The 144,179-nt window shown below is 39.8% G+C and overlaps 3 protein-coding genes across 8 annotated transcripts; all 3 read right to left on the reverse strand.

The window, feature by feature from the left end:
* Positions 1-10,666: 10,666 nt before the first annotated feature.
* Positions 10,667-49,044, reverse strand: SUSD1 (sushi domain containing 1). 3 transcript variants are annotated; one of them, XM_042829581.1, is made up of 16 exons: positions 48,945-49,044; positions 47,633-47,746; positions 46,873-47,028; positions 46,096-46,248; positions 45,177-45,353; positions 43,427-43,606; positions 41,390-41,569; positions 31,819-31,913; positions 30,094-30,283; positions 29,266-29,360; positions 27,983-28,169; positions 18,329-18,422; positions 17,049-17,304; positions 15,186-15,225; positions 13,215-13,308; positions 10,667-11,610 (listed from the first exon to the last, which is right to left on the reverse strand). In XM_042829581.1, exons 1-16 carry the CDS (start codon positions 49,042-49,044, stop codon positions 11,481-11,483), a joined length of 2,241 nt encoding a protein of 746 aa, XP_042685515.1. In that variant the 3' UTR covers positions 10,667-11,480. The 3 variants fall into 3 exon arrangements, with proteins under 3 accessions (XP_042685515.1, XP_042685517.1, XP_042685518.1); XM_042829583.1 differs by lacking the exon at positions 48,945-49,044 and adding an exon at positions 47,971-48,050; XM_042829584.1 differs by lacking the exons at positions 41,390-41,569; positions 48,945-49,044 and adding an exon at positions 47,971-48,050.
* Positions 49,045-55,938: 6,894 nt separating this feature from the next.
* Positions 55,939-58,911, reverse strand: LOC122166082 (PHD finger protein 7-like). Its single transcript, XM_042829592.1, has 10 exons — positions 58,860-58,911; positions 58,573-58,664; positions 58,384-58,485; positions 58,002-58,126; positions 57,661-57,823; positions 57,456-57,562; positions 57,121-57,234; positions 56,864-56,982; positions 56,629-56,696; positions 55,939-56,355 (listed from the first exon to the last, which is right to left on the reverse strand). Exons 1-10 carry the CDS (start codon positions 58,909-58,911, stop codon positions 55,939-55,941), a joined length of 1,359 nt encoding a protein of 452 aa, XP_042685526.1.
* Positions 58,912-70,619: 11,708 nt separating this feature from the next.
* Positions 70,620-120,912, reverse strand: PTBP3 (polypyrimidine tract binding protein 3). 4 transcript variants are annotated; one of them, XM_042829523.1, is made up of 17 exons: positions 115,238-115,259; positions 114,568-114,646; positions 113,688-113,814; positions 112,593-112,626; positions 98,091-98,166; positions 94,703-94,872; positions 93,697-93,843; positions 86,731-86,895; positions 83,672-83,782; positions 82,129-82,303; positions 79,674-79,751; positions 78,928-79,013; positions 75,278-75,311; positions 74,556-74,648; positions 73,798-74,014; positions 72,739-72,816; positions 70,620-72,011 (listed from the first exon to the last, which is right to left on the reverse strand). In XM_042829523.1, the coding sequence occupies exons 3-17, from the start codon at positions 113,747-113,749 to the stop codon at positions 71,879-71,881; spliced, it is 1,659 nt and encodes a 552-aa protein (XP_042685457.1). In that variant the 5' UTR covers positions 113,750-113,814; positions 114,568-114,646; positions 115,238-115,259; the 3' UTR covers positions 70,620-71,878. The 4 variants fall into 4 exon arrangements, with proteins under 4 accessions (XP_042685457.1, XP_042685458.1, XP_042685459.1 ...); XM_042829524.1 differs by lacking the exons at positions 114,568-114,646; positions 115,238-115,259 and adding an exon at positions 120,844-120,912; XM_042829525.1 differs by lacking the exons at positions 114,568-114,646; positions 115,238-115,259 and adding an exon at positions 120,515-120,596 and having other exon boundaries at positions 98,091-98,137.
* Between the last annotated feature and the right edge of the window lie 23,267 nt (positions 120,913-144,179).

Genomic DNA, 144,179 nt, shown 5'->3' on the forward strand with positions numbered 1-144,179 from the left:
GAAATTGTGTGTTTCCTCAGAAGCAGAGTATCAAAGAAGGGCACTGAATCCACAGGGGTACAGCCATTTTATGGCAAGACCATCAATTCCCCTTTGACAAACACATGCAAGACAAAACATGATGCATGCCCCACGCAGCCTCAAGGGACATCAGATCTGCTCACTTGCCATCAGTCTGAAAGACTGTGAGAATCCAGAGCTCTATAGATACAACTGCGGCTCCTGAGGGCAAGGCAGGAATCCGGCAGCACAGGTATGAGTGAGAGGAGTATTTGTTTGATGTGAGCGCTGGCATATGAGTGCAATTCCAATTGCTGTCATAACAGCTTTATGAGTGCTGGAACTTGGCCATTCCCTGTGGTCCCTTGGGCTCCTGCAGAGGCCCATTGGTGCCTACATGCCGTCTCTCTTCAAAAGGACCAGTATCTCATCCACAGCTCACCATAAGGGCAAGCAGCTACTGTCTGACCAAGCAGCTCCTCTTCATCTAGGGACAGTTACAGACAGCTCCTGCCTCAGGAAAACTCACAGACATAACATGGAAGACACTTTATTTCAACTTACAATGTATTGGTGTAAAAACAATACAAAAACGCTACTTGCAGGATTTTAAAAAAAAAAAAAAAAAGCAGAAAGCAGCAGAAGGCCTTGTTTCCTTGTTTCTTCAACGGGATCACAGGGATTTTAGCATGGAAAGCACCAACTGGAGTATGATTTGCTGGGGGGAAGGAGATGCATTTTCTATAGCAGTTATGGAGGTCCTTAGGATTATGGTGTTCAGAGCTTTTTGCAAGGGGCGATACTCAAGCTGAAGCTCCTGCAATGCACTGGACAAAGAAAAGACCTGTCTTTTGATTAGTGCTCTAACAATTAGGCTAGAAAGATGCTTACTGATGTCTGCTTCCACCCTAGGCTTTGCAAAATTAATGTCAGGAACAAACTTCCCATCTTCCATATGGAATTACAAAAAATCATAGTGGTTTCAGCCATGTCTATAAGATAACTTTTACCCCAAGAGATGCTTCAGCCCCCACTTCCTGCTCCTTCCACTGTCCTTGTTTTCCTTTCTTTTGCTGGGGAAACACAATTCCTTCTGCTCCCACACCAGCACACCTGGAGCACCCACCATGTTGAAATTGCTGCGCACGTATAGTTGACTTGGTAATCATCAGTCTGGCCTCTCCCTAACATGAACATAGCTGGCTGTGGTATGTTAGACTACAAGGAACAAGGATATTACATAACCATCACAAAAAGCAGAAGTGGCACATACATATCTTCCCAGATTCTGTCTGCTTTTGCTACTTCTTGTACACATCATTCCCCTCCTTACTCACGCTCTTATGATAGAGCTTCTCTTCCTTAGCCTCTCCCCAAGGCTTCCTTTAATGGCAATTGTCCTTTGTCCTAGAACATTTCCACATGTGACTTCACTGTGGACAAAAGAAATGACTGTCAGCTACAGCTTAGCATTGTTTTGCAATTGTTAGTAAGGTTTGTTTCTCACTTAAGAGGAGAAAAGAAAAATTAGTTTCAAGAAAGATGACTCAATTTGTTGTTCTTACTCCACCACAGGAACAAAGAAGGAAGGTGAGTTGCTCAAATGTGTGCAGAGAAGAAAACATCTCGTGAGGGAACTAGAAAATGGGTTTTAAGAGAAGCAGCTAAGTGAACTCAAGTTGTTCAGTCTGGAAAACAGGAGTGTGATGGGAGATTCGTAGCTCTCTACAGCTACCTGAAAGGAGATTGCAGAAAGGATGTATCATTCTCTTTTCTCAGGCTACGATGACAGGACCTGAGGATCAAGTTGCAGGGCAGGCTTATAGTGGGTATCGGGAAGAATTCGTTCAGGGAGGCCAGCCAAGTGTTGGAAGGGGCTGCCCAGAAAGGAGGTGGAGTGAGTTCCCATCCCCACAGGCAAATGTGTGGATGGGGCACTGAGCAATATCATCATGTTGGTGATGGGAGCTGGCAGGTCTGGTTAATGGTTGGACTTGATAATACTGATGAACTTTTCCAGCCTGGATGACTCTATGTTGATGGGATCTGCACCATTAGCATGGCATGGTGTTGACACCAACTTTACAGAATGCATCTACTGGTAGCTTCTTTATGTAAGCAACCTAACACGTTTGTTACATGCCTTTTGCCTCCTCTTGGAAACTATTTCAGGCATACAGCTACAGAATACAAAATACTTAAATAACGATTTTTGTAACTATGATACTTTGACCACACAAAGGTGACTAAAAATCCAGGAGTGATAGCACCAAAATAGCAAGCACCTTACCTCATTCACCAAAGTAATGTGCAAGTCTGTATTATACTACTGAAAACCAGATCTTTATCACAGAAAGGTAGGTGGCAGCCACATATTCTGGGCCATAAAAGACAATTACCAGAAGATAAAGAGATAGCATTGTTTAATCAGTGCTCACGACATAAAACTGGCAGTCAAACTATAACTGTTTCAGTTTAATGTTTTTACCGATTCACTCTGTGACAGCCAGCACAGTTACTCACACTTTTTATGGTACATTATTTTAAGTTCTTCGGGAAAATGTTCTGTGAAGAACAGGCAGTGAATGAAAGCAGGGATGGACTGACAGATGTGGGAGTATGGTGATTATCCACATTCAGAATCACAGCATATGGCTCTTCTTATCAGTGAGATGGAGATCATTAACCCTAGCCCAACAGCAAACACCAAACACTGTAAAAAGACTTCTACTGTACAAAGGTTAGAAAGAGTATTGGGTACTGACAAGATTCTTTCCAAGCACAAAGAAGAAGCTGTTTAAAAAGAAATGAAGAAAAGCATGCAGCAGAAAACTCTTAACAGTGCAGTTTTTCTGTATCATCTATGTCTTTTTTTTTGCACAACGGACTGATTTAATTCTGCTTTTTAAATAAAGCTTCAGATTTCTTGTATTTTTAGAAACAAGACACATTTCTTCTCCATATTTTTCAAAAATGTGAATCTGTGAATGATTCAGATGCTTCCATCATGTGGAACAGCATAAGCAAATGAGCAAATCCTGCCCACAGACATACATCCAAGTCCCACATCAAAAGTTGCTCTCCTTTTTCTGAAGTTGTGTTCTTCATACTAACCTTACAGGCAGAACTTATTAGCATTGCCCCATAGCAAACTAACTTACTTAAGGAATGTGTTAAGATCTTGTCTACCTTATTCTTCTCCTTCTTAATGAAGTTCCATCGCCCTGCCCAGGGATAGTCAAGAGGGAAGATAAAGAATTTTGAAAAGAAATCTAAATAATTTCAATGAAAAGTCTCTCTCTGAGCCAGCCACAGTGCTTTTAGGTTTGAAGCTACAGTAGCTTCAAAACAACGCAAGACCTTCTCTAGGGCTGGATCTCTAATTCTGACTAAGGTGATGCCTTCCTACAGATACATATTACAGCAGCCATCTGCAAAGTATTTTTTGCAGCCTGAAGCTAGAACGAACAAAGAGACTCTGCCATTTACTCTACGTCCCTTTCTTGTCCCTTGATTAAAAACCTGTTGGTGAAGGTAGAACCTCCTGCAAACAGGCTGAAAAGACTAACAGTATTGAGCTACAGTCTCAAGTGCCATGGAGAAATGCAAAGCCTGGGGATAGCACTATTGATTTCATAAAATGTATTTTTATAAGCAATGGCCAAACATCCCTGTAGGAAGCCACAATGAATGCAGATCAAAGACTTTCAGCACAGGATAAAGAAAAGAGGCCATTCCTTTTGGGAAGGTGCTCCCAGCGTGGGACAACTTGCTTCTTCACTGTATTTCTAAAATACAAACTTCTATTATTTTTCTTAGATAAATCATTCATATAGAAGAATCAGCTAAAATTTTTATTGGTATCAGATTGCAAGATAAGGATTCCTGGGAGATGAGGATAGCAAGCACTTTTATATCTGCCTGTGTCTTTCCTGCTGCTGCACAGGAAGTTCCAAAGTACACCATGAATCTTTTTGCCTTGATTTGAAAGCTGAGAGGAACACAGTGAAACAGAAAATGTTAGAGCAAAAGCATTTGAACTGCTGATCTCTCCTCCTGCCCAGAAGATCTGTTCAATACTATGTATTTCCTAGCTTCCTAGGGCTTCAATTGAAGAAAAATTGTCTTTACAACAGAACAGTCATTGTTCCCTCCTCACAACGAACAGAAAAAAATGCTATTGTATGTTCTCCTGCATGCTGACTCCACTGAGAAAAAGACAGAGTGAAATAAATGTAGAACATAAAAGAAAACAAATGCAAGATAAAAAAGTAACAAAGTGAAAGTCAAAAACAGTGTGTTTGCATATGGATGTCAAAGACAGGAGAAGATTTATATTCTTTTTTAAAGTTCTTATTTGGAAAAACAAAAACTGATTATAGTGATTTGCCCTTCAAGATGCTGAAAAGAAACATGCTGCTTCTGCAATTTCAAGACCTGTAATCTGTAGCCTGTCATTTCCTAACAGCCAGTAAACAGACTTCTACAGCTGCAACAGGAACCTACTCTGAAAAAGTCTGATACCCAGATTACTAATCTGTCATGAAAAACAGCACATGTTTGCTTGATCTACATAACAGGAGAATTAACTTTAAACTGCAAAAGCAACCGTGTATTGAAGCTAAACAAAAAGGACCTCTAAGCGTTGCCTCTGGTATGGAGATTCTGACATGGTACCTGCCAACCCAGAGCTGTTCCTGGAAAGATGTGAGCTGGGTTTGGGTGAAGAGAAGGGTTTTAGAAGTCACCTTTAAAAGCCAGCTGTCAAAGTGTGAGACACAAAAGCACTGTCAATTTAATGAATCTAATCATCACCTTGCTTTACACTGAAATGTTCTATACACCTGTCTGCTTCCTCTGCTCCTGTGAATGCCAAAGGATCGGGCTTGCAAATCTTGCACATTCCACATTTCCTGGAGCATTGCTTTTAAATGAACACATCTTCTAGCATACAGAAAACAGCAACAACATATCAGGCAATAAAAGGCTTCCATTGCTTTTTGCAAGAAAGAGACAGACAACTGACTGTGCAGAGGATTCTATCATACTGCACAGCTTCCAAATACATTGGCAGAGCATTCCCAACATCATTTACTTACGTGAATTCTTTGGTATCTGACAAGAGTAGAGATTGGACTGTTGCCCTTCTCAATTTCCTGCTTTTCACTAAACTCACAACATGCCTACTTTGTGATTCCTGTTACTCCTGAATTTGTCTATAGGTAAAGACAGCATTATGGGAGGAAACAGTCTGATATTTATTGTACTAGATTTGTTTTTTTAGAAAACAAACAAACAAACAAACAAACAAACACAAAAACAACTGCAAAACTGCAGAGGATCAGTGTTTGAAATAAAGTCTTTTTTGGGGGGATCTTTTTCACCACACAGTACCTAGCCACTTCTAACAACTCTTAGGTGGCCACTATCTTGCAGAGGACTGTACTCATTCAGAAAGGGCATTTTACGACATGACTAACCATAGGAAAGCACACAAGGAAAGTATCTGGGAATGGAAATTCCATGTACCAAATAAAAATCTAAAGGCAAGTGTATTTCACTATCATACTGATTTACTGTTATCTGCTGGCACATATTTATGGATAAATGCAGTAACATTCAACATCTAAGTAGGATTAAATTGGATCATTGCTCATATTCTAGTAGCATTGTAGCTTGTTGATGGGCCCTCTACTAGGTGTTCTAGGTTCATCATCCCTGTGACTATGAAATCACGGTCATTCAAGCCCTATTTTATCACTCTAAATACAATCCCTTTTAAATTCACAAACTGGCTTTTGTTTTGGAGGTGAACCTAAATATTAAGTCCTATTGTTTTATAAGAATTACTTGTTACACCTCGTCAAAGATGGCATCACTTTTCATAGCAAAATGCTCAAATGCAGGAAAATATGTTCAGACAGCCCGGACTGATAGAAAAATATCTATCAGTCCTGCCTAATAATTACTGTCAGGGATGTGGGATGAAAAAATTAATTCCCAGCAAACCTACCAGAAAATGCAACAGCCCAACAGGATCCTACACCAGCTAACTCAAACAGTACTGTTTAATCTCAAACGCTGCTGGACTGACCAACAGAATAATCTTATAAGGAAGCAAAAATAGGATGAAATATTTGAACAAGACAAGGAATCACCACACAGACTAGGGAACACCCTTACAGTTCCTGCTTTCAACCTCATGTAAATGCACAACGTGTTCATCTGTCTGGGCTCTTCTCTCTGTCCTAAGTTAAAACCAAAGAGCAGATTCTAAACTAATGCAGGTACATATCACTGCTCTGAATTTAGAAAGAACTGTGTTAAAAGAAACTGTGAGAATATGGATGACGCCATGATTTCAAAGGAATTTAATAAAAATATGGGGCAGAAAGATGAATTTCTCAGAATATCTGGATGTATGTCCAATTAGCGCCTGCTTTACCACAATAAATAAAATGAATATCTGACAGACTACAGCCATGAAGAATAAAGTGTGAGTGAGGCATTGTTTAAGAGAACTGGATGAAGACAAATTTCACTTAGCTACACAGCACTTATGTCACCACTCCAAAACATGCTGCATCATTACCTAAGCATCATTTTATTCATTTGCCAGTAAATGGTTGCAAAAAGGCAGAACTGCTACTAAACAGCTATGTCCCTGACTCTCAGCAGGAATCTATAACTGCTGCTCATTTGACATTTAATGTTCACCAGGCTCAGGTTTTGTGAGCCCAGATTAATATTCCAGCTGATGGAAAAGGACTGGCAAATTGTACATATGGAAATACAACATTCAGAGTGAGTCAGAAGTCACAGGACAGCAAACCAGAGCAGAACTTCCTAAGATCTTCATCAGCCAAGAGCCAAAATGAATAGGTCATTTCACAGTTAAAATAGAAAGCTGAGAACTGGCTTATACTACTTTCACTTTATTGCTATGTCAGCCTTTATCCAGCATATTGGCACAGCTGACCTGTGCTCACAAGCCTGAATGATTGTTACTAAACTGCTTCAATCAGTGATCTTTTCACTTCTTCCAGGATGACAGGACACACTTTTTCATGAACTATCATTAAACCAAAACATTTGGGTCTAAATGCTGCTCAGTAAAATCACAGCCTTTGGAAATTACCTTCTACTGTGAACTGCTTAATTGCTATCACCCTTTCTCTGTTGCTCCCCAGGCTGTTATTTTTTTTTTGAACACTTCGCTGGGGCTCAAATGGAACTTTCTCACCTATGCTTTGAAATTCTGGTTATGTCTTTGGGTAATTCTAAGTAAATTTAGAATAAGTAAATTCTAAAATAAAATGGATGAAACAGAAAAAACTGTACATGCATACATATACACAGTATACACATGTATAATATATACAGCTTTTCACTGTAGATCACTGCAGATCATCCAATGAAAGACAACAACAAGCATAAGACACTGCAACTGAAAAACACCAACTGTGCTTCCTCGAGACGCTAGAACACCAATAAAGTCACTCTTCCTTGTTCAGCTACAGGACTCCAAGAACAAAAGTAGAACTTCTGGAAAAACAAACACAAATGATGAGGTGGGGAGAGGAGATGAAACAGAACTTTGGAGCAAGTTCTCCTTTCTCCCGACCGTGAAGGTGACACTTTTGTTAACCTCAAAATGGAAATAGCTTTAAAACAGTAATGCCACAAATACCGTCACGGCCATCTGTCTTCTCAGACCTCACCTCTGACAGAGCCAGAAGGAACAAGTGTTTGCATGTCCACAGAGCCACTTTTCCTGCTGACAGGACCTGCAGTTGTGGAGTTGATTTTGCAATTCTGACATCTGTTCCTTTCCACTACAGCTCTGCACTGAGATCACCGGCTAATTTCACGGAGTCCTCAGGACGTCATCTTAAAATCAATGCAACTGTTAGTTTCTTCTGTGTCCAGTTGCAGAGACTTGCACAATTTCCTAGCAATGCTATTGCTAGAATAGCAATGCTTTCATCTGAGCTGATGACCATTGGTCCATCAGCTCATGCTGGACTCTGGCTGAATTCTGCTAAAGACGATACAGTTCTGCAGAACAGCAGAAGACCTACAAAATGAGAATAGTGACTGAACACAGCTACATCTGAAATCACATGCAGGTATAACAAGCATACTACCTCCCACACCTGGCCCTGTAGGTACATGGAGAAGATATTTGCATGCTGACTTCTGAGTCTCCTGAAAACTTTCTTTCAATCTAAACTTATTTTTATGAGGAGCACAAGTGTTCAAAGATTATTTAATAAACCACATTTAATATCCATTTCCTAAAATACAATTAATTGAGATTAGCAATATTGAAACGCACAAAACAAACAAAAATGCTTATTTGGTTTGTTGTGTCTATCATGCCCAGGATAGAGAAATCCCAATCAAAATACTGAAAGTGACTCTAAAATGCTTCTTACAATAACTATTTCATTGAACCCACCATCATGACTACCCATATAAATGCTGAATCTTTACAGTAACCAGCATACTAATTTATACAAGAAAAGATTTATAAGATTGCTTAACTGTCACAGAGAGCTAATAATTTGCTCTTTCATCTGTAGAGGAAAAAGACTTCTGAAGATCATGCAGACATGCATATGTTTATAAACCAAACAGTTCCTCAGTACAGCACCTTCTCAGTATAGCACCACAAACATCTCCAGATTAGAAGTAAAACCAGGGCAGCTTCAGCTGGCTTTACTTTATTGTAACTGTAATTGGCTTGGGTGTGGAACACAATCAAGGAGAATTTCGGTAGGTAGAAAGTATTTAGGTAGAAAGAACAGCAGAGAAGAATCATTAGAAGTTTCTCTAGAACCTCTCAAACCATGAGGGCAGAAATATATTAATGTTGCTATAAAAAAAATCGAAGCAGCTGTATCGTCCCATAAACTTGACTGTAAAGATTACAAACCATGGTAACAGAAGTACCCCTGAAGATATACATTCTTAACTCAAAAGGCCCCATTCGAGGTGCCTTTCTTTTAGGATTCCTGCATCTTGTAGCAAGTATTTTTATAAAGGAGCTATCTGTCCAGAAGTCCAGAAGTTGCAGTGAGATCAGTTCTAGCATAAAGATGTACTCTCTCCTATGGAAATCTCAGAGAATTGGCCTAAAATAGAAATGCTCTTAAATCAGATTCACTGCATTGTGCAAACATGCTTTTATAACAGATGGATAGCATAATCTCATATCATCTTTTCTGTCCAGTCCAGTAATAGCTATTCTGAGTAGAACTTTAAAGAATCTGCTTCCTTCTAACCACTATTAAACCCTTTTTCCTGTTCCTGAAATATACTAAAAAGCATTGGAAAAGGTTGGTAGCAACAGAATATCTAAAAAGAGAAGTGTTAACATTTGCAAAATGATCTGAAGAGGGCAATGCAAAATCGTTTCTTCTCTATGCTTCCCACATTAAACTGGAACAGATGTACATGGAAAAAAAAATATGTACACAACAGACGAAAAAAGGCTCACGGCCAGAGGTAGGTCTGCCAAGTGACAAAGGAGGAAGAAAGAAGGAATCTTGCAAAGACCATAGCTGTTTTGGATAACTTGTTGGCAGGGACTCCTGCCTCACTGCTTCTCCTTGGTCAGCCCACTCCTGGACCTTACATTTAGTAAGATTTAGTAAGAAAGACTTACTCTGAAAAAGTTTACATTATGAAAAGACAATCTCGGTAGAAAAGAGGCCTACAGAGAAGGAATGAGCTGCTCAAGGTTACAGGGAGATTTCAAACTTTCCAGCCACCAGAGAGATGAAACTTCACATTCGCGGTCCAATGTAACATAATGCAAGTGCAGCACAGGTGCAGAAAGTCTTTTTTTTGCAGAGGATGGCATGTCTCTTAATTACTTCCTGACTCGCCAATTCTGTCTTATTCAGGAACAGCTGCTCATGAACTCTCTGAGGACATGGGCTTGAAGAAAATGAACCACAACAGGGTGGTGCACTCTGTACAGCTACACCAAACTATGGCCATGTATGCTACCAAGAAATGGAATTAAGAACAGAATGTGTGAGATTGTGTGAGCAAAATCAAGTAACAGTAAGCCAACAAAGAACAGTTCAGTTATTCTTTCTTAATCAGTGAAGGAAAATGCTACCAACTCACAATCACTAATGTACAGAAAGGCATTTTTACTCAGTTGCCAACTACTTAAGACTTACTAATGTGATGAGCAGATGTGGGAATCAGTGGAAAAACATTGTGGATAACAGATGTAACATCTGAGCACTGCTATTACCCATACTTCAAAACAAAATAAAAACATAAAATAAAATTTAAAAATAAAATACCCTTGGCTGTATGCAATTTAACTGTAACCCCTCTCTGTTTTACCAACTACAAAGTCTATTGTTACACTTGAAAGCATCCTTTTTGAACACCAAAAAGAAAAAGAATTACATAACCGGAGAGACAGTGTCTCTGGAATACGAAAGTCAACTGGAATCAGAAATGCTTAGAATTCCAAAAAGAGCTATCATATATTTGAAATGTGAAATACAAAACATTACCTGGAAAAGCAACAAAATGGCTAAAAAACCAAAACACTTTCTTATTTATTTCATTAGTTAACAGAATGACTTTGTAATGTATTTCAAAGCAACTTCTGAACAGTAGTGGAAATAAGGTCAGGTACTTGATTCTTTCTTGATTCTTTTCTGTGAGTATGTGATAAGAAATTACTGAACTACATTTTACTGATTGACACTAACCCGATGTTACGTACCAGCTCACCAGCCAGACAGTAATATTAAAGTTTTTATTCAGTTGCAATTATAAAACAGAGATTAAAAAAGTAAAACTGTATCTAAGACAGGTAGCTCTTGCTTTAGAACAGTTTCACATGCCACTAAAGCTATTCTTTTTTACTATTTGCAATTATTGCTAATCGCTAACAGCAACAATTGCAGTATCTCTGGAACACACTTCCTGATGACTTTATTTCAATTCTCTAAAAGCTCTGTACTTGTTATTGGAGTTGCATTATCCATAAGTAACTGATAAAATCTATCTTTTTACTGGGAAACACAATAGGCACTTTATCTGTCATTAGGATTGATCTGCATTTTCTCTCATAGTGGGTCAGTTTGTTCCCTCTGGCACTGAAAGTAGGAGTCGATCTTCAGATAGTCTCTGTTGGATCAGGGGATTATTTGTGTAATCAGGTATGATAAACACGCTTACTTCCAGGCGCCCATGTGGCTGGAATAGCTAAATGTGTGGCCAAACACACGGGATGCATGCTAATGTCTCTGACAGAACGCATCTGTGTTGGGAGGTTCTTTATACACCACACTGTCTGAAAACAAGGGGATACAATAAACAGCTCAGTAACAAACAGATTTCTAATGTCAATGCTAGAGTACAGATGTGCCTTACATCCTGGCAGATGTTGGCTTTGGTAAGGAGACTGCATTTTCTCTATGCTGACTTCAAGGGATGTCGCCTTAGAGAAGAGAGACATTTTCAGTCTCTAGTAATGATGATGCTCGTGCAGTGTCCATGGTAGCAGATAAACGTACACCCTCGCAGGCTAAAGCAGCAGGTGGGGAGTGCACTGTCCTGCAGAGATAAGAGCTGAAGAAAGAGAAGACATTTCAGTCAAAAGAACAAAATAACCAACAAACTGTCAAAATCATTGAAGACCGAAGTACAGATCTGACAGGCAGTGCCTTGCTCATACTGATGAGATAAAAGACAGTTTATAAAGATGTTTTTTTGTTTTAAGAACTGAGATGCTAGTATAAATTCTGAACATTAGAGTTAACAAGTTATATAAGTAGGAAGCATTCCTATTCTGTCAGATGCCTGACCTGGGTTAACCTTGATAATGACAACACTCAGGCCCTATGCAAATTTTTACAGAGCTGAAGTTTTGGCACTGTTGTTTTACATCTGAAAAGGCACCATGTACTGAAGGAAGCATAGGAATGAAGCAAGGTGAATTTATGACAAGGTATCTCAGTAATAACAACTACGTGCTAATACATTTTTTTTAAATGAAGGAAGTATAATTAATATTAAAGGGCATACAGCAGTCAGGCTGTATACTTTGTCAACCCAGTGCCAGGCAAACCCACTGAGGGACAGTTGAATGTCTTTCAGCAACCATGACACAAGTAGTTCATAATCTGTGCCACTGGACAAATATAGCTCCTGAGACAGAAGACACAACAAGCTGCTGAATACTTGAATACCGTGGATCTTTGTGACAGATATCAAAGCAAATTCAAGCTCACAAGGATCCTAAGAAATAATCTGAGACCATCCACCTGACACCAATGGCAAGACCAGCTGTAGCCGTGTCATTCCTGAAAAATCCTTGTTTAATCTGCTCTTACAGACCACACAGAAACCAGCTTCCCAGCATTCACAGCAGTTTTCTCTCACAGCTCCTTCTCTTATCATTCAGAGATGCACAGGAGTATCTATGTGCACTATGGGCAGGAGTAGGTTGGTCATTCCGTAATTGCTTTTTGAGTGCTTGCAGCAGTCTATTATTTAAACAGCTCACTTCTAACATTGATGCTAACTGACTGGACACAATTTTGAAAATTACTTGTGTCCCTTTGTTCCATTTTTGTCACCTAGACACAGACAATTGATGAAACACATGTTTATTTCAGTTTTGAAAGGACATTTACAAAGTTATTGTCCCTATATGAAAGATCACAAAATAAGAATCAACTTCTTAAAAATTTCAATAACATTTTTATTGTGGGCCTTAGCTAAATATCAACCACTATTGAAAAACTAACTTTGCAGGCACTTTGAGTGAAGTTGGTAATACTGGAAAATGGATTCTTTAATCAGAAACATACAGCAACATTTCCATTGGTAATGACTTCACTTTTGGAGTAGCACACCCCAGAAACCTTTAGTAATCATAAAGTCAAAACATATCTGAATGAAATTCCTCATGCTATTCAGTTTCTGAATCCTCCTTTTATTAAGATGAGCCCCATACTCTTCAGATGTTTCTCTGGTGACTGCAAAGATATAAAGGACATCAGTTCCAGCAGTGGTCAGACTAAGTGGCCACTGAGATAATTCTTGATAAAGTTTATAATCCACCCAAGAGGCCTTAATCAAGCAGACTGGCAAAAAAGACTAACTGAAAAGCAAAATATGTAAACTTTGTGCAGGAAGACTGGAAAGGTGAAGATAAAAGCAATACGTACCGTGCTGCCAAGAATGACAAGAACAGTATAAGGCAGACAGCAGCAACCGACCCTAACACAACTGCAGTCATGTACCAAAGGGTGGGTGATGAATCTGAAAGAAAAGCACCAGATCGAATGAGCAAATATCAAATAATGTAGCTTCAGTCTGGTGATGGACTGAATCTGCTCAAAGCTGAGGTAATATTGCAGAACTCCTGTGCTGGATTGACTTGCTGCTCCACCAAGCAGTCCTAGAGCTGACTGGTCAGCTGTACAGGGCTGAGGAGGAAGTAAGACGCAGTTCTCAAAAATTATTACCTTTCTCCACTCCCCAATTTCATGAACAACTCAGTCTACATCATATGCCAAGGTTGTCTCTTGTGCCAGACAGTTCTAATGCTTTATTAAATGGCTCGATGCATTCTTTCATAATTATTGGAATTCAGGCACAATTTCCCTTCCCCATCCTATTTTCTTCCCTGGGCAATGATAATGTTACCCAAGTCCGTCATACCATAAGCAACCAATGGATAGAATAAAAGGCCTTTAGTGATTCAAAACCAGAATTACTAAGAACTACCTGTGAGGGTACCCTGCCAAAAGAGAAACTCAACTCTCACCTGCTAGCCTACTGTGAGTCTGGAAAAATAGAAAATAAAGATTTCAGACAGAGACCTTGCAAGGAACATCTGTTTAATCCTCAAGCACTTTCACTTTCGGTACAGGTAATACTTGTCCTTACTTCACTGTGATGCCAATTTCCATATGTTAATTGCACAGAACAGACATTAGTCTTCCATGAAAATGAAAGAAATGTTTTGCCTATACATGGCAGAGTCTGTTTTGCGAGATAACTCTAGATCTGCTTGATTCAGACAACTATTTGCAACTGAAGGAAGTATAGTTACAACAGCCACTACCACTTTTTATGATGATTTATTCAACAATGTGTAGGCATGTCTATATGGGACTTGAAACCCTGCAGTTTGGTTAAAATTTAATTTACAGATCTGCTCTTCACACACAGTAAGCAATGTCCCCCAAAGGATTCAGTGAACCAATAACACCCTCAGCCTCTCCAACTGTAGGCCAAGGACACTGTTTGGCTAGAAGTCCACCCAGTAAAATGGGAATGCATTCAGTAAGAAACCGAGGACCTTTTCAGTGCTATTCTCATTCTTTTTCCAAAATAAAATTCACCTATGCATAGCAGTGTTTGACAGCACTGTAGAAACTGATAAAGAACAAGTTCAGAGAGGACAGTTTTTTTAATCTTTCTAGAGTTAATTGACAGCTCTTGCCTTTTTAGACAAGCAACAGAGCTCTCAACCCTACTGAATTCCTGAGCTTAGCAGAATTTCTCATAAATACAGGCTGTCTAAGCGACATTTTCTTTGTGGCACTAAGCAAACCAGGCCTTGAGAGTGAACAACAACAAGCAGCCTAGAAATAAATATGCACTTCTCAAGGCTAGTAGTAACAGCCGCCAGGTGTGTCTTCTGCTGAACAGGGAGCAGGTACACCAAGAGCCATGCACCATTTTGAAGCACTGTCACTCTCCAATGTCACTGCATTCCTAAGTCATTCAACTCCAGAGCAGAATTTAGAGTCTGTAGGGGTCTTTAGCGGCTACTAATAGCTAGAAGATGTTCAACAAAATGAAATAAATCTCTAAGCCAACACAGAACTATCTTAAGGGTAATTACTAACACTTCACTTCTGTTCTTCAAGTCTATTGTGCACAAAAATTTATGTAACGTTTGGATGGGATGTCTACAAAGATACATTTAAAAAAATAGAACCCATTTTAGAACACTGTCCTCTAGTTATCAAGTGCAAAGCAAATTTTCTGACTAACCTTCCCAATCATCAAAATCAACAGATTATAAATGGCAAATGAAAGAATAGCCACAACAATTATTTGTAATTATGCTGCCAAGCACAGACGTTACACCTTCTGCTTTCTCACTGAAGTTAAAATTCACTTACTTTTAATTTGTGCCCATACAGCACAGGACTGTGTTCTTACCTGAAATGAAAGCATAGAAGTCACTGTTTCTCACAAGAGAAATTTATCACTTACACTCTCTGCAAGGGCAGTCATCCTCAACATACTGAATGTTTTTACTTTGGGAAATTGAGATGACTTTTTTTCCCCTGGTAGCAGCCCTGAGAGACACAGGTATAAGTTTCATTTCAAAGAAGAGATGAGAACCAAAGCTGGCTGGTGTTTGCAATCCCAATGATGGTTTAAAAGTGTTGAATGTAACCTCATGTGCTTCATTAAATCCGAAAAGTCATATAGAAAACTGCATATTAAGGGGCTGATGCATTCTAGATGGAAGGAAGCCAAAAATACAGATAACAGAAATTATGTTCCATTAAACCAGTGGCCTAGGAAACACATCTGGCAATGCCAGAGATTTAAAAAACAAAAACAAAAACAAAAACAGAAAATAATCTATACCAAAGAGAAAAGGAATATAACTTACAAGCAGCTCAACAGACAGGTTGCAGAGATATTTAAGCAATAAATAACTGCACTGTGCTGTGCAATCTGTGCTGTTCAGTGCAGGAAAAGGCTCAACACAAGTAATAATAGAAAAACTTCCTCAGTATCAGAAAAGTAATAAAGGGAAAGAACTAGGGATACCAAAGCATAAAACTGTAGGACAGAAAAAACTGAATTCAAAGACTTAGACTAAAATTGTACATATTTGACTCACTATCAATCTGCTTCACAGAGTAAATTCTGGGAAAAAAAAAAACCAGTCCAACATCCAAATTCCAGAATATTTTGGGCTAACTTGTTATTGTGAACCAAATGTTTTGGATGGTACACAGGGTAAAGATCACACAGATTAACAGGTATCAGTAACAGCTCTTACATTCACTTGTTTTATTTCACTGTTTGGACAGAGGCAGTCACATTTATTAATGGAAGTAGTACTCAATTACTCAGTTTTGGGCGCAGATTTCCAGAATTACAGGGAATTATTTACAGTTGATTAACAGATGAGCTTTTGCCTACTTCCTTCCTTACTTCATGCTGCATTCACAAGACTTCTGAACTCTGTTTTCACAGAATGATCTATAGGCCCAGATTCAATTAGGTGTTTTTTTCTTTAGTAGGTGTTTTATTTTTACTTTTGACATTTGGGAACTGTATGCACATGGAAAATGTGGCACGTGAGAAAAACTACCTACAGAGAAAAACTACCTGTATTAGGAAAAAATGATAAGCTCTTGATCACCACGACAGGTCGTGACTGGAAACCTAATGGCATGACATCATGGGAGGCAAGACACTGGAACATCGAACATAGCTTAGCGACATCTTGTTTCTAAATAAAATCTGTATTTACCTTAAAAGACAATCAAAAAAATGCTAGTAGCATTCCTTATTCCAGCAAGGCTTCCTCTAGGGAACTGTCTGTTTGGAAGTCAATATGCATTATAAAACATATTTTTCCCTTATCTCTTGGAGAACTATATAACTTACATTTCAATACTGTGAGAATTTTTCATTGCTTAGGAGTGGTTTTCAGATTCTAAAACTAATTTCTTCCACTAAATTTAGCCCAACAGATGCCTCCAGATACTGAGGGCAGAGATGGACCTCTGCTTTAAATTCTTTCTATTGTTTGCCTTTTGGCATCCAGAGCTGCTCCAGAAATACAATTACATAAATATCTGTAAGGAGTTAGAAGAGTTATTTAAAGAAGCATCAGATTTAAACTAATTCTGTCAAGTAGAATCATAAAAATTTAAGAGGAAAGTAACATTTTCCTTTTTTCTCCAGCAACATGTCATTTAATCAGTATAAAGAAAAGTTTACATAACACCCGTTACCTTATTCCACTCGCTTATTATTCTCAAAAAAACACAGTATTCTTTTCCCAGCTTCAAAGGAGCATTATAAAACTTTCCGTAGTAATGTCTGTCTCCAAGAGCAACTGGCATGTTATCAGCAACATCCTTTGCCCGAAATTCAGCTGCCACATATCCCTTAGCGTCAGTGGTGTTGCTGAAGAAAGTGGCAGTGGCAAAGGAGTCACAAACAAAAGTACTTTGCAAACCAAGTGGAAGCACAATCACCTGATAAAGACTAGAGTGGTGAAAAGAAAAAAGTAAACATTAGCTTTCAGTTCAGTGCATAACAAATCAGACTTTCACTCCATTTTTATATTATCTTTTCTACTTTGAGCCCATTAACTGCTTTTAATCATCAGTGCCCAGTATGAACTCTTCCTGTACTGAAATACTTCTCTGTGTGTGTTTACCCTTGCATTTTGAACAAAAAGCAATATAGACAAATTTAAAGCTAGGAGTCTTCATGACGTGCACAGTAACATTACACGTTCATTCATGCTCAGAAGACCACCAAACTGAGTTATTGCATGTGGCCATTTGCTCCTCCCACCTTTTGTGCAATTTCACGTACGAAATAGCACACATCATGGGGATCTAAAAACAATTCCTAATTTCCCTACAACTAGACTTTTTCTGTTTAAAGGACAAATACCATTTCTAGGAAATTGATTATATCTGTGTTATCTGAAAACAATGTTCAGTTTATAGTATCAATCATAGGAAGAGTAATTCTTACAGCAGCTACTATCACTATTTCCCATACTATGAACTTTGAAATGTTTTCTGCTTTAGTGTAACGTGAGTTACAATTACTTTCTTCTTTCACAAACAGCAGTTAGGAAGATGTGATCCTTTTTCTCTAGAAACATATTTTGGTAGCAATGGAAACACTACTTCAGAACATGTACAAATACAGACTTTGCTCTCAATTTCCTCTCACTCCTAGAAAAAAGAATATTGGTACCATTAAGTTGCTTGGAAAACAAAAACAACAGGGGTAGTATTGCTTTGAATGCATCAATAAACATCAAGTGTGATTTCACTGTGTAAAGGGGGGAAAAAACAATTCAGAATTCTCAAAATTTTGGTCCAGAAATCAAGGAAGAGTCTGAAGCTAAATATTATTTTGCACTGGGAGTTACAGCTTAACTGTTTACCTACTGCTAAAAAAAATAATATAATCAAAACAGAAAGCTCCAGTATGTACACCGCAAATCTACAGAACGTTGTTTGAGAAGGTAAAAAGTGCAGAGACAAACCTGATGGGTCCATTTCGATCTTCCGCTTTCCGGAGTCTGAGCAACGGTGCAGAACCTTTTGCTGCAACAAATTCTATATCTGGGAAGGGAGGATCTAAAAGGCAAGCAAATGCCAGAGAGGTTTTAGTGACACTGTAGGCATGAGGATTCCTAGATAATTTTTCCCCAGAACTTCAAACCTCAAAGGGTTAAGTCTGCAGACAATAGAAAGAACCTAATCAAGTAAACACTGGGCAAATACGAGCACCATAGCATGGCAATCCTGACTAGACTGCCTGCAGTAAGGTATATGTGCTATTTGGAAAAACACAGAAATTGAAGAAAAATGATAGCCTGCCCTGAGGTAAGAGAGGAAAGACTGGCAGGAAGAAGAATTATTATTTATTAGACTAAATGAAATCACCAAGGAGAAGAAAAACATAAATCTCTGGGCACACAGCTCATTATAAGAAATCAGTCTGCATGAATAAAGGAGAATCAATCTGAGCCAAGAGCACTTTCGAGAAGGCAACTTCCTTAGTTACTGCACACAGTCAGCAAGCAATACCATGTCCCTTAAATAGGATTTCGATACGAGTACAGTGCTCTGATTTGTACTTCTGGGAACGTGCATCTAGGCCAAAACTGAACAAACACTCCTGCTGCCAATTACAGTGGCAATGATGACAGCTGCACTCTGACAGAGACTGATGCTATGGAAATGGAAATTGCCAATGTCAGCCTACAAGCGGAAATGAAAAGATCTTCACTGCATGCAGCTGAGAGAACAGTGCAAAGCTTGTGTACTACCTATCCCAGAAGTCCGAAAGAATTAGCATGGATATTTACAGGTACAGCTAGGCTGTTTGAAAACTGGTCCATCAAGCCTCTGATGTGGTGTCTGACCAAAGGGTAACAAATGCAGAGCTTATTTGCAGAAAAACAATATTGGAATATTGGAAACAATAGTCAACATCATGGAGACAAACAAGAAAATCACTGCAGATTTACAAAAGGTTTCAATTCAGGCAAATCCTTACTGAGATGTGTGGACTTTTCAAGCAGCTGGAATAGAGGTATGTGCACATATATGTTAACATACAAGTGAATCTTCAGTATAACTGGAGAAAATGAGGACTGGTAGAAAAAGTGTAAAGTGAGTTAAGAACTGATAAACAGGGAGCTGGCAAAATGCAACATGTTGAAAGCACAAGCACTTGCATTCAGAAAGGTCATTACATTTCTTCCAAGATTAAAGAAATGAAGTACTAAGACAGTCATACTGTTAACTATAGTGGTGCAAAATCCAGGTTCAGTTGAATTTATTTAGATGAATTTGAGGCTCAAAAATGCTAGATAGTGTAAAACTGAAGTAGTATGGAGATGTGACAGAAGAAGAAATGAACAATCTTAGGAGCTGTTGTTCAGAAGAAAAGAGGGGCAGTGTAATAGCATAACATGCAAGGTGATATACCTAGGGCAACTAGCATGTTTTGCAGGTTTTTTTGCTGTGTTTTTGAGATTCATTTGAGTAGTAGTTGGAGCATGCTAGTACAACTCAGAATAAGTGTTAGTCATCAGAATGGTAATGGGAAAAGAAAAAAAAACCAGCAAAAGATATCTCTCACAAGCATGAAGTTCTCTCTTAGATTAGGATAGTACTGACACAGGCACAGAGAGTCCAAGAGAGATTGATTCATAGCCATATGAAGTTCCAATCAACAGTCAAAGAGAGCACAATGGTGCTCTTTTTTTCTAACAATTCTAACAATGGAAAAACTGTCTTACAAGAAAGAATCAGAAACTGGACTTTGTACCTTTAAAAATTAAATCTGAGAGCCTATGTGATGTCTGATTTAAATAAGACTCCAGCAATATGGGAAAGGAACAAGTATAGAATGACCAAAGTAAATGCAAAAGGCCAGTTGGAATGAATCTCTGAAGCCCTCTAGTCCAACTCTCCTGCAATGAATAGGGACACCACAGTTACATCAGGTTGTCTAGGGCCTGATCCAGCCTCACCTTGAAAGTCTTCAGAGATGGGGCATGAATTACATTGGACAGGCTGCACAGCTGGGCTGAAGCCAATGGGATGAGGTTCAACAAGGCCAAATGCCGGGTGCTGCACTTTGGCCACAACAACCCCAGGCGACGCTACAGGCTTGGGGCGGTGTGGCTGGAGGACTGCGTAGAGGAAAAGGACCTGGGGGCAGTGATGGATGCTCAGCTGAACATGAGCCAGCAGTGTGCCCAGGTGGCCAAGAAAGGCAATGGCATCCTGGCTTCCATCAGGAACGGCGTTGCCAGCAGGAACAGGGCAGTGATTGTCCCCTGCACTCAGCTCTGGTGAGGCCGCACCTCCAGGGCTGTGTCCATTTTTGGGTCCCTCTCTGCAAGGAAGACATTGAGGCCCTGGAACGTGTTCAGAGAAGGGCGACAAAGCTGGTGAGGGGTCTGGAGCACAGGGCTTATGGGGAGCGGCTGAAGGAGCTGGGAATGTTCAGTCTGCAGAAGAGGAGGCTCAGGGGAGACCTCATTGCTCTCCATAACTCCCTGGAGGGAGGCTGTAGTGAGCTGGGGGTCGGCCTCTTCTCTCGTGTAACTGGTGATAGGACCAGGGGGAATGGCTTCAAGCTGCGCCAGGAGAGTTTCAGACTGGATGTTAGGAAATACTGCTTTTCTGAAAGAATGGTCAGGGACTGGAATGGGCTGCCCAGGGATGTGGTGGAGTCACCGACCCTGGAGGTGTTCAAGGAACGTTTGGATTTTGTGATGAGGGATATGGTTCAGTGAGAACTATTGGTGACAGGAGGATGGTTGGACTGCATGATCTTGTAGGTCTTTTCCAACCTTGGTGATTCTGTGATCACTGGGCAACATCTTCTAGTGCCTTACTACACTCACTGTAAAAGATTTTTTCCTTATATCCAACCTAAATCTACCTTCTCTAAGCTCGAAACCACTTCCCCTTGTTCTACTGCCACAGACCCTGCTAAAGAGTCCATTAATTCCCTTCTGTCTTCCTTTTCTTTCCCCTTTAGATACTGACAGGCCTCTATCAGGTCACCTCGCAGCTTTCTCTTCTCCAGGCTTGTAGCTGGATCTTTACAGGTACAGCTAGGCTGTTTGAAAACTGGTCCATCAAGCCTCTGATGTGGTGTCTGTCTGAAGAGTAACAAATGCACAGCTTGTCTGCATAAGAGCCCCAGCTCTTGCAGCGGTTTTGTGTTGTTTTCAAACAAGCAGAGGAAAGGGGAACAGAGGGCAAAATCCACTGCTGGTTCAGTTCACAACAATTATATTTTTCAAAATTTGCCAGGAAAAATGCAATACATGTAAACAAACAGCCACCCACTCCTGGCAGCCTTAATACAGGGGCAAAAGAGAACAAAATGTAGATACCACACTAGCTTTAAAGCTCAGCATCTTTTCCTCTTTTAGTTGCTGGCAAGAAATACAAATTGTGAAGCACAAGACAACCTGCCTGCCTTTATAAGAACAGAAAACAGCTTGCAACAATGCAAAGTAATGATAATAGGGGCACATGAAAGGAATGGATTTCATTTTTGCTTCAGTAATCAGAAAAGAAACTCTGAGGGATTTATTCCACATACAGTATTTGGCAATGAGAATCATTCAAAGCATCTTTCCAGAAATTCAATATTTGCATAAATAAATAAATAAATAATCTGTTCCAAAGCCATCATAATGTTCTGATTTAAGAATCTGCAGAAAAAATACTGAAAGAACAACAACTAGAACAGCTAGAGGGAGAAGAGGAACACTGCTGATGGAAGAATATTGATGGTAGATTGTGAGAAGAAAGCAAGACTCTCCAACGTGTTCAGGTGCTGTTGGCACCTAACTTTTGTATAGGCATTTACTGTGTGTTCTTTTCAGTTTGTTTTAGTTCTCCACCAGCAAAACAGACTAATATCCATAGCAATACCAAGAAAATTTAATAGAACCTAGCAAGAAATATAAGCATACTCAGAGGCAGTCCCATTCTAGTGCTTGTCCAAGCATTAGCAGCTCTGGACTGCTATGACATTTCATCGTCATGCTCATTCTCCACAATAAGAATCAACCTGCTGAGTGTCCCTTTGAACACAAAGCCAGGCTCCAGGAAAGAAGTGCACCTGCTTTCCAAGTACCACTGCAAAAGTACAGGAAAACAGCACATGCCTCAAAGCTGGAGTGAAAACCTTTCATAATGTAATCATATTCTTCAGAAAATGCTGTAAGCATTAATAATGATAAAAAAAATTCAAAATGGAACACATATTTTTTTCTTTAGTCTTGGAAATGTACTGTTTGACAGATATGAATTTGCCAGCACTGTTTATTGCTACAGCCCAAGACTGCAATTGCAAACTGCTGTAGTACGAAGGCTATGAAGTATGAAATTTTCTAGGAGTGGTAACATGAATATTTAATACCTTTCCTGCCACCTGATTTTATGTGCAACTCTGAAGCTGTAATTCTAGGACAACACTGTGCTGCTTACTTTAGGATATGTAATGCTAGCAAGCAAAGTTGTAGCATAGGTTTGTCAGGTACACAGATTAAGTCAGAAACAGATGCACAGATCCATCTCTATCCCACTTCATACAGCATTACAGATAAAACCTACAAAAACTTGTATAATTTGTCTGGGGACAGCATATCCCTTTTAATGCTTCCCTTTCTTATTTTGTGCTACTGATACAGCTTTCAGAATAAAGAGCTAAATCACAAATTCCAAAAGCAGTTGGTAACTCTTCTCAAGTTTTGGGAAATCAAACTGAAGACTTCTCTTGTTGTGATTTTGTGTTGGTTTTGTTTGTTCTTTAATGGTTATTCCAGGGTTTTATGCCCAGTAAAATATTTCACTGAATTTTAAAACAATTGTCAAAAACAATGCTGTAAAATATACACAAAAAATAAGGCAGAAGCATTCATTCAGTAGAAAAGGTTTTTTACTATTTATATTACTGTCTAATGAGTAAATAAGTTTACACATTTCTGTTAAATGGCTTTAACAAAGAGGAAAGATTTTTACTTTAGAGAAAAACATTATTAGCAGAGGAAAAGGAAAAAAAGGAAGGGAAATAATCAAGATCATATCTACAGAAAATGATGACTTAAATCTCCTTTAAAATACTGTTTCTTAATAATGGAAATAGTAGCATGTGTGTATGTGTGTATGAATTCACAGCTGAAAAAGCCTTAAGATCTACCTTCCTCCCCAGGGTAGCCTGTTCGTGCGTTGCTTCTTTCCTTTTTGCATCTCATTAATTTTACTCAGTGTAAATTAAGGTAACTGCTTCAGGAAAATAACAGCTGATGCAGGTGTATCACTACAAATTTGCAAAGAACAATGAGCACCTACAGCAATATTAACGACCTTCCATCTTCCAGATGGAAGATACTTAAAATAAATGTTTTGGTGAGCATGTAAAGCACAGGCTGTAAAGCACATTGATATCAAGTGTCCTGTAAACAAGATGATAGAGGTGGTGAGAATGACCATAATTTCATGGATCTTTATGAGAAAGAAAATCTTTTTAATTAAGGAGATAAAAAAAATTAGTGAGAATAAGGTTTATATGAACTTAAATATGCATTTGAATGATCTTTGTGTAAATACAAAGTGCACGCATGGAATTTAAATAGAAACATTTACAGGATTAGTGTCTAATTTCCTCCTTACAAAAGAACAATTTTTATGCTCAGGTTTTATTCACTCCCCTTTTCTCTGGAGGTCTTTAACGTGCTGTGAGAGTATGAACTGTCATATCACTACAGCTCCAACAATCTTTCCATTTCCTCAGTGAAAGCAGATTTGTTTTTTTCCCTTTCCTTCTCCAGATGTCAAAAAACTTCATCTATGAAAAAAAAAGTGTAAGTATTTTTCATCATATGATGGAGCAGAAAAATAATGCATCTTATGTATATGTGTGTGTGTGTGTGTGTGTGTGTCTCCTTGGCACACACACACATCAGACTTCCCTACCTGTGGCCTAATAGAATTGTAGAATCGTTTAGTCTGGAAAAGACCTTTAAAAATTATCAAGTCCAATGAAAAACATTTTTCACCTACTAAGTCCAAAGCAGAAGATTCTAGAACGCTATACTCAGCCTGTGATGAAATTCTTTCTTTTAATTCTGACCACTTCCTCCCTGAGTCTACTTTCTGATGTACACATTCACATGAAGTGTGAGGGGATGCACATTCAAGAGTCTGTAGACCACACGTATATCCTGGATTAAAACAAAAACAACAGCATTTGAGAAACACGAGAACTACTTCAGTTGTCTGAGATACACGGGCCACAAGTGAAACCTGTCCAAAGCCACTGGAAAGTGCACTGTAGAAATACATAGAGAACAGTAAGACGTGTGAAAAGTAAGCATACTACCTACTCAAAATATAACTGATTCTGTGCAAAACTTGGAGGGTAGGAAGATGAGACCTAATGAGACCTATTATAAGTTATTTTACAAGGAGGAAATGTGGGTCTTCCCTGTTCAGCAACTCAGACATAGTCATATAACTCAGACTATTTCCAGAAAATTTTGACTTACATGAAGTCTTAGATCACAGTGATCAGGTCTAAACCACAGAAAACTAGACAGAAACTATAAATGATTAGGTATTAACAACCTGAAGACCAAAATTTTGTCACATGTGATCTTTAAGAATCTATCCCAAAACAAACAACAGCATTATTTTCATGTCACAAATGAATTAATTACTGTTATGTAGAATATTAGAAGTGAAAGCACACACAACAAATTTATTATCCTGTTTTTCAAACTCTTGGAAGTGGTTATAAAACACTGTCTTCTTAAATTCAAATGTGAAGCAAGTAACAAAATTAACAAGGGCTTGTCTGAGCATGCCTCCATAAATAAACTACAAAATGAAAAAACAACGCATGTAGTTAGAATAAGTCTGACAGAAATTATAAAATACAGAGTACACTCAAAACACACATTCTTTCTCTTCCTTGGAAAAAGACAAGAGCTCCTTCCTTCACTGAAAGACAGTCTTGCTACCATCATTTCACACCTACAATGTAATCACTGGCAAACCACTTCATAATTGACTTAATTCCCTATCGTGAGTAGACAAATGTTGAGAGCTCAACTACAATAAGACATAAAAGACTGTGCGAGATGCCTGTTACTGGAAGTAGGAAAGGAGCAAGACTTCAATGATCCGTGAAACATTTGGTAGACTATATTTACCATCCACAAGATAGGCAAAAACAGCTATGTGCTCAGCACAGAACTATTTTAAAAGGATGCTTCTTGCCAGGAATTGAAGCAGGCTTTTGAGTCCCAAATTCTTGTGTGTGTGTGTGTGTTTTTATATCTTTACAAATCTTGTGGATACCAGATATACTCATTCAGGATATATAAATTGGAAATGCATTTCTCAACAGGCATCTATTAGCCTTCCTTTTTGAAGAAAACTTTTTGCAAGCACTTACATGCTTACTGTATTTTGCAACACTCTGAAGACTTTACACACATTGTTGGGAAATTGAACCTGATTATCCAACCATCTGGGACATGGCTCTTGACAGTATTTGAAACTCCACAGGTTCAATTTCCCAAACTTCCAAAATGTGAAAAGTGAAATGTGGAAGGAGATGCCACACCTCCCAGATTGTGGATTTGCCCCCATCTGGGAAACAGACCAACTGAATGTGCATTTGTTAACAGATGCTGTATGAAATCTCAGACAATAAATGAGGTTGCTTCCAATAAATTAACAGTTAAACATCTGTGTGTGTCTCAGCTCCTTTAGAGTCTCTGTTTTTAAGGCATATCTTATGTTTATACAGTACTGTTTAGCCAGAAAATTACCAGAGCCAGACAACACTTTCCAAAGTTAAGCTGGCAGAAAAACTGAGATCATTCCACCCACCACAGAAACATAACCATCTGGTTTAACAACATGCATTATTACAAAATAGCTGGACAAAAGAAGAAGCAAATTAAACACCTACTCTAAAATTAAAAATAATTATATAAATTAAGTTGTTTGTAAGCTAATGCAATTCTCCAAATAGAAGGCACAGAAGTCAAAGGGATACTGCCAGAATAATTATTTTATCTGTTTTCTTTTCATCTTAGATTAGCTGAAATAGCATAAAACATAACATCTTATTTAGGTTCTCCTTAATTGGTGAATTTTGCAGCATGTAAATGCTTCTTGGCACTGTAATTTTTCGGGGCATATTTTTGATATAGACTCCTAATCGCAGAGGAATTTCTATCCTTTATTGCTCACTGACAGAAGTTAACTACCAGATATAAAACATCTTGTGTGGCAAGATCTCCCTTCAAAATGGAAATGACCTAACTTTTATGAGAGGATCTCTTCTATCTATGGCTATGCAAGTGCATTTGCTAAGCACTGACTCAATGGAGAAGGGAACATGCCAGCTGACAAGTCACAAATACCACGTCATACAACACCTACTGTAAAGTGTTCTCTTCTGGGTAAGTGAGTCAACATGGTCTAGCAGAGTTTTGGAACTATGATGACACAGTAAAGAGTACCTTTACTTTGCCTTTACTCCAAGTGCATATTTCCTCAGCCAACCAGACTGTAAGACAGGAAATTAGTTTTCACAAAGATACATGATTCTGATTCTATGATTCTGTGATGCATGTACTAATGGATGCTACTTTTGAGTCACAGCGAAGTAACTCACAAAACACGTTAACAATCCTGGTCATTGTATACCCTAACCAGTACCTTCAGAAAACAAGAGATGTTTCGCCTTTTGTGAAGCTTAAAAAAGTTAGATTTACTTTTAAAAACCTTGTAGAAATATAAATTTCTAAAACTACCAATCTCCAGTTCCTCATTTGCAGTCAGAAGAGGACCGGTTCCATCTAGTGGCTGAATGGAGCTACGTGCACACAGAGTTTCAAGGATTCTCACCCACCTCTTCCAACTTGTGGTCCAAACGGAAAGAACGGGCACTAGCACCAAGCACTGCGCTTCAAAGGGTAATAATGATAACGCAATGGAGAAATTCTGACAGTATATGTTTGGTAGAAAAATGTTCTGACCAAAAACGGGTTAGGAAAAGACAGATTTTTTAGCATAACATTTGGTATCATACACTTGCAAAAATATTAAGGTTGAGTATCTTCTGACAGTGCATTTTTTTGCTCAAATGCCTTTTATTTTTTGTATTCTACTAATTACAGATAAAAGGATCTCTCTGAGGTACTTACAGATACTTGCAGGATTCTCTGTACTTTGTACCCATACATACTTTAGTAATACCTGCTGTGCTACAGTCTCCATGGTGGAGAGAACTGGCATGGAAAGAGTAAGTGACCTAGCACATGGAACTAATGTGACCTAGCATATGGAACTGGCCCTCTCGCCCCTAGGTACCAATCTTGCATGTAGCCCACGAATCTATCTTTTTCCTGCCTTGAAAAACAACACTTCAAAACACTTCATTTCTCCCCCTCTTCACCTGCTGGAATGCCAACAGTACTAAATACGTGAAAGCAAATATTAATGCAGAATTTTAAGCATGGAAAAAGCCCTTTTGATAGCCCACCATTCAACACGGAGATGAACCAGGCTATTTCACCTGCATCTCTCATACCTAATAAGTTCTGTTGAAAACACAAAAAATAAATGGCAGGACCTACCTGTGATTTCCGTTGTCATGGAAACCAGCAGTGAAAAATTCAAAGCTACCATGGAAATATTAATGGAGTAATTGGTGCCTGGCTGCAAATCAAAACAAACTTCTGGAGCCTGCTTGCGTGTGGTAAGGTTGAAGGTCATTTCATGCAAGAACTCCTTCTGATACCAACGCTGGCCTTGCACGTGAAACTGTAACCAAACAATCACAGCATGCAAATTGTAATGTTTTAATATATTACTTACATTTATTCATGTCACACTTTAATTTAGAAGGAATAGCACAAAAAACACATCACTGAATAGAGTGCCAAAATTGCTGGCAGTTCGTACGTGTAGAAAATCTGACCAGTGCAGTCCCTCTGCAGTCATCTCTGACATTGTTTCCACTTCTCCTAGTCTGTCTTTCCTATTTTCTACTAGGTCCATAACTTCCCACAAGTCTCTCTTGCTCCCTAACATACAGGCTTCTGGTAATGGTGCACTTTCAATGCCACTATACTTTCACGGTGCAAAGTGATGAATTCCAAAAGTAAGCTCATTCGCACATATGGTTTAACAAAGAGGAAAAAGTGAAAATCAAGCAACTCTGATCTATGTGAAAATGCCAAGTGCCCTCCAGGATGTTCTGACAAACAGCTGTGGCTCCAGGAAAACTTACAGATCCACTGTTCTTATTTCAGTTGGATTTTTGGAGTGGTTATTTTCTTGTTGATATCCCAAATGATAACGAAATTATTAACTTAAGGCTTTTCCTGATCATTCTATGAATCTAAACTGAACTGCTTGATGTATTTTGTTCCTGCTGATAGTCCTTTAAACGCATCTTATGCCTTTGGATAATCAATGAGTACCACTTAGAACATGGAGGTTTGAGACCACAGCAGGTGGTCTGAGTTCTGGTAGAGACAGTTCACAAAGAAAAGCCTTGTTGGACAAAAGGAAGCCTGTAGTGACATCACAAGGCAGAGTGTACTGCCTGCAATGGGAACAGCCTTGTCTGGGGCCGGAGTGGACAAAGCTGAAGGTACAGTCACTTGAGGCAAAAGGCATAGACAGGGGAGGTACAGATAAGGAACTGTAAAACAGGGGAAACAGTAAGCAAGAAAAAAGTGGTTTATTTCTATTTTGAAGGTTGCTATGAAGCTTTTTATGAGAGACAGCAATAGAACAAGGAACAAGTGACAAGAACCTGAAAAACTGCAGGTTATTCACATATATGATTAACAAACACTGTTTCCTAGAGAGGGAAAAGCATCTGAAATTCAAAATACAGATTATTACTTACTAAATATCTGTCTTCCATATCAGCTCCCCTTACATTTCTCCGCCACTTCAAACAGGTATCATTAAAAATTAACACGTTATTGAAAGCTTCCTTTACTGCAGAAATAATAATAACAGAGACAAACTTATCACAGGGACTTCACGTTCCTCAACAATTTGAATGCAAGTAGATGAAAATAAAGAAGGATCTACTTCTAATATCCTTCTGAGTAGGAGACAGAACCTCTTTTTTTTTTTTAATTTTTATTTTTAATGAGCCAAAAACCCTAGACATTCACTTCTCAACATCTGTCCCCTTACAACTAAAATATCAGAAGGCAAGCTTCACATTTCCATGTCCAACAGAACCCTGCAGTTAGAACATGCCTTTAGCAGTTAAAGCTGCCAGAACATTTCTCATCAGCACTAAGCACTAAGCATAAGGATATTATCTGTAATGCTCACGTCACTTAGATCAATATCACACAGCTCTGCCACAGTGAATTCTCCCACAGAACTGGTTATAAAGACAAGGAGTGGAAAACAGTAAGCCCCGTGCCATAGTCTGATATCCTAGCATGTAGCTAGCAGTGCCACTGTATCAATCCTGCCAAAGGCTAAAGGCAAATTCTGAAAAAGCACGTTTCCCATTTTTTCTGCAGGGCACCTACTGTCACAGCTGTGAGTACAGATTCAGTGACTAAAGCGAGCACAAAGAAAAGCACCTGTAGAAAAAGATGGTGGCGACGGTGGCTACATTTCTGTAGTGAGCATCAAGAATGATCCAACAGTTACCTCTGCACCAGAATAAATTCTTCTACAAGCACAGTGAATACAAAACAGAACCTACCCTTTGTTTGAACTGCTACTGTAACTGAAACAGGTATGTTTGTGGAAGAGATGGTAGTAATATTCACCACGTAGTTACTGCCAGAGTTGAGGTCTAAACACACCTTTGGATTATCTTCACTCGTAGTGACGTTAAGTATCACATCTTCTGAGAACGTCTTTTCATCCCATCTTCGACCAAGAATATGAAACTGTTGAAGGGTTAACAAAAATAATTTTGCAAAAGGTTGTGGCTCTTAAAAATTCAGAACACCAATTCAAATCAGCCTAAAGAATCCAGCTGTCACCTATTTTAGAATATCAGCTCAAATGAAAAAGAACCTTGTAACCAACTACTTTGATTCAGTGAGATGGTTCTGTTACTAAATTAGACTTTTAATCTCTTCTGGCTGTTAAAAATACATCCTGTTTATTTCTACTACAAATATAAGGAATCTTTAACATAGATTCCAAAACCACAACCGACACAAAAAGTTAACTGTAACTAAATGTAGAGCATGCATGAATCAAGTCACTACTTTCTGTTTGGTCCGTATTTTTTCATCCTTGCCCTAGAGAAGCAGCATTAAGGCTACATAACAGTAAAAGACAATATTTCTGCTGACATTCCCAGCACTGTGAAGTAAAATCTGGTATTTGTTTGAGGGGAAGGGATAGATGAAGCATATCTAGCTGAGCTCAAGGCAGTCCAGTCCAGACAGCGTTTGGAACTTTACTGCATCTATGTGTTGTCCCGAGTTTTACTACTCTGAAATGTCCCACTGAGAGCAGATTTCAGGCAGCAGCAAATATACAGATCACATTACCTCAGAGATCCACAGTTCTCCAGTACCACAGGGTACAATGAACAACATTTGCTTTGAACTATTAAGGTAATTTGGAACTTGTTTTTTTCCATCTCAGCGGTACTCAACGAAAGCACTCAAACTAAAACAGCACTGGTTTATAATGCAGCAGGAGAAAGGCTGTTTTCCAAAATTATCACCCTACCTTGAAATGCTTTTCCACATTAATTTCCTCATCCTTTTTCATTTTCTATATTTTCATTCATTTCAAAAAACGACCTCTCCTGATTTGTTTGTATTCCCAAAACACGAGAATTCTTGTTGCATCATTTTGGATTTGAATAATTATTGATTGAACGACTTGTTTTTAAGAATCTGTACTTTAGCTCTTATTCTTAGGTTTACAGGTGGCAAACAATAGTAATTATAAATGTTATTTTCAATTTCCAAGAAAAACAGTTCTAAGAATATTCAAATGATAACATGGTCGAATCTTTTGAGCAAGGTACAGCATATCTACCTACCTTGTGTTTCTGAAATAGGTTACATCCCATATCTACAAGTGATATGCTGCTTGCTTGGAATGTTTACATCACAGATAGGGACAGAGAGCAAACTCCAGTGTTTTCTATGTCAATGCTCTGCAATGGAATTCCACTAAAACACGAACTTGTGCTGAAATGGTTCCTGTAGTTTTAAGCAGGTATAAAGATGCTTTACAGGATCTGGATCCAACAGCTCTTAAGTCTTTCAACTAACATTAGGACAGGTATATGTTTGCTTCCTAGACCAGTCACGTTCAAGTTTCTGTGTGGCTCACTGGGAAGAGTGAGCCAAAAACTCAGCATATAAACAATACCCACTGAAGTGATCTCCAGTAATGACTCACAAAAATTAACTAGAACAAGGCTTCTCTCAGCCTCAAATACCACCCCACTTACTGTGTAAATTTTCTGCACTCCCAGTCTTCCAGTTCTCATTTGCCATTTCACACAAGTTTCATTGAATACGGTCAAATTACTCAACAATTCCTCCTCTGTGTGCAAAAACACAGAACAGAAATATTATTATTTCTCACACAGACCTTTATACACTTGGAGCAGCAGTTTATTTCTGCACTTTCCCAGTTCCTTTCACAAAGGGTAAATAAAACAAAGCAGGCAGAAATTGGGTGGCAAGCTTTGCCTTAAATGTGGTAGCTCCTAAAATCAAAATACAAGGTTAAGAGAAAAAGCGCATTCTGATCTAAATGGCTGCAAAGTCTCTAAACACAGAGCCAACATCATGTAAAGTACCACGAATAAGGAGAACAAAAATACTTCATTAAGTTTGCATTTTAATGTAGAATAATTTTAATCCTAACAGCTTTTCAGATTAAGGCAATGGTACAGTTTCTTGTCTGCAAAGAACTAAGTCATTCAACCCATCAGACCTCTGGGAGACCAACCCAGATGAAAGAACAACTGATCAGAGAGATTCTGCCCTGCTTTGGTTGCTCCTCCTAGTCATAATACATTACACTCATACCATCAGTATGTATTCCTCATCAGAAACATTCATTAATTTGTGCTTGTGCTAGTAAAAACAAAGAGCAAGAAACAATGCCCCAGTTCCACAACTAATGCCACCTGTTCTATATTCTCCTCGAACTTGGCTGCCAGCATCTGGATCTCATGAGATGCAGTGATCTGTCTTTTTATGCATGAGCCACTCACAAATGAACCTGAAGACTTTGTAGACCACTGAATCTCATGCATTAGAAATTGCATTAGACAGCAAACAAAAAAGTCTGTAAAGACTTAAAAGATCTGTTCACAAGTAAAAGGGGTACTGATAAGCCAACTTAAAAACAAACAAACTCTAGAAAACAAAACAACACTTCTCTGAATACAACAATATGAATTTTAAGAAAGCTTCTGGAGAAAAACTTTATCTGAATGAATGTCTTTGTTCACTGTTTGCTTGGGCTTTCTTTTTAACAAGCTATAATAAACAATTAAATGACACAGCCATACTAGCAACTTTTCAGACTTTCATTAGGTTAAAAGAAAAAAGTGCACATAATGAAATATGCAGCGAGTACAGCTGTAACAACCAACAGTATAGTCCTCTGTGTCACCTGTGTTCATTTGGAAACTCAGAGTTGGTTCGTGTCCCAGAGAAAAAGCATGGCCAGAATGATCTACTCATCCATTCTTTTTATAGTCAGTTCTCTCACTGCTGTCATCAGACACAGAGCAGTTGCCTTCACATGACAAGATAATCAAATATCCTCCCAGAGCTAAGAATACATCTCCTTCTGGACACAGTTTGCATTGACAGGGAAGGTATTTGATCCTCTCCTTGCCTTCACAAGCCTTCAAATACGTCACTGCAAAATACTGCCGTATTTTCTTATCAGATCTACTACATGAATAAGGTTGTACAAATCTAAGCTCATGCTGATTATAAGCTAAGAAGCCCTTACTAGCTACTGAAAGCACAAAGTGGATTTATTGATAGCCTTGGTTGATTCTTCAGAAATATTCACGAAGAAGTGGTGTAATGCCCTGGTGTAAAGGCAGGCTACTCCTCTGTACGTCCACTTCATTTCATGGGGGTCCTTCGTTGCAAATAGACATTAATCTGTCACTGAAATAAATGAAAACAGAGATAAATCCCCCAATTTCCTGTACCGAAGCTGCTATTTATAACTGAAGTGTAACAGTTTAAGCGCTTAAGTACAACCTTTGATTTCTTAATTTTTTTTTTAATTAAAGCTGCCACAAAACTATTTTCAAATAATGCCAAGAACATCTCCAAGTATCTAGCAAACAGATGCCTCACTCATTAGATCAGTTTTTCTACCCACTATCTCTTCTTAATACCCCCATTCCAGGCTGTCGTTAAATACCAAATTGCTGTTGAAAATTTCCTCTCCTGCAGAACAGAAGAAGAAGAAAACATGCATGCCATTCCCACAACAATTTCCTTACAGTTGGCTGTGTGATTCACTGCATTTAAATGTTTATTCCTATTATTTGTTTCACAGCAATGCCTAGAAATTTCAGGGTATTAATGCTGCTGCCCTAACACAGAATAAAAGAACACGTCCAGTTATTGTATTATTATTTTTTTTTTTTAAATCAAGCATTTTTTAAATGAAGCACTTAAATTCAGTAAATCACTTCTACTGAAAACTGCGTGGCAGTAATCACCCATTAGGGAGTATAGCAGGAGGAAAAACACTGATTTAGTGGAGGGTTTTAGGGGACTATGGTAAGGTTGCAGTTGGACTTGATCTTTAAGACTTTTTCAACCTGAGCAATTCTATGATTCTACGATTCTACTTATACGCAAATGAAAATTCAAAACAAGAAGGGACTAAAAAAAACCAATCTCTGAAATTACTCAGGAAGACAGTAAAAAATTTACAGTGCAAGGCATTCAGGCAAGGAAACTTACCTTGTACAGTGGCCTCCTTGGAAGGAAGCAAACAGCATTAGTAACACTTTTTTTTTTTTTTCTTTTCTGTAGCTACATCTGTCAGTATTGTCAAGAGCTCTGCACTTTTCCAAAGGACAAGGCCACCATGCATTTATCATATGCCCATAGTATAGCTGGCATACTTTTCACATGCACTAAAAATTTCAACTTGTGATTGGCCAGTTAGGCCAATGGATGCCACTGTTGCTCAAATGGCATCCAGTTTACTTCCACAACATCCATCCCATCCCAAAGGAAAGGGTCCTAAAACAGCACGCAAGTGGCTGGGCATCAGGGCAAGAGTGTGGAAAAAAACCCTGGGTGAGTCAGACACTGAAAGGCAAACCTGGAATAGGGCTGAGAGACACAACTAACACCTGGCTGACAGCTTGCAGGAAAGGCAGATGCTGGTCAACAGAACACAAGTGGGAGAACACAAAAAGCAAGCAACAGAGTGATTCAGCAGTGCAGCAAGCGCACAGAGGGAGAAATCAAGCTAGGAAAACTACAGAAACAGATTCTGAGAAAAAGAAGTGAAGGTCAGTGCCTTCTTTATTCCATTTTAAAAAGCTCTGCTAGGAAGAAGAGTTTATCTCTGTGCTTGAGTGCACAGAAAAAAACCTTCATATTAATCACAGCCAGTATGTAAACATCTGCACTGTCACGCTGACCTTCTGCAACCCAGTGCTGATGCACCCTTACGTCCTCAGCCTCCATCAGTTCAGGTCCCAGTGCTCCACTGTTATTTGCAGAATCTGAGCGAAACATAATAGGCAGACAATGTATGCCTGAACAGCCATTAAAATCACATGATGTCTTTCAGATATAGCTTCCATTAGTCCTCAGCTGAAAAAGCACTTGACTGCTACTGAGGTGAACCTGAGATACATTTTACCAGAGAGGTACTCCTGAACTTGCTTGATAAAAAAAAAAGGCATTTACCAGCATGCAGTCAGAACCAGCTCCAACCTACCATTCTGCCTTTTGCAGGTAGCTAAAGGGACATCCATATAGGCATGTGGATGCACAGGTTGTTTCTCACACTCACTTTGAATGTTGTCTTCCTTTTTTCAGATACTTTTCATTTTTAGCTGTGTGAAACCTGTGAAAGGTGCTGCAGATGCTGCCTGTTATTAACATGTATTACACACATGTTCAGACAAACAACACTTCAAAAGGGACTTTTGCTCAATCTGCTTCAAGGCAGATTGTTCCACTGCGTACAGGCAAACCCATCTTCCATGGTACTTTTTGCAGATATACACAGAATTTATTCCAGAAAGAGATACCCTCAGCATCTGTACCTATCTTGAAAGGTAGCATGTTGTTTTTGAGAGGTTTGCTCATTCTTGCATCCAGTTTAATTAAGATTACAAATTTTAGCAGGTTTTCACCTTCTGCCCTGAAGTTTACACAAAGAAAATCCCCAAAAAACAGCAAGACTGTAGCTAGAGACAGCCATATAAGAAGGAGACAGATAGCTAATGATTTACTGCTTCTTTGGTCTAAAAATGTTACCAGAAAACAGTCACATGCAGAGTATTTCATGTACTGATCAAGACTAACAAACACATAAAAGAGATACGGCTGTGTTTTTACAGTTGAAAGATGTATCAATCAATAGTGTGAGATTAGATGGGATTACCTGGACTGGGACTAGAAATTCACATTATCTACTCCATAGGTGAAAGAGGTTCTGTACACTACTGTTTGCCATCAAAAGCTGGTTTCAAACAAAAGTCTAAACAGTTCTGCTAAGCAAAAAGCTGTAGTCCATTTATATTTTACTTTATTTACAGGCCGCTGGGCTGTGCATTGCTTTGATCTAAGGAGCAGCACCTCCCAAAACAGACTCCACCTGTGTTTTTCTAGGCAGTTGAAGAAATTATCTGATTGCCACACATCTGGATTTGACATATCCAATTAGCCCTTTGTAAGAACTCAGGCCAATCAGGTCCTGTTCATTGATGACTATAATTACTTTAATTGTTTGATGGGGTTCTTACTCCTACAGAACCATGTGTTTCGAATCAGTGCCTACAGATGTGAGTGACACCTTTTCTATTAAGATTTTATCTCCTGGCATGAATTACTTGCACATGGCTGGGAATAAAAATTAGGAGGAGAATGATATTTAAACCATTCACTGATGTGCGGAAATTACTGACACTACCAACAGAGAGACATCCCAGCTGTCTTTCTGTATCATCTCTTTATTGTACAATTGAAAATGCAAGAACTGACATCTAGCTAGAGGGAAAATCAGCCAGTGAGAATAAGGATAAAACACAGGAGAAAAAGGGAAAGTGAAAGCAAACAAAAAACAACTCCAAATGAAAAAGTGAGCTACTAAAACACCACAGAAAAGGAAATTAGTACTTCCATATTGAAAAAAAACCTTGGAAAAAAGTGTAGAACAAGGTCAGGCTGGACTGGGCTCTGAGCACCTGACGGAGCTGTAGCCGTCTCTGTTCACTGCAGGAGAGGTGGACCAGATGGTCTTTAAGGGTCTCCTCCAACTCAAATGATTCTATAATTCTATGAAATCAGGAGTAAAATCTAAATGTGGAAAAACAGGGCAGGATCATCTTTATTTTACAGCTGAAAAGATAATATCCATGCAACTGAGAGGATTTAAAGTACACAGGTATGGAAAATCTGTCATGCCTTCTCTGGATTCTTCTCTGCCTTCATTAAGCTGCTCTTCCTTCTACGCCTTCACAACTCTAAAGAAGCATTTATAAGAAATCAGCAAATATATGCCATTCCATAAGATTTTCAGTGTTGGCACGCAACAGACCTTTGGGACATGACCATATTCATAACATTCAAGTTTCAGAAGTCAAGACATGCAGCTAATCCCTATTTGTAGATTGGGAGCCACATCACAGAAGAACGAAACGTTCTGAAACATAAAATTAATCTTTAGACAAAGAGAGAATTCATAACGTATTGAGTAGGAAGCACTGTAAAAAGGAGTATGCACGTACATGTAAAGTTAAGACACAAAAGAAACTCCAACATCAGGATCAGATACAATGCATGCTGGTATGGAAGAGGAGAAGCTCCATTTTAAGTTCCAGGTTCACAGTACGTTAGGACTGAATCACCTTTTCCCCTGAGCACAAAAGCCTACAAACCACTGACAGCCTGTACAGCCTGTCTCTACTCTGTGAGGTTCTCACAACCAATCATTAAAAAAATCTCTGCTGTCAGACTTGGCAGTATGGGGAAAACAGGGGTCAAATTTCCCTTTTGACTACCAGCAGCTATTTCCTACTGCCTGAGTTTTGGAATGCTCTGCAAGGAATGTGCACCACCTTCCCACACAGGTCAGATCCATTCTTCTTGCATGCTCATTTATTTTTCCTTCCCATGCCCAGCAGCTGCTTCCATTGCAGGGACAATATTTCATTTAATACATCCAAAAAAGCTTTAGTAAATGCATTTCTAAAAATACAGTGAATGGGGATACTGGAAACTTATTTAAATACTGAGAAGCTATTATTTAATACAAACTTTTCTTTTCACTGGATAAAAATAAGGAAATTGGGTAAACTGACTTCCTTTCTTAGATCCCTTATTGTCACCACCCACATCAACAGATGCTAAGCATAGAGTTACACTCAGAATACACTCACATAGAGATACACACAGCGTAAGACAAGCATAGAGAAGGAATCTTCTGGGTCCAGAATAATGAGGAGCAGTTTGCAGATGACAGCAAGGTGGGAGGAAGAGTTGATCTGCCTGGGGGTAGGAAGGCCCTATACAGGGACATGGACAAGGCGGGGGTTAACCTTTTCTCCTGGGTAACAGCAATGGAACAAGAGGGAACGGCTGCAAGTTGAGCTAGGGGGAAGATCAGGTTGGATATTAGGAAAAATTTCTTCTCCATAAGAGTGGTTAGTCACTGGAATGGACTGCCCATGGATGTGGTGGAATCACTGTCCATGGAGGTGTGCAAGAAGCACTTAGATGTGGTACTAAGGGACATGGTTTAGTGGAGAAATATTGGTGGTAAGTGGATGTTTGGACTGGGTGATCTTGGAGGTCTTTCCCAGCCTTGGTGATTTGGTGACTCTATGATTCTATATGTGGTTGTAGCCAGAGCAAAGGCAAATTCTTTCAGGAAGATCAGCTAATAAAGGAAAACTCTCCATGACAGGGATATCTTTTTGGGGTAGGAAATAGGAAGAAGGGGAAAAGAGGACTCTGCAAACAGAATCAAGACAGCTTCAATAGGCAAAGGGACCATTTTCCTCAAAAATATCATAAACTTTGTCCAATTATCATACAAAAGTGCTCCAGACACTCTCTCTTCTGCACATGAACCCAGTTCACCACAATTACTTTTAATTTGCCCTGCGTGTTCAAGAGGCAAGGTCTCAAAAGTTAGGTTGGATGTGTGGGTGTACATATGAGCATATCCACACACATATAAGGAGGGGAAAAGTTTTTACATCACTGTCATAGTCCTTCCTGACATTTAATTAAGAAGCACTTGTATCCAAGCTTGCTAAAAGACAGAACCAACTCAATTTAATCTTTCATTTCAAATATGCTCCAACACCTCTCCCCATCCTTATCAAATAAAAGTTACCCCTAGAAACTTGGCAATGTCTTTGGACATACACTGCACACTGTGCCCTTTGCAAGTGCAGATTCAGGAGAAAACATCTCAGATATAACCAATCCTCACAGCTACAGCGAACCCACTCAACAAGAAAAAAGAGTGGGAAGGACTGATTTTATGAATTTCCATTTAATAAGGAATGCAAACATACTATATGTAACACTTGGCGCTCATGCCTAGAACAATCGGTCTAGATGAGATAAACATTACTACCAAAACCAGCTCAGGCTTGACAATTTCTTCTCCAAAATTCACAACAAGCAGAAAACAAAGCTTCTTGTTGTAAACTACCTTCTATTCCACTGCTGCATGCTACAGCATGCTACTCCTACATCTCTTCCCTGAAACAAACTAAAATATTATTCCCACAAGAGTATCTTATTTTCCCTCTCAGTAGAAGATCCCAAATTTGCCAAGTAATTTCCTGTAACAAAAATAAATGAAACCACAGATTCCTGCTCCACAGAAGAAAAATAACCATTTCCAGAACAAGCTGTACAGGATGTCCAGACATATATATTCATCATGCTGGACAGTGAGTAATTAGTGCTGATAAGTTCTCTGATCTTCAGTCTCTTGAGTTCACATCAAGGGTTAGAAAAGAAAGACTGTACTTCAGCTGACTACTGCCAGATTTCATTGCTGATGGCTCATTCCAATCAGCATCTCTAAGTAAAATTAATTTTTAAAAGCAATTTTTAAAATATTTAAAGTAGATACAATGAAGTGTTCACAAACACAGACTCCAAGGATTTCAGTCAAAAAGGAATGCAAATAAAAGGCATTCCATCGCAGTGGCTGACTGAGACATTATTATTGGTCAATAGGAAGATGCTTGGGGGAATTCCTTAACTTTTTCCTTACTTCTAATGAGGTTTTCTAGACAGTAGAAAAAGAGAAATGTTTTTCGTATTGTTATAACAGAATTTATTTTGGAATGTTGCATGATTTTCTTTCATTACAATGAGACAATACCGATTAATCAAGCACACCTTCAAGGTCATACACATCTGAGAGACACAATCATTGAAATTTTATCTCCCATTACTGCTAATGAATATTAAAAACATACTACCAGTGGTTGAAAACCTTTGTATTAATTTCTCATTCATGATTTCTGTTTCAGATGAGCCTAGGCTAGTTAGCTTATTAAAAAAAAAAAAAAAAAAAAAAAAAAGGGTTTCCATTCCGCTTGTTCATACCTACAACCTTTTTTTGCTGTCTAACCTAACAGCTAGAGCTGGAGTCCACCCTACTGGCTCCCACAAAGCCCCTGCTGAAATTCACAGTGCACTGCAGGTTTGGGCCCTTCAAAGCTTCACAGTGCTGGAAGTACCTCTTGGCATCACAGAATCTTATCCACCTGATTAACCTACCCAGTCCACACAATGCTCCCTTCAAAACCAATCCATAAACCACAGCCATGCAAATTGTCCAAATCAAATGCAAACTGTGAATTCTAAGCAACAGCCATTCCATTTTCCACCAGGGCACTATAAAAAGTGAGGGAACTGCTTTTCTGTGTGCTGATTTTATGTGATGTCACATGGTTCATATCCCCAGTGAATGCCCAAGACATCAAGTGAGGCAACAGAGGTATCAAGTGGCAGTGCTTTGTAAAGGTTTGGTCTGTGAAGTAGCAACAGTCGAAGGCACACTTCCAGTCCTTCTGGAAAACATGTGGAGGAAATAAAGCTAGAGCAGCATTGTCATCTGCAAAAGACAGCACTGCTACTTAGAAAGAAGAGCTGGACTGTCACAAAGATACCACACGACCCTGCTTTCCACACAGAGAGCAACACTTGAGGAGCACAACCACCAAACACCTGCTAATTCTTAACTGTTACTAAAATGTCATTAAGTCCTGTTTCCAAGACAATGTAATACAGACAGCACCTTCCTCACAAATCTCCTTTCTCAGCACTCATTCTTTTGAAAGAAAATCCTCTTCAACTGAAATTCAGAGAAACAGATCTGGCTGAAAAGACAACCTCAAACCAAATTTATTCTGGGTACACTAGGGGGGAAGAAGAGAAAAGACCTCTGAATTCCACCAGCTCTACTGTAATGTCCACTGCAACGACAGTATCAGGCCCACAGCAGAGCAGTATTAAATCCCACCTTTTCTACTGTTTCCTGTCTTTAATGCTGAGGACCTTAGTTGTGTTAGTCCCTTCCTGTTTGAAATAAAAAGCAAGGCAGCTACATAAAGATCTAACTATGAAACTCCACTAGAAACTGCTGTATGTTTAACATTGTCTTTCTTGACTTCCGTCAGAGAGTACTACCATGTTCTATGTATGGCAAATTACAAAGGGATTTCTTGCCTTCCATCAACCCTACCTCAGGAACAGGAATTAGGAACTATTTAAATAGCACACCCCACAGGAATTTCCTACAGTAATATTCACCTTTGCATATGTATGTAATACTCTCCCACTTCTGGTCCAGTGTGCATTCTGAAAAATTCCTCTCTCCATTGAAATAATATCCTTCTTTACATTTATAGAACACTCTGCTCAGTAGAGTGGTAGAATTGTCCCAGAATATTTCTGTGTGCGGAATCAGCAAAGGTTTGCCACAATCTATTTCTGGAACAGAAAAAAAAAAAAAAAACCCCACATGATAACAAAGCCTGCAAATGGAAACAGGCAAGGCGTGTCAAAGAGTTTAAGCAAAAGATGAGAATCACCCCAGCAAATAACATCACTTTTTTTTTTTTTTTAATTTCCTAGTGATTTCTACTAGTCAGGTTAGATTTCTAGAACCTGGAATTTCATGACTGAGAAGTTTCTAGAAGAATGAAACATTTATTCTTCAAGACGAATCATAACATAAAACAGCATCCTGTTAAGAAATGGAGAACAATGCAAATTTTTAGTAACTAAGAAACTCTTTAGAACTTAACCACTTTAGAAACTTTAGAAACTCTTATCCACCACAAGTTATTTATTTCTCACCATACCCATCACTAGCAACAACAGAGCTGAAGAATTACAGATGGTCCAAAAAGTAATAGCAATAACAGGGTTACATCCCCTGCCAGTGGACTTAATTTGAACTGTGTAGAAAGGCAGAAGCTGCCCTTACTCAAGGACAAGTAGAAACTATTTCTTGGGGAGAAAATTAATGAATTATTCAGACTTCTAAAGAGGTAACTGGAAATATATGGTGGTGAACTTAAAAATTAATTCATCTACTCGACTGTTTTCAGGAGTTTCATAATTAAAACAGGGAGCTGCAAGAACAAAGAGCACCGAATCAATGGAATACAATTATTTGGGGTTAAAATTCCATTTCTGACTAATAAACATGAATCCCCACTTTTGCATTTTCTTTTTGAGACACAAGCAGTGAAAAAATTAAAGATCTTACCTTCACTATAACTTAAATGCAGAAAACAAGTGCTTTTAAACTGCTTAATCTTATGTGATTCAAAAATTCTACTCAGTTAATTGTATGAATCGCAGTGTGGAATACATCCACCTTCTAATATGCCAACGTGTATCAACGTATGCATCTGTTACAAAACAACTGGAAGATTTAGAATAGCTGGTTTGCATGCAAAGAATATGTTTAACTTACATAAGGGCAGTATGTGATGAGGGGCAAAAAATGGGACCACTCCGTAACTACAGCTATCTGCACACAGCCATCCAGTAATGAGATTGAAAGGCAGAGATGCAGAAATACACACATGTGTAAGATGGAATACCTTCAGTTAAGGTTGGTAACCCTGGACAAGAATATTAAGAAAGATTTTAATAGCAGAGAGACTACGATTGCAATGAAGAGAAAACCTGGCTTTGCTGGATTGAGCTGATGCGACATTAATTGGTTGTAAATGAGTGAGTAAAATTGTGCCAGTGAAAAAACTGACTGAAGACTGTACTTACCCACATTTCAGGGGGTTAAAGCACATTTTTTAGTGTACCCTTATGTTTCCTCTTAACAAGGAACTTGGTAGACTACATTCTTCAAACCATAACAAAATGATTCATGATTCTGATCAAATAACACTGCAAGATTAAGCAATCACAGCTAGCAACTGAAAGGTATCTGAACATGGAATTCTAAGGGAAAGCAAACAGCTAGTGATGGTTCAATTTCTGGCTTCAACCGTGGGTTAGATTCTAAGCTAGCAGCAATTTTGGGTGAATTATCATCTCATGGAGATCCCAAAGTCTAACATGCAAAAAATACTGAGAAGATATCTTTCTCCATTATAAGAGTAATTTTTAAAAATGTATTGCAACGTCATTAGCAACACAGGAAAAACAAACTGCTTAAACTATGGCTGTTGTTCTGTGATTGCACTTCGTCTTCCAGAAAACAGTATAAACCACATCCCCGCACGAAGCTGTCTCTAACTGATGACTGCATGGCTGCTTTATAAGCTGTCTGAAACAGTATCTATTCTTATTGACCTGGAGGCAGATTTGATTTACCTTTGCACACCAAATCAGCACCATCCCACTGCCCTTTGGCATTGCACGCTGCAGTCTGATTGCCACTTGCAATAAAGTAACCATGAACACAATTGTAAGTAACTTCACTTCCATACGTGGTCCCGCTTAGAGAGGCTTGACGTGCATTTAAGATAGAAGGTGGAACTCCACAATCCACACCTATTGATAGAAAGGAAGAGGAAAATCAACTGTTAGTCAACAGCAGAAGTGAGGATGGCTGCATTCCATTCGTCAGTTTGTTTCATCACTATCAACTAACTCTCTTCTGCAGTTGTCCAGCTCTCCCTCAACTCCCCACTGACATCCTCCTGAAACTGACAGAGCTGTATCTACTCCAGACCTTCCAAACAAAGCAAGTTATGTCTGCCTCACCTTCATCTGGCCAGCACCAATGGCCAGTGTAATCGTCACATGAAATAAATGCCTAAATTGCCATAGGAAGGAAGATAAAAGACAAACTTGTTGATTTTGCTGATTGAGAAGACATTACATCTGGCCAGGAGAAAGTCTTCAAGTAAGCAATGATGAAAACCCATCGGGGAAACTGCTAGAGCTTAATAATTATTTAAAGGTGCTTTTACAGATATATAATAATAATGACAATTAAAAATGAGAGAATCATGTCGGATTCAGAAAAGGAGAAATCTTGCTTGAAATCCAGGAAAAGACCTCGCAGTGCAAAGGGGAAATACTTCTTCTTTCCAACTCATGGGCTTTACGTGTGTTATTTCAGCTATTGGAGGTGCTCAGAAACTTCAGCCTACTTCAGCCTGATCTCCTGTTTGACTGCAGAAATTCAAAACATCATGTGACAGAAACATCACTGAAAAGTACTACTGAAAAAAAGTATCAATAATTCAGAAGAGCTGCACTCCACAAGTTTTCTTTCAGAAAGCTTCTATGACATCAAGCACTTTCTTTTAATTTTTTAATTCATGTTCTTATTTCAGGGGAAAAAAGGCCGAAATATTACTTAAATTCCTTTATTTTCAATGTCCATGTATTTTATTACTCAGGAATAACTGCTACTAATAATCTAGACACCTGCACACAGCAGCATTTCAACAAGATGGTTGATAACAATACTAAAGTAAATTGAGCTCTTAAAGAAGCTCAGGGAAAACTTCACATTTGAGAGATCTGGAAGTGTTGGCTAACACAAAAGCTCCCAGCATCATGAAGGCTATCTGGAGATAAGGGGTGGTATGAAGTCTCTTTTGCAACTTCCAGATGAAGTCTCAAAAGCTATCTGAGAAATTGGGTCTTTGCTTATGAGGTCACTGTTTTTTTGCTTTTTTTTTTTTTTCTCAATTCCATGGCCTTTCCCAGTACAGCAAAGTAGAGGTTTTCTAGACAGACACTGACATAAGAACACACTGCAGCATCTCTAAAAGTGTAAAGACCAGTACTGAAGATGCCATTATAAAAACAAGAAGTAATGTAATTTTATTATATAATTACTAAAAAATAAGGCTGCTCTTGCAAAAAACCTTTATAAAGAATCATGACAGAAATAGGAATTTACTATTTATGCTACATATGGCATACTGATTTTGAAGTAGATTCAAATTCACAAACACCAAAACAGCTACAATAGCCTGTCCTTTTTTTCTCTTTTTTTTTTTCCTTCTTTTAAGTCTACTACATTTCACCCAACACACTTCACCATCCATTTAAATCCTTAGCAGAGAATTCAAGAAACATATAGAACTACAAAAACTCACTCTACCTTTACAGCTCAAAGTGGCAGGCTCCCAGGCTCTGTCTGCAGTGCAGTACGAGGACTTTCCCTCACTGCTGTAAAACCCTTCTTCACATTCGTAGTGAACCGTGCTTCCTGGTACCAGGCTGTAGTTCCCCACAATGTAGCCATGCTTCATTTCGGGAGGAGAGCCACACCTAACTTCTGCAAAAGATTGGGACAGAAGCTTTCACAGCACAAAAAACACAGCACGTAACCAAAACAAAGCGGAGCACTTCATCCGGGTACACTGGGCAAACCAGGCTGAGAGTTTCACCAATGGTTCTTGCAACAACAGGGAAAAGTTACCAAGGCAGCTCCTTCTACCTGTAGCACTGCTATAGCCCTGTGCATCTATTAAATCCACCCCAGGGAAGAAAGGAGGTGGAAAAGTTTCAAATTGAAAGGCTGTTTCCTCTCTTCCCCCTCCCAGCAATATAAGCATATCAGTTCAATCAGGGAGGTGGCATAGTGTGCAACAGACGAGTAAACAATTGCTTTTTTATTCCTCTCTCCAGGCTTGTTTTACTCACTTGACCTTTCCCACCAGCCATTTACCCCCTCTTCCCTTCTCTGCAAGCAGTGTGATCACACTGGCAAATGGTTATGCCATATTTCTTCCCTATTTAGAAACTAACTACATCATCTTTACAGCATTACTACAGCTTCTATGGTGCTGCACACCTGATCTGCTGCTGAGATCTGCAATCACGTCCCATGCTGACACTAACATCTAGGCATCACAGGAACAAGTTGAACCCAAGGGGAAAAAACATCACTCAGCAGATTGAGCCCGTGGAGAGGGCTTCCGTCTGCTGACTGAGAAGCAAAGGTCACAGCAGGTGACACTACATCAGGAAAGGTCTGATTTTATCTGCTTACACAAACAGCATCCAAAGGCTCTCACCTTTACACAAAGTGCTGCTCGCATTTGGATGAAAAGAATGCTCTCCATTTTCTAATTTATAACCATCATTGCAGTAACATTCATAGCTTCCTTCAGTATTGACACACCTCGCATTGTAACCACACAGCCCAGGCTCTTCACATTCATCTATATCTAAAAATTCAGAGAAAAAATACATGCACTTCATATCAGATTTTTCTTTTTTAATGAATCACCATAGGACTCGAGCTTAAAACAAACACATACTTCCCTGGAAGGTTCTACATATCTTCTGTTGGCTCTTCTTGGAAACAAAAGACCTTACCACGCCTGGCACCCAAGCATCTGAGAGGAGACTCAGAATTCCATGGTTAGCTGAACTTAAGTTGATTTCTGATCGATTTCACCTGACAAATAGTTTCTGATGCATTTCCTGCTACAGCAATCCCACAGAAATCCCATTTCAGCAGATACCTTAGTAACAAGTTCATACACGCAACAAGGAACTGAATAACATCCCACATTAAACAAAAATATGACATTTCAGAGGGAAAGATAAGCATCATATTTTCTTACATTTATGTATGTTCTTTTCTGGGGTACTCAATTCTTGAGTGGGATTTTGCAGCAACAATTTATAATAGCAGAGTAAAAAATGAAAAATTGAACTAATTTACAGCTATTAGAGTTTATGTGTCAAAGAAGTGCATGACACAGCAGAAAGTGGTCTGATAGAGCTTCAGGTAGTAAGCTCTATGGGGATAAGAAAGACTTTTGCAATAAAATTCCTGTGCCTACCTGTACAGTTGGTGCCATCATTGGGAACAAATGTCTTGTTGTTGTTAGAGGCCCGGAATCCATCCAGACAAATGCAGTAAAAACTTCCATATGTGTTGTGACACAGCGTGTGATTTCCACAGATCTTGCTGGCTCCTATCTGACACTCGTCTTTATCTAAAAGCAAGTTTACAAACATTAGAGAGAGATTATAAACTAGAATATCACCTGCACCTCCTTCCTGGAGTGGAGACCAGAGGTGAAGGACCTCCCTCCAACCAGTGGTAAGCTCTTGTACCCACTCAGACGCAGGATTTGACATCACCCTCTACTGATTTGTTGTGTGAGATTGTACCAGAAGGGCGTTATCAACCATACTTATAAAAACCATGGCACATTTCTCATAGAAAACATTGACACATAATAAATCTATGTCTTTTTTCACACTGTTATTAAGAATAGGCTTTTGGCTTACAAAACTTAATTTTAATTACCCACTATCCTGAGACAACAGGAAAAAAGTCAGTGAAGAATGCTGATTTTATTGTATAGTCTAGCTTTCAGTTCAAGTATACATATGTTGAAAGGAATACTGAAGTCAAACTGAATGCTTTTTTATTTTATTTTATTTTTTTGCTGGAGATCTGATAAAAAATACGAAGTAAACCACTCCACAAAATGACGAAGGCCTTACCATATTGTGAGGAATTCAGTAAGATTATCCAAAAAGGGCATTTTAGGGCTTTAAATAGTTTCTTGTCATTTTACTGACGCAGCCTACCTTGGCAGTGGGTTCTTCCATTGCCCACAAATCCATAGTTACAGATACAGGCACTTTTTCCTTCAATTTGGTGACACGTAGCATGAACATGGCAGGCTGCACAGACATTTGAAACTGACCAGAACAAAAAGAAAAAAAATTACTTTAAAAACAAAAATAACAGCTATGAAACTGGTCTGCAATGGGTAACCAGAACACTATTTAACTGTAAATAAAATCCATCCAGATTCTGGAACACAGAATAAAATCCCATACCCTCCTAATTCATTTTCAAACTTGAAGGAAAACCATAGAAAAAAAGGATTAAACAACTAACTGCAACAGTTTTCTTCACCCACCTCTTCCTGGACAGTAAGCCTGCTGTATTTCCATGGCGGCCATGCCAGCTACTCATTTTGTTTCTATTGTTTACTCACAGAAGCACGGAACAGAATCATAGAGTATTAGGGTTGGAAAAGACCACTGAGATCACTAAGCCCAATTACCAGCCTACCCCACCATGCCCACTAGCCCCGTCCCTCAGTGTGCCTGGGCTCGGTCAGACTGGTGGTATCGTACACTATCAACACATACATGGCATGAAAGGCACTCATAAAAACGACTGTACACAACCTAACATAGTGTAATTTGATAGGGATATATAAACTAAAATAACATACAAAACTAATCACTTGCAGTCACGCTTTTGGGGCATTTTGTGCCTTTCTCTCTCCTACCTGCCACTTCGTCTCTCTACCTTCAGGCACACACTGGCCTTCCGAGCAACCAGTCCCAGAACGGACGGCTGAATGCAGAGCCTGGCCACGCTCACAGCGCGCAGCGTGACGGCACCGCAGCGGTGCCACCTTCTCACCTTCCTACAGCGGGCAGGGCTGATAGGGACGCTGTGGCACTTACAAAATGCAGATCTTACCGCACGCGTTACAAAATTCTGCGTGTTTCTACACGGTTTCCAAATACATGCCGCACGGCAGAAGGCAGCTGACAACGCCAGCTAGCCCCTGTGCCCCAATCTCTGGTGTGTTCACCGGAGATTTCCCCACGGCGAACGGAAATCGCGGGGAGCACCACGGCTCCCACCCCAACGCCACCGCTCTCATGCACGTTTTTGTGCAAAACTCTTTCAGCACCGATTACAAAACCGAACTTAGAAGCCGCCACGGGTGCGAGCTCTCTGAGGCCGCCTCTATCTTCCGATCAGAGATGGGAGCACCCTCCTCAGAATGGTGTGCTCCCACCGCCGCTGCCCACCAGCCGTGCTCCCCTTCCCCTCTGTAGCCCCCCGCTCTCTCTGGAGCCGGGCCGCACTCACCCTCCAGCCCCGCACCCGGCGGTAGCGGTAGCACCAGCACCAGCACCAGCACCAGCAGTAGCGGCGGCGGCCCCAGGGCCCGGCCGCGCCCCGCACTCATGTCCCCGCCGCCTTCACGCCCCTCGCTGCCGCGCGGCCCCGGCGCCTCCGCATCCCCCCGCGGCGCGGAGGGAGAGGGCGGCTGCTCCCGGCCGAGAACGCCGCACTGTGCCGAGCGCCTGCCCCCGACCCTTATCTCTTGCCCCTAGCCAAGCCCCTTTCGTCCCTCCAACGAAGAGCCCTTGCCCGCAAAACCCTCTTCTTCCCCCTCCCCCCCTTTCCCTGGCACAACCCCTTCCTTCCCCAGGACACCGCCTCTGCCCCAGCCGGGGCGGGTGGCAGCGCTGATAAGGGCTGCCGCGCTATGCAGCGGCCGGCGTGCAGCGCAGGGGCAGCACGCAGAGGAGATTATTTATGAGTACTGGGAAACGGGGAAGGACGGCGGGAAGATCGCCCCTCACGCGACATGCATCCTGTCGGCACCCCGTGCCTGCTGGGGAACCTCTCCCCCTGCTGCATGCTGCACTGGGAGATCGTGCACAGGATATGGAGGGCCTTGTGTCCGTTAGCAGCTAGGACTGCTAGAAGAGCGCCTTAAGCTCTACAGATTCATGTGAATTATGTGTCTGTGCTTGGATCTGAGGAAATCTTTTGCCTTGTAGGTCTTCCTTGGGGTACAACCATGTCCCCAAGCACTATTTTTAATCAACACCAACAGACCAGGAGCACTTGCAGCCCAGAAGGCCAACAGTGTCCTGTGTTCCATCATCAGGTGGCAGGAGGGAGAGTGAAGGGATTGTTCCTTTCTGCTCTGCTCTCATGAGGCCCCAGCTGCAGCACTGTATCCAGCTCTGGGGTCCCCTGCACAAAGAAGATGGCGGAGTGGATCCAGAGCAGGGCCATAAAAATGACCACAGTGCACCTCTCTATGAGCACAGGCTGAGGGAACTGGGCTTGTTTAGTTTAGAGAAGAGAAGGCTGCAGGGAGACCTCAATGCAGCCTTCTAGTACTTAAAGGGAGCTTATAAACAAGAGGAAAAATAACTTTTTACATGGGTAAATAGTGATAGGACAAGAGAGAACAGTTTCAAACTAAACGAGGAGAGAATTAGATTAGATGTTAGGGAGGAAATTCTCCACAGTGAGGATGGTGAAACATGCTGCCCCGAGAAGATGTGGGTGCCTCATCTGTCAAGGTGTTCAAGGCCGGGTTGCATGGGGCCCTGGGCAGCCTGATCTGCTGATTGGCAGCCCTGCCCATTGTAGGGGTTAGAATTGCATGGGCTTTGAGGTCCCCTCCAACCCAACCCATTCTGTGATTCTATAACATACTGAAAATGATTTGCAGAGGGCATTGGTTTCCCTTCCTTAGTAGCCCAGCAAGATATAAACCCACTATGCACTCCAGTTTCTACTGTGCCTTCCATAGAGAGTAGTGGAAATGACTCCTTATAGTTACATTTTACATGGGAAACAGGAAAATATTTTTGGCTGCAAGGATGAATAAATATGTCATTATATTTTAAAGAGAACAAGTCAGAAAAAAATCTTAAAAGAGAGTTACAAGGAAGTGTGTATTGATTGAGGAAAATACAGAACCTAGACTGGAATGAAACTCCTTGTGTGCTTATTAGTTGTTGTTTAAGACATACTTCAATGCAGAATAATCAAAGTATACACAAGGCTATTTTAAATCATATCTCTATTGTTCACATATCTAAATTGAAAGCACAGTCATAGGAAATAAGGGCTTAAAGGATGCTGAGAGGTCATCTAATCCATTTTTTCTGCTCTAATACAAGCTCAGCTGTAAATAAATGATTCCTGACATAGCCTGATGGTTAACATGACAACAGTGTAGGATTCACAGCATTTACAAGCAATCTGTTCCAGTACTTTGCTTTCCTGGTAATCTGAAAATGGTAAACCACTCAATTTGTAATGGTAATCTGCTCAACTTTTGAATTAAAGATGCCAAGATTCTAAGCCTTTGTCCTGCTCACAACAGCTTTTGTGATCAGGATCCAGATGTGAATCAGGTAATGAAATGCCACGTAACGTATCTGCTCTGTAGTCACCTGCTGAAGTCCTGAGTTACTTATTTAGAAGGATGAAGATCTAGAAGGGTGAAGTAGCTGTCCAAACAGCTTAGGCACATTCAGCTTGTTCCATACAAAAATCTGTCTGTTGACTACATGGAAAAACGGACAGAATTTCTGTTCTACACAGGATAAGGTTTTTAATCTTTTCATTGTCAAATTCAAAGGATCCAGTGTTGTAATTATGTTTCCTCTGTACCTGATAGCATTACATTACCCAGCAGGCAACTGTACCAGTATTTGCCTCCATTTCTCCTCTTGTGATGGGAAAACAGTTGTGATGGTTGAAGTAATTGAATTCATCCAGAGACACCTGGAAGTTTCCAGCACAGTTCTTCCTTGCAGTTGTATAAATGGAGATAATTGAAAACCCAAAAGGCAAGCAGGATTAAACAACTCAGTTGTCTGTGTTTGTTCTGTCTCCTTAGAAGACATAGAATGTCACTATGCCATTTAAATCCCATTCATTTTGTAAGGATGTTTGGCAGAGATTGCACTACTTATGCTGACATACAAAGACAAAATATTTTATACTAATGGCTCTTTTGTCAAACAGATTTGTAAAAGCACAACAAACATCTTCAGCCAGAGTGAGTAATGTAACTCATCCACTCAGCTGTTCATAACTCAGTGACATTCTGTAGCAGCTTGCTATGGAGCCCTTTTCTCCAGCTGGCAACAAGGAGTGACTGTAACTTGACAGCAGGTCAAATTTTCTGCCTCTTTTTGACTCTCCAGCTTATTTAAAAATGAGTCAGATTAATATCTGTTTTGTAGTTATCCACTTTATTTCCAGAACAAGGAATAGCAATTGCTGAAGCAGAAACAACTGGAAAATTGGCCGGTCCTCTTCAGCATCTCATGAAAACACTCCAGTAAATACTACAGAGAGGAAAAACATTCTCCTGCAATGCTTCTTGCTACAGAGGAAATAGTTAAACTCCAGTTGTTTGCAGCATATATGCGTGTGGTCTCAGGTGCCATTCAATGCCATTATCTATGCCACTGCCTCAACTCCTGACAAGAAGAGTCAAGATTTAAAAAAAAAATAAAAAATGAAATCTTTGCAAAGGAATTAGAGATATCTGCGTTAGGTCAAACCTTATTAACCTTAAATATTGAATGCTTCTGTAGCACTTCCCTGGAGGCTAGGCCTTGGATGAAGCAGACCTCAGACCACAGCATACTCATCTCACAGCACGAGCATGCTAGATGATAAAGCCTGTTGACAGTTGCTGCTAATCGGAAAAGCAGTTCTACAGAGCAAAAGGGCTGCTATCTGTGGCTTTAGCACCGGAGTCAGAGCCCAAACTGAGCTTTACACAAGCTCACTGTGACCTCAGATAAGATAACCCCTTTCTGCCTCTCTTGGCTTCTCCCTCCTCCCTCAGCTGTGAAACTGGGATAATATTCCAACAGAGATGTTTTCAGGCTTAATACCATAAAAGCAGGTCTGTGGTGATGGCATGTAAACTGTCTGACAGAGCCTTTGATGTCACCGCAATCTGCCCCAGTTTTTAAATCATGGGGACAGATAGAAAGACTTCAGCCCAGTCAGTTTATGGGTCAGGACTTTCATGTTGATGGATCTTGGGATATCATATGAGAAGACTACTGTCTACTGACTTGCCACTGGCTCCTAACTCATCTGTGCTGTTGCATGCAACTTATGTCATTATTTTGATAGGATAAGCAGTGGTGGCCTCAAGCTGTGCCAGGGAAGGCTCAGCCTGGATATTAGGAAAATATTCTTCCCTGAAAATCTGGTCAAGTATTGGAATAGGCTGTAGAGGGTAATGGTGGGATGTTCAAGAGGCATGTAGGTGTGGCACTGATGGGCATGGTTAGTGGACATTGTTGGGGTGGGTTGAGGTTGTACTAAATGATCTCAAATGTCTTTTCCAACCTTAATGATTCTATGAAGGCTATGCTGTCTAAAGGTTCAATAGTTAACTAACCCTGAAGGAGGAGTGGAGAGTCACAGAGTGAAAGTAAGAAACAGTATCATCCAAAATAGCAGTTACTTCACACATTATTTTAAAGAAAAGCTTCTATATTTTTTCACTTAGTCATTTATCTGAACTAACAATTTGTAGGGGGAAAGAAATAAGCAGGAACATAATAACAAAACCTTTCATTGTAAATACCTTGACCTTTGATCTCAGAGTTCTTTAATAAGCAATTCAGCTTTCAGATGCTATTTATTCAGCTAAAAGAAATCTTTGTTATCACAACTAGAAACCATCACATATCTACTGTATCTTTAGACTGCAGCAAAACAAAGTCAATAGGATTAATTGGAGCCTCAGATTCATAACATTATGCATTCATTTACAGCATACAAAGAGAAAGTGCTTTTGTTTGGTTACAACAGCATAATCTATGCTTTTGGGTCTTTCAAATCTTGCTCTCACTCCCTGATGCTGCATAACCTCTCCACATCCTCCTTGAGCTGGTAAATCTGCTAGAGGGGCCGTCCCTCAAACCTCCAAAAGAAATCTGAAGTTTTCCCCCATTGCTTCCTAGAGGGACAGGAAAAGGTTTAGGACTGGGGGTCAGCAAAATTACCTCCTCTGTGGACTTCCCACAGAATCCTACAGGACAGTTTATAGGTTTTTCCCTGCAATCTCCTGGCATGACAGCAACCCTATGTGTTTCTCCCTCATCAGATCAAGTACAAAACCCCAGACTACTTGCTCTACCCTAGCGAGCCTCATTGCATCCCCTACCCCCTTCCTACCAACCTTCAAGCCCTCTCAATGAGCCCCGCTAGCTCTGGGGCTGGGATCCGTTTCACTCTTAGAAATAAGGACACCGGCCTGCAGCCATTAGACCGGGTGCGGAGTAAACGGAAAAGCCCAAAGTTCCTGTGGCGGCACCAGCCTCTCAGCCACTTATCCATTACCTGGGTTTTCCTAGCCCACTCCGCGTCCCTCACCGGCCCAGGAAGGATAGAAGCAAATATCGGTTGTGCTCCCGCTCCCTCAACCAACCACCCTAAAGCCCTGAAGTCTTTTCTGATAGTTTGCAGGCTGCTCTGAGCTCCTTCATCACTGCCTGCCTGAACTATCCGTAATGGGTAGTAATCAGAGGGATGAACCAGATCCGGGTTCTAGTTTTTCTAGTTGTGTCCTTGACCTGGGCCCCAGGGAGGCAGCCCACCTCCGTGCGAGTCGGGTCCGGTCTGCATATGGGGCCCTCAGTTCCCGTGAGGAGGGAATCACCTACAACAACAACCCTTCGGCCTGTCTTAGCAGAGGCAGCCTGGAGACGCAGAGTCGGCCACCTCGCCCTTGGCACTGTCTTAGGCAAAGCTTCCCGTGCCTCCTCGCTCACCTCCCCTTCAATCCACAGTGCCTCTCAGCTGTCACTTAGGGGCACCTGGGCAAGTAACGTTGCCAAGGAAGGGGTTCACCCACGATGCCGAGCTGGGACTGTCTTCCAGTTCTCCCCATCTCTCAGAACCCCCGTCTCAGCCCGACGGTGACAGGACGTGGGGTCCCTCACTTTCTGGGGGCTGTCTCCCTGGCGCCTTCCTCTCTGGCACGCCTGGGAGTTACTCCACAGTCAGTCTCTTGCTCTCACTCCCTGATGCTCCGTAACCTCTCCACCTCCTCCTTCAGCTCTGCCACCATGCTGAGCAGATCTTCCATCTGCTCACACCTCCCACAGGTGGAGTTTCTGCCGCCCTCGCCGGGCAGCAGCAGGCTCAGGCATTCCGTGCAGCCTGAACAGCCACATTCTTGGGCAGGGCCTCCATCTGGGTCAGGATGGAGTCTTTGCAGAGCAAGCTCGTTGCCTGGAGGACGCCATGGTACCTCTGTGGTCTTGGAGAGTGTCAATAGGTAAGCTGGTCTCCAGAGCAAGGAAGGATGGTACTTCTGCACTGTCCAGCACAAGCTACCCCACCCGCTGCTGCAGTATGCTGTGGGTGCCGCACACATGCTGCCTTCTCCTCACTGCACCTGGTGGGCAGTGATGCATTGGGACCCTCCCAAAAGCTTTTCCTAAGGCAAGGGGCATGGATGCAGTTCCACTGCCCTGGCAGTTCTGGTGCCACATCAGCCGCTCACATGAGAATCGTTGGGCTGCTCGGTTGGCTTGAGGTTCCCCTGGTACTGAACGGACCAAAATCCCCCTGCACCTTGCAATCAGTTGCTGCCATTCTGGCCTGGACAGCTCTGAAGCAGCTAACCTCAGCAGTCAAGGATTACATCAAGTGCTACACTGTGTTATCTTGCAGTCCAAGACATATTTAGGAAACTGACTTTGCTCTTCAGATCGCTGCTGCTGCTTTTTGTTTTTAGGCCTGTCTCCCATCTCCCTACCCTTCTACCCTCCTCCCCTTTCCCCTTTCCCAATATTTCCCATTAGACATGAGCTGGAATGGCCTGTAAACCGTTGACACCCCTCCATGCCTGCCACTTCCTTTTAAAACTCTTGGGCCTGTGGGCCCGCTGTCCCCCTTCAGGGACACAGGTAGATCTGAAGTAACGCCACGACAACCATCTGGGAAGGTGCTGGGGAGAAGACGACCCCGTGGTCTCAGCTCCTAACACTGCCTACCGCAGGACAAACAGAGACGAGTGACGCCAACATGTGGGGAGGGTGTTGAAGGTGTATTTTTTGGGAAAGATGGAATCACAACCGTCACGTGGGGATGGACACGGCTGCTGGAAGCCGACTTTGGGACTGGTTGTGGGGATGTCTTCTGCGATGCTGGACCCGGGAGCGGCTTTGTGCCCGGGCTGGTCCACCGCAGGATGAAGGTGGAACGTGTGGACTCTCTTCAAGGTTGATCTTCTGTGCCGCCTGGGACCACAGCCCACGTCACGTGGGGATGGGACACGGCTGCATCAGCGCCGTCTTTGGGACTGGCCGTGGGGCCGTCTTCTCGGGTGGTTTGCCCGGCAGTGGCTTCGTGCCTGGGCTGGTCCCTGCTGCCTGGACCGGCTCCCACGGCCTCGTCGGGACCGGCTGTGGGAAGTGGAAGCGCGACGCCCCACTGGGGATCGGCTTCGAGCGGGGGCCTGCCCTCGTCCTTGCCTGGGCCGTCCTCTGCGTGCAGGCGGAGGGGAAGCCCTCGAGGACGTTGGTGGTGCTGGTGTGGCCGAGGTGCGGGTGCCACCCTGAATACCTCGGGCTGTGGTACGGCTCCCACCACGTTGTCTTCGGGGCCGACTCTGGGAGCCCGAGGCCCGGCCTTGCAATGGGGAGCGGCTTCTTGTGCGGCCGGTCTCCCGCTGCCTGGGACGATTTGTGGCTGCGGATGCCTGGGTTGTTCTGGAGGACCGTGTGGTCCTCCGTCTTCTGGGGCTCTCGGAGGAGGTCTCAGCGCCTGCAGCTGGTGCCCGTCTTCCTGCACCGCGTCCTTGGTGCTGCTGACTTGCATCCCGCTCCTCAGAGAGGTGTGAGCGGGTGGCGGTCTGCTCAGCCTCCGGTACTCTGGGCTGGACGCTGAGCTCAGGCAGCTGGGAGTTGCAGGATGGGCCGGGAGCTGCCTGTGTAGCAGGGCCAGAGCTGCTGTCTTCAGGTCCTGTAGAGACGGGGGAAGGCGCCGGTACCTCCTGGCTGGAAGTGCTGGGGCTGGCAAGCTCGGCGCTGGAGCGGGAGGCTGTAAGGAGAGACAGGAAGCTCAGCAGGATGAATATGCAGCCCCAGGGCAGGACAGGCTGCCATCCCTCATGGGGCAGAGAGAGACTGTGGCGAGGCCACCCTGAGCACCCGTTGCCAGGCCTCGCCTGGCCCCAGTCCCGCGGCACGCGGCTCTTTGCCTCTTACCGGTGCTCCTGCCAGCGCAGGTGTCACACTCCCAGCCATTTCTGCCCATGGCCCAGAAGGAGCAGCACCAGTGTGTGCCTTCTGAGCCGCAGGAGCTGCAGATGAGCAGCTGCCAGAGCCTGCGGAAGCAAACGGGTTGTGGCTGTGAGGACAAAGTGAGCCAGGGCACGGAGCAGCCAGCATGGCTCCGGTGCTCAGTCCTTGCTGCAAGGCTGAGACCCCACGCAGAGCCCCAGAGGACTGCGGAGGTCACTCACCCCTCCTCCTCTGCCGTCTCCCTGCCTCCTCCGTAGATGCACAGGTTGGCGTCGCAGCGCCTGTGCCTTTCTCGCAGCGGCTGGTATGCTGCATCGTCCCACCAAGATGGTCGTCTGTCAGAGAAGAGAGAGAATGTGATGAGTCCCCCGTGACCCAGGCGTGAGGCAGATCCAGAGCATCCCTGCTCATCCCCCTAGAGCTCATTCCCAGCTTCTCTGTGAAGCTGAGACCAACGCTTGCAGGACGGCAAGGGACTGGGCCTGCCGGGGCAGTTCCTGGGCAGGCACAGCACCTGTGCCTGAGTGTCTGTGGAGCCGGGCAGAAGGACACCAACCTGATTGGGATTTGGATGCCCAGGGTGGTCATCTGGGAGCGGAATCTTGTTTTTCCTCCGCAGACAGGGCAGAAGAATCGCATGGTGGCGGCGTGCAGGGCATGTTTCTGTAGGAGAAGCACAAGCGTGAGCGTGAGCGTGAGCGGGGGGGGCTGGCTGCTGCAGAGCACCAGCCGTGCCCACGGGGCTATGGGAGGACTCCTACCCTGATGCAGCCCCGGTGGAACCAGGCCTGCTTGCACACCGGGCACACCATGGTGTGGTAGGACGTGCTGTCCCCCACGGGCTCCAGGCAGATGACGCAGATGGTGTTCTGCGACGGAGCTGCCTCCGCTGCCTGCCGAGGGCGATGCTCCCAGCAGAAGGACCTGGGCGGGAGGACAGAAGGGGTGGGCATGGTGAGAAGTGCAGTGAGGAGGGCAGAGGACCAGGAAAGAGCGCCAGGCCTGGGCTCTGGCTCTGGCAGGATGCTGGAGGTGTCGCTGCGGGTTCCTCCCTGGAGCAACAGCGAGGGACGGCAGCTTGGCTGCTGCTGGCAGCCCTTACCTGTGCGGCCCAAAGTGCTGCGTGACGCATTGCCCGTCCTCGGCGCAGGGCAGGTGGAAGCTGCGCTCGCAGCCTGTCTCCGCGCAGCTGATGGCAGCTCCCCTCTCGCCACAGACAAAGCAGTTCTGGAAAGAGCAGAGCAGCCCCCGTTAGCAGTGGGCTCGGGGCCTCGGCCGCCGGCGCCACTTCTCCGGGCAGGGCGCAGGGTGTGGGCACCGCTGCCTCACACTCTGCAGAGCTGCCTGGCAGACGAGGCTCGTCTGCTGTGGTGGGACTTTGTCCCGGAGCCAGTTGGAAGGGCCGCGATGGCTTTCTTTGGGTCCAGGGAAGCCGGTGCCAGCCTCTGCCGGCACCAAGCTCCCCGTTCCGTTCAGCTCCTCACCTTCTGGCCTGCCAGCTGGACCGTGCGCTGGATGGCGCTAACGGGGAAGCCAAAAATTTGCCCCGCTGGGCATCTCCACTCCAGAAGCCCGTTGGCAAAGACCTGCAGGAGAGAAAGGAGCGGGATCTCGTGAGGCCAGAAAGGAAAGGAGCATCCCTGGCAGGAGCCCTAGCCCATGAGGGAACTCACCAAGCAGAATTCGTGGGCACAGAGCCCACCGCTGGCAAATGTCTGCCCGCAGATGTCCGGGTTCACCTGTGCGCGGCCGCACAGCACGCACACTGCAGAGGAAGGAGAGAGCAGCCTGGTGAGCACCTGGCAGGGCCGGGTGTTCCTGGGGGCCGTCCGTCCCCAGGGCCTGCTCCGAGCCTGCCGTGCTGCTGCTGAGGGGCAGGGCTGGAGGGGGTGGAGGGGAAGGGGGCATCGCAGGCCCAGCAGCTGCAGCGGGCAGCCACAGCCCGAGCCGGGGCTCTCACCTGGCTCCCCAGAGTCGGGGGCCTCCTCCTTCTTCTCCGCCATGTTCGGCATCACAAGAATCACAAGAATCACAAGGTTGGAAACAACCTATAAGATCACCCACAGTGAGAAACAAGAGAGTCGAGGAAGTCCGTCCTCTCTCCACGCCTCACCAGGCTGAAGTGAGCAGGGCCCCGGCCGGCAGCCTTTGCTCTGCTCCCGGCCCCGCGGGTCACAATGGCCACCACTGTGACATCACGGCCACCACTTCACCACCAGGCTGAGGGCGCGGCAGGGCGGCGGCTCCTGTGGGCAGCGCAGGGTGAGGGGCCCGGTGCTGCCAGCAGCAGGGGGCAAGGATGGCCTCCCTCAGGCCTTCTGCACCGCGCCCGTGCTGGGACGTCGCAGCACAGAGTCTCATAAAGGGCTGCAGGTCAACTGCACAGCCGGCATTTCTCGCGTGCGTGTGTGCTGTGTGCTGGCCGACTTTGCACGGCCTGCTGGTGACGGGACAAGGTGTTGACCTGAGAAAAGAGGAGGTCTGGTGACCTGCGAGAGGGAATTCCTCACTCGGAGGGCAGTGAGGCCCTGGCGCAGCTGCGCAGAGAAGCTGTGGGTGCAGGCGCTCCAGGCCTTGTTGGACAGAGCCCTCTTCTAAGCTGACCTGCTGGGTGGCAGAGGTCCCACGGCAGGCACCTGGGGCTGGGTGGGCTGTACGATCCTTTCGTGTCCAAGCCTTGACACATCAAAGCTTCAGGCCTCATACAGTTCCCAGAGGCAAAGTGGCGCGGGCCGGGCACGATTCCCTTCCAGCCTGCGTGTGAAATGAGTCAGGAAAACTTCTGAGGTGTGCTTGCTTTGGCTGCTGGCAATGGTCACCGTGCCAGAGACAGGAGAGGAGCTGTGCCTTGCCCAGGGCTGCAGTCCTGGAGTCCCACTGGAGCATCCCTGCTCACGCAGCCTGACCATGCAAGTCAGCTTCTGCATGAAAGTCAGGCCAACGCTGATGGGAGAGCCGCCACGCCTAGATGGTGGAGATGTGGATCTCCGCCCTCTGTGGAGATGCTCAAGGTCTCACTGCTGGATAGGGCTCCAGGCAGCCTGATCTAGTGGGTGGCAACCAACACACTGCAGGAGTCTGGAACTTGATGGACTTTAGTGTCCCTTCCAACCCAAGCCATCCCAGGATCCTGTGATTCAAAACGCCTGTCAGATCCAGCATTAAGCCGGATTACTAAGGCAGCTACCCAGCCAGTCTTCACACCCCCCACAAGGCTACCACGGTAGTAGTCAGGCATGATCTTTTTGTAGTAAATCCAAGTTTACTACTCTGGATAACACTTCTTCTTCCCTCCTTGCTTTGAGATGATATGCAGAGTGAGTTGTTCCAGCACTTTCCCGGGGATGGATGTGAGCCTGACTGGCCTATCGTTTCCTGAGTCCTTCTTCCTGAATCATGGAATCTCCCCGATAATTTTTTAAGCTTCCAAAAATGCTGGAAAATGAAGGTTTTTTGTAACTTGTCCTGTGACGTCCTGCCTGTGATAAAAGCACAAAAGCAGTGCAAGTAGTTGAATGGAAGGGAAAACAATAATGTGTGGAAGCTATTGCTTGCTTTTGGTGTAATGTTTGAAAAAGCAAAGCATTTCTATCAGGAGGACACTCAAGGTACTCAAGGTATCTGTGTGTTAGAAGCACAGGAGCACATAGAGGCATTATTATGCCCAAATTAAAATAACTACAACTTGGAAATCACAGTTAGAAACAACCTACTCTGCCTTTATATTTCCATTTTTTAATTCTTCATACAGAGAACATGTCCCTTAATGAGCACCTCACTGAAAGTTTCCATGTAACAGAAGTAGAATGCATGTTAATTGTGCATTTTCTAATTGTCCCTGCACTATATTTGTTTATTAGAGCTTATCTCAAAGTAGGAATTCATACTTTAGAACATATGTTTTATTCAGATTATACAATTATACAATTGTAATTGTATAACAATTAAACATAATTGCAACAATAAGTATATACAAATATACAAAAATAAAGCAACAATTTGTAATATACAATTATATATATTTTAAAACCTCAAAGTAATTCAGCTCTCCCTTATACTAGATACAGTTATGCATAAATTGAATACTTTGACCTGTAATAAGCGTTTAATTCTGGGAATCAAAATCTTAAGCTGTACAATTAAAATTTGGTAATCTTCCTGGGGAATGCATGGATAACTTCCAGAATATTCTGCCATATTTAATATAGCCAAAGTTGTTAGTAAACATCTGAGACATCAGCAACTGCTGTTCCTTTGCTACTTTTGTGATCTTGCAACTAAAATGCACTTTAATGTTGTAGACGGAGTACAGCAATTGGTTTTTGCTATATACAGTATTCCTCTCAAAGCTCACAAAGTAGGAAACAGAAAAATTGTACTCACACACACAAAAAAGGTATAAACTGAGTAAGAAAACAAGTGTGTCTTACAACACACTGCCAGCTGTAACCTTTAAATTTGTAGGAAAAAAAAGTCCATACAAAAATTTAAGCTACAAAAGCAAAAGGAAAATTAATGAAGAAACAGAACTGTCCTCTCTGTGCAAGAAATTTTGATGTGGGTAACATACAGTTAATACACAGCCCTGTAAATGAAGTAATCCCACTTAATACCCTTCTAGCCTTCTAGAGGAACTTTAAGTACATGAGAGGAACTTGAGATTCAAATAATGCAGGTCTGTGGTAACTAAATAATAAGTATTTTTTTTCTGCCATGCAATATACCGTTTCACTGTCTACTTATAATTACCTTAATTATTTAGCTCAGACCCATTTGAAATTCAGATATTTCATCCTTCTGGGTCTTTGAGCAACCTGGTCTAGAGTGAGGAGGCAGGGGGACTAGAACTAGATGATCTTAAAGGTCCCTTCCAACCCAAACCGTTCTATGATCCTGTGATCATTGTAGAGTAACATAAATCAAATATCCCAGTTTATAACTGTTTTAGGATTAAACAGTGTGCATTTAACATATTGTTTAGATCCAGGTAAGTGATTTCAGACTTCCTCCCAGTCTCCCAAGCCATAGCAGAGGGTGTTTTATAGTTAGGCTGATGGCATAGTCCCATCACTGGGAGGCTAAATGAACAGGTATTCATCACTGGGAGGCATATTTAAGAGTAGCAGTGTCAATCTTTAGATTGGATCCTGGGCTTTGGAGGGCATAAAATTCAAGATTACTCAGCAGATTTTCTCAATGTACATTCAGAATCTTCCTTCATCTGTGTGATCGGCCTGCAAAACTATCGGCAATTTTCCTGTCAGATTACATGAGACAGTAAGCAACTAAGATATCCCAGGCAAGACAGGATGCCAGTGCTAACATCTAATGGTTGTGTCAGATCTCTCAGAAATAATTTAGTGCTTATCTTTTCTTATTTTTATGTGAGTTTTCATAGTGACTGTGAAAATGTTTTTCAAGGACCTTGACTAAAATCTTGTTCATCAAAATTGAGGTGAGATTACATAAACTCATCTTTCCTATCGAAGAAGTTTACTCTTTCCATAAAATAAAGGAGAATCTGAGCCCCACAGCATAGCAAGCAGCTTGTGTAACAGCTAAAGATAAAGATAGGCCGTAGTAGAAAAGCTTCCTCAAAGAAAACAACCAGAAAAAAATTAAAAAAAAAGAAGATATTTATGCATAAAAAAGTCTTAGCATCACAAAGCATGGTGCTGTGTACCAGCATTTATATTGCTGTGGTTGAATTAATACCAAAAGCTTTTATCCTGACAAAGTGACAACCTGAAGACATTCATTGCAGTTACAGGTACAGGTTAGATGATCTTTTTGGTCTTTCCAGCCTTAATGAGTCTATGATTCTATGATAAATAAACTTAAAGCTGGTTTTCAACCTCCTTAAAATTGGGATTGAGCTCCTATTAAAATATTTGACTAATTCAGTATAATTAGACCAGTGAAGTGCATCTAGAGGGCTGCTGAAGCCTACTAATACACATAAGGGGAAAATGTGAACATTATGACTGTTTATGCTCTTGACAAGATAATTATTGCCTCAGCAAGAGAGAACCTGAAGCTATCCAGCCACTGTAAGAACACTCACACAAAGAGGAAAACAGTACACAAAGCAACAATTTGCAAATTAAGAAGGAACAAACTTATAATCAATATATGTGATAGAATACTCAGCTACTAAAACCATTTTGAAATGAGCTACTGAATATAAAAACTTCTTTCCCAGATTCGTAAACGAGGAATCTTAGATACATTATTTACAAGATATTTCCAAATCTGTTGATCAGATTTGTTAAATTCTGTATAGATAGATATGACATTTTCATGAAGTTTACATTGCATCTACGGAATCTCATCTTGCTATTGGGGTACTTGAACATGGGAGAGAACTGGAAACGGGTGTGGAGAGAAAGAACCGGTTAGAAGTGCTGAAAAAATAGCCAGTGACTTTCTGGTGCTCTTTGGTAAGAGCTAAACCTGCCGCTTTCTGTCCTTTCTCCATACTTAGCTGAAAGTTTCCAATCTGAAAAGATCCCGCTATCCTCCACTTCACTACTCATCCACACTGCAGTGACTGAGAGCTGCAGGCAGTGCTGCCCAGACCTTCCACAGAATTCATAGTGATGAGCAGAACTACCCTGGTTTATCTACCTTCTGAAAAAACTTTACAAGTCACTCTTATTGCAAGATCAGAATTTAAAAAAAGGCTTCAAATTCATTTTTACAAGCGGTGACGTTTAGTCACCAAGCAAAATTAGCAAAAACATTATTGGAGAAGTAGGTAGCACACAGGGTAGAAACAGAAACTGTATTCTACCACAGAGCTGCAAGCATTATGCCATGTCCTTCAGCCAGTCCTCCTTTGAAGTGTCCAAGCATGGAGTGACGTGGCTTTTAGACAAAGTTGTGCTTTGGAGATAAAAGTGAAGAGATAAAGAGAACTCTCTTTAAAAGCTACTGTAGATTCTTCGACATACATGCAATGTGCACGCACATAGGAGTCTGTTACACCACAGCTGAAATAGAGTACATTTACAGAGTACGTTTACAGAAGATGCTGCATTGTCTTTTCAATTAAATAATTTTAACGCTTGCATTGAAAGTGAAGATTCTCTCAAATAAACACCAACAGGCTGTAGGTGAAACACGGTGCATGCGGAAGCATTACACTGTTCAACTGACTTAGCTTAAGCAGTAGGAATTATCATGAACTTGAGACTGAAACACTAATTTCCTTCAAAGATGTGTTTTGGAATCTTCCTATGATCTGTCTGTGGAGGCACTAGTTCAACTAGAACCTTAAGGTAGCTTTTCTTCCTGGGGGCTCATTTCTGCGTTTTCCAGATATGGAAAGAATCCTTTATGTAGTGTGAGAAGATAGAGCCTTGCATATGCTGTATAACCAAGGAAGTCTTGAAGTGCATTCCAGCTTCATTTTGTTTCTGAATCCAAGCAATCTAAATTCTTGGAAGGTTTATTAGATCAAATGCCACTTGTCAGGCAGATCAAACTTTGCAGAAAAAGTTTGGATCAAGTCTCAAACATCAGAAAGAAAATTTGGTTTAAAGGCATGAGTTCTTTGATGCAGAAGGGGTAGGACAAAAATAGGACGAGAGTTCTCAACCATTTAAGCTGTGAAATCGCTACCTCAAAGAAGTCTGTCCTTATTATAAATGGGCAGTTTTGCTAATTTTCTCACAGTGCTCAAGCTGAACCTAGAGTTGACAGCAGTTTCTTTGCAAGTGGTCTCTGGGAGGATTCACTTCTGGGATCTCTTTATCCTCACAAGGCTTTATCTTTTCTTTAGACATGCTTGTATTCCCCTGCTACACTCAGAAGGGCTCACAGACAAATATGTAAGCCCACTTAACAATAGTTCTTTAGGTCTGGTCCAACAGTAAAATCTTACGTTTTTGCATATTCACCTCATTGTTTCAGCTTGCAAGTAATAGAACAAATTCTGCTATAAAAACAGTTTAAACCCGTGCTGTTTCAAAATAGTATTTTATTTTCAAAGGTAGACACGTTACCTATTTAGACGTATTAACTGTTTAGGGAAAAACAAATACTTGTGAGCAGGAATGAATTTGAGATGGGAATTACCTTTTGATTTGAAAAGAAGGGGCGAGAAGGACACTCTTAGTGTGCTCCATGCAGACCTGGCCAAAGAAGTAAAGGCAGATTTTAGCCAGAAGTTAGCACCAAGGGCAAAAATGAAGTGTCACACTAGGAAGAACATACCCAGCCTTCACAGTGCAAGCATTTTGCTCAAAGCTGCAATCCCCTCTAGATTGAATTCAGTTTTTCTCTTCGCAAAGGCACCCTTGTTTAGAGACCAATGGCATAATTTACGCTACATTTGTTCAGCGCTCTGGATTCCCACCTGTGAGATGCAGGCAGACATTAAGCATACCTATGGGACTTCTGATTCTTCAAGATCTGCTAGCCTTAGACTCAGTAGCAGACAGTGAAATATTTGCCAGATTGACTGAGAATTTTCTCTCAGCAAAGGGGCATTGCATTCCCCTCATCACTTCAGTACTTGTATTTAGCTGCCTAGACTCCTGCCTGTTCTCCATCAATCCTAAATCCAAACCACTGCTGTGCAGCACACAGAAGGACAAGCAGGCAGTATGGAAGAGAAGCAACCAGGAAGTTGAGAAAGAGGAAACTAAAAGCAGAGCATCTTTTTCAGCCAGTACTTAAGTTTTGGAAATCTGTATACAAGAGCTACAGAGTTGATTCCTATGGCTATAAAAGAGCACAGCCATGTTAAAGTGAAAACAAAGCAGTTCTCATCAATGAATCCCCAAGGCTTGAAAAGCCTCATCTCTGCCTCATAGAATGAAGTAGTCTTCCACCACTGAAATAGCTCAGGGTTGTTATTTCCATCCTACTGAAAATGAGGATTTCTACCCTGCTCAGGTGTTGTTTAACCTCAGCTATTGTTGAGGATGTGCATTAGTGCTCAAAATACGTTTGATATAACATGCTTTTTCATAGACAGCCATGGCTGCTAAAGACAAAAAAAAGCAGCTCATGGCTCTGTGCATGGCCACCACACCCCCAGGACTTCACTTCTAGCTTTGCGTGAGATTCCCAGGGGGAGAGGGTAAGTCTTCCAGTGTTGCTAAAATTGCTGTCCACAATAATAGCTGTGGTAAATCTCCCCAAATTAAAAAAAAAAATAAAAAAGGAAAATTATTAGTTGCATGAGAAAAAACCCCAAGCCAATAGACAAGAACACAGGAAAAATTCAGAGTGTAGATGTAATGACATTTATTAAAAGGCATGCTACAACAACTAGAGTTAGGGAAATAGGTATAGGTATCAATTAATCAGCATATACGTGAACTCCAGTGAAACAATATATTGCAGCAAAACGAATTCAAACTAACCATGCACTACACAATCAGAAAATAGGGTTTAAATTACATCTTTCTTGTACATATTATACCAGCAAACATGGAAACTTTTTTCTCCAATGCCAGAAGCTGCTTTACAAGTGAAAGCTGGTACTGTTGTTTATTAAAACATACAAGACAATTGATTTTTTTTTTTTTAATATAAAACCGTTTTACACTTTCATTTGCCCACCAAAGCCATTTTTACCAGTTTGTTTTTTTTTTAAAGACGTCACAAATATTTACATATTTTTCTTGTGTTAGATCAACATTTTTATAAACTGAAAATTATCTGTTCACTTTTGTGAACAGATAATGCACATGAAGGAATTTCGCCAATTCCTAGTCATGCTTTTGAATGTCTTGGATACAATATACAGGTAGTCCACTAACCCCTTGCCTGCTGTTCCACATTACAATCTCATTGTCTTTGTAGACTGTTTCATCAACAAACAGCAAGTAAAGGCCACTTTGCATTGGCTTTCCCCTTCCGAAAGGAACTTGAGAGAAAAGTTTTCACATAATGTATCACTAAAACCAGTACAGTCAGTCTTTGGTCAGAAAATGAGGTGATGTTCTGATGCAAGAATCAGCTTGCTTAGTAACCCTTTTTGTCTGCTGCTGCAGTTCTAGGGCGAAATTTTGCAGAAAGCAGCTAACATGCTTAAGGAAAATTGGAAAGTGCTTAAAATGGACTAAGTGGTCAGATTCCCACTCTTCAGAAGTAATGCAGTTTCCAGGAACTGAAGAACTGTTTACAGCAGTAAGATGACATTAGTCAAATGTAAAAGCTTTCACAGCAAATGTCAAGAGCCTTCAGCTACACCAGACCCCTTGTTGGGTTCTGCTCCGATCACAAACTACTGTCACTATTCAGGTTGCAAATACGAGGATTATGCTTGGATTCTGCCATTCTGCCGTATGCCCCTCCAAAATACAAACCCAAACCTGCAGTGAAGGCAATTTTATCATTAAATCTGTACTGTAGTTATAACTGACTGCCTGTAAAGTTAGAGGACAACTTTCTGACTTAACAATATAAATATACAATTTCCAGGGGAAAGGAAAAAAAGAGTATTTACTGTACATGAAACAGCAGTAGATACGAGAAAACCCTACACACAGGACTACTGAAGGCACATAAACTTTGGTCCCGCTTTATATCCCAAACACCTCACACAATATTAAACGCTTGAGAATATTCCCCTCCTTTCGTGAAATAATTCACAACTCCCAAACGTCAGGATTTTCTTTTAAAAGAACAGGCCAACAGTCTTGTACAGAACAAACAAGTCATCATAAGACTGTTAAATATGAAAGAACACTGTGTAATCTGAACAGTATCTTTTCAGTACAACAGTAAAAGCTCTAAGTGTGATAGATCTGCTTTAGATAAGAACATACCAGGACAAAAGTTGAAAGCATTTGAAGAATAGCAGTACATGTTAGTTGGATACAATGACAAGGAATAGGTCTGCATCCTTAACAGGAAAAAAAAAAAAAAAACAAAAAAATACCTGAATCACTTTATGACTCAAAATTAACGAATCTGAGGAGGAGAAGTTGCATCTGTTGCTTTTTTTTCAGCATGGATAAATAGTCTGTATACAAACAGGTTTGCCACCTTGCAAACAGAAAGAGTCATATAGGCAAGTCTCTTCAGATCCGTGGAATAACTAACTGAAGCACAAAAAAGACATAAACCTATCTCAGAGCACAAAAAATAGAACTGACAATACCAGCAGACAATGCAACCAAGTCAAGTGAAAACTCAAGCTTTCAGCTTATGTTCCAAGGCATTTAAAGAAATTCAAGGAAGCTGAAGCTTTACTTCTAGGCAAGGTATTACAGGCCATTTGAAAAGCCACCAAGTTTCTCCTGGGCTAAGAATGCCTTGCTACATTTTGAACCAATGTGCTGCCATTGAACAAAAGTAGGAGTTGAAGTAACCCAGGGCTGATTTTTGACTTAAAATACACAAAGGTGGAGAACTCCACCCTCATCCACATCTGGTAGCTGCGGTCAGAGTTTAGCCACTAGTGTTTCAGAATACAACTCCTGCGTTACACATTACAACGCGCTTCACAAGCGACTTGAACAGAAACTAACAATTTATATGAAAGAAATTATGAACCTGTATTTAATAACTTAATACCGTTGTATTGAGAGGATGAAGCCAGAGTCTTTCAGGGAGTTGTGCTGTAATAAAAAAGGCAACATATTGCTAGGTGGGACAGTAGGAATATCTCTGACAGAGTGGTCGGCCCTAATCCCAGGGAGAGGCAAGATTAAGGCCTTCAGAGCTTCATTTTCAACCTACATCAGTGTAAGAATCTGTAAAATAAAGCCTGCTCTTCTCAGAGGTTCTGAGCTCGTATATTCTTTAGAGATTCACAGACTGAGTGCAACAGGGCTTTTGCATTGATGGGTCAAGCACGGTTTAAGAATTACTCCATTTGTCCTTATCCTTCACTAACAGTGCATTATAGTAACATTTTTGCTTTTGGTTATTCAGGGCAGAATACTGAGTAAGATAAGCTAGCCTTATCTAGTACCATCATTCTGTTAAGGAAACATGAAGATGTACAGCTATTTTTGAGGCTTGTCTGCACTTGTAGAAGCAGATCTCTAGAAGAGGCAGTCTGAGAAATACATAAATTTGCAAGTAATCTGACAAGAATTATTTAATTAAAGAAACAATGATAACAAGAGATAATGACAAAAAGATACAGGACAAATATATAATAAAACAAAACAAAACCTAACAGAAGATCACAAAAATCTACTATCCAGATTTCTCTTATGTTGGAAATCTGTAAATCCCTGGCAGCCTAAACTGTAGGCCTCCTCATTTCAAACTGCAAGTAGTTCTGAGCTGATATTAGTTCTATTCTAAGATGTAGACAAAATAAAAAGATTATTTCTTTCTGTGAGAATGCTGTAATCCTCATCCCTTCAAATTTGTTTAAGCATTTAGCACTAAGCATTAGGTTAAACAAATTAAAAGGGCACGTAATTTGTATGTTTGTATGCACGAATAATGTGATATGGCATACACATGCTGATACTGAGTGTCAATATTCATTCTCAAATTTAAGGTTCCTTTTCTCTGCTTTAGAATTACATTCAGGTCTACTATGATTCCTCTGCCCTTTAGCTGTAGTTCATTAAAAAAGCGATAAATCATACATTATGAACAATGTCCCAGTATTAACAAACCACTGTGCAGTAACAAGGAACATTCCTAGCAACTGTCTTAAACTATTATCAGTGTGACAGCTAAAAAGGTTGAACATAGACAGGAATTACAAATTGAGTGTCCTGTTCATTTGCAGACAGGACCTTTTCCAACAAGGCTTCTTACAGCACAGAACTTTGCTAAAAACACAAAGATGATATTTTTTAAATAGGGATTAAATTGCTCTGGGAGCTCTGATTCTGCACTCTTTTTTTTTTTCCTTTTTTTCTTTTTCTTTTTTTTTTTTTACAATTTTTTTTTTAAGGTTAGTTTTAAAAAAGGTTGACAGTTCACTGACTTGAATCAATCATCTCAAAGAGGGGGAAATGGGAAGAGTACCTCAAATCCCAAAGACAACATTGTCTGTTATTCCTAAGCAGCATTTTGCTTTCCATAAAATATTACATTCTGGAAAATTATTTACTTGTGTTGAATAGAACCTACCATTACTACCTAGATAGTCAGCATTTTATTTACTGTCAAAAGACCATGCTTTTGTTGTATTTTAGAGACCTGGAACCTTCTTTAGTATGATTAGCTGCTGCAAGTCAAGTCACAGACATTAAAGCAAGACAAGCTAGTACATCAGTGATTTGACAGAAGTAATTCAGAGTAACTGTGTAGAAGCTCACTCCAAAATACTCAGATATTTCCAGAATTATACCCTTTGCTCTAGAAAGATAGGAGGAATTCTACAATAAGCAAAACGAATGAGTGCCAAAAAATTCTGCAGTAATTATAAACAAGCAAATGTGATATGTCGCATTTTAAAAAGTGATGTATTTTTGGTAAATTCTGAAAAGAAATAGCCCTTAAAAAGAAAAAAGAACTGTCTAGTGACAGAACTAGTAATGTTCATAACTTTCTACACAAAAATCTGACTACATCACAGCACATTCTCCAAAGAGAAATGGAAGTTCAGTACTGAACTTCTTGGGAAATGAAATAATGCTCTTACTGGTAAACTCAAGAACCTGAAAAAGAACTGTTTGAAACACCATCCCTCAGGAAGTTAAGCTGCAGAAATTGGAGTGGAGTTTGCTCTTTTGCTTTTTTTTTCATGCATCATTTTATTTTGTCTCTTTGTTGTGCATTTTTCTGGGAATAACTTTTTTTTTTTTTTTTTTTGACAAATAAAGGTATCAGACAACTGCAACCAGATAAATTCAAAGAGGTCTGCAGGACTCTGCTTTAAACTTAATGTTTTAAACTTAATTTCCACCTCTACTTTATCTCTACACTAAAGCACCAGAGACTAGAAGTTTGAATATTACTGGGGATGGGAGAGAGAGGAGGGGAGAAAACACAAAAGTAGCAGTTAGGAAAATATTTACAAGAAGAAAAAAAAAAGAAAAAAAAAGAATTTTAAAAGCCTGCATTACATTTTTCAAGATACTTTAGATAAAACTCAAAGCTGTTGTGTCATAAGCACACAGTAAGGCACATAATAAGAAATTAAGTAAATACACAGTAAGTATATTGATACAAAAAACTCTTGAGGTTTAATTTTTCATCCCCAAAGATGACCTTACCAAAAATAACTTCTTAAAAATTCGTTAAGCCATCACAGACCTGAATATTTTCTATAAGATTGTAAACATTTTATTCTTTAAAGAAATGTAAAAAACTCTTTGAAATCAGGACTATTTTCTCCTCTTATTTTCTTCAAAATACTATTACACAATATCACTTCATAGTAAAATAACACATCAAACTTCCATTCCAGGATGAAGTCAAGCTAAAACTCTAATGTCACAGCTTGGAGAAACTCAAACATCTTTTACTCCGCTAAGAAAAGGCACTGCCTTTCCTCTAATAATTTAACCCATACGAACAGCACAAAGTTTATGCTTTAAAAAAGCTATTGTAAAGATTTGCCAAAGTGTGAACGCACACTCTAGTAACATAAATACTGTTCAGAGGGCCTTCGCAACCAGCGCTCGGCTTTTTCTTCAAGAAAGCCAAGCTCTGTTTCACATTCAAATCAGTATTCAATATGGGTAGAGTGGATTTGTCTTGTTAGAAACATTCTCAGTTTGGTATATTGAAAAAGCACTCTAAAATATTTCATAAGGCTAATCTGAAACAAAAATTCAACATATATTCTCAAAAGTAAAGTTAAAATAGGAAACATGATGATAAATATTATTTCTAAAGAAATTTAATCTTTTTATTGATGAATAATAAGATTTGATCATATACTGGCAGCTGAAATCAGAAAAGATTATCCCCTAATTCTTTGCTGTGTGTACGAACAAGATTTTTCTTTTAAGAGCAGAATTGGTCACAGCTACTTCAGTCTCTATTTGATGAGAGTAAGAAAACTGCAGTGCAGTTTTAAAAGGAATGTTCACAGAAAAGTCAAATTGTAGATCTTGAGAAGGAAACTCGGAGGTGATGATTTTCTCCGAGGTCATAATCGTGAAGTTCGATGAGAGCATGAACTGCTTCCTCCACAGAGCCCAGCTGGATAAGAGCCATTTTGCAATCTCTCCTGAAGGACGACAAAAAACGTTATTAATTAGAATGAAATTGTCATTGTAGTAAGTCATAAACACACAAAAAAAAGTGATGCAAATATTTCTTTAGCCACATCATATACAGCTCTTCCTACACAAAATGCAGGTGCAGTGACAGAAATAGATTTAGTTATGCACCTCACAACAGGGAAATAACAGAACTGAATTAGTTTTACTGATTGATAACCTACAGCCATGCCATTCTTCCATAACATTGTACTTAAAAAAAATTAAAATCAACCAAAAAAGCCCATCCAAATATGCCAAAAACCCTCTGAAAAACACTGATGTTCTCCCTATATATGAGATTCTAGCAGGTGTGATCATGTCAAAATAAAATAGGAAAGATATCTAAATGAATGCTAGAACAGATTCATTGTAATCTTTTACTCGACATTTTACTCATACAGATCTTACATATCTTTTCCAAGAAGTTAGAGTTATGTTCACTCTCCTTAAACTTACCTGACTTTGAACACATGTGGAATTTATCAAAGGTCAAATATTTTCCATTTAGTTATGCTAGCATAATATTTTCAATTAATCACTTAAAATTTTAAGATTAGAATTAGCATAAGCATTGTCACAAGCTGTTAAGCTTTTGCCTATAGATAGTGCTATACACAAATGGAATTTCTCCAAAAAGCAATTAGCCATCTTTTAGGATGAAAGATCTCACAGCATTTTTAAATGAGAACTTACTGGAAAAATCTGAAGGCTTTCACAGTAGATCCAGTACGTGCAAAAAGACTCTTAATATCGTCAAAAGAAACAGAAGTCCTGTTTAAAAGCAAACAAAACAAATCAAAATCTTCTCAACGTGTAAAAGAGCACAGACTGCAGTCTTTGCAGCAGTAGCAAACCACGAGTTCTTACTGCTAAATTAAATCCAACCATCTAATAGTACCCCCACTAACACAAGCCCAGCTCAAACATCTTGGCTTTGACTCTATGATTTAGCACTGCAGTGTGCTACAAAAAATACTTCAGATTCAATCCATTACTTTTCATCTTCTCCCATTCCTGCCTTAGATATATTCAGAAAGCATAAAGATTAACTGGTAGCTTCTGAAATATTTTTGTCTTTTAATTACTGCTAGCACACTTCACATATTTTCTATTTTGAAAGTCTACTTCCAAGTATCATCTCAGAGGTGTCCTATATCTTTTTTGTTTTCCTGATTTGAACAAAATTCTGTAGTTTTCTTTCTTGGACACGAGTCTTTTGTTCTCCAGTTAATCTGGAGAACAAAAGAACCCTGTGCAAATTTATGTTGAGCTATCACTTCACACGCTGTTGACAACATTCTAGCAAGGAAAATAGGTTGCTTCAGTTTTAGAGAACATGCTTCTTAATAACTCCTTTTTTGTAAGCTTTCTGAATGACTGTAAAGACTATTCTTTAAACAGTGTAAGGATGATTAAAAACTGTATCAACACTACATAACAGTGTTAATCTTAGATTTGATGCAGTGTAACTCTCAAAAAGCATGCCCTTAATATTCCAGGAAAATTTATAACACAGAACTTCAGATGTGAAAAAATTCATTTTTCCAAGAAAATATACATTAAAACCTGTCAAGAAGAACAGTAACTTTCAATCCATTATCCTCTTCATTATTTACAGTTTCAATCAATTATGCAGCAAAATGACCCATTTTTAGGAAGACACAGAAGATCAATACACCAGACTTTGTGGCTTTAAGAGCATAACCTAAGAAACATTCTCTTTGCATGAAGACCACACACGTCAGTACTCACGGAATGTTGGAGAGATGTAGAGTGGCAGATGGAGGAAAGATGTTCTGGAAGTTCTTCGAGCCAGGCTTCTTAAAGCGATGTAACGGGCTATTGCTGTAGTCCTTCGTCAGACCGTTGTCATCTTCTCCTTCACGAGGGAGTTGAATATTCTGATGTTTTGAAAGAGTTGCACGCATGAACTTCCCATAAAGCTTCTGTCCATTCAAGTTGCTGATAGCTGATCAGTGGAAACATCATTGGGACACAAAAACAGATGATCGGAGGGGAATTAAAAATGGTTCTTTGGATACTGCTCTTGCCTTCTATTTAGTGTCAGATTTCACGTCCTCAGTTTAAACAGCAAGGTCCATCTCTACAAAGTGGGCTAAGTTTCTTCCCCTTTGTATCATTACAATTTAACAAGTGCAAGTTTAAATGCAGTGGGAATACAAAATGGCATTGTTCTTAAACAGCTAGATAAGGATATGAAAAGTGTATGATTCATTAATAGATAAACCACAGGAAAATTGTACAATTTTTTAATAGAAACATTTATTAGATTAAGATTTGCAGGGTTGTTTTTAAGCCACTACAGGAAAATCATTTGCTTACATGAAAGCAAGCTAATCAATATCAACATTTGAAAGCAAGAGTTCATGTATAGAAGAGTTGGCAATAATGGATTTAGTGAGGTTAATATAGCCACTGACAGAAGGCAGATTCCTGAGCTTTATCATATTCATGTTAGTTAGGACCATAACTGCCTTTAAAATCAGTACCTATTTGAGCCTGGGTTGCATCTGCCATCTGAACCAAAGCATTTTCCTTATTCTTAAACATGATCTTCACACGAAGCACATCGCCATAGGCACCTATGAAAATTCAGAAAGAAAATTTGTATTACTACAAAAAGCACACGTGCAAGTCTGTTGTTTTTCACTAAAATTAGCTTAACAAAGAATAATCATCTCATTAAACAGCTTGCTTAGAACATTAATAAGGAGATATTTCAAGCTTGTATATTATTCTTTGAGGCTCAGAAATAGGAAAAAAACACACATCAAGTAGGATCTCAGTAATAAAATTGCATGTTTATGTTCAGCTGTTAAGTAGTGCAAGTGTTGAAAGTCCTCTCAACAGAGGGGTATTAAAACATTACCATGTCAACATTCTTCCCTGCAAATAACAAATATGCCATTTCTGTAGCCTGTTTCCTCCAAGACAACCTTTGCTTTTCCATCTTACTTTGCTTTGCCATTCTTTGTAGTGAAGAAATCAGAACACACAGTGAAATTCTTCTGAAACTGCAACAATTCTGTCTTTTTGGTACCTGTGTCTTACAGACACTGACTCAAAAGACCATCATTTAAAACCAGCACATTCTCTTGTGCATTTTCTGGACAAAAACAGAAAAACTGAAGTGTAATTAATCACCATTTGCCACTTAAGTAAAAAGAGCTCTAGCCCTATAGTTTCTAAAGGTACATTTGACGTATCTTACCAAATAGGATGAAAAGTCCATGCGGTGTGATGGCCTGTTTAAATGATAAAATGAGTGTATTATTTTTAAAGCCAGGCAAATAAAGAAACCTAGACCTTAAGCACATGGTAAACTAAAACAATGGGAGAGATTCTAAACACTAACAGCATTAAACCATTTCACCAAAAGCCATTTGCATCAGTAACTAGAGTGTATTCATTCCTGTTAATGCATATTTATTATGCACATATCAAATACATAAACAGGCTAACACTTCAGCTCATGCATTTTCATCACTCAAAACTCAGAGACTGTCAAGATGGAGAAATTATTAATATGTTAAGTGGCTTAATTACTTGAAATTATTCTTTCCAAGCTTTCTAAGACAGCATTTCATACCCTGACAAATCAAAGCAATTTGCTACGCTAAAAGTAGAAAAGATCATTCAGTAAGTCATTTGTCTTTTCTAAACTGCAGATACCACCTAAAAAACTAAAACTTGTTGCAGCAACATGCATTTGCTTTGTTTCAATTTTGTCCCCGTGACCACACGTTACTAATATGCACACTATTTAATTGTTAATACATGAAGCACATATGGAGTGATAATTAAATTGTCTGATTAAAAGCTTTGAAAAGAAAGCCTGAAATAAGTAATTTTTCTTCAGAAATTTTTCATTAAATCCTAATGTACCAAGTTCCCCAGTCACTAAAGAGAATTTGCACTCTAATCAACACAAACTTTATTCAGCTGAGACAACAGTTTTGCCCGTAGTGAGCACTAACAATTTATGTTGCATTATGCATTGCAGTATAAAGTTCTAAATGGTAACTTCTTAGATATAATTAGAATTAAGTAAAGCAGCAAAGTCCTAAACATAGATCTGATCTATGCTTCACATATCCTTACTCTGAAAAAGCAGTCTCTCGAGGCTCAGAGAACCATCTTAAATAATTATTTGTACAAAGCTCATCAGAAATCTGTAATTACTTGATAAGATACACTGACAAAACAGTGTAATTGCTTTGTCTTACAGTCCGAATCTATAGCTTTCTTTTAATGCTTAATGTGAAATTTAATTGTTACTAAGAAAAAAAAAAAAAGTATAAAACACAGCAATTACTTACAGATTAAAGGAATTGGTCAACAGACCTCTAAACTTTTGAAATATGAATGACTTCCATTTTGACAATACCTCTTAATTTCATAAGTTTTATGGTTAAGTGAATCCAGTGAGAGCACAAAACAAACAAGAGTTTAAAATCACTGTAGTAGAATTGCTTATCAGCAGTTAAGTAAAACACTGTATTATGTTATGGCCTTTCTAAAGCTTACTTACTAATTAAGAGATGTAGATTACTTCTAGTTAAGTATACATTAATGCATAAAGTTTGAGTAACAAGTGCAAGGCTATGAAACAAACCACTGTAAAAGTAACTCCCTTGGCAGTTTTACTGCAAACACATAGGAGAAAAAACAATTCTGTGGTACTATGAAAAGTGAATAGGCATATTTACTGACGTTAGAAAACGGATTTATAGATATGTTATACCAAGGGACACCCATGCTCCTCCTCTTCAGTCTGAGAAAGCTTGCCAAACTGGAGTCATAGAGTTGAACCCAGTGGTCCCTGGGGGTCCCTTCCAAACCCAGGCTTCACACAGCACCACACAAACCCAAACTCTGTGCGTGAGAGCAGTACCCAAATGCTCCCTAAGCTCCAGCAGCCCAGGGCTGTGTTCCTGCCCTGGGGAGCCGTGCCATGCCCTCCATCCTCTGGGGCACAGCCTTACCCTGCCCCCCTGACCTCCTCTGACGCAGCTCCTGTGAGGAGTTGCAGCTGCATAAGGCCTTCCCTCAGCTCCTTTGCTCTGGGGTGAAAGACAAGGAACGTTTCATCAATGTTTCGAAAAAAAGTAACTTCCCATGTTTCCATCTTTATTCCTCTTCCCTCTAGTTTCTCTGACTTCTCATGTATGAAAAATTCTTTAGATTTCCCAATGATAAAATGGCACTTTAAGAACTGTAATATCACCGAGGTATCAATGAGTTTAGCTCTGTGCTGTGTACTACCTCAAACATTTTGCATGTATAACCTCAGACAGATCACTAATTACAAACTCACCATTACATTACTAAACTATTTTTTTCCTGCACTAAATTGTGCTTAGAACCTTTCCACTGCTGAACAGAATTTTTAAGCTTTATCAGTAATGGAAATTTGCTCAAACGAAAACAGATCATAGAATCATGGAATCACCAAGGTTGGTAAAGACTTCTAAGATCACCCAGTTCAACCCTTCACCTATCACCAATATTTCCCCAGTAAACAATGTCCCTCAGTATCACATCTGAGTGTTTCTTGGACACCACCTGGGTCAGTGACTCCACCACCTCTCTGGGCAGCCCATTCCAGCACCTGACCACTTTTTCGGAGAAGAATTTTTCTGTAACATCCAACCATCTCCCTTGGTGCAACTTGAGGCCATTCCCTCTATTCTTATCACTAGTTACATGGGAGAAGAGGCTGGCCTCCCACCTTGCCACAGCCCCCTTCAGGTATTTGTAGAAAGTGACATGGTCTCCCCTGAGCCTTCTCTTCTGCAGACTGAACAATCCCAGTTCCCCCAGCTGCTCCCTCATAAAGCCTGTGCTCCAGACCCCTCACAGCTTTGTTTCCCTTCTCTGGACATGCTCCAGGGCCTCAATGTCTTTCTTGCAGTGAAAGGTTCAAAACTGAACAACATTCAATGTGGCATCGCAAATACTGAGTACAGAAGGAATGATCAGTTCCATGTTCCTGCTGGCAACACTATTTCTGCTACAAGCCAGGATGCCATTGGCCTTCTTGGCCACCCAGGCACACTGCTGGCTCATGTTCAGCCAAACATCAACCAATACCCCCAGGTCCATTTCTTCTATACAACCTTCCAGCTACTCTGCTTCAAGCATGTAGCATTGCCTGGATTTGTTGTGGCCAAAGAACAAGACTCAGCACTTGGTCTTGCTGACCTTCATCCTACTGGCCAGCATGCCCAGATCTCTATGTAGGGCCTTCCCACCCCCAGGCAGATTGACACTTCCTGTCAACCTGGTGTCATCTGCAAATTTATTGAGTGTGCACTCAATATCCTCATCCAGGTCATCAGCAATAATATTTAAGAGGACAGGCCCCAGTACCAACCTTTGGAGAGCACTGCTTGTGACAAGTCACCAGCTGGATTTAATTCCATTCACCACCACTCTCTGGGCCCAGCCCTCCAGCCAGTTTTTTACCCAGCAAAGACTGTACCTGTGCAACCCATGGGCTGCCAGCTTCCCCAGAAGAATTCTGTAGGAGACACTGTCAAAGGCTTTCCTGAAATCTACACAGACTATGTCAACAGCCTTTCCCTCATCCACCAGGTGGGTCACTTCATCACAGGAGATCAGGTTGGTCAAGCAGAACCCTTAGGTGAACCCTTGCTGGCTGGGCCTGATCTCCAGGTTGTTCTGCACACACCACGTGAGCTTCCTCAAGATGATCTGCTCCATAAGTAATGCTCAGATTTTGGTATTATCAGCATAGAACTTTGCTCATTTGTTGCTTCAACTAAAGCTAACTTGCAATAAGGATTCTGGCAGCTGGTACAAGTAGTGACTTGCATCAGTACTACAGATCAAACCTACCTCAGGGTTGAGGTTGCTGACCAGTAAAACAGAATTTCCTGGAACACCTGGGTTACTCATCCGTACAGATGCCACAGATGTGGTGACTGCAAGAAAAGAAAGTTTTCCAGGTAGAGGTGAAATTGAAAGATTTGAAATTGTACTTACAGCATCACTTGAGACATTTTAGAAGACAAAAGCAGACTAGGCTCCTCAAAAAATTTGATTTTCAATAAAAACAGTGTTTGGAAGTTAAGGTATTCCAAGTATCTGATTAATAAAGCAAAATGCACTTCCCCTCTAATGATAAAGAAATATTGAGACACGGCAATAGATCCACTGAGAAGGGGATACAAATTGCAGCTCAGAGTTTATCCTGTGCTAGGAAGGAAGAGATTGCCATGTTTAGGAGACTACTTATTTCTCTTTTTATATTTAGAAAAGAGGAGACTTCCTCTTTTACCTTTAAATGTCCAAGAAGACTTTCAATTCTTAGAAAAATAGATACTTAGAATTTCTTCTCTTGTAGGTAATCTTTTTAAAGCATTACATTTCTTTATTTATTAAATTAAAAATTATATCAACATACATTTTTTATTATGGCAAGAAATTTTACTGAGAAGCCAGGTGTATTCTGATAGACTGCTAGCCCCAAATGCAAATGCAAGCACTAATGGCTTTAGGCTTTTTGTCTATTTGTTTGGTGCATGCATGGTTGGGTTTTTGCTTGCTTTTTTTTTTTGTTTTAATTGAAGACAGAACATTACCAGCGCCTTGAGGAATGTATGCAAACGGGCCAAATCCAGTAGTCCCTACGTGTGGTTGGAAGATGATACCTTCGGACCCTGGTAATAGAAGACATTTAATTAAAACAGAGACTTAAGCATTCCTGGAAAACAGAAGAGACTTCAGGAATGAGAAAGCTGCCAGAGCTACTATTCTCACTTTCATCTGTGATTACATCTTCTATAAATGTTTGAATAAAAATTAAAAAAAAAAAAAAAAAACCCTTCTAATTGAAATCCACATTTCTGTGTTTACATTTTTTAGTCACTTCTTAAGTCTAACATTACATGTCTCTCAGTGTCCCTCTCTAAAATGCAATTTAGACAAATTTGACAATGAAAGCCCAGCATAAATTAGTATTCATTGAAGTTTAGACATCTGTGGTGCTCAGTATATTTTTTGTTTATAAAACTGAAATGCATTCTAGAAATTTTCTGGAAGCAAATCATGCCATGTTTTACAATGATGAGATATCACTATTTCCTAGATATTTATGAGAAAGTATGGGCTAAATAATTAAACAACCAAAACCAGTCTGAGTTTCTGAATTCTAGTAGCTACTAAAGTATATTTTTCTTCTCAAGCAGAAGCACCTTTCCAGTACAAATACATGAAAAAAAAAAAAAAAACCAGCAACTGCATTTACAAGCATTAAACAGATTTGGAATACCAGTGTAGAAAGATCTTGCTCCAAAGGTGGCTCACTGGCTTTCATGCTACTATGTGAAGATAAGCACTATCTTGGGTAACAAGTAAGGTTGTGTTAGATGCAAGATTGATTTCTGGATTCTTTCATATGTTAGCACTCTAGACTGTTGGCTTTTTATTTTAATAAATCAGGACACACATAATCAGTACATGAAACCCACCAATCTGCAGTGTCTTAGTACTCAAACTTTCACCACTGACTAAAAGTAAGCTATGCTCACTAACAAATGGTCGATACAAATAATACAGCTCCTTATGAAGTACCAGTTATGAATCACAATAACAATAAATGAAAGAGACACCGTAGATCAAGTACTCATAAATATTGCATAATGTCACACCTCCTCTTATCTGTAGTGTCAAAGCACCTTTAATACAAACAATGGAATACATTCATCAGACCAAAGCAAGTCATTGTGTTCTTCATAATGCACCAGCGTGTGCATTATGCTGACAAGTTCTGGCAATAAGGATATGAATAAAGATACGAATCACTTATTCACAATCCAAGAACGATAATGGAAATGTTAATGAAGAGATAAAGAGCTTTCATTCTGCCAAACGAGATCTGCATGTTGCACATTGATACCAAAATCATACGAGTAAAAGTTGTCAAACAGAACTAATGCAGAAAGATCTGGAACTCTTTGATGCATGTTTTATTTGTAAAATCATTTGCTTTACAGCTGGCAGGTAGCTCTCAAAGCATACTCATTCATGTATTTCTGCCCACGCTGAATGGATGAGGAAGATTTTAAAATTCAATACATTCATAAAAATGAGATTTTTTAATTCTTTTTTTTTTTATTATTTTTTACAGTGCAGTATCTCAAAAATTTTAGTTTTACTATTAGGATACCTTCAAGTCTACAGTAAAATTGGATGCATTATTCTGATACCTGCTTTATCATAGAATTATAGAATGGCTCAGATAGTTCTCCATCAAACCTGCCTGTACCAGTATTGAAACAGGAAGCATAAGTACTGACATGACTCCCAATGTCTTTTCATCGCATCATTCAGCCAAGTGGTATTTGAACACACATGTGGCAGCAATTAATCTGTTTGATGATTTGCACTTATTATGAAAGTTGAACAAACAAGCATGCATGTGCTGTTTATGCCAAAAGGGCTTCTCAAAGTCACTTCAAGTAGGTAATTCTTTCTCTATGCAGTGGAAGTGACTTTCAAAATTTACTAAAGGAATTCACTAAAATTTTCTTTCAGAAGGCAACTATAAAATGTAATTGTAGAATTTGTGTATTTCTTATAGTTTATTCCTTAAAGCAAGCAGTCATCCTAAAATACCAGCAAACTTTAAAACATTTACTTTCAAGTAGGTTTAGGGAATCGGTCAATTTTGGATGGCTGCCATTGACTTTTCTGATATGCAATGTCTATTATATTGCCTTACACCAATGATATAATTCCACACCACTCTAAAAACACAGCTTTTTGACAACGCTTATAATTTTCCCACCTGAATATATTCTGATAACCATTTATCTGAGCACGGTTTCAGATACTCGTTTATCTAGAATAGGATTTTCTGCTTTCCACACAAATTTTACTGAGTCTAACAATTAGAGTTATACATAAAATGTCCTTTTGTTTGTTTGTTTTCAACAGAATCTATTATACAGCCAGAGAATAAAACTCCTAAGAGTATGCAGTGTAAAAAGCATAATGATCATACTGCGTATTTATCACAAAATAAGGCCTTCTTACCAAAGGCAGCAATTATGGCTGGATCCAGGGGTAGTTGGATGTCAGAAGCTGGAAGGTCAAAGCGAGTGAAATCTCTGCTTTTCTCATTGTTGTACTTCACCTTAAGGCTTGTTAACTTTGAGAAATCAATATGTAGAGTGCAGCATGCATTGTAGATATTTCGGCCATCCAGAGCCTGGAAACAAATGGTTAAATTTTCAGGTACAACACACTTTGTTGCAAACCTCCCTCCTAAGTTTATTTTTATCTGTATCAAAAAAGAGAAAAAAGGGCAAGTACCAATAGATAAATATTCTGTGCCTTTCATCTCAAAGCTGAGTATAAAGGCAACCCTTCTGGACTAGGCCCATTCCAGACAGCTCGAAAGCAGAATGCACTGGTGGTGCCTTTGTGATAACATTTTTAAGAAAGAGTAAAAAAAACAAAACTGCACATCTGCTGCCAGAGGGAGGAATAGTAAACATGAGAGAATCGAGGTCAGTGCAGGAGGAGGGCATAACGTGCTCCACGCGCGGAGCAGCAGCTCCCTGCAGCTCAGGAGAGGCCCACGGCAGAGCAGTCTGCAGGGCACCGTGGGGAAGCCCTTGGTGCAGCCGTGGATGCGGCCTGGAGAGGTACAGCCTATGGTACGACTCATGCCCCTGCAGGAGCAGGCCTGGGCTGGAGCTGTAGCCTATGGAGAGGACCCCAGAGTGGAGCAAGAGCTGCATGCAGCCCATGGGGAAACCAGTCTGTTCCTGAATGACTACATGCCATCCTGGAGCAGTTCTTGAAGAACTGCAACCTGTGGGAAGGGGCTACAGCTCACATGCAGCCTTTATGAAGGACCATATTCCACAGGAGAGACCCCACACTGGAGCCAGGGGAAAAGTATGGAGAGGAAGGAGAGTAGAGACCAAGTGCTATGGACTGACCACAGATCCCATTTTGCACACACTTGTACTGCTTACAGAAGGAGGAAGTAGTAGAAGAGACAGGAGTGAAACAGAACCTGAAAAGAAGAGGTGTGAGAGGAAGGTGTTTCTAGTTTTGCTTTTAGTTCTCACTATCCGTATCAATGTGAAATAAATTTATCTTCCTCAAGTTGAATCTATTTTGCCCATGATGGTAACTGGCAAATGATATTCTTAACTCACAAGCTTTTCATCTTATTGTCTTCCTGTCTTGCTGAGGAGTGAAACAGAGAGAAGCTTGGTGGGCACCTGGCAACCATTCAGGGTTAACCCAGTCTTCAGATTAATCCTCACCAGAAACAGTTTAGTTTGACACAGAAAAGACTTTTTGTCACAACCACAGCTACTAGTCTTCCCTACCAACAGCCCTAAACTTTGATTTGGTAGAACCATACTGATTGCTGTCTGTGTGCTATACACTTTCTTACATTTGATGGTAGAGTACCATTCTAATGAGGGTTGTCAAAGTTATTCTAGTGCAACAAGAGAGTTAGAATGAAAAAAAGTCAAAGTTAATGGGCAAGCTATCAGTAATGTTAGCATAGTGGCCATCTTACCTGAGGAAAACACGGTGAGTACACTGCACTTACCATTTTGGCATAATATGCATTCACTGGTTCAGCATACTGGATCAAAGCTTGAAACTGATTATTCCTTGTAAAGGTGACAATCTTCAAGACAAATCCAAACCTAGAGAAAATCTGAGAAGAAATACAGACTTTAAATTAAAAAAAAAAAAAAAAAAAAAAAAATCATTCTGTGATTTAAAACAAAAACAGCATTTTGATACTTAATATAAATTTTCTGAGACATACCTTTAGTAAGAGCTGAATAGAAATGAATTGCTATCAGAATTTGTTTCAGGTTAAAAAAAAAAAAGAAAAAAGAATATATAAAAGATGGGGAAGAAGGATAAAATTCCTCTGAAGGATTAGCAATGAACTAATTCTAACAACTAATAATAATGACTAAAAAAGCCTAGGGAGGCTTATGTCCCATGTCAAAGCTGAGTTATGAGAAATGGACTTTCACAAGTCAGTTAGATAGGGACTGTGAACTGTCAAGATAGGCAACCTTACAGCCTGTATTTCAAGCAATTTCTGCAAACTTATGATCAAACATCTCTCTCCAATAAGTAGTTTGTAGACACATTAACAACATAGATCCACTGTCTTAAGTGGAAAACAAGGAAAGAGGCAAGACAAGCATTTGCTTGAGACCCATCCTTTTATCAATTTATAGATGTATCAATTTATAATTGAGTGGTGTTTGATTTACTGCAAATGTAGGCACTGTAGAAAAGTTTTTAAAGGCTGAAATTTTGTATGTATATATATACACAGACACACACATATATATACAGAGTACATTCAGAATGAGAGCATGTAATACACGAAACACTCATGTGACATAATGACAGCTTCTGGGGCACACATGGAGAATGTGGACAAAAATATAGCGAGGTTAAGACACAACACACAAGTGCAAAGAAATGATTGCAGAAGTAACAATGAAAGAAGAAAAGTGAGTTTTGAAAGCACCAGTAGTTCTAGAACAAAGTTCTAAAGCAAAGAAATGCACCACAGCAATCAGAATCCCTAGGAAAATATTAATCCTAGAAGGGAAAGATATACAAGAGATAAGGACAAGCATCTCTTTCCAGCCTAATAGCCTTAGAGTCATAGAGTCACTGCTCTAAAACTTCATGCCCAGTTTTTCAGGATTTTATGCTACAGTCACCATTTCCTGGTAGAAGACAAAACAGAAACTTTTTTTCAAAGCAATTTAAAGCTAGCTATCTACTTCCTGTTCACAAAACACTTCCCCTTAAGAAAGGTCTAAGTGCAGTTTCTAAATGTGCGCTTCCATGCACATTTCCACAAAAACAAATAGACATTTTTAAGATATACCTGTTTGTTTCTAAAGCTAAACCTCACAGCTTTGTTTCTACAAATATAACACCAGCTATTCTGTTTCTTACAATAGATACTTTAAGGCAGATTGCGAATAAACAAACAAATAAATAAATACTATATGTAAACAGAAGTTTTGTATGACAGCCTGCCTATAAGTATATGGTACTATACTTGTCGGTAAAATTCTCTCATTTCTATTAGCTTTCCACACTTACAAAGTTAGGTTTCTCTGCAGCACTGTAGCTCTCTATCATGCACAAAGTGCTGCTTTAATTAGAGGATACTGTCCCTTATTATGAACTCCAATTAAGCTCCCTTTTCAAGCGTTATCTGATTTTCTAGACCTATTGCAAAAATAGTTAACTGAGGGTTATTGGACAACTCAAACACTGAGAAATACAATTTCACTGCACAGAAGTAAACACTAGTCAGATTAAAGTAATATAATATGAATCCCTTCTTCCACTGTCTGCTTTGTCAATATCAAACAAAAAAAACCCAAGAGCAATAACAAAAAGCAAGAGCACACAAGGTTAGATCCAGGAGTTGCTGTTGCTATGCACTGATAGTTAGCTAATAGACTATTCTGTGTACACTAATTGTTTTAAGCAGTTGACATACAAGCTGCATGATTTATTATTGATTAAATTACATCTGAAGGTATAAACAAAGTTTAAATCACAAAAATTTTGACTTCTAAGTGACAGCTAGCAGCACACAAATTAATCCATTCTTGTTGGAGGGATAAAGAGAAAAAATTAACGTAAGGAAGCAAGAGGAAATAGCAAGTGTTGATAATAAGCATTTGAGATGCTAAGTAGAGCAGCAAAAACAGTTTTGTCCAGACTGCAGCTCCTTGTAAAAAATCGCTAATCATTTTAAATCACATTAACTCAGGAAAATCATATTGGGGGCATGTGTTGCAAAGATTTACTGGTATTTATAAAAGCTTCAAGTATGAAATTCTTTGCAATACCTGAAAGAAAAATATTGACAAATTCTCAATAATTACAAGCAGGAATTACAGTAATGTCTTTCATAGCTATAGTCTATTACTGTAGTTCTGAGCAAGCAAAGCAAGCGACATTCTAAGAGCCTACAGTAATTTAAAATATTTGCCCAACCAACTATACTTGCATGTAACATCCCTTGTACCAACTTGTAAGACTGATTTTAAAATGCTAAAATATAACACAAACTTTAAAAAGTTACTGAGCACAAGGAGTAGTAAAATAAGGCAAGAATTCACTAGTTCCTAGGCACAAAATTCAAAGTAGCAAATTGAGTTCATTATTCCTTCCACAGAACTCTTGCTACAATTTTAACTAAGTTAAAGAACTACAAACCAGAGAAGAAACAAACAAAACCAACCAACCAAAGCAGGAGGAAAAAAAAGTCACGAAAAGCCAACTAGAAAAGTCCTGTTTAATCCAATTTTTAGGGTTTTTTTTTTTGTTTTCTGTTCTTATTTTTTTTGTGTGTTTCTTTGTTTTTGTTTTTGTTTTGTTTTTTTTTTTTGCTTTGTTTTGTTTTGTTTTTTTGAGTAAAACTAATTCAAGCCTAGATCTCTAAATTACAACAAATCACGTTGGAATGACAGTCCTTATTCAAGCTGAGTCATGCATGACTGATGGCCCATAGGTACTTAAAAAAAAAAACAACAATCCCATTTATAGTGGCAACATAGAAACAGATTTTACTATTTTTTTTTTTTTTTTACCAATTTTTATTACCTGATACAGCACATCTAAAGTGACAGGGTAGAAAAGATTTTCAACAATGATTCGAAGAACAGAACTGTGACTTGGAGAGACCCCACCTTCAGGAGCAAAAGCACTTGTAATAGCCACGTTTCCATACTGCACAGTATTCACAGCTTGCAGTGCAGCTTGAGCATTCTGAAATCACAACACAGCAGAGACCACAATTAACTTACACACTTGCAAACTATTTATGTCTAAACAAAGATCTCTTACAAAGCAAAGATGTAAAATGCACTTAATGTGCAGCATTTAAAAGCCATATTCCCTCTTTTTAAATATCTATGGAAATACAACATTTTAATGGATTTTCAACCAGTCAGTAAAGCACAAACTGCTTGGTTTGCTTTATTAGGATTTGATTTTCTCCAGGAACTGAGTTTTGGCAAACACAACCTTAGAAGGTGCACATTCTGTTCTCTTTCTTCCCAGAGCCAAACTATCAGCCACAAAATAAAGCATTTTTAACTCATTTCTCAAACCACCTCACTGGAATTTGAGAAGTCTTTTTGACTGGACCTTTCTCAAAAAGACATTTGGATTGCTTCTAATAGCCTTGCAGAGAGACATTCCTTTCCAAACACAGTGTTGTGACTCGAAGCCATACCTCAGTAACACCCTTCTCTTGGAAGCCTGACTAAACATGACACAAGGTGTGGATGTTACTCGATTTCTTCTAAGCTTCCAGAATAAACTGTCCCTCAGAGCTGAGCCTAGATACTAAGACATCAGTAATTTAATGCTCATTTGCTAAGCTAAGATCTCTAAAATTTAAATAAAAAACTCAAATGAAAGGGTCATAATTGAATATATACATTTATATTCAAAAAGTAGGGAATACTGTTTTTGTAGAAGGAGAAAGAAAGTATTCCCTCATGCACTGAACTGAAAACGATAAGAAGTAGTCTTATTTGCAAACGTCACTTTTTTGAGGCTGCTACCTTCACCACACCCTTGAATCTTGTTGCCTTATTTATTTGTTTTTGCAGATAACAAATCAATCCAGCAATGAGACAAATGACACTTATCAGAGTGAAAAGTTAGCAAGATTCCAGAACCTTTCATGTTAGCACAAGTTAAAGATGAGCCCTGATTGTTGCCGTAATCCCTATATGCGGTATTAGTACAGAAAATAAGAACTGTTACCCAACCAACCACATTCCAGAACTTATTTAAGATACACTTATTTTTAACAAAACACAATGTAAAAATGAAGCGCTATGGTTTTGTGGGAGGCCTGCTACTACATTAGTGACACACTGACAGGAAGAAAGGAAAGAGTCAGTGAGAAGGGTTTACTGGACAAAACGTGGTTATTTTCTTCATGCCCTGAAGTTACTGAGATCTATCTTCTAATAATAGAACTTAGGAATGAAAAAGTTCTTTCCAAACATACTATATGAAGTATTTTTAAGTTATGCAGAACATAAAGACCACAGAAAAAAAAAGTGTCAGTATCTCAAGCTAATACAACTGAGAGGCTTCAAAAAAGAAAATAAAAAAAAAAAGAAAGAAAAAAAATAATCAAAGCAGTAATAACACTCCAGAAACAAAATCGTTAGAAGATAGAGTTCACAACATATAAAAAATCAAAGTAATCCCGGCAAGTTGACATGACTTCTTCCAAAGACAGGAAAAGTAGCAACCTTTTGGACTTCCAAACCACGGAATCAGTTTGCTTTTACCATTGTTCAGAAGTACACAGCAAGATTTCTTCTTCATGCATCTCTCGCCCTCACTCCTCTTAGCCAGATTAAAGAGAGCAAACATGTCAGGCTGGAGCAGGAAGGAGCAGAGAAAAAGCAATACAAATAGACCACAGCTTCCGTTCCCTTTCTCCTGTACTGAATGGGAAGGGGAAGAGGTAACAGCAGTGAAGGGAGCAGAAGTGAAAGGCAAGGCCTTCAGGTTGCCATGGTTTTCGGGTAGATACGGTTGCGTTGGGTTTTGGTTTTCTAGTGTTTGTTTTTTGTTCTTTTTCTTCTTACTATCCTACTCTACTTTTAAAGGGCAGAAAATTAAGTTCATCTTCCTCAAATCAAATCCGCTTAATCTACATCGGCAGGAGGTGAGCAGTATCCCTGTCATTATCACAGCCCATGAGTTTCATCATCATATTTCCTTCTGTCGTGTTCTGCTGTGGATGGAGTGAGCACAGCTTGGTGCACACCTGAGAGACATTCAAGGTTTACACATTGCAGGCATAAAAATGTGCACTTGAAGTCACAGTATCATGGTGACTTTAACAATAATGAAGTTGATGACAAGTTCTAGTAAACTGAGCTTCCAAATGCAGTTACTTAAGGTGTAATACGCTGACCATAGAGATCACTGCTACTGAGACAATCCTACTACATTTTTCCTCTGAATCCTGAAGTATTCAGCATATTACCCCAGAAAACTGTTCAGTTTTTAACTGCCAAGTTACAAGCTGAATCATTCAGAAGAATCCAGGAAGCACCAGAGCTATAAAGCAGAGAGTAGAACATACAGCTGGAAGCAGGAGAAACAACATCCAAGACTAGCTCATTTTGACAGTAAAATGCTGCTAGGTGAGTTCAATTACTCACAGAATTGCTACTTCAAGGATATCTCAAGCTCCTTCAGTTTTTAATATTGCTAATTAACAACAAATGCTCATTAAAATAAAAGTATCATTAATGTCACATTTCTACTAGAAACCTAGTCCAGAAGTCCAATTAGAGAGCAGTTACTCTTTAGAGTAGCTGCCTCTGAGAATATCCCTTAGTCACTTCTTCCCCAGCTGTTCAATACTGAATGTAACAACAATACCAGCACTATGAAATACAAATGAAACATTAAACATAGAGACTTCTCAAAAAGTTATATACTTTCCATCCCAATTGATGAATTCATCATTTAAGAGCTTGCTTTCATATAGTACTAGGCATTGAGGGATATTACGAATGCCAGCTTACACAAAGGGCACAACTAACAATATAATATGTTCATCAATGAAGCATGGCCATGTAGAGAGATCAAAACCCTGACATTATATGACTATTATTAGTAGAAATTACAGTAGTTTCAGGTAAATGAAGCTAAGTCTTTCTCTTGCATTAAGATCCACTTAAAAGGGCAACAGAGCGTATTCTCAGTCATTGGAAACTGAATCTATAATTAGACACTTGCCCATCTCAGAAAAGGACCTGGAAGTCCTGATGGATGAAAAGCTTAACATGAGCCAGCAATGGTGCCCTTGCAGCTCAGAAAGCAAATGGTATCCTGGGCTTCATCAGAAGAGGGATGGCCAGCAGGGACAGGGAGGTGATTGTCCCCCTCTACTCTGCTCTTGGGAGGCCCCATCTGCAGTACTGTGTCCAGGTCTGGAGCCCCCAGGACAAGGCAGCTGTTGGACAGGGTCCAGAGGAGGGCCACGAAGATGGTCAGGGGACTGGAGCACCTCCCCTGTGAAGACAGGCTGAGGGAGCTGGGCTTGTTCAGCCTGGAGACAAGAAGGCTGCAGGGTGACCTCATTGCAGCCTTTCAGTACCTAAAGGGAGCCTACAAAGAGAAGGGGAATCAACTCTTGGAAAGGGTCGATAACTGCAGGACAAGGGGAAATGGTTTTAAGTTGGATGTCAGGGGGAAATTCTTTACAGAGAGAGCGGTGAGGTGCTGGAACAGCTGCCCAGAGAGGCCGTGGATGCCCCGTCCCTGGAGGTGTTCAAGGCCAGATTGGATGGGGCCCCGGGCAGCATGGTCTGGTATTAAATGGGGAGACTGGTGGCCTGTCTGTGGCAGAGGGGTTGGAGATTCATGATCCTTGAGGTCCTTCCCAACCTGGGCCATTCTGTGATTCTCTTGCTAAACCTCCTCAGTGAGAGGAAAGTTCCCATTCTTTTCCTTATACAGAAGGCTTGTTCTTTCAAAATGAAGGCACAATCATCTTATGACAAAAGCTCTTTCGCAATGTTAGCCTTCATGATCCCTGATGCAGGGCTCTGCCAGACAGAAGTTTACATTTGACAAATATCATTAACAAAACAGTAACTCAATATCTTATTTTTAAGAACAGGAAGTTATCTAGAAAAGCTTCATGGAACTGTTTTGACATCACAAAATGATTCCTTTTGACATTACATGCAAGAAAACAAATAGTTATCTCAGTGCCAACAAGACAAGTATTTTGTTTTTCCATCAGTCTGTGTTTTACATAAGAAAATAATACTAGAAATAGTGATCTCTACATTCGCAAGACATAATATGCCCTTTAGAAAACAAATATGGTTATATAGCTACTTGCTGAGAATTTATCACCAACTGTAGGAAAAAGGGGTTTAAGAAATAAAGATTAGCACATGCAAGAAAGAAGTTATTATCTGTAACTTCCATGTATCAACACTTCCGATATACTTGAAGAAAGAAAAATAATTTTGCAGCAGTCTTGACTGTTTATCAACCAGTTAGGAACAGAGAGCTCTGAAGAATTCACCAATTTTATCTGTTAATTCCCAGAAAAATAATGAAGTTCTTAGAATCTACAAAGAGAGAACCAGAAGCACTTCTTCCTTCATATTTTGTTTCATTTATAATTTGTGGTTGAATAGCAGTCATTTTCTGTATTTTTTGCAGGAATTTAGTATTCTTGCAGGAATGTGTAAGAGTGCTTAACACTTCCTCCCAAACAATTCAAGAGTGTATTTAACTGAAGCTCTGGAGCAGAATGGGACAAACAATTGACTCTTCAGCACTGACTACAAACTGGGAGATTCCCAGAAGAAGTAGGGAACTTTTCTGCAGCAGGCAATAAACTCTACTCTGACTATATCACATCTCATAGGAAAGAGAAATTAGATTCTCCTGAAGAAGCTAAGCAGAACTTGAAGAAAAAGTTCACCATACAAAACCACAATGAATAGATTTGCTTTTTCAGAAAAATATATTCAAGTCAGCTGACAGACCTAATAGAATGATTCCTTTCTAGTTTGTTTTCTAATTGAGCACAGCCTCAGTCTCATTTTACATAAACGAGACAGGTGCATCCTAAGTCTCTGAGTAGCTGAAAATACAATTAAAAAAATAAACAGTTGAGGATGAAAGGTACCTTCAGAGATTATCGAGTCCAAGATCCTTGCTTCAAAGAAGTCACCTAGCTTAGATTGCTTACAACTGTTTCCAGCTAAGTTTTAAATGCTTCCAAGGATGGATACTCTACAACATCTCTGAGTAACACATTCCAATGTTTGGCCATGCTCAAAATAAAAAGCTTTTTGTTTGCTTGCTTTTTAAATTTCAGTGCATTTTTCTGCATTTGAATTTATGAGCATGGACTCTTTTCAGTGATGCCCAGTGACAAGAAAAGAGGCTGTCTACACCTCACCCCTCCCCAGGTATTTGCACACATTGATAAAATACCCCTGATTTCTTTTCCCCAGGCTGAATAAACCCAGCTCCCTCTGCACCTGTATGATAGGTACTCTAGTTTCTCAACTACCTTCATGGCCTTTTGCTGGACTTGCTCCATTAATGTCTATGCCTTTCTACTGAGGAGTCTAGGATTAGACTCCATATTTGTGTCTCACTAGTGCTGAATAGAGGAGAAGAGTCACTCTCTATCAGTCTGTCAGTCTGAAGGCAGTAGTCTGCTTTCTGCAGCTGAGGATGCTGTTGGCCTTCTTTGCTGGAAGGACACAGTGCTGCCTTATGGCAAAGTTGGGTTCATGAGCAAACACAGATCATTCTGTAGGCTAGCTAGCTGCTTTCCAACTAGTTGCTCCTAACACAAAATTATCACCTGGGTCTACTTCTCAAGTGCAGGAGTTAGCATTTTCCTTTGTTTAACTTAATCAGACTGTATGAGTACATTGCTCCAGCATGTCTAGTTTCTTATCAACAAGAAGCAGTGCAACCATCTGGGATGTCAGACACTCTTCTCAGCTCTGCATTATCCATGCTGAGGATGTGTCCCATGTCATCATCTGTGATGTAAATGAAGATCACAGAATCACAGGGTTTGGAAAGGACTCCATCAAGTCCATAACTCTCACTAAAACAGGTTCCCTAAAGCACAGGAAAGCTACCAGATGGCTTATGACCGTCTCCAGAGAAGCAGATCACAATATCTCCAGGCAGGTTGATCCTGTGCTCTGTTGCCCTCAAAGTAAAGAAGTTCTTTCTCTTGTTCAGATGGAATGTCCTGAGTTCAGGTTATGCATGTTACCTCTTGTTCTGTCATTGGGCACCACCAAAAAGAGCCATCCACTTAACTCCCTCCCTGTAGTTACTACTACTGTAGTTACACTGGTAAGATCCTGTCTCAGTCTTTCCTCAAGGCTGAGCAGCCCCAGGTCTTTTGACCTTTCCTCATACATGGAATGCTCCAGGTCCTCAATCATCTTTGTGACTCCCTGCTAGACTCTTCCCAGGAGTTCCCTGTCTTTCTTGAACTGGGGAGCCAAGACAGAAATATGACAGATGTGGCCTTATCAGGGCAGAGTGGAGGATCTCCTCCCTCACTCTGCTGGCCATGCTCTTCATAATGCTCACCAGAATACCACTGGCTTTCTTGGCCACAATGGCACATTGCTGCTTCATGGTCAGTCTGTTATGACAACTCTCTGCATATTAAGATAACATCTCTATATTCTTCCAGGGTAACCTGGACATCCTTACACCTCTCCTATGCCTCCTTTTTATTGAGTTCTGCCAAGAAATGCTTGTTCATCCACACAGGCTTCCTGTCCATTTCAATGGACTTCCTGGCCATCAGGATGGCCATTCCTGAACTTGAGTTCCTACACAGTAATTCTAGAGGTGCCAAGTCTCTTTCTGAAAGAACTTGCTGTCCATTACAACTGACAGAAAAAAAATATCTATTATAATATGATCATTAATGTAGTATTAATAGAAAATACTCTATTTACTAATGTAAGTCATATATCATTCCATCTTACTGAATGAAAATAATATACTTACAGCTTGACTAGGTATATTGTCAGTCTTAAGTTCTCTGTGATTGGAATACTGAATATACACAGGCTGATTGTGGATGTGAGGTATAGCAGAAGAGCAGTAGTTCACCATACTAATAGCATTTTCCTCAGAGGCCATTTCCAAAAAAGCCTGCAATAGAATTATAATGGTATTCAACATGGTTTAGTTTACAGGAAAGAACAAAACATCAAATCATAACATATTCCTATTACAACTCTCACCAGAAAAAGAACATGTGAAAGTATAGCATTGCATTAAAAGGTGTTCATTTATGCAAGATTGTGCAAGATTATTTGATTTTAATCTCTTAAAAGACTTACACATTTTAAGTACAGTATATTACTAAAGAAGAGTTGGAATAAGTATGACATATAGGAAGGCATGCTAATAAAAAAATCATTGCTACTGGATTTATTAGAATCCTGAATACAAGCATTACTGTTTCAGTTGCAAATGCATACAGTGACTGAAGTAGGAAGAGGACACTAAATATCTATTGGTTTCTGCACAAAATTAACCCAGCCCAATGCTGCATACAATTTCTGAATGAATGCCTGTTGTTTTTAGGATTTCAGTGTTTATTTATGATGTAAATCACCCATCACCTGAAAGGATTTGAAGGAAAAGAAAAAAAAAAAAAAGTATTTCACATAAAAGAATTAATCTCCATGTTAATTATTTTAATTGAGCAGGTCATTTCAGGACAGCTGTCAACATAAATATCAGCAAAGTAGTTCTTGATCAGCACACGTTCTTACATAAGATGTGTATAATGTTTACAGCTAATGTCAATGAGTTTCTAGACTATTATATAATCAGAAAATATATGAAAAGAAATGAATGCCAAGACATTTTCCCAACTGTGAAAAAAATGAAAGTTTTGAGCCATAAATGAAACACTTAGACATCACTGCAATCATTTCAGTCACAGTACCAAAAGCATTAAAGAAAAGAATGACATGAGCAGGCTTGCTGTTATAATTGTTACCTGACTTTTTCCTCTTAGAATCAGCACATTGGTTACTTTGCCAAAAGGGAGCCCTAGTGAAATGACATCTGCTTCAGTGGCATTATCTGGAATTTGACGAAGATGAAGGACACGAGAAGGCATGCATGGCAATCTCACTCCTTTAAATTTCGTGTTGTCATTCCCATCACCTAAAGTGTTACAGTAAAGAAATGGACCAACAAATAAGACAAACTTATTATGCAGTATAAATGCCAAAACCTAAATGGGAGAAACTGCTGTCTCAGTACTGACATTAACTGTTTTCCATAGCTTTTTGAATTCTAAGAAAGGTCAGCTCATATATAAACCACTGAGAGTTTGAAAAGGTTCCCTTCACCTGTTCCAAATCTCCACAATAAATGTGAGGTCCTTCCACTTTCCTTTCCTTTCTCCTTCTCTTTCATTTCCCTGTCTTCTGTTGGTTTTTGTTTGAAGTCTTGCAACTGGAGATGCTAGTAACTTCTTTCCAAATATGCATGAAAGATATTTACAAAGCGTTAATTACACAAAAGGGCAAGTTGTAGTAACTGGGAGGTAATATTCATTATTTTATTACTAACTTATCTTCCTGCATTCTAATTCCTCAGCCAGACTTAGCTGCTACCTCAAATAATTAACAACAACAACAAAAAAAAAACATTAAAGAAAGTCTGCTGTCCCATATGACTGAGTTTAAAAGAATTCTGTTTGAAAAGTAGTCAAGGCAGCGAAACATGAAATCCATACAGCCATCCACTTTGGCAAATGGCTTTTATTTATTTATTTATTTATTTATTTTAAGATCTGCCTATTTGAATCCTGTAACTGGTAAGAGATCAACAATTGCTTTCCAAAGCAACTTGATTCCCTGAGAGCACTTTTAAGCAGAGCACCACAAAATTGGCATATTGTTCTAGAGGGTATCGCAATGGAGTAATAACAGTTAAAGTCATAAAAATGAAATTCACCAACCAATCTACAGATTTTAGTAACAGATACTCCTAGAGGAAGATACAGAGATATAAGAGACTCGAAAAAATATCCCAAAACATAAGGGAAGATAGCATGCTGGTAACTGAATTTAAGTCTAACTGCGTACCACATTATACACTGGCTTTTCTCTTCTTTTCCTCCTATTTATGTGCTACAAACAGCTTCACTCCAGCAAGAGAGAGAGAAGCTTGACACCACCTCATCTGTTGCATCTGCCATATCACAGAAGCACAAAAGATGACATATCTGTATGAGTTTAGCAAGTTATTTCAGATTTTCTTATAAATTTTGACTGCAGTGCAAAGCGTTTCACCCAGGTTATTTTGTGCACAAGGAAAGGTAATTAATGCCTGTATAACATGAGTTTGTTACACTTTGCTTTATCCATCAAGAAATTTTAAATGCTATCGTATGCTCTCTGTGCATTCTAGAAAACATAAAAAGAGGTAAACTTGCTGGGGAGGAGATTTTAAGACAAAGAAGTATACTAAACATGCATCAGTACAAAACCAGGACAGGGTATATTGCTATTAAACCCCAATGATCTGTGCCATTTTGTTAAATGTAATTAGAAGGCTCAAAAAAACCAGGATGAAGTCCTTGACTTTACTAAGCTGGGCACTGCTTGACTAAATAAAGCAGAAAATGAAACCTAACAAAGATATTGACTTTAAGATGAGCATCTCTTGCAAGGGTGACATCTTGTGGATTCTGAATCATTTCTGAAGGTGACAAGATGGAACTAAGTGGCAAGCACAGCACTATCTCACTGCATCTTGCCTATTAGAGGAGTTCACTGATCAGGCATCAGCCAAAAAGGACAGTGCTTAACAGAACAATTTCAGCCTGAGTATGTGCAACATACATCGACCCATTAGCATAAATGTGTTAATGACTAACATCTGACCTAAAAATTTCATAAGTATCTTTTCAGTAATGCTGTAAATACACTAAGTTTTGTAGAATAGGAGTTAACTCGCTAAATTGATAGTAAAAGCTAGCCCTCCTTCATCCCCAACACAAAGACCTCAGCATATTTTAAACCTTTGTACTTTTTTCTCTAGCTATTGTCTGATATGGATCTTAATAATATACTTGGATTTACTGGCACCTGAACTTGAAAATGGATTCAATATTCTTCAAAGCGTGCCCAGGACCATCTCCTCTTTGGAATTCACACTCAATTGGGTGAAAACAGAAAATAGATATTCATAAGAGACACCTTCAAACAAAATTAAATTAGGGCCCAGTATTACAAACAAAAGCTCATTACAACCATGATTCATGACTGTATGAATGTATTTTCTGGATGAATAACTTCAAATTGAGAAATGCAAAGAGATTCTAGATAAATGATCACTACATACAGGAAACTCTGCAGCTGAAGCTGCTGTATTTGGTAAAAAGCTTCATCTCAACAAAGATTATTAAAAGAAGTAGAGAGCCATCAGTGGGAACTCGGGTTTTTCTGGACTTGTTAGGAGCCAAAACCATCCATCTTATTTTAAAAATCAATAGCATTTAGAAACTCTGGAAGTCACTATGAAGTATCAGTGACTACAGTGATAATTAATAAAAGCCAAATGCACTAAATACAAATTTATATTCCTTGCCAGCTAGCAATTTCTTACAAAAAGTACTACCTATACAGGCCTGAAATATCTTTCAGCCATTAAATTACTGAATTATAGACTTATGCTGTTTCATGACAAGCAAGAGGCTCTGGATGTCATACTAAATCAATTAATAGAACTATGAACAATCCAGCATGTGCAAATAAGAAATAGAAAAGAAGAATGTTCAGATTAGTTCCTTTGTCTCTCCCTTAATCTTATTTCCCATTGAAAACACAGCCAGCAGATCCTAAAAGCTTACGAGGAGATTGTTTGCTCTGTCCCTTGCACTCCTACAAAATCACACATTGATGGAATATTGTCTATGTCACAAGCTAGTTAACTGTAAGTAATATAAATTAACTTTTGCAGCCATGGGCCACGAATACTTCAAGCCCACATGAAAAGAAAATATTTCTAAAGGAAATAGTCCCAGCCTTCTCCCACATTTAACTTATTGCTTGATCTAAAATTTCCTGTGCTAGAATACTGTTACTGCATCTTTCTCAATACATTGGTATGGTACCTCAATACATGGTATTTCTTGGTCCAACCCAACAAGTCACTTTTAGAGCTCCTCAACACTGCAAGTGAACAACAGTGGGTAGACTCCAGTGCCTCTACTGTTAGAGTCACCCTTACACAGTTCAAGACTGATTAGAACACTAAGTGTGACAATTAAGAGCTAAATAAATAAATAAAAATGCAGAGAAAATACATACATTGTTGAAGAAGAACTGTGATAAAAATGAACTGTAATAAAGATATACTTTTTCTTATACCTTTAGCTGGAGTAGAATTGCTCACGGTAAGAGACCTTCCACTGACACTGGAAGAAAGCAGATTGTCAGGTCCATGCTGAAAAATAAAAGACAAGTTTACCAGCAAAAGCTGTTACAGAGAAAAAGCCTGATAAAAAAAAAGCTCATTCTATTATGCTAGTTAGCAAGTTCAGACACGATACACTTATTCTCTCATTTATCTTACTATAGTCCATGTTGTCAAAGATTAACAAACGTTTATTAAAAGGAATTAGTTGGTAGCAGGCTGAGTCTGTACTCAACTTTGCTTCCAGATACAGATAAACACATAGCCACACTGATCAGCAGTTGTGCTGACCTCAAAACACTAACTTGCATTTTCAATATACCTGTAATAGTTTTTTTTAAACTTAGTTATCAGCTGGAGAATTTGACCATGGATCACCCATACTTACAAAAAAAAAAAAAAAAAAAAAAAAAAAAAGCAATGAATATTACATTCTTTAGGAATATGGAGAATTTGTGGCTCTAACCACTAACAGGAAAGAGTTGGAGCAACATGGATTTGGCATTTTTGGACGAGGAATCTAAGATGCCAGAATTAACTGGCAACTGGGCACTGATTTTACCCATTAGGTTTACTCTAGTATGCCAGTCAAGCACCACCTTTTCACACAGTTCTTCAAAATGCCAGAGAGGTACTTCCTAAGACAATTAATGTTCTCGAAATTTGCAGTGCACAGCTCTGTAAGAGTATTTACATGAAAAAAAGTTGAGACTGAGGGAGCTACTTTAAAAAACGGAGTAAGCAGATCCAGAAAGCACAACACAACTTCGCTGAAAGGAGAAGCTCCCATTGCCCTTGCCACAGTATTCCCACTAGCTCCATAAAATATGCAGCTTGTGCTGCATCAGTTCTGGTGCCTAGGAGATTCCTTATGAGATGATTCAATCCTTCACTAGTGAGTTTCAGCAGTTTGAATCAGGTTAGTAAGTTCATCAGCTGAAAACCAGATCCAGAGTAAGGGAAAGGCAAGGAGAGATGTTTCTGTGAAAGCATCCTTAGGGCAGCAGTAAGCCACCATACTGGTTGGTATGGGCTGCAGAACTATTTGCCATTGAGAAGCGGTTATAAACTGTGCATAAATAAACTGTTCGGTCCTTTTTGTCCTTGCAGTTTGCCATGGGTTCCTGCTGCTTCCCCAGTGTTCACAGAATCACAGAATGGTCTGGGTTGGAAGGGACCTTTAAGATCATGTAGTTCCAACCCCCTGCTCCAGGCAGGGACACCTGCCTCTACACCAGGTTGCTCAAAGCCCCATCCAGTCTGGCCTTGAACATCTTCAGGGTGGGAGCATCCACAGCATCGCTGGTGCACTTGTTACAACGTCTCACTACCTTCACAGTAGAGAATTTCTTCTTAATATCTAGGCTAGATCTACCTTCTTCCAGTTTAAATCCATTTCCCCTCATCCAGTCGCTACCTGCCCTTTTAAAGAGTCCCTCCCCAGCTTTCCTGTGGACCGCCCTCAGGTACTGGAAAGCCACTATAAGATCTCCTTGGAGCCTTCTCTTCCCAAGGCTGAAGAGCTCTAGCTCTTCAACCTGTCCTTGTAGAGGAGCTACTCCAGCCCTTTAATCATCCTTGCTCTCCTCTGGACCCATTCCAACAGCTCCATGTCCTTCCTGTGTTGGGGGCCCCAGAACTGGACACAGTACTCCAAATGGGGTCTAGGAAGGTCATTCACAACAGAATGTCTATCTAGGTAAGGGTGGTGAAAAAACTTCACAGGCAAAGTTAGCTGCTCACGAAACATCAACAAGCGTTAGAGTGTGGACTAAAACAAGACTGTGTTCATCCCTCACTGGCAGCAGAAAATACTTTTGAATCAAGAAATCACATATTGACAGTACAAATGCAACATCTATTACAGTAAGCACTGAGAAATAATCTTAAAAAAAAAAAAAAGAAATAAGAAGTATAGAAAACATTTTAAAGGAATTTTGATTCTAATTGTTTCCACTTGCCTCCAATTAAATCTGTTTCCAATAAGAATATAAGCTATTGTAAAGAGCAGCTTACTTAGTTGAGAAATATGGTACACTGTAAGTCATACAACCCAACTCATACTTATTTGCATGGCCCGCTTTAATTTTGTAACTGTTTGTGGATTAAATGATAGCTGGATTTCCAGTAATCTCATATTCTGTTTGGTTAGATGCTGGAATTTAATTAACACTCAAAACTAGCATTAATTTTTATTATTACATGTATCTTAAGTATGCAAACACCTGGGTTCTGAACTTCTAAGTAGGATATTTTGCTTGTAAAATACTGCTGTAACTTCAGTTGACAGGTATTTAATTAAAAAAAAAAAAAAAAAAATAGTGTTTATTCGACAGAATAAATATCTGCATTTGTTAAGAAGGCCGAATCAAAAGTTGTTTCAGTATAACAACCTCCAGCAGCAGGCGCCTCTACAGGGTATCTTGTAGCTATTTTGCTGTTTCATTAAAAACTCTGGCAAACATACCTATGATTATTTTAACAGACCAAGTTAGTTTCAAGGACTTAATATACATTCTTACAATTTCATATTTAATTTAAATGAGCTGATACCCAAAAAATACGCTGCAGGCTTTTTCAGAACAAAATATTTTCCCAACCCCTTACATTTTAAAAGACTTTCATAACTGATTCAACCCAGGACTCAAATAAGCATCTTCAGCCAGAAACCAGAACCCACTATTTCAGCAAGCTATTTACTTAAAATTTATGCAGAAATTAAGAAAGTGTGTAAAGGCAGGATTTTCACAAGTCAGATTAAGTTGCCTGAGGATGAGAAAAATCTACAAACTATGCACTATTAGATATACGTATTTCATGGAATTTATATTGCACAACAAATAAACAAAAAGATCTGCTTTCAACAAAAATTTCACTGCTTCCAATGCAAAGGAAGCATCATCAATTTACAGCATTAGTTATTTTGCAGGTATGGCACATGAAATTGTAACTGGAATGTTTGACACTGACTTCTGGGCAAAATTCTTAGATTGCTTCCACAAAAAATACTAACATTCAGGGTTTAAAACACCAAGAAGAACAGACAAACCCTCATAACAAATCACAAAGTCCTTAACTCACTGTAAGAGATAATACAGAAAATCTGTAAATCAAACAATCTTCCTCTTAAAGATATTTCAGCCATCTCAGAACAAGTCCAAGCATATTCTGAAAGAAAATAAGCTACTTTCTTAATAAATCTGCATCCTTTATGGGCCATTCCATGAATACAGCTTCCTTGAGTGAGGAATTCCACATTGCTTGTGGATTTGTGCTGCAAACCAGATCAAGGAAACAAATCCAAGCTACTGAACACACACACACAGACATATTACATTTTATCACACCGTTATCTGAATACTCAACAGAAATACTGTTCTGATATGCAACTTTCTGTCCTAACACTAAATTATTTACCTACCCACACAGTTACAGTCTATTTACTTATTATGCTGCACTCCCTACAAGAGCCTGCTACAAGAGAACTGCTTTCAAACTTTTTGCAGACAGATGACCAACCTACTTCTGGAGCACAAGAACACCACAAAGACCACGTTCTACATTTTGTCTTTTGTCCAACCATGCAGCTGATGAACTTTCTCAGTCTGAAACAAAAATCAAACCCAATGTGGAAACATTCTAGAAGAATGCAAAGATTGACACAGTTCTCCTGTGGGCCGAAGCACAACATGCAAGTGTTTTGGCTAGTCTGAAGAAGGAAAGAAAGAAGTTTTTGTCTACCAGTGTCCTCCTACATATTTACAAACACAAGTCTACAGAGGTCTTTCCCAGAAAGCACTGAAAGGAATACTTAAAAGCATAATAAAGTATGAGGTAGGACAAAGATCTAAACCTGCTCTGCTAAAAAAGCCAGTGATAAAATGACTACACAAGAAGTTACTTCAGTCTAGGTATTATGCTACAAATTCTTATTAAGTCTTTCTGTTGAGGCTCAACAGTCTTGCCAGTGCTCCTACTTTCTCTCCGTACACAAGCTTTCAGTTGGCTTATTTTTGGTTAATTGCTGTTTAGAAACTCCAGCTGGAAAACTAATTAGAGCAACCAAATCCCACTTTAAAAGTTACTCTTCATATCCTTCTTGCCACTGATATTGATACACTTGGCAGGAACTACTTCCAGAAAGATGTCAGCTTACAAGGCCCTTACACCAGTGCTGCTGTTTCAGCTTTGACACCACAAAAATCTGAGTTGATTACAGTATCTTTTGTCCCCATTCTCATACCAGCATTCCAAACACATCAATAATCTCATGATGGGCTAACATTATTTTTTCTTAAATCACAAGCTGACTTACATCTCTCCTCTTTCTCCACAAGATTTCTGCATTTGTTTGGAATTACTGAGCATTGATAAGAGCAACAGACCATCCAACAACCAGACCAAATTGATTCTTTAGTTATTGAGTAGGAATTTAAAAACGGTGGAAAGTATAATTTTAAGCATTTCTTTAAAATAAGTAAAATCTGTAGTGGCAAACATCTAGCCCAGCAAGTGGTGTCTACAGGATGCAACAACCAACGACAATTTCATGAAACAATTTTTCCTAATCTACTGTGGCCAATTTCCCTGACTAAAGGCATGCTACAAAACTTCAGATTACAGCAATTGATGCCTTCCTTGAAATTACATAAATTTTTCCATGATTTTAAGACATCTGATAGCAAAAATTCCATAACTCAGGCACTTCTAACCAAAAGTTAGAGCAACCTCCTATCTTTCTTGCACAATTTTCCGGTATAGTTAATTACAAATGGAATAATCTGTGACTAACTGACATTCCATATGAAAGATATACTGTTTGTTTTCCTACAGAATATCTCCTTTCTGAACTGCTTCCAAGATAAAAATAATAATAATAATGATATGATCATAGCATCCTACAATCTACAAGACAAATAAAACAAAAAAATTGGCCCAATAAAATAATAATTCATCCTAAACACACCTTTCTCCTTGCATATAAAATGTAGCTTTGATATTTTTCTACGTGATTCTGTTCAGAAGCAAAAGAATTTCTGTTCCAAAATCTATAATGTAAATAATGTTTTCAAGTTATACTAGCTACAAATTGTTATTAAATATTCATTAAATGAAGTTGTAATGCACACCCCATTAATTTTTGCAGAATCTCATTGGAAAAAACAAAAGTTAAGGGTCATGATCAAGTGAGAAAATTCCCATTATTTTCTACTTCTGAAAAACTCTTTCCAAGCATTTTTCATATTCCTTTGTTCTTTCTTCCACAGACTACATTTACAACAGCAGAGGTCAAAATTCTACTTTCAAAGTGACGATTTAATGTGAAGTACATTGTTACTGATGTCAAAATGAAAACATTTCAAAGAAAATGGAAGTTAAACTAACAGAAATTTCAAGGTGATATATTTGCATTAAAAATAAACACCGAGAAAGCTGACATTTCAATATGCTGAAACAGAAGGAAATTATAGGCAATGATCATAAATAGGCAAACCTTTCTTCCTCCACTGCAAAGTTCTCTCCCAAACACACTGGCTCAACAGCCTGATCATCAGACACCAAAGAAAGTTATTTTAGCATAGATAGCTGCTCTTCTGTAGGCTTGAATGCTCTATGGTTCTTTTAGCAACACACTCAGCTCTACTGTCTCTGTTATCAATTATTGAAGCTTCCTGCTACACCAGTAACAAGATACAGTACACTCTTAAGAAGTCATGCAATGGTAATTTTTAAGAAAAACTTAAAAAGTTTTTTTTTTTTTTTTTTTAAAAAAAAGGACTAAAAAGGGAATAAAAAATGGCCAAAGTATTAGCTTTGTTGATTTCATTAAGAAGAAACAAAGGTTTCTCTTCAGAAGAAGAGATTTAGTATCAAATAATTAATGAAGCTGAGACAATGTACACTGCTGAAATATGAAGTTACTACAATACAATAATAGCTTAAACAATTTCTAAGGGCAGATGCCATACTTGAAGTTGAAGATGCAGTGCAGACTTCTCAGAAGTCCTAAACATACTGCATGAAGTACTTAGCTACAATTTCTAAATCAACGATTTCAAGAACTGTACACAAAATAACTGTCTCACTGTCTTCTTAAAAACAGGCATTTCTCATTTGAGACTACATACAGTTTTGTTTGCCTTCTTTTTTTCTGTGTTTCTTTCAAGATTCATGTAGCAATTTTAAAAGAAATGCTAAGTAAGTGTATTTTTGAAGTATTTTCTAAATGCTAAAGTACAGCAAGGATATGGATTACAAGGTTTGTCTGCAGTTCAAACATATTGAGTGTTCACATCAGCAGAAAGAATATGGAAAAGGAGATTTGCTCTACCAAGCTATGGCATTCATCGTGCCCTGCAAGGAAGGAAGGGAGAGAGGGGAAGGAGGCAGTGGAAAGCTCAGGCAGTGTCTTTACTCCCTGCTTCCCTGCTTCTCACCATGCCAACCGGCACAGACATGTAATACACTTCCTGCACAGTATACACCTAAGCCATTTACTCCTTTTGCTGTATGAACAACTCACATTAAAAATACGACATGGTTTTAGTGTACAACATAGAAGACAAAAATCACCAAACAGATCGATACTGAGAAATTCGTCCACGCTCAGTTGTTTTCACCAAGCATAGCCAAAGTGCATAAAAATGAAGTGTTCTGAGTTTCAGTTTACGCTCACTGCTGCAGTTAGCAAGTGACAGAGGGCATCTGGGGAAGGTGATTCATCTGGGATCCTGCTGGGTGAAGGAGGTATCACCATGCTGCCCAGGGGCAAACCAGCTGTGGGTGTGCTCACTGTGTGCACCGACTCCTTCACAGCAGTGAAAATGCAACAAAACTCTCACTCACTAATCATAAAAAGACCCTGTTTTATCCTCCATATCTAGAAAATACATGGGTTATTTCAGATAGCAATGACTAGCGGGTTACATTCTGCCTTTCAAAGCAGACAAAACTGAGAAATAGATACAGCGATGCTTTCACTAAGCACGTAAAGCACAACGAATGCAGCTGAATGTGCTGACAACATTCCTGGCTGTGACACATACATCTTTCATGATGTGGGAGGAGCCAGCCCCACCAACACAGACATCAGCTAGCCAACTGTTGCCTGTTGTCAGCTGAGATAATTGCAGCAGCGCTCTGGGTAACATTCAGGCCTTTAAATCTTGGCCAAATTCAGCAATTGCAGACACCAAACTGAATAGAGATGACACTACCATTAGCAACTAAGCTTCTATTAGCAACTAAGTTTCTATTACTCTCACCTTATTTAAATATCTGCTGTGCACCATTTCTTTCTTTTTTTTTTTTTAATTAATGTTACTAAAAAATATTAAATACCAAACATCACTGATTTTTTCAAGAATACCGGCATCATACTATCTTTTTAAATTACTAAAACTTCCAAGTTAAGATCTTATAACTTGAGACACTAGCACAGTCCAAAGTAGACGTGACTGCTGTTTTAAGTGCTGTTGCTGCCTCCACCCAATTGCCTCCAATTTTCCTCTGCTAACCGGGAAAATGAAGCTAGAGTGACTAACAGATTAGACTACAGAGTACTGACAAATTATTCATGCATTGTAAAACACTTCAGGGTTACTGCCGCCAAATTAACCTCAAAAAAGTGCTGCTCAGATTGCCAGCAGTGCAACATCAGCAGCAACAACAAAAAACCTCTTGGTAAATATTCTATTATTGCATAAGTATCAAAATTAAGAATATTATAAAAGGCCTTTTAAAAATCAGGTAAATATTTTTGTAGAAAATGTAAGTGTTCTCCTTTCTGTTTTTGGCTTAAAAAAATAATAAATTGCAAAATGGTAAAATCAGTTACTCCCTTCATTAGACCTGAATACAGTTACAACAAGCCTACAGCCACAGAACCACAGCATGGTTGGGTTAGAAGGGACCTAGAAGCCCATTGAGATTCAGCCCTTTGCTGGTCACTGGTTGTCACCCAGCAGATATGGCTGCCCAGGGCCACATCCAACCTGGCCATGAGGACCTCTAGGGATGTGGCACTTACATCTGAAAACCATACAGGTGCTAGTGAAAACGGGATGAGCATTAACATCAGATAAAGCAAGCAACCTGGGATAAAGGTTCAACTGCTGCCTTTTACCATTAACTCCAACTTATGTTTAGTGCTCTACGAGAAAGAAAAATAATTTTCAAGTTGTACAGATTTATAGTGATTCCACTCAGCAGCACAAACCATTCCTCCTTTCCCAAAGCACACCAAATATAGCTATATCTGCTTGAAGCTAAACATTTGGCATTTTTTTTTCTTCCATTTTCTACTCTCTTTCAGTGTGCCACCCTACTTACATTTGGCAAGGCTGCCAATACTGTATTTTACATGCTTGTCAGGTTTCTAGAAGTTAATTCTGAAAATAATTTTTATTCATTTATTTCTATGTGCATACAAATAACACTTCTATTGAGTCAAAATTGAGTTTATTATCTAAAATACGTATTCTGCAGTGTTCTTAACCTGTCATCCAAAAGCAAACCAGAGAAACTGAAAGTACTGCATTTGGGTTCAAAGCTGTACTCAAACTTGAAAGCATAATTATTAATAACAGCACTGTGACCAGTAAGAACTCTAACTGTTTGAACTGTTAATTCCCAGTGCATCTACAACAATGACTGGAGCTCCAGAAGTAGAAGACAAGCCAATAGACTTTGAATGGAAAGCACCATTTTAAAGGAGTTAAAGGAACCCTGTGTAGTTTTTATCACTTAAATTACTAACAAACCCTGGACTGAGCAGACAAACAGCTCAACCAGATCTAACTCAATGAAAGAGGCAACTACGCACTGAGAGGAAAATTGTTTTGTACAGATCATACTATTTTACCATATTTTCAAGTTCACATCTTATTAATACACTGTATTTCACTGTTACATCAGTATTCTCTCTACGAAGTTAGAAATTACAAGGTATAGTGACAACACGCTAACTTAAAGTCATTTGAAGCTAGGGTTACACCTTAGAAGTGCAAGGATGAAAATGAAGAATCCAACTGTTCTTGCACATACATCCTCAGGTCATCCATAACAGCAAACATACTGAACGTAGTTTTTGCTTCCATAGCTACCTGGCAACATAGGTCAGTCCTTCCATTTGAAATATTTGCCTTGCCAGAGTTAAAATGCTTTAAAAATTTAAAACACATCCTCCCTGTAGAAGCTTCCAGTTGAAATAGAGACATGTGGTACAATTCTAGAACAAAACTAACCCCTTGTATTTGAGATAAAACATTGTTTAAGTCAAAACTTCTTTAGATTTTGACAAAAATAAAGAAATCACAAACTCGAAATAATGTGTACCCTGATTTTATATATAGGGGATGAAATAAAGAAAAGGCAACGTAGTCAGTTAAAAACCTTGAAGTCATACTCTAGCCATTTTCAGCCATTCAGTAATCATGTTTGCCCCTGACTGCTATTGCAGAAACCAGAAATCAAGGTATTTGCTTTTTGAAACACTCAACGGTTGTATTTAAATGAACATTTTTTCTATTGTACTTACTAAGTACAATAATGGAAAGAGTGAAAAAAATGAAATCAAAGGATCTCATCATCCTGCCCTAAATATGACTGTAAGCATTCATTCTCCACTTGCCATCTAAGAACAGATTCTAAAAATCCTTTTATTCCCTCCTTCCAAAAAAACAAAATGCAACTAAATATTTGTTAGGTGTAAGTACCATGAGTTTTCATTAAGCAATAAGCTCAGGAAGAACTAAAGAGTCATTTAGTCTGCTTGACCCTTCTCAAACCTTAGGCCAGCATTAAGCAAGGACACAGTAATGAAAAGTACTTAAACTGACAACAACTCAATCACCGTTTCAGTTAAGCACAAATATTAGCTCTTCTAAACATAACTATAATACTGTGCTTTTTCCTAAAGTCAGCTTGCCTAGGTCATCTTCAGCATTAAGGAATACAATTTGGACACTTATTAAAATATTTTTCTGAGAAAGTGAATGGCTGTTTTTAATTTTTGGTCAGAATGGAAAAAGGTGCACCAACGGTTTGACTCACTTAATCTGGTCCTTAAAATATGTTGCAAACACTACATACCAAGAAAATCTGTATCTAACAGTGCTGTTATCCCATTTTCTTAGAACACTCAGATTAAATTAGGACATAATCAAGACCAGTGTTTGAACAAAAACCTAGCAATGAAACCAGATAACAGAAATCTATCCATACTGACAATAGAGCTGAATTTTCTGATGCAAAATCTTCAACGAGAATACCAGCTTAGGCTCTTTTTCCCCACATACTCCATACTATTTCCCCACTGTTTGTCAAGAGGACAAGCTAACTGAATAAAAAACAACTTGTTATCATCTTTACAGCAGAATCACAGAGCTGTGTCTGCATACCTGATGGCACAATGCATCCCACCTGAATTAACAGCTTACTGACACAAAGGTGAATAAGCAGCTTATTGAATTATTTTGCTTTCTTTCTATCCTGTTCCACCTTGAGAATCAAAGTCAACAGGCCAAGATGGAAAGCCATTTTTAAAATGAAGACAAGGTTGTTTCCTCCTCCTGCAAGTAATACTCAGTCTGTTCCATGTTCAAATGAGCGGCATCCGGAGGTCAGAATGAAACTTTATCAGCATCAGTAAAAGTGTTGAGGAACTTTCTTGAGAGCATATCATGATTAGCAACATTCTGCAAAGGCCAGACTAAGCAGCCATGAAAAGGGGAAGCAATTTTGTCTATATTGCATAGAACTTACTAATAAAGAGGTCAGAATTTATACAATATGTTCCATAGTAGGTACTTACTGTCTCTAATAAAATTCAGCAATTAACATTTATTTTTCACTTAGCAAGAGACATTTGCAGTCAATCAATATGATTCTAATATCTTTCTTCCAAAAAAGTTAAATAAATTTAATATTTGCAATATTTATATGCCTCTTTCCATTTATTATTTAATGACAGACTCCTTTTCTCCTGCTAAAACTACACTTTTATTCACTAGCACCATCCAACTTAAAAGTTAAATACAGACAAGGCACAGTGGTGTTAAGGAGGCTTCACCAGAAATGCTAACGCTAGGTTCAGTCACTCATAATGCTTTGAATCAGCATTACAGAACCTGTGTGTACTTTTCCACTACGACAGGAGGACAATACCAATGGCAGGGACAAAAGCTCCACAGTTGGCAGCATGAATGTCAACTCCAGATTGGCAAAGTTTTATAACTCCCACAAAAGTCTAATGAACGTAGCTTCACTTGTTCTGTATTAAGCCTGAGTTTTGAAAAAGTTTATCTACACTGGATTCTGAATTCACAACTTTGTATGCAGGTTTACTTGCCAGCTCAGTTTTTCACATTTAAACTCTGAATTTTCTGACTTCAGCATAACTTACTTGTGCCAGGCTCAAATTAAGATGCGCTTACATGCTTTCCATGTTTCATGCACTTCTATGAATTAGTATGTCACTTCAACCAAAGCTAGCAAGTAATCGCAGAAGTGGGCAGTCTCCATCAAAAGAAGCAAACAAGCGAACAAGCAAAAATAAAATTGTTGTTGGAAAAAGATCTGCTGAAGGAAATTCAGTTTGATTGACACACGTTCAGCAGATTTGAAAGTTGTTATTTAACTAAGAAGTACTTAAAGTATTTGTCTAGTTTAACAGCATTGCCATTCCTATGTAAACTGAGAATGCAACAGTCCAAAAGTTCACAAGGCCCAGAATCCTATCTTCAAACTTGCTAAAAGTACCTGGGACCTTCGGAAGAAAATAAGCACACAGCAATATTTTGTCAAAGCACTCTCCCCAAAACTACATAGACAGACAGACTAAAACTAAAACAGAAAGACTAAAATGTTAGAGATACAAATACATTAAACACAGAAATAAAATAAGAGCAGACATGTAAATATAGCGTATCCATCATAGACACACAATAAAAAAAATCAGTACCTAAGTAAAGGAAGAAGCAAAAAAAAAAAAATCAAGAAACAAATCTGTAGACAAGGAGTCTTGATCTAAATAGCATTCACTGCTCTCTAAACTGCCTTCCAAAAGCTTATGGCAGTAAACTACCAAAAAAAAAAAAAAAAAAGATGTGAAAAAAAAAAAAAAAAAAAACCCCCAAAGCTAAAAAAAAAAAAAAAAAAAGCTGGAAAAAAAAAAAATGGGCTAAGATTCAGATAACAAATTTTTACATTTCTGGGACAGACATCCCTGAAACATTCCTCTTTGTTTTTGGCTTTGTGAAACAGATTTTATTACTAAAGGATACAATGACACACACAAAGCCAGAAAATCAAAGAATCATAGGGGTTGGAAGGGTCCTCTAGAGATCATTTAGTCCAGGGCACCATTGGCCTTCTTGGGCACAAGGACATGATTCCTCATGTTCAATCCACTGTCCAACAGGACACCCAACTTCTTCTCTGTAGAGCTCCTTTCCAGTCAGGTTAGCCCCTAACTTGTACTGATACATGCAGTTATTCCCTTCCAAGTGCAGCACTCTGTACTTGTCCTTGTTGAACCCTCTACAGTTTCTCTCCACTCAATCTGTCCACGTCCTGCTGAATGGCATCACAGCCCTCCAGTGTTTCAGCCTCTCCACTCAGCTTCATATCCTCAGCAAATTCACTGAAGGTGCACTCTATCCCTTGACCCAGGTCACTGATGAAGATGCTGAACAAGATTGCGCACAGTATCGGTCCCTGGAGAACAGCAGTAGCTAAAGGCCCCCACCTAGATTCTGTGCTGCTGATCACAACTCTGAGACAACGCTAATAGACAATGCCTTGTCTGTTTACACAATACAGGCATAATTATCTCCTTATTTTAATAAAGTTAACAAATGCCAAATTATTTTGCATAGTAATCACACTTCTTCCTTCTCCAGAGTACTAATATAACTTTCAAAATATCTACAAAGAATTATACAGTTAAAAATGCAGATGGTAACACATTAGTCTAGAGAAAAGCAGTAAGAATTTCAGCTTCATAAAACATGGACTTCAAAGCTCTATAATGCCATGGTTTTGATCAGAGCAGAATAAATGCATTAATTAGTTCACAACAACTTGGACCAATATCAAGTATTTGTCTTTTTATCCCTTCTGTAAAAGAGTAATAATTAACGTGAGGATCATTACAAAGCCGTAGAAAAGTGGTTCTCTCCACTTCATTGTTAAAAGGAGCAGTGAGTATGAGAAGTTCAAGGCAATGAGTATGAAAGCTACAGCCACATGAGCTTGACCCCAGGTGTCCTGGGATGTCCTCCAACGCCAGGTATCACTGAAGGCACAGTTGCGCCTCGCTCATTTAGGCTGAGGTAGGTGAGACATTTACAAGGTGGCAAGCATCTACCAGATTGCTCCTTATTAGCTGGCAGACAGTCCTGAGCTACTGTATATGTAGTGAGTTACTAAGCACATACTGCTATTTTGATTTTAGATCTGCTATTTCATTTCTTTTCCATAATATCTGCCTGTTAGCTAGAACTCATCACTTTAAACTCATCCTAAAGGACAAGAATAAATGTATAATTTTGAATGCCGCAGAGACCAAGCAGACACTGTGACACAGAAGCCCTGCTGTGCATTAAAAAAAAAAAAAAAAAAAAGACAGCTTTTATTTGTAGAGCTACCTTTAGCTCATAATTTTCAGTAACGTTGTTTTCTGACAGTATAAATACAAATTTTATTAGCAAGAAAGATGAATGCCTCCTACTTAACACTTAAATATGTAAAGATAAAAATTAGTTTTCCCAACAGGTTAGAACAGGCTTTCTGTTCGAAGAGAAAGTTACTTCGGTAGATTCTTTTCAGATATATTCCTTCTTTAAACAAGAAATATGACATTCAGCACAATCCTTACTATAATTTTCATCTTAATTCTTTAAAAGCAATTGAATGTGTGAGTGCATCTGTAAATAAACACCACAGAGAATGAAATCCTGTACCGTGAGAACCTCATTTCCTTAATCTTAATACTTTTCCACATCACAAATACATCATCTGTATGATGTGGTACCATATATATAGTTTTGCTGTATTTTACATTTTACTATCCACAAGTCTGAAGATATTTACATGTAAACAGTCTCCTACTTAAACCACCACCAAGCTTATCTGTTTTCCATTGGGTTAGAAAAAAAAAAAAAACCTTACACACACTTCTGAAGTATAGAAGTGTCATTAGTGGACTATCTATTTTATAATATATTATTGTGAAGGATTAATATTCAGAAAAATACGGTTAAGGGAAGCAGAACTAACACAAAAGACTTGTAACTACCAGTCAAGTAACAGTAAAAATAAGCAGCATTATATTCTGACAGCACAGGGCTTTGAACCTTGATTATATTTTAGGTCCCTGCCAACACCAAGTGTTTTACTGTTTTATACAAAAAGAAGGAACAAGTGCACAGGAAAAGATGAAAAATGATTCATACCTTAAAATCAACAGCTGAAACATCTGTTACAAGGCTGTATAAAAAATGAGAGAAAATGAAAGATGTTAGAGGGCAAATTATTACAAAGATAATGGTAAAAAGGCTAAAGAAAGAAAGAAAACAGTTGCAAAAGTAAAACTGTAATGAGCTGTGGACTTTTCTCTTGCAAAGGAAATGGTTTAACAATGTACAGTACGGAGAAAAAACAACACAGGATGGTCTGGATCGCAATAGCAACCAGTCAAACTTCTGCAAAATTTCTATATAAACCACACCCTTTTTACCATCAATCTTTAAAAATAGTTCCTTGTGAAAACAACAACAAAAAGCATGAACAGTATTACAGGTATGTATCAACAGCTACACCTTATAGAATGAAGGACACCCATTTCTGTTATTACAGAAATAATATAATAATAATAATACTAATATGGTACATTATTAGAAATGTATAAATAATGTACCATACTTAGCTCGTGGCTAGCATATTTGAAGGGGAACAAAAAAAACCCCACAGCAACACCACTAATCTCCCTTCCCACGCATCCGAAAAAACTATGAATTGATATGAAGCTACCAAAAAGATTTGCCCTTTGAGTGATCATTCATTTAAAAGCATTAAACTACTTTGGTAAATATTTACTTCAGAGTGATGAAGTTGTTCAAGAACATAAAAGTAACCCTATTCTCAACTTGATCACAATACTCCAAAGACACATTTTAGATAGTTTTTCTTTTTGAGTTTTTAATTTTAGGATTCACATTTTAAGCTTCTCTCCACAACAAATGCCATAGATGTATATATTTTAACGAAGATTTGTATTCACAAATAATCATATAATAACTGCAAGATTTAAAAACTCTGAGAATTGCACACTTGAAACCAAGCAGATGTAAAGTAACAGAAGTCTGCACAATTATGTGCATCACGTAAATTAAGCATCACATGAATAAGCTACATTAAAGATTTGCATCAAGATTAACAATAAAGAATAATACTTTCATAAATGAGCTGAATTTTAAATTACTGCTTAAGATTTTCTAGGAGAGTAGTCTTGTATGCAAGAAAAGCACAGTCACATCTATGATACCCACTCTTCTTGTTCTTTTTCGCTGGTCTGCTTTGTTTCATCCTCATTCGTCATTTCTTCCTGCATGATATGTTCACATGCAGTAGTCTTTGATCCTCAGCTCAAGTCTGTTTCACCTGTTGAAACAAGCACTAACAGAATAGCCACTGTTAGAATCATCTTTCGGAAAAAAAGCTTTGATAATAGCATAGTTAATCATACAAACAAGGACAAAATAATCTCTCATTGCCTACAGAGTCATGAGAGCACACAACATTAACGTAAACTACAGTAGAGTTTCATATTTCCCCATATCCATAAAGCCTACATCTCTTGTCGAAATGAACGCTGCATCTTTTCAGTATGCAGTAACAAGCACCTCTCCCTCCATCATTCAGTCTCCTCAAATAAATCATCGTTCATACAGAATGCAATTTTCCCTCCAGTGCATCCTCTAACAGCCCTCATTTCTTGATACTTTGAATTGAATACATGAGTTTGTTTGCAAAATTATTATTTTTCCTGATCAAGGTATACTGAAGTGATATAGCTTCACAGTAAAATGACTTTAACATTAAGTGTGGCTTCCTTTCGGTAGGGGGGACAGACCTGATTCTGATAAGAAAACCTATTTTTGAATTCTATTAATATTTAAATCTACAGATCATGTTAGCATTCTAGGTATTTACACTGGTAATTAAATGAGTTATCACCTTTGAGCAGCCTAGAGTTTTAAATCAGATTGCTTTAGTTAAAAATCAAGTTAGTAACACTCATTACACTAGAACAGTTTTAATCTAGGCTTCAGATGGCATTTTTGAGAACCCTGGATCCTACTGAGGCTTTGTTTATTATCAGTCTCCCTCCATATCTTTTAAGGCACATACTAATATGATGACTAGTACCATGATAAAGAGCTCCTCCAAGAGAACGCTGTTCACAACAGTCCAAAGAATGCTTGTCACAAGTATGGATTAACAACATCTACTTCATACAAAGGGAAAAAAAAAAAAAAAGATGATAAATCCCGTGGCTGCAAAATAAAATTCACAAACTAAAAACTCCCAAGGAATCACAATCTTGTTCCTTAGTGATTCTACAGCACTATTTACATTGCCACTGTCTCATCCTTCGGCAGATGGATGAACAGAAAACAAAGATTCTGCAGACAAGACTTAGCAATGAAGAACTACTTTCAAGTTACTTTTACACTTTTTAAGTACTCAAATTTATTTCCATGTATATTTTTCTATTTTTGGAAAAGAGAGCCATTATACGTATAAAACCTCTATTTCAATAAACTGAATAATATATGTCATCGAATAAAGTGGTGTCATTCAAATAGAAAGGATCAGCCTGGAGTCACTGATCTACCAAACACTTCTAGACTAATGATGAATAAGACAACTCCATTTCTAAAGCAACAGGTAGCTGCTTTTCATCCAGGAAAAACAAACAAAACCCATAACTAATACATAAACAGAATTATAGATACCAGTTTATTTTGTTTATCAGGAAGCAATGTATATTTTCACTGACTCTCTGTTGCGGCACAAGCTAAACAGTGTTACAGACCTATAAGACTGGGCAACATCTGCACCTTTTCGGTGTATATCTTCAGTTACTCTTTGGCACCCTTTCCCTATAAATATTTGGTTCTTCAGAGCAGAAGAGGAGGAAAAAAAAAAAAAAAAAAAAAAACATTTAAAAAGACACAAAAAAAATTTAAGAGAATACCTGCATTCATACTTATCTTCTGAAATTGCCCAATTCTATACGGAGAGCAAGCCTCTGTGTACCTCTACCGACTCTACCAATCATATAGAAAGATTGTCAGCATTGACAGAAGCCAAATGATAGGTTAACAATTAATGTACTTTTGAAGCTTCCATGGAGGAAGTTTCATACTAAACTTTCTACCATATCCAGTGCATTATACTGTGCAATGAATAACTTGAAAAAAAAAATAAACAAAGAAACCCTACAGATTCCAATCTGATGGTGTTTTGGGAAAGGACAGGTAACTGAACCAAGAGGGAATGAACAGATGTAAAGCTAGAGTAATTCTTCTGGTAACACAAGATATGAATGAGTATCTTGTCTGCATACATAAAGCAAGAAAAAGAAATTATAGAGACTGGAAAATAGAGGGAAGTAAAGTGACATTAAAAAAAAGTAAGAAAACATATGCATTATAGTAAAATGAAAAAATGAACAACAAAAAATCCCAGAGAAATGAAACAAGAAGGAAAATCCTCATCAAGCCAAGAAAAGCCTGGTAGGAAAATAAGACCGCTGAAAATCAAGAGGGGTTATGTACAGCTTACAGATTGCACTAAGTCACCTGGCATGTATCTCAAATGCTGTATTCATTTAATTTGCAGTGATCTTTGGGTCACTGTGGCAACATGCATTTAACGCTGACTGGCAAACTGCATTCTAAGTGTTTCTAGTGTACAACATGTTCTGGTTACGAGTTCGAAGGTGTACGTCAGTCTGCTGTCTGATAATGAATGAAGCTTAATTCACATGCTTATTCAAAAGGAGCCCTAGAAAAACATCATCTCTCTGACATCTGCATAAACATTCTTCAAATCCTCCATGCTTTTCAGAAGTACTGAGTCTAGGAGTTACACAGAAAGCAAGAATCAAAGTTGAAGCAATGCTCTCTATCAAATCACTGCAAGATACAGGAGAACAAATCAGCAGCAGCCTGGTCTTGGTTATAGAGAGAAATTGCTCCGCGTACTTTTCACATGCTATTGTACACGTAGCAACCATGCCCCCTAAAGTCAAGAAAAGGGTTACCAAGTCCCTGATTTCCCCACGTTGTCTGATCCCAAACCAGAAGAAATCCTAAGATTTGATTTCTGCCTGTTGAATTGTCTGTGGATCACCCTTGTTTCCATGGTAAAAGCAATCTAACTCCCAAGGGCTGTTTGTTTACAGTGATAAAATCCCAGCGGGGATTACTGAGTGAGCATCTGGTGGGGTCAACCATATGACTAGAATGTATGTAAGAAAGCATTATATTGATTCCTATGCTTCTGGTACGCACTTTTGAGAAAGTATGTCTTCGCCTAGACTTCAAATGCCGCTACAATACACATGTCTTTTATGGAATAACATCACCATGTTATACTATCTGTAGCGTGGTGTGATTAGGAAAGTTAATTGCAGAGATAGTGGTCAGATCGTTGAATCATACAAGCGCTCATCCCATCGGCTATCACCAGAAATTCAGGGTGCGGTTTCCTGGTCACTTTATGCTGATCTAAGGCTGAAGTGTGAGGAGCCAGCCAGACTGTCCCCCACCCACCTACATTCACAGCTTTCCCTGAAGCTATCAGCACTGTGGCAGCACGGTACCTGAACAATTTACCATGTGGCTCACACACACAAATACTTCACTATTATGCAGGTACAGAAATGAGCTGCTGAGGATGGTGCTGCACTTCTAGCAACTGTCCTGTTACAACAGCTTTAGTTAAACGGCAAACAGCAATAGCAGGGAAGATTGCTACTGACAGAAACAGTCAAAACACTTTTTCCTTTTCATCTATCCACTTGCAACTGTGTCAAAAACGTTGCCTTCCACTGCAACGTAAAAGTTGCATCCACAGATTTGATAAGACAAACTCCGTTTCCACATACTAAAATGGAAAAAAGTCTCAAACACAAAGCTCATGCAGTACAAAAAGAAATTTAAAATACACATGAATGATGGTCAACATCAGAAAAACTGAAAGCAAAAGTGACACTCCATGAAACACTGTTCCCTATCAGAGCTACAGGCTTACTTTCATTATAGAGCTAAGTCCCACCTTCACATTCTGATACAACTGGGTTTAATAAGCAATACAATCTACACACACTTATGTTTGCCACTTAGTACTTCCAGAGGCAATCAGCTAGCATGGCATTCCTGCAGTGGGAACATTCGTGAACAGCCCCTGGTGAAAGTCTGCATACTCCATTGCTGATCTCCCCCCAGGGCACCAGAAGTTTTCTTGACTGTAGATGAAATAATTTAAACAATATTTTGGAACTGGTAAAGAAATTGTGGGTGATTTAGAATTTGCTATTTTCATGTTTCTGATTCCAGACAAGTCATACTTTCAATTATATCAGATGTTGCTAGTAAGCAAGTTTATCCAGTGAACAGCGTTCTCATGTGGAGTGATGTTTTCACCCAATATTTGCTCAGTACGAACATCTTTCCTGAACATATAACTCAAACTGCATTAGAATCAGATATCAACAGAGGAGTTATATTAGAATTATAAATCCTACATTTTCCTATCATATGAAAAATACATAATGTAAATCTCGTAAATATTTGTGAACTCTAGGGATAATCCCATATATGCATCTCTTTAAAAGCTTGAACATAGAATCATAGAATTGCTCAGGTTGGAAAAGACCTTAAAGATCCACTAAATCCAAATCCAACATCAACTTCCAGAATTTAGAAGCCTTGTAAAACATAGAGGTTTAGTCTGACAATAGAGTGGATGAATTGAACTGGCAAATAGACATTCAGTTTCAGTATTTGCTGCTATTCCTGACTTTTTCCCCTTACTAAAACACAAGAGTCAGTATCTTCACTTAAAGAATATATATGTGCACACAAGGTCTGCTATCAACAGTCAATTGAAAATTACAGCTTATATCATTGCTAATGGCTTTCAACTTAATCACCTTAACTTGGATCACATTTACCTCCAAATGCAATAATATTAAACAGAGAGCCAATTGCTTTGCCATAAAAAGGGAAAATTTTCATTTAATCACAGAACAACCCAAGCTGGAAGGGACCCGCAAGGACCATCGAGTCCAATCCAATCTCTGACTCCACACAAGACTATCTAAAACCGAAACCCTGTGCTTGAGAGCGGTGCCCAAACACTCCCGCAGCTCCAGCAGCTCAGGGCCGTGCCCGCTGCCTTGGGGAGCTGTGCCATGCCCACTGCCCTCTGGGGCACAGCCTTACCCTGACCCCCCGACCATCCCCTAGCACTGCTCCATGTCGTTGCCTCTGTCACTGTCACAGAGCAGAGCTTATTGCTCATAGGCAGCTCACTGCCATGAGGCACCCCTCAGCTCCTCTGCTCTGAGCAAAACCAGGGGCCGCAGCTGTTCCATGCACCTCTTGTTCTCCAGACCCTTCCCCATCTTTGTCTTCAGACTCTCTGATAGTCTGATGTCCTCACACCAGCACCCAGCCTGCATGCAGTGCTGGAGGTGAGGCCACACAGCACAGAACGAAGGGGACAAGCCCTCTTCTCACCCCAGGGCAAGTTGGCCTTTCGGCATGGTGCTGACTCACATTCAGCTTGCTGCTGGAGAGAAGCTTCCTGATCTAAACAAAAACATTTCCTCTTTGTTTAACTTCATGCATTCTGATCCCCACTAGAATTAAGTTTTGTATTCAAACTATCCTCCACATCTAACAGGACACAACTACTCCCCGTAAGTAATATCCACTGGTTCCAAAGAAATACAATGTTATTCTATCACTCTGCTTATTCTGAAAAGTATTTAACAACTAAAATACAATACAGATTTTATTATTACTGGGTTTTTTTGTTTGTTTGTTTTTAATAAATTATTCGTTGTTGAGCACTTTTAATTCCAGTGCCTCAGCAGCTTGTGTTTTAACTGCCTGATAGTTTGCACATCCTGCAATCAGAAAACCCTCAGCATCTTTCAACAAAAAGCCAGCCCATTCAAGCACCCTGCAGACCATGCCTTCCTGCAGTGCCAAGGCTGCATCTCACAAACCACAGCATGAAACTCGCGGTTTTCATCAAAACCTGCATCACTCCCAAAACACCTGAGAACCTCTATCTAGGAAAAATTCTTTCAAAGAGCTCCACTGATCCGCCTGTAACGCATCCTCAGACTTCACCTTTCTCTCACTGTCAGTGTGGTACTAAGTCTCTAAGTCTCCTTCTGAAGTTTCTCAAAAGCTAGTTTTGAAACAAAGGTGAAAAAAAGCGGATCGCACTGAACATACACTTCGTTTTTTCAAGTATCTTCCAAAAAGATACCTTACACCATCTTCCTTACACCATTTTCTCCTGGATGCATCAGCACTTACTCAAGAGCATTGCCCTCAATCTGCCTCCCTATCACAGCTTCCACCCCAACCGCGCTGAAAGGCATCCGAGAAAGGCTGCACTGCCACCAGTCTTGAGGGAGAAAGGAGAGAAGGAAGCTCCCTGAATCTCTGCGTCAGAGTACGTGGATCCCGGGAGCAGCTCGGCTGCTCCAGGTCACACTGTGAACTCAGCGCTGGTGACACCTACACCTCACACAAAGGCAGATGTACTGCCCTGAGTGATCGCTTTCACGCATAAGGAGAAAGCACAGAACGGCCCGCTTTTACCTGACACAACTTACGTCAAGCATAGTTTCTTGGGACAGTCAAATTTCTCAGCGCGCTGAGAAAAGCATCGGGCAAAGAAAAAAAAAAAAAAAAAGCCCGAAAAAAAAGAAATCACTCACAACCGCGTTCGTACCTAAGCAACGAGCAAAGCTGACAGCACGCATCACCGCTCCACTTTATTACCTAGTCCTGAAACTCCAACAGGACCCGCGGCAAAGCCCGGCCCCGCGCACGGCGATGCTCGCGGCGGAGCGGAGCGCTGCGCTGCCCGGCCCCGCGCACGGTACGGCTCAGCACTGCCCGCCCGCGGCACGCACCCACCGCGCCCGGCCGCCGCTCCAGGAAAAGGGAAGGGAAATAAAGCAGCGTCTCAGCGCCGGAGGGAAGTCAGGCACCGGCATCGCAACGCGACACCGCCGCCGAGCCGACTAGGGAGAGGCAAGAAAGAGAAAGAGACGAACCGGGAGAGCAGCAAGCGATCGGCGCGCCGCCAGCCGACTCCGTCCTGCCGGGCACCTGGCGGGGCGGCGGGCGGCAATATCCCCACGCCGGGCCCGGCCCCTCGTGAGCACCGCCCCCCCGCCCGGCTCCCACCTTTCGCCTCCCCCGGCGGGGGCCGTCCTCCGGGCCCCTCTCCCCTCCCCCGAAGTGGGAGGAGGGAGGAGAGGCGAGGCCGCTCCCCGCCCCGCCCCAGGTGAAGCCCCCCGAGGATCACCAGCCCCCGGGATCGAGTGCCGCGGCACCTCGCCGCCGCTCCGTCGCGGCGCCCACTCCACCAGCGGGGACTCACCCGTCCATTGCGCAATCGGGGGGCGCGGGCCGGCGGAGTGCTGCTGCCGGTGGGCGTGGAGAGGGGCGCGGCCCCCGCTGCCTTCCCGCCCCTCCGGGCCCGCCGCTGTTGCGCAGGCGCGCTGAGGGAGCCTCAACTCGCCCTCGCTGCGCGTGCGCAAGGGGCTGTTACCGCGGGGACGGTCTTTGCCTCCCGGTGCAGCTCGCTGCGTGGTGAGCGGGCGAGCCGCTGCAGGGCCGTTTGGAGAAAGAGGGGAGACCCTCGGCTGAGGTGCCGTTCCCTCAGCTGGTGGCGTTTCGCCGCGCTATTCCTCGTTCTGGGCGCTGAAGAAATACGCCAGAAGGGTCCCTGTCACAAGGTGGTTCCTGGCGCGGCCAGAGCCCTGCGCTTCCCACAGCCGGCAGCGGGGCGTGGAGGCCGTGCTGTGCTCCCATAGAGCTCTTTGTCCCGTGTGTCCCCGCAGAAGTGCGCGTGCTGCGGAGGCTGCTCGCATCTCTCTTGGTGTGAGTGACAGAAGGAGAGACCACTTCAGTGCAAACCTTGAGTGTGGTGTCAGTGCCTACCTGACAGGCTCGGTGCCCTTACAGTATGAATACTCTGACACAAAGTGGGGAAAAAGCTTTCATTGTTTCATATTGAGTGCCTCACGCAGACAAAATGTGTGACACCATCGTTTATGGGGAGCAATGGGATTTGCTAAATATTTGCATCTCCTGGAGTTCATGCAGTGCAAGAAGCAGCCCGTCACTGAAGCTTCTGGTCTGCAACCCTTTCTCGTTAAGTGATGACAGAGCACTGGGGGAGTGAGCTGTGACCACTTCCTAAGAAGCGATGCCTGTGATCTGTCACCTGCACCCGCTGCGGGACAAGAAGCTGCAAGGAATTTGACCTGGCTCCTGCCCACAGCAAAGGGTGCCCAAGAGAGTGGGTGCTTTGGAGATGGTGGAATGTATATGCCAAAGTTTTGGTCTGGGTTTGATTAACAGCTGTAGGCTGAGAGTCTTGTCAATCTTGGCGATGGAGCGTGTCCAGAGAAGGGCAGAAAAGTTGTGAAGGATCTGGAACACAAGTCCTATGGGGAGTCAAGGTTGGTTATTAGAAAAAATTTCTTCTCAGGAAGAGTGGTGAGTTATTGAAAAAAGCTGCCCAGGCAGGTGGTGAAGTCACTGTCCGTAGAGGTTTTTGAGAAACATGTGCATGTGGCACTTAGGGACATGGTTTGTGGGCATGGTGGGGTTGAGTTGATGGCTGGACTTGATGAGAGGTCTTTTCCAACCTTAACGATTTTATGATTCCATAAATAGGATGATTTCTTTTATTCATTTGAAAGCTATGAAATCTACAGTGGCAAGACCCATCATCCCTTTTCTGCTTTTTGTACTCAAAGCATGGTGTACATTGTAAGCACAACTGCTAGTGTGACCAGCCTATACACAATGTTATGTATGAACTGACCTTTTCAAAACAAAGCAAACTTATTTTTTAAGCTAGATTTGTCCTCTAATGCAAGGCACAAAGTGGATCTCTGTGCTGATTTTCTGCCTTAGGATGAAGGATGGATTGATAAGGCAGGAAGCAAGAGTAAGTCACTTGTAGAAAGGGGGAAGTTTGATGTGAGTCTCCCAAATTTTTCTGATTTGAAAGTACAGCTTCATAAGTACTTCAAACTCATCTAAATTCACTAACCTGGGAAAAGGTGTAATCTCAAGTGGAAATTAAAAGAAAGTTTTATATGCTTTCCAACTTAGACTAGATTTTAACTGCCTTCTAGTAAAAGCAAAACAGTGTACATTGCAAAATGCATCGAAAGGACAAACCATTGATACAAACTACAGTCCAAAACCACCATGGTTTCCACAGTTTCACTCTTCCATGAACAAAACGTTCAATGCTATTGCTACTTCAGAAAGCTGAATGTACTAGATCAGGCAGCAAAGACCATATAATCTTAAGCTATTTTTTTAAATTGGTCTAACTATCGGTGAAAAGAAATACAATGGGGTTGTTTTTTTTTCAGTTCAGTTCAAATAAGAATTTAAAGAATTTTAGAGAATTAAAACTCAAATAAAAATTAGATGTTGCCTGTGGAAGAAATGAGGATATGAATGTGTTATTTGTTTTAGTTGGTCATTTGTCCAAATTCTTGAAAACAGTTTTTTTTAACAACATAGAAATGTTTAAAAACTTGCTTTTCAATTTCCCCGTGAAATACAGGAGCAAGACAAACCATGGCCATCGAAAAAAAGGGAAAAGAACAATCTGCCCAGCATAATGACTATTAAGGTAAGATTAGAAGTACTTTGATGAACATGCATTTGAAGAAATGAATATTACTCGTACAGATCAAAATCTGTAACATCTGAATCATTTGGGATGATAAAAGAACACAGAGATAGATTCTAGTACGTATATTAAGAGTATTTGTTTATACGCATTGGAATTACAAGCGTGGTCCATATATCAGAATGTGTTAGTATGTACACGTTAGAATGTGCTTATGTTTTATAACATACATATATATCAGCAATTGCTTACACATATATATTTCAGTGTTACATGATCAATTTTGAGATATCTTCTCTGTGGAAGTCAGGCTGTGAAAAATGCCCTGCTGTTTAATTCCTTGGCACACGTTACAAGTGAAATACACAATGTAATTTGGAAATATTACGAGTGTTCTCTTGTAATTGATCTCTACACCATAAAAAAAGAAATGAATGTGTTTCACCAGTAATTATCTAGACCGTGCTGCCATTGACAAATGCTTTTTAATTCATTTCCAGCTGCTGTTCGCAATGCCAATAGAAATTTTAATAGGTTGCTATGATATAAAAAGAAAATAAACCCTTTGTGATAAGACATGTGAGCTGGTTTATCACTTGCAGGGAACAAAAGAAAGGAAGAAAAAATTAAACATTCTCATCATGGAAAGGAAGAAGAAAAAGGGAGAGGGAGAGAGATGCAAAAAGGATGTGAAAGGAAACACTTCTAGGAAGTAAGATTAGGCACTAGGAGTTGTTTCTACCCTCTCTTGGCTGCTTTTACTGGTATGTTTTCTTGTTTTTTCTATTTGTTCAGCAATTTTACTCATCCTTTTCTGCTTGCTTCCTTGGTTGGTCATGTCTGTTATTTTCCTGTTCCTGTAAATTGCACTCTTCCTGATGAATGTCAAATTCGTATTTATTGTAACTTCAGGGAAGTTGGTGGAATTATGCTGTCTACAAATAAGGAGTGAGTGATGATGTTGAATGGATATACTGTTTTTCATCTGACTCTCTTATAAACACATATAAACTGGATAATGGTCTTGTTTACATTAAAGTGTATAGTGTAATTTAGTTAAATAGAACTTCTAGCAATGGCAGCAGTCTGTATGCATAGATCCAATTATAGCATCAAAGCCTGAGTGTGCAATAGCTATTCTACTCAGTATGTGAATATGATTAGATAGATAAAGTCAGTTAATGTAATGTCAACAACCTATGTTTACCTATTTTCAGCAGCACAGTGTTTTATGGATAATAATTGTCTTTGAAGTTATTTATATCAAATTAAAACAAACAAACAAACTAGTACCTTGCATATTTTATCTTACTCATATCTTATTAATAAGGCCAAAAGGAATATCAATAATACTTGCTTACAACATCCCTAGTAAACAGAACTTTCGTGTTCTTTAGCTGTATATTTTCGAACTAATTGCATGAAACTCTCCTTGATTTAAGCCCACCTATTTAAAAGGTTTTCTTTTATGATACTGAACACCTTTCTTTTCTGATTAGTTCAGTTTTTAATGTTTGCCACAAAATCACTGTATAGTCTTCAAGTAATAGTTCTCATATGCTGTAGCCAAGAAGAGAACATAATGTATAAACTGACTCAGTACCAAAATTAGACATAAAACTCTTGGTTCCAAATATCTTTCTTCTCTGTGTCTCACCTGACATGACAGCTTACATTTGCATGTTTTCATTTATTCATCTGTAAGTCAGAAATTGTATTTACTTCATAACAGAGAAATTAATGACCATCTCAGAAAGAATATGCTGAACTTTATCAGTGATGAGCAATTCAGCATTACCTTTACTCTTTTCTTGCCACTCTACCTAGTAAAAAGTATGAGTTTTGTCTCTTTTCTAACATTTACTGTTAAGTCATTTTAAGCAATACACACAATTATGGTCAAATGTTGGCTTTCATAGTTATCTTCTGAACAGTAGTCTCATCACAGCAGATTAGTAGTTTACACATCTTTGCTACATTTCTGATTGTGCTAACCAGGTGTGTCAAGTGAGTGCTGAATCAGTTCTAACTCATATGAACACACTCATTACTATATGGTTTTAAGATTTTGGGTGTTTTACATTTATTTGTTTTTGGCAGCTAAACCTATGTTAAATGCATGCAGTGAGAAAACATCCCATTCTCCATTTGGTTTAGACTCTATTTACCTAAAATAATTTATTGCATCATTGTCTTTCATGAAATTCTCATACTAAACTTTTTCAGTTCTCTGTATAGTGCTGTATGTACTTAGATATGGTGTTTCTTTAAGTTCAGTGCAACTTCTATTGGGATTTTCTTTGTATAATTTGTTAGGGGAAAATAAATAAATAGTTTTATTACCCATGACTAGGACACATAGTTTGCTCTTAACTAGCAATGCATGAACTTTACCAAAAACTGTGGTTCAAGAAGCAATAGTCCCAGTTAAGCCTGACAACTTGTAATTTGTTATGTCCTCTGTTGTTTTAACCCAACTACTTATTAAGGTCATTCCTCAAACTCAGTTTAAAAAGTAACCTCCTTCTCTGCTTTCTGCGGGGGTCAGTCCTGATGGCCAAAGTGAGGATAATAATTTTCAGCAATGCGGACAGCAGACATATGGAGAAAGTAGCCATGAACTTAAACCTACCAACCTTGACATCACTTTCAATGGCCGTATGGCTGTTTGCTCCTGGTTGTGTCCACCAGCCCTGCAGTACATTGCATTACAAGCTGCATCTCTGAGTTTTGCTGGATTCTGGGGAGATGTTGAGCAAAGCAGTTCATCCAAGTGAACTAATTCTGCTGGATGGACCCAAGTGGCAATTAGATGTTGTGGTCTACGTTCCTGCCCTTTACACAGGAGACTTATGCAGTACAGAAACTGGGTACAGAATCTTAGCAGGCTCTTACTGACTGCACAAAAAGGAAAAATGTTTTTTTCCAGGCTATTAAAACCTGTGTTTATCAGAATGCCAAATTTAAGTCAGGCTGGAATGCCTTTGTGTGGCCATGGTTTAAAAGGATTTTAACTTTATTATTTCCTGAGAGATGAACTCGACATATTTCTGTTCAGCTAGCAAGTGTAAAGAATAAATGTGTTGAACTATACGTACTATTGCAATAGTTGCATATCAGGTTTCTACTGAGGAATTCAATTAAAACTGCTTCACAAGAAAGTCTGAAATATACTCATGTGGAAAATGATTTTCTAGTTAGGATTTGATCGCCAATCTGTTTTGGTTCATATCCTGTTTTCAATGTGGAACCATTCTTAGACAGTAGTGAACTTAAACAGCATTTGTTGACAACTGGCAAAGTAGAATTTGTATATCTCATGGAATTGCTAAGAGACCAAAGCAACTAAATCATGCGTGATGAAAACAGTGTAGCTAACTTATGAGCTGTAAGTGCAGTGCAGTGCAGATACTGAGTCCTGAACTGCTGGAATGCTCTAGCAAGACCTGAGTCGCAGAGGACAAAAGATCATGTGAAGACAATAAGAGATGATTTTTGCAGGTCCAAGTGTGCACTAGGAAATCACAGAATCACAGAATTGTAGGGGTTGGAAGGGACCTCCAGAGCTCATCGAGTCCAACCCCCCTGCCAAAGCAGGTTCCCTACAGCAGGTCGCACAGCTCGGCATCCAGGCAGGTCTTGAACATCTCCAGAGAAGGAGACTCCACCACCTCCCTGGGCAGCCTGTTCCAGTGCTCCGTCACCTCACTGTACAGAAGTTCTTGCGCACATTGGTGCAGAACTTCCTATGCTGCAGTTTCCGGCCGTTTCCCCTTGTCCTGTCTCCACTCACCACTGAAAAGAGTCTGTCCTCGCCATTCTGCCCCCCACACCTTAGATATTTATAGACCTGGGTCAGGTCCCCTCTCAGTCTCCTTTTCTCAAGGCTGAACAGACCCAGTTCACTCAGCCTTTCTCCATAGGAGAGATGCTCCAGGCCCTTCACCATCTTCGTGGCCCTCCGCTGGACTCTTTCCAAGAGATCCCTGTCTTTTTTGTACTGGGGAGCCCAGAACTGGACGCAGTGCTCCAGATGAGGCCTCACCAGGGCAGAGTAGTGGGGTACATGACAGATATATGATAGATAAATGGTACGTGATAGATAGCAGTAGCAGAAAGAATTATCATTTGTATTTGTTGTTACCAAAGGTTAATCTCTAAAGCAAGGTCTAGCAAGCTTGGATATATAAAATTATGCTAGAAAATTAGCATGTTAGTAGAACCACCTGGAGCTGCAAAATTCCACCTCCCAGAGCAATAAATAAATTCTGTTATTAAAGTAAGCATTAAGCATTGGGCAGTTCGTGAGGAACCTTTGGAATGTCACCCCAAATCCAGTTTTAACTCAGAAGGAGCTATTTTAATCACATAGGTCAGGAGAAAGGTGGGAGGCTTAGAGGAAATGTGAGACTTCTTGTTTCACCTTTGTAGATAACTAGTTTTCTTTGCTGATAAAATAGAACTAAACAGAAACTGCTGCACCTGCCTGTTCTCAGATAATCCTCATCTTATGAGAAAAATAAAATTGTCCATGATCCATCTAGTGAGTATGGCAGCAGAGATCTCATTCTTAGTCATTTTTGCTGCCCTTCTCTCAGGAATCAACAAGCATGAATCTTGGGTGTATATGTAATGAGTCACTGCAAATCTAGTGGCTGTTCTGTAGATGCATGTAAGATTGTGGCCTGCTCTCAATCTAATTTAGAATATATACCTCAAAACGGTCAGCAAATATCACCCAGTGTTTCTCATTACATTTGTATTGTGCTGTTGGGGCGAAACATTCTTTTTTTCACAAGTATGTGAGTTTCCTTTATTAAAAAAAAAAACCTCCAAACCCTTTGAATAACACCAAACTTCTATTTCATATAGTCTGTTTTATTTCTTCTTTATGCATTTCTTCAGTGATGCATTTTGGCATTGTGATTTACTTCACATTTAACAGTACTTACTGCCACAATACAACATGCGAGAATATCTTGATGCTTTAATAACTCTGATAATACTAATTAAACTTCTAACATTGAAAACCATTTGGCCTAGGGTTTCTTAGTTGATTTGATAGTTGACTAAAGAGAAACGTATTTTTTTCTTGTTGTTTTGTGTATGTTGTTATTATTATTATTATCCTGTCTTACCAGTTTTAGCTGTCCACTTTTCAGCACAGGGAATTATTTATCATACTTACATCTTGATGTTCTGTGACCAAGAGTTCTGATGCAGGACCTATTCAGATTGGTAAAGGTACAAGTAAATTGTATGAAGGTTTGCCACTCAGTGTGCAAAGTGCTGTCCTCTCTCTTTTGTGTAGTTTTCCACAAAGTCATGCAGCCTTTTATAATTGAGGCCACCACTCTGCTAAATAATGGAGAAATGATCACATCTTTTCTAGAAAAAAAGTCTTTGTACTTCTACTTACCAAGAGCTCTGCTCAAGTAGAATAGATTTTTTACCTCTTTGAATAGCCTTTTTGTTACAGCTTGACATAACACGTGTAGTAGATTCATTACCATCTCTATTGCCTTTCTATTCCAAATTACATAATAGTACTCTGTAGCAGATAGCTTATATGCTTATTTATAATGCATTTGGAAGTGCTCAGGAAGCAAAACTTCCAAGATGGTCAGTTAGCTGTTAATTTTTGTATTGGAATTGTTACCTTGCATATCATTACTACACAGTAACTTCTTTCTCCATAAAAAAAATTTCCTCAATATTCTTTCAGATCTACATAGAGGCTTGCAGTATTCTGTTCCATTGGTGGACCAAACTTTCAATGAGTAATTATCTAGTAAATTGAAACACATCTTTACTGTAAAGCTCTAGCATGCTTATGTTTCCCTTTTCTTACTATGAGATTTTTTGTGTCTGTGTTGTCCCCATACAGTCTTTGATGGATCTCGTGTCCCATCATTCTTATGACTCATTTCTTTTACATATGTTTTGTGTTAGTTGGTTGTCTTACTAGATGCCACAGTGTGATTTTAGAGTTCACTCCCAAATTGTGCTTTATAAACTATAATTTCCAGCTCTGCTGAATTTCTTTAATAACAGATGGACAAGCATTATCTTACCTGAACTTTGTAAGTAACCAAATGTACCAATATGCACATTAGTGGATGAAAAGTCTTAGCCATGGGAACATCTGCTAAATGTTAGATATCTGGACATCTGGAATAAGAAACATCTGTAACTGCATAATGTTGCTTTTTACATGCAATATCTATCTATTACTTGGCTACTCTTCTGCAGACATTTGGAATTATTTGGAACCAAATGCTGTTTTGGTGATTGTTGAAGAGTTCACACTGACATTTACTTGTCTATGGTGATGATGTGTGGCCACAAACAGTTTTGAGTGGGTGTACAGTTTCTGAGAGTGCACTCACAAAGACATTTTTCCACTTGCAGTTGTGTGGGTCTAAAAAGATTTCAGATTCAAGTCTTAGCCAGCTACCCAAAAACTGGTTCAACTGCTGCACAATGCAACTTTTGAATATTTGTATCTTTTATTGAATCATGCTCCAAATGTCTGTATAATGCTCAAGAACAGAGACCACGACTGGTAATTTTATGCCCAGTCTTTTGCTTCTTCCATTGGAAGAGCATTTAATTGCTGCTGGTAATAGTTGCTGCTGATAACTGATAGAGTTTAACCTAGAGCTTCGGTCCTAGGCTTTATCCAGTACACTAAACTGAACAGTTTAGAATTTTCAGTTAAATTCTGTATTTTGATTTCTTTTAGTAGCTGTCAAATGAACAGTAAAATTACAAAAGAAGAGAGATGGAGTGCTTTTGCTTTCCAGGCACAACTTGAAAATAATACAAAAGAGGTACTTCCCTTCTTAAAGTAAATTGCTTCTGTCAGCTCCATTGAAGTCCAGTCATAAGAAGTCTTAACCTTACAGAGCTGGAAAGAAGTTGACAATCTGGCAGGGGATAAATTGTCCAACACAGACTTGGCACTTGTTTTAGGAAAGTGCTTTTCCACTTCTCTAGTTCTTCCTTAATCATTCAGTTATCTCCCCGTGAGTTGTGAGGAATGACAAATCAACTCTGTGCTGCTGTGGGGAAATCTTCTCATGGACAGTGACAGAAATTAAAGCCATAGAAACACAGAATCTTCATGATTGCCAAGTCTAACCATCAGTCTGGCCTACAAAGTCTCATCTCTAAACCAAGTCCCTTAGCATCATGTCTGCACATCTCTTGAATATCTCTGGTAATGGAAGATTGCCACTTCCTGTTCCAATGCTTGACACCCGCTCTTTGAAGAAGTGCTTCCTGATATCCAGCCTAAATCTGTCCTGCTGCAACTTAAGGCTGTTTCTTCACATCCTATCACTTGACAGCTGAGAGAAGACTGCTGCATTCACTGATTTTTTGCAACTTTTTTTTCAGTTAGTTGTAGAAAGCAATGAGATCTCCCTTCAGCCATCTCTTCTCCAGACCAAACAACTCCATTTCCCTCAGCCACTCCTCATATATGTTGCTTTCTAGTCCCTTCACCAGCTTTGTTGCTCTTCTCTGCACCCAACTAAGCAACTCAGTATCCTTGTAGTAAGTGGCCCAAAACTGAGCACAGCACTTCAGGTGCAGCCTCACCAGTACAGAGGGACAATCACCTCACCCGATCTACTGACTATGCAATTTCTGATACAAGCCAGGAGCCATTGGTTTTCTCAGCCACCTAGGCACACTGCTGGCACATGTTCACCTGAGTGTCAATTAACACTTCCAGGCCTTTTTTTGCCTGGAGAGCTTTTCTGCTGTTCTTTCCTGAGCCTGTAATTCTGCATGGAGTTGTAGTGACCTAACTGCAGGATCCAGAGCTGAGCCCTGTTGGATGTCATATAGTTGGACTTAATTCATCGATCCAAACTGCCCAGATTCCACTGCAGAGCTTTTCTACTGTCAAGCAAATGAATACAGCTGCCCAACTTGGTGTTATCTGTGTACTTACTGAGAGTGCTCTGAACCCTCTTGTTCAGATCGTTGCTTGATTGACTCAGTCTTATTATACTAGAGGTACAAAGTCTTACAACTCTTAAGACAGGCTAGTAAAAGGCCATTTTCTCTTTTTTGATTTTCACTTCTGCTTCTTTCAGAAAACTGTATGAAGATTGAGAAACTTAGTTCAAGCAGTTGCACTCATGTCTCCACATGTTTATTTTAGTATTTCTTGGTGCTCTTTCTTCCTGAAAGCTCAGAGTAGGAAAATCTTGTGAGCAGGTATGTTCCATTATTTTTAAATACACATATAATTTGACCACACGAAATCAAACATTATAAACATGATCTGTAGCAAACTTCCTTATGTCTTTTGCTTTCTGAAGGAAGTATGTAGTACAAAGCAGTGGCTTATTGTATTCTGCTGTAGATACAAACTGAATTTATATAATTCACTGGGTGGCAATCATTTTAGTCCACCTTCTTGTCAAGGCAGTGCTTTGAGCACCGATGCCCAATTCTGCAGGACTTTTGCACAGACTCAAGGGTTGAATCCAAATTCTGTGAAGGACTTGGTCAAAATTAAAAGCATTCATTTCTGAGCTGAGGGTATTTTACTAGATCTTCATATGTGTTTAGTGGCATATTTCTGGTATCAAACTGTGTTTTCACAGCTTTAATAGAAGATATAGTCAGTTGTAGCAGTGATTCATTTTATTGTTTTTGAGAAGTCTGTAAGGGGCATTGTGTCAGAACCAAGTTAATTGACCACATACTTATATTTTTTGTAAACATGCCTAAGAAATACCTGGTATGCTAAGAAATACCTAAGTATGCTTAGAGAGCATCCCTACTGCTGTTGTCTTTCACGAGGCTTGTACTTATGAGTCCTCTAAAATATAAATCCAGTAAGTGCACTCATTCAGAAGTAGGAGCCCTGTGGATAATAGAACAGTCGCAGATACAATGAGGGTAGTCTACAACAGATTCACAGCTCATCCAAAATTGGTCATTTGTTGCTGCCCACCCACTCACTTAAACACAATAGAAGAGCAGGCTTCACACACACTCACACAGAATCTGTTTTTAAAAGTTAGTATTTTCATGCCTTGTGTTCTACAGGTGAAATTCAATTTTCACTGTATTCTGTCAGTCTTACTGATCTCAGTGGAACCTCCAACATGTGTTATGTGAACAGGACTGAACCTGAAGCTTGCCTCTGTTTCTTTGTGTATGAAATTAATTCAAGCAGATGGAAGTGTCAAAATAGTCTGTGCTTCACCTCCCCATGGAAGACTGCTGAGCAAAGTCAAAAATTATGTGTAGTGAGTACCCTTGTTGATTCCTGCTAATATGACCTTGATGCAGAACAGAAACAAGAGTGCCTTGATGCAAATTCTTACTCCTCCTGTTTTGTCTAACTCTCGCTGACTTCCCAGAAGGGAACTGGACCAGTTTTAGTAATATCTTGTAGCAGAACTCTGTAGTCAAGTCTCTCTTCCCTTGCCAGAGGTGTGTACAGTGAAATTGTTCAGTGTGTGTTTCCAGTGCTGGTACTGTTTGGGATTTTTTTTGCAGACGTTGTAGGAATGCTTTGAATAAAGCTGTTGAAGCTCAGTTATCTGTATGAAAAATGCTAGGATTGTTCTTGGGAATGGTGGTCTGTACTGATCCTCCAACATGACATTGAAAGTATAGTCAGACATTCTTATCCTTACAAAATGCACAGTCACTAAGGGATGAAAGGGGTGAAAACTTCTGCTTCTTTGCTGTGTCCTTCAGCTATCTCTGTCTTCCTTTCAATAAAAAACTGAATGTCTCTATCTCTTGGACAAAGAGATAGGGTCAGTAGAAACAAAACTGGGTAATGGTTCTCACTGTTAATTCAAAATCTAAATTAGGCTCCAAAACACAAGATTTAAACAGAGATTTAGGAGGCAAAAGTAGTTGAAACATGAAATTGAGGGAGGAATATTACTATATTATACAATTACTATATTATTATACATACTATACAAAACAGTATACTATGAACAGATATGCAGGATGACGCTCCATTCTTTCTAGATATCAGAATTACAAACAGAAAGTTACAGAAAATAAGTTGTGAGATGAAAAAGCCTTCTCCTGGTTACAGCAAAATGCGGGGGGGTGTACACTTTTAGTTTCCTGATGTCTTTCTCAGGTGGCTGGAGATATACTCAGCCTCCAGCATGCTCCTTAACAGTTCACTGGGTGTGGGCACCAATAACTACCTAGTGCGTACCCTGCTGTGGCTTATTTCTGTAATCAGTTGTATGGAGCAGTTGGCAGAAGACAGCAGCCCTGATGACTGTTTCCTATACAAGCCCTTTGAAGATGCTGGCCTTCTCTTCAAGCTCTGTAAAACTTGTTTTTGCAACAGATGGTGCCACGGTTTTTCCTTTCTTTTCAGTAGCCCACACCTTGTAGGCTATCTTGAATGCCAACTTTTCATAGTCTCACTGAAACAGAGATACCCATTTGCACTTGCTTTGAAATACCAATACCCTTCTACTGATATAATAAGTGCTGAAATCTAGTCACTCCTTTAGTGCTTTTTTTCATCCTTTCTGAATATTCCTTCTGTCTTGCTCATTTCCCAGCCTCTTATCAATATCCATCCTTAGTACAGAAACAGCTAATTGCAGCTTTCTGAAGAAAAGTAATATGGAGAGCCACACAATTAGCACTAGATGTAGTATTTTGTGTATAGTCTGGTCTGTGAAAACAGTAATGTGTAATCATATAGAAGAATGTTATGTAGAAGTAAGAGTACTTCATTTTTAAAGACACTGGAAAATAAAAATAAAAAACAAGTTTTCTGCTTGACACGGGTGATTTAGCCTTGTCTGCAGCTAGCCCTGCCGTATGATATTAAGGAAGGATGTAGCTGGAGTATTTTTAATTAATCTTTTTGTTCACATCGGCCCTTTAGTTCTTTGTATGACTATGTATGTGAATGTAAAAGGGGGGAGGCTGCATCTTATTGATGTTGATGTTATTTAGTGAATGTTTTCTTTTTGTTCAGCTTTGTTTTCATGGTAGATATACTCACTGCTAATTTATTGCAGCCTTATTAAAAAGCTTTGCTTTGAAGATTAAGATGATAGTTTCACCATGGCTTTTTGTTTTGTTTGATATTGGTTTTGCTGGCTTTCTTAAAAACAAAAATGTCTAAAAGGTGTACCATCAGTGAGACATTAAACAGAAATAGGAAATTACATTTGACACTTGACTTAGTCAAACATTTTTCTAGCCATCTGCATTTTGGTCTGCTGTTATAATCAGTGTTCTCCATTTATCAAACTATTTTGAGATGTGGTACAATGAAGGTTATGGGCTAAATATTGCTCTTACCATTTTCTCTTCTTTTAAGTTTGATATATACCTAATGTAGTCTGCAGAATCTACAACATGAGTACAATGCACCAGCCTCACCACTGCTTCAGTACAGAAATGTAATTAAAATAAAAATAGCCACATGTCAAGACTTCCTGTTATTTAGATATGATCAACATTGAAAAAGTTTTGCATGTATGATACAGATTAAGAAAGAACCTGGAAAAATTTATTAACCTCTTTGCTGGACATATCTCCATTAAACATAGAAAACATGAAAAAATAATCCTTTTGCCAGTACATAATTCTGGCTAACTGAGAGTAATGGAAGGATCATCATCAGTATCTAGCATGCAAGCTGGAAGAGGCTTGCTCACTTAGCTGTGTCAGTAGAAGCCTGCATTGCCTTTACAAAGAGAACCACTGCATACCTGAAATTACCATTTTAGTTTAGTTGCAGTAGGAAAAGTAATATAACAGAGAATGGGTACAGGTTCATATTTGGTGTATTTACTTAATGGTAGCTCTTCCTGTCTAGTAGAGCTGGCATATCTTCAAGGAAGCTTTCCTCAGGGCACAAGAGCTCTCCCATCCCCAGGTGTAGGAAGTCGGGAAAGGAAGGCACAGGACCAGCATGACTGAACCAGGACCTGGGAGTCAAACTGAAGAGCAAGAAGAACATGCACAGGCAGTGGAAACAGGGACAGGTACCATGGGAAGAGTATTAGGAAACTGCTAGGCAATCTAGGGATGGCATCAGAAAAGCCAAGGCCCAGCTTGAACTGAGCTTGACAAGGGATGAGAAGAACAAGAAAAGCTTTTACAGGTAGCTCAACCAGAAAAGGAAAGCCCAGAGGTGTGTCACAGCCCTCCCAGTGAGTGACAGAGGCAAGCGGGAAACAAGAGACAGGAAAAGGCTGAAGTACTCAGTAACTTTTTTTTTTTTTTTTGCCTTGGTCTTTTCTGATAACTGCTCATCACAAAGCCCTCAAATGTTTGGTTTGGAAGGAGAGGATTGGTGAAGCATTGTCACTCCTGCTGTAAGCAAAGGTCAGCTTCATGACCACCTGAGGAACCCAAATATCCACATGTTTATGGATCCAGATGAAATGCATCCCAGAGTCCCAAGGGAACTAGCTGATGTAGTTACCAAGCCATTCCTGACACTATTTGAAAAGTCATGCAATAAGCTAATGTCCCTGATGACTGGAAAAAGGCAACATCTCATGCATTTTTAATATGGGTAAAAAAGATGACTCCTGAAACTACCAAACTCCTGAAACTACTGTCAGTCACACCTCTGTGCCAGGGAATATCATAGAACAGATCCTCCTGGAAGCTATGCTAAGGCAGATGGAATACAGGGAGGTGATACAGGAGAACCACCATGGCTTCACCAAGAGCAAGTCTTGCCTGACCACCATAATTACCTCCTATTATAGTGTAATTGCATCAGTAGATAAGGGAATGATGTCACCTATCTGGACATTAGTACGGCCTTTGACATGATACCCCACAATATTCTTCTCTCCAAATTGGAAAAATATGAATTTGATGGGTGGACTGTTTGATGGAAAAAGAACTGTCTGCAGGATTGAATCTAGAGATTGGTGGTCAGTGGTTCAATGTTTGGATAGAGAACGGTGGCAGCTGATGTCCCATAGAGGTCTGTGCTGGGACTGATAATCTTTTATACTTTCATCAATTACATTGACAGTCAGATTGAGTGCACCCTCAGCAAGTTTGCAAATGACACCAAGCTGTAGGGTGCAGCTGACACACTCGAGTGTCAAGGATGCCATACAGAGGAACTTGTCAGGCGTGAGCAGTAGGCCCAAGAGGACCTCATGAGGTTCAATAAATCCAAGTACAAGGTCTTGCACCTGGGCCAAGGCAGCCTCCACTACTGATATAGGGGATTAAGTGATTGAGCACAACCTGGGTGCACTGGAGGATGGTAAGCTGGATGTGTGCCCTCTGCAGTCAAAAGATCCAATTGTATCCTGGGCTGCATTAAATGAATCATAGTTAGCAGAACCAGAGAGGTGATCCTGCTCTGTGCAGGTGGGACTGGAGTACTGCATCCAGATGTGAAGTCCTCAGCACAGGAGAGACATGGACCTGATGGAGCGAGGGCCACAAAAATGATCCAGGAGATAGAACAGCTCGCCTATGAGAACAGGATGGGACATCTGGAACTGTTCAGCGTGGAGAAGAGAAGGCTGTGAGGTTCCTGATAGTGGCCTTTCAGTGTCTAAAGGGGAGCTACAGGAAAGAAGTGGACAGACTCTTTATTAGGGTCTCCTGTGAGAGAAGAAGGGAAATGGCTTCAAACTTGAAAAGTGTAGACTGAGGTTTAGATAGAAGAAAAAAATCATTTACAGTGAGAATGGTGAGGCATTGGAACAGGTTGTCCAGGGACAGGGCTGATGCCCCAGCTCTGGAGACTTTCAAGGCCAGGCTGGACCAGGCTCTGAGCAACCTGATCTAGCTGTGCATGTCCCTGTTCATTGCAGGGGAGTTGGACTAGAAGACCTTTAAAGGTCTCTTCCAACTATGAGGATTCTATGACTCTGTGATTCTGTGATCAAAAACTCAAGAAAGATACCTAAGGTGGAGCTGTTCTTCATATCTCTCCAACTGAGAGAAAAGAATGCGATGTGGGATCATATGAAAGGCCTTGCAGAAGTGCACGTAGATGATACCAGTTCTTCCTTTGTTGACTGATCACTCTAGTGTAGAAGGCCACCTGACTGGTCAAGCACAATCTATTCTTAGTGGCTCAGATCACTTTCTCTTTTCACATGTCCCTCAACATAGATTGTAGGATGATGAGTGATCTTCCCAGGTATAGATATGAGGCTCAGTGACCTGTAATTTCCAGGTCTTCTTTTCTACACTTCTTTAAAAAGGGAGCAGTGTTTCCTTTTTGTGATATTCCCACATGCAAATGAGTGCAGATAATAATGCCACGCTGAAAAGTGTTTGAGTTTATTAAATGATCTTTATGCATTTAGTTTTCCTTCTTGAAATGAAAGCAATAATGAGTTTAGAAACAATGAGCATTTTGTCCATCATCTTTTATACCCACAAGGGCTGTGAGTGTTCCTGAAGTTTTCAGTTTCCTCATCTTCTAGGAAAGAGTTTTTCCACTAGCAATGGATACTGGAAGATCCCAGGCAGAGCCAGACTCTGCCTGAATTTCAGAATCCAAATCTCAAGAGAGAATTCTGTGGAAAAATGAACAGCAGTCCAGAGCGGATGTGCAGAAACCTGGAGTCAGAGGTGTCTGATCAGTCATGAAGGTGACACTGACTAAGAGAGGTGAATGGTGGTGTTGGCAGGTGCTGTCGCTGTTGACGTACTTGTCAAGTCCCATCTCACAGCTAGATCCCTGTGGACAGTGCTTTGCGCCTGCTCGGTGTCTGACTGAAATCACTGCTTAGCCTCAGGCAGACTTCTGCTATAATAATAACCACTGGAGCCTCTGGATACAGGCTCCGTTGCCTTAATGAGTAGTAATGTTTTATAATCCTTTAGCGTCAACTAGGTAACAAAGAAAACGCTTTTCCCAGCTTCTCCTGGGTTTAGGGGTTTGTTGTATTTATTTTCTCCTTGTCCTAGATTAGTTTTAACACCCATTTTATCACCTGTATTTGCAGACAGATTTCTTTTAATCCAAGCAAGCGCAGAAGCCCTATGATAGTAAGATAGTATTATAGTATTACAAAGCATTGATTTTATAAAATCATAGAATCATAGAACAGCTTAGGTTGGAAAAGACCTTAAAGATCATCAAGTCCAAACACAACCTAACCATATTGCCCCAACTCTAACAATCTTCTGCTAAATCATGTCCCTGAGCACCACATCCTTACATACTAGTTTTCATTTTGACTTTAATGAGGATGCTGACTGGTATTTGTGTAGGGTTCTCCTGTTCTGTTCTGATCCTGCACATCTCACAGTGCATGGTTGTTGGTTTTTTTTTTTTTGTTGTTGTTGTTCATTTGTAGTAGTAAGTATTCATCCATAAAGAATATTCATAGATTTTAGTTGTTGCTCAAGCCTTAGCATCACAGCTCTCTTCTTTTGCTTCATTTCACAGGGATTTTTTTATTAACTGACTCTTTTTATCCCCAAAATAAGTTATTTTATCTTATATTTGACACAGTTCTGCTTGTATTTGGTATTATCTCACCATGCTGGGGTGTCCTCAGGCTTTTTCTAACAAGCAAAATTCTTTATTTTCCCTTGAATTTCTCTTTCCTTGAATTTCTTATCAGATCTTCTTTCAACTTCCTTGGTTATACTCATTCTGGGTTTATTTTTTTTTTAATGTTCAGTTAATCATTGCAGTCAGCTTAGGACCTTTTCTCACAGTTTTCCTTTGACTTGTTTGTTAGAATACCACATAATTCAGAAGACAGTCATTCTGATTCCTGGCACATTTCCCTTCTCTTCCCTTTGATCTATAAAATAACTGCTCTGCAAGCTGACCTGTCAAGCAATTCCTTATAAATAAAATGTGCATTTCCCAAGACAGGTTCTTTCATGGATCAGGAGGCTAAAGATATTGGTCTTGCCTAGTAGAAGGTTTTCCAATCTGCGTTTTCTCTGGAATTGTGGTTGGAGGAGATGACATCCTCATAGATTTGCAACAGCAGGAAACATTTGGCTGATGAACTAGTGTTTTACATATTGCTTTGAAGATGTTTCTTCACTCTTAATTAGATGCATCTCTTCGTAAGGAAACCTCCTGTTCTAGTAAGCTATTGTTCAGCTTCTGCAGGAGTGCCTCATGATCCTGCAACTCTGGGCACTACATACAGAAGTGTGTGCCTCTGTGTGTGGCTTTGCTGTGTTTTCTTTTGCAGTATCTTGTTCCAACTCACTTCTAGGAAAATATGGAACTGGTACAGTGACTCCTTCCAGTTCTCTGCCAGATCCTATCCCATGCTAAGGCAATTAGTTTTATTTGCTTCAGCTTTGCATGCTAAGAATGAAATTAGACAAGATATTTCAGTGACAAATCTTATATTGGCCTGTACTTTGTTGGATGCAGTTGCTAATAGAAACACTGATTGATTTGCACAATAATAAGATCACTTATGATGACTTTTCAGCATATTCCTGATATGCTAATTGCTTTCAAAAAAGAAAAATATTCGCTTTTGGGAGCGTACTTCATGATAGTAATTGCCAAGAGGATGACAGCCTACAGAGTCACTGTCTTTGCCATACTTTCTATCAAAGACCCTAACTGACTGCAAAACACTCAGCATTTATTAACCACTTTCTGCACTGAAAAACAATTATTCACTTAATGATCCTTTTTTACCCTCACTGCTTACCCAAATGCAGTTAGACTAATTCATCCATGCAGTTTTCCATAACATGTTTATCGAGGCTGAGTAAACACTATAGAAGTATGTGTCCAAAATTAAGAAGAAATACTATGTAATGTGGATAGCAAAGATACTTCTTCTCCACTGGAGTCAAGGACTGCCTGCTGGCAGAAGGGCTTGGTAGGGCTAGTTATAAGTTTCTGTGCCACATCTCAGCTCTTAGTTGAAGCATTAGATTAATTTCCGACCCTTCGTGTAATGTTACTTATGGTTTCATTTCAAGGGTACAGTGACTGAAAACGGAACTTAAATCTCAATTAACTTTCTAAGACAGCATATGACATTATTATGACAATACTGAATCTAGTCTGGAAGTGTCATAATTAGTAGTATTTTGAATGTCAGATTGTTTTAAAACAATTATAAATCCATCAGTTGTTCTTGTACTTCACTTATAATAACATTTGCATTGTTTCTTCTTTTCTGGCTTCTGAATAAAGCTGTCTGCTAACAGTAACATCTGAATTAGTTTGCTTAAGGAGATGAGCTAAAACTTTAAGGCAATAGTTAGGCTTCTCTGCTTTTGTTAGAAATCCAACAGGACTTGCTTTCATTATCCTTGCTTAAGGATATCCTGTAACTCCTCTGCAGAAATAAATCTGCTTGTAAAGGAAAATCTGGACATCATGTTTCTCTCATGTACTTGCTTTTAACTTTGCCTGATTTTGGTTAAATTAATCAAAATGCCTTCCCTTTGAAATCTTTGTGCTACATAATGCATGCTAGAATTGTTTCTTACCCATATGTTGGCTATATTAGACCTGAGTGATGACTAATTCTGTGCTCTGATACCGATCTTCTCTACCACCTGTGAAACATACAGTGTTGAATATTTATTGTTGTAAATTGCTAAGAAGTTAGATGCTTTGATTTGGGGATTATAATAGAGAAAACAGGACTTTTAGTGACTCTTCTGCATGTATTTATGTGCTACTTATGATTAGGATGCATAGTAAGGTCCCATTATAATTGGCTTCTCTGGATTTTTGCACAGAGGGAGGCCTGATAGTTTTGGTCCTTTTGCGAAGGAATGAGGGAGGAAAGCACCATACCCTCCTCCTTGCATACCTGCCTGAAGGCCAAGGACACAGCAACCTTGATAGTGTTACGCTGACATCTCATTCCAATATGCCAACAAAGGAGTTCTTGAAAACCAACTCTAATTTTTAAAACTTAGTGGAAATTTTTGAAGACAGAAAGTAGCCTTCCATCTCCCTTTCCCTCTTTCAGTTTGATTTTCTCTCTGACTCAGCTGACAGCAATGCTTTGTATGAGAGCCAAGGAACAGGACAGCAGGAGAGGGAAACTGGAATCCCGTGTCTTTGTGTCAGGGCAATTTGCTGCAGCATCACGCTTGCAGGATTCACCCTTCACAGCAGATGTGAATGGCAGAAGAGGTCTGAATCATAAACCTGTGATCAGGCTCTGTATTCTGTACCAGTGGCTCCTGGTGACAAGTATGGGACAGGTTGTGCTCAGCTTGTGTTCATGGCTGACCGGCCTCCCAGGCAATTCAAGTTACAACAACCAGAACACATCAAATAGTGGTCAGGTGCAAACTTTGTTAGAGCAGTTCTTGTTTCACAGAGACCTCTTGCTAAACACTGAAATCAAGAACTTTCTGCTAAGAGCATATTTTTCCTGCCAGTGTGCATAATGGAACTGCTCTACTGTTATGAAATAGCCTGATGGAGTTACAGAGGAAATGGCAACTGTGAATGCTTTTTGCAAGTCAAACAGGAAAATACCACAAATCAATAAAATCCAGAGGAGAGGCAGTTGTCAAATTTGTAAGTTTTAAGTCTAATTCATCCCACTACAATTTGTAATAACTGAACAGTTTTGTCAAATTTTTGAAGTGATTCTTTATTCATTGTGAGTCACAGTACTTCTGAGATGTTTAAAATCACTGGGAGCAGAAACGTACTTCGCTGCTCACAGGTTTAGACTACAGCAATCTAGATAGCCGGGATGTTCTTTATTCACTCCATCAAAATAGAAGAAACATTTTGAATTCTTTTCATGTGAAGTAGTCCTTCATGATGTACTCCCTATAGGATTCACAGTTTTTAGTCTATTAAATCAAGAGGTGAGAACAAAGCTTTTACCATTATGTTGACTTGAAACTGTCTCTTGGCTTTAGACCCATCTCTAATACCTGCTGAATTGCACAGAACAAGGCATAACCACAAAGAAAACGTGGTTCCCAACATCACCATGCCTTCAGGTGTCAGAATTACACTCTGTAACTCTTGCATATAATACTTGTCTCTTGGCTTCGAGTTAATAACAATAAACTTTTCTAATTTTGAAATAACAGAAGGCTCACTTTTATCTACTGATTAGTAAGAAGTAAGGAAGAGGCTTTGATATCCTCCCTTTGGAATTGTTGTAATGCTTTTGCTTAAGCCTCCTGATCCGATTTGTAGGGGTTCAGTTGATGAAGGATTAAAATTTTCTCATAACCAAAAAGCAGTTCTCTGCTGTTAGCTCCTTCCGAGATTTTTCTCTTATCTCCAAGGTCAGGTGGAGACATCAAGGGACTGGGAATATGCTTTGTCTGTGAGATAGCTCCAGAGGACCTTGTGGTGTTCTCCCACATACCAACTCTATTTATTTCTTCTTCATTTAAGCAATGTGTTCAGGCTTAGAAGAAAACCACACATGAGTAGCCTCCAGCTGTTTTAAAGCTGATTGCACTTACCTACTTTTCATACTGTTTTAGACATCATTCTTTTGTTAGTTTTAACAACTAGTATTTTGATAAGGTGCCACTGCTTCAGGGCAGCTTTCTCTTCCTGTCATGGCTGTTTTAGGTTTTTATCCCTAGCAGACTACTTACCAGATCCACTTTCTGTTTTCCATAAGATATTAAGGAGGATTTCCTCTACAGATTACATCTTTGTCACTCTGTTCATTTCATTACACTGGGTGTTAAGGGAACATTTCCTTTCTACAGTTGATAGGTGTGTGAAAGCAAGTTCTTTGGGAACCTTTTGGTGCACTGCAGACTGGCACCCCTCCATTAGCCCCTAAGGAAATCATGCTGTGCATTCTGTCCTGTCTGGGTTATGCTTTTTATTAAAATTTGAATGATCCTTCACCATCATGTCGTAGGTAAAGAAAAAAAAAAACAAACCCTTTAGGTCTGAGATAGTGCTCTCAATAATACGTGATTGCTTTTGAGCACAAGCTTATTCTTGCTGCTACATTTAGAATACATATATAGAAATATAATAGGGTGTTTATCTCCACTGAATGTGAAATGGTCAGTGGAGGAACCCACAGAGTTGGTGGAGTTTGTCTTTTTGTGTCTTGCTCCCCAAAGCACTCCACAATGACCCTGTCCTTACTACTCACACAGTACACCCATGTGGATAAATTCTATGTAATCATCTCCTCATTCTGGTAATAAAATCACCCAAAAGAAGCATCCTGCAGCCCCACTGTGGCCCACTCTAATACAGGAAGAAGACCTTTGATGAAGAGCACTTGGGCAGTATGCATCTCTGAGCACATGCTTCATGTCTCCAGGCTGAACCCCGAACGAAATGTAAGTCCATGTAACTACCTTCACTTTTGCAGTATGACTGAATTAGGCACAGAAATGTGGATAAAAGAGGCATTAAACAGGAAAATCAGAGCAGTAAGCCTTAAAGGCACACAGCTTTCAAAACTGCTAGGAGAGCAGAGCAAACTCTTTGCAAAGATCTATTACCACACACAGCACCATTTGGTGAAGTCAAAACACATGCATTCTAATTGAGTATGGTGGTCTTCACATTTAATTTATAACTGCAAAAAAGGTATGTTTCAATTGAAAATAAAATAAAATAAAAAGATGATCTCTCGCCTTTCCTTAACAGTGTTTACAACTGGCAGTGAGGTGTCTTGCTGTGGAAAATATGGTCCCTAACTAGATGAAGAATTCCAACAGAACTATGTATTTCAGATGTACCTATCCTAAGTTGGGATATTTGTTATTCCTCACTTTTATATGCATGGTGACAATCAGAGGAAACATGCAATTAAGTTGACTGATTCTGAGAAACAAAAATCTAACCTTGATGCTCATTGCCGTAATGTAACACAGTGTCTAAGCTGCCTGGCAAGTCAGTGAGGCTATGGTGAGAGACATGATTTGGAATCCTTGGGATCAGAATGTTTGTCTGTGAGTCTGAGGGAGACGCCTCCAGGCCACAGCAGGTGTTACAAAGGGAAAAGTTTGACACAAATTGTTTTATTTGTCTGCTAAAGACAAATGAGAAATGAATAGGAAGAAGCTATGATTTCCTTGCTGACTGCAGGTAAATCAGAACTGCATACTGTAGGAGA

The sequence above is a fragment of the Centrocercus urophasianus genome, unplaced genomic scaffold, assembly GCF_019232065.1.
Source record: "Centrocercus urophasianus isolate 14NV4802_14NV808 unplaced genomic scaffold, USGS_Curo_1.0 seq_31, whole genome shotgun sequence".
In the NCBI taxonomy this organism is placed as follows: domain Eukaryota; kingdom Metazoa; phylum Chordata; class Aves; order Galliformes; family Phasianidae; genus Centrocercus; species Centrocercus urophasianus.

What these genes read in the sequence shown, in the direction of transcription:
- PTBP3 (XM_042829524.1), bottom strand. Translation starts at nt 113,749, where the DNA reads ATGCAGGAAGAAATGACGAATGAGGATGAAACAAAGCAGACCAGCGAA. An exon ending in TCAGCAACCTCAACCCTGAG is followed by an intron (nt 75,312 to 78,927) that starts GTAGGTTTGATC and finishes TCATTTAAACAG; the next exon opens with GCCATCACACCGCATGGACT. An exon ending in AAAGCCTTCAGATTTTTCCA is followed by an intron (nt 72,012 to 72,738) that starts GTAAGTTCTCAT and finishes GTCGTCCTTCAG; the next exon opens with GAGAGATTGCAAAATGGCTC.
- LOC122166082 (XM_042829592.1), bottom strand. Translation starts at nt 58,911, where the DNA reads ATGCCGAACATGGCGGAGAAGAAGGAGGAGGCCCCCGACTCTGGGGAG. An exon ending in TCCACCGGGGCTGCATCAGG is followed by an intron (nt 57,563 to 57,660) that starts GTAGGAGTCCTC and finishes CTTCTCCTACAG; the next exon opens with AAACATGCCCTGCACGCCGC. An exon ending in GAGACGGCAGAGGAGGAGGG is followed by an intron (nt 56,983 to 57,120) that starts GTGAGTGACCTC and finishes TTGCTTCCGCAG; the next exon opens with GCTCTGGCAGCTGCTCATCT.
- SUSD1 (XM_042829581.1), bottom strand. Translation starts at nt 49,044, where the DNA reads ATGAGTGCGGGGCGCGGCCGGGCCCTGGGGCCGCCGCCGCTACTGCTG. An exon ending in TGATGGCACCAACTGTACAG is followed by an intron (nt 46,249 to 46,872) that starts GTAGGCACAGGA and finishes CTGAATTTTTAG; the next exon opens with ATATAGATGAATGTGAAGAG. An exon ending in TTGTCATTCTTGGCAGCACG is followed by an intron (nt 11,611 to 13,214) that starts GTACGTATTGCT and finishes CTCTTTCTTCAG; the next exon opens with CTCTTATCTCTGCAGGACAG.